At 38.9% G+C, this 144,179-nt stretch overlaps 2 protein-coding genes across 6 annotated transcripts; both read left to right on the forward strand.

Annotated features, from left to right (window-relative positions):
• Positions 1–11,774: 11,774 nt before the first annotated feature.
• armc9.L (armadillo repeat containing 9 L homeolog) lies at positions 11,775–88,013 on the forward strand. Of its 5 annotated transcripts, XM_018241338.2 has the most exons (27): positions 11,779–12,016; positions 12,288–12,387; positions 12,581–12,866; positions 16,558–16,638; positions 20,498–20,623; positions 32,622–32,792; positions 34,056–34,211; positions 37,586–37,678; positions 38,991–39,015; positions 42,575–42,732; positions 45,290–45,388; positions 56,567–56,601; positions 58,545–58,656; positions 59,272–59,364; positions 59,906–59,996; positions 62,450–62,573; positions 66,399–66,538; positions 68,314–68,390; positions 69,029–69,103; positions 69,466–69,556; positions 70,292–70,350; positions 70,952–71,056; positions 71,816–71,931; positions 73,267–73,391; positions 78,631–78,757; positions 80,893–81,041; positions 85,440–86,935. In XM_018241338.2, exons 4-27 carry the CDS (start codon positions 16,570–16,572, stop codon positions 85,460–85,462), a joined length of 2,439 nt encoding a protein of 812 aa, XP_018096827.1. In that variant the 5' UTR covers positions 11,779–12,016; positions 12,288–12,387; positions 12,581–12,866; positions 16,558–16,569; the 3' UTR covers positions 85,463–86,935.
• Positions 88,014–96,852: 8,839 nt separating this feature from the next.
• Positions 96,853–109,505, forward strand: b3gnt7.L (UDP-GlcNAc:betaGal beta-1,3-N-acetylglucosaminyltransferase 7 L homeolog). Its single transcript, XM_018241347.2, has 2 exons — positions 96,853–97,537; positions 107,153–109,505. The coding sequence occupies exons 1-2, from the start codon at positions 97,458–97,460 to the stop codon at positions 108,339–108,341; spliced, it is 1,269 nt and encodes a 422-aa protein (XP_018096836.1). The 5' UTR covers positions 96,853–97,457; the 3' UTR covers positions 108,342–109,505.
• Positions 109,506–144,179: the final 34,674 nt, after the last annotated feature.

Genomic DNA, 144,179 nt, shown 5'->3' on the forward strand with positions numbered 1-144,179 from the left:
AATAGAGGACGCTAGCAGTACATTTCCCAATGGTAAGACTCTTGGCACTGATGGGATCCCTAAGGTTCTAAAAATATTATAAAGAGGATATGATTACTAGATTGAAAGCATGATTCCGCTTTGTCCACAAAAACTTTGCCTCCATCTATGTCTGAGGTCCTCATTGTATTAACACTTAAAGTGGACCTGTCACCTGCACATAAAAAAGCTGTATAATCAAAGACCTTGGCAAATTAAACATGAAACCCAAATTCTTTCTTTCTTTAAAACATCCTTACCTGTTATGAAAGGCATTTAAATATCTGAGCTGTCAATCATACAGTGCCTGCCTCTCCTCTATGCCTGAGACATAGAGGCGGGGCAGTCACTTACTTTCACTTTCCATTCAGTACTTCCCAGATGTCACTGCTCTCCTCACATTCTCCCTCACTCATAACACTCTATAATTGTGTAGGGTACCATGCTAGGGCATTAGGGCCCCTATTCTGGTGCATACACAAGATTTTGGGGTGATACGGAAAAATTAAATAATAAATAATGTGTGTAAAGTTTATTTTGCACAACAAACAGGATAGAAATGAATTTGGAATTATTTCTTAGGGTGACAGGTCCCCTTTAAAAAGGGGAAAGATTTTACACGTGAATCCACCTATATCCCTGTTAAACTGTAAAATGAAAATACTTGTGAAAGTTCTGGCCTTAAGACTGAACAAGGTAATACTTAAACTGGTCCATAACGATTAAACCAGGCAACTACTCTTAATATTAGGAGGCTTTTCGCAAATCTTCAAATACCCCACACTAATACTGGCATGAGAGTCATCCTTTTATTAGATGCTACTAAGGTGTTTGACTCAATAGAATGAATTTTCCTGTGGGAAGCCCATACCAAGTTTCGGTTTTGGGGAACAGTTTATATCCGGGTGCATTTGTTATACACTTGCCCATAGGCCGAAGTCTGTACAAACACCTTGGTCTCTGAACATTTTCAGCTCGAAAGGGGCACCAGGCAGGGCTGCCCCATGTTGTTTGCCCTAGCCACAGAAGTATTGGCCATCGTTATTAAGGTAAATGAGCAGCTAGTGGGTTACAAATATGGCAATATAAAGGAAAAAAAAGTGTTATATGCTGATATGTTGTTATTCTTGGCAGTCCTGGCAGACTCTCTAGCCCGAATCCTACAAACTGTTGGTAAATTGGGGAAAATCCCCTCTGGCTGCTGTAGCTCCCCGTTATCAAATGCCCAATCAGCCCCTCCATTGGGTTGATAACTTTCAATACTTGGGTATCTCCTTTACCAAGAAACATCTCCAATATCTGAGAGGCAATTTGGATCCCTTACTTACTAGAATAACTTGTCAAATGAAGTCATGGAGATCTCTCCCCTTAACACTGCCAGGAGTGGCCATGTGTAAAAGGATCTTCTTGCCGTAGCTACTGTATGTATTTACAAATTCCCCTATCTATATACCCAAGAAAGTATTTACAAGCTTAGACTCTAGAACTAAAACATTTATCTGGTCAGGGAAACGGAGTAGGGTGTCATATCCAGTAATTCTAGATGTAAGGGGGAATGACCCTTCCTGACTGGAGATCCTACTATTGGGCCTCATAGGTGCAACACTTTTTACCATGGATTAGGGGTGACCAAACCGATGCCTCTTATAACATCCTTAGTAATTGTTGGGGCAGAGAAGCTGTACCTCCACTGCTATTTCTAGAAGCTATAGAACATTTAAAATTTTTTCCACTTTCCATTATTTCAACCCTTTTCAAAGTGGATACATATCCAGTATCAGGGGGTCTCCCCAAACACCACTTTGTGGGAAAATGACAAGCTTCCTCACTTTAAGAACCCTGACCTGCAGGACTACTGGCATCCGTAGGTGATACAAATAGTTTATAATTGATCATAGATGGGTTATTTAAATCCTTTAAACAAGTAAAAACGTCTTTGATGTAACACCAAATGCATGGCTGCATTATTACCAACTCACACATGTATCCAAGGTGCAATGGGCAACATCTGGTTCAATTACTAAATTATCAGTGGAAAATATACTGGACTATTTGTTAAACATATGTAGAACCCACCCCCTGGAGTATGACGTGTGGGAGGAAACCCCTAGCCTAGTGTATTTTAATATCTTGCAGACTTTTTATTTTACACCAAGCTTATATAACCCCTACTTATATGTACAAGGCTAAAATAAGGCTAATGTCTGTTGCCCTGAATGCCAAATGCCCGGTGCAGAATTTTTTCCTCCTAATATGACCTTGCCCTACGATTGCAAGATTTTGGACAGCAGTATGGGACGTGCTTACTAGAATTACTACATTGCAGGTCACCACTTCCCCTAAGACATGTCTTTTGGGAATTATAACATGTCTTACTAAATCTCATTATGTACTTACATCTATGAGGGAATGTTTCTTGCACGTAAATATATTGCTCTGAAATGGCATTTGGGAGATCCCCCCCACTACTGGCATGTGGAAAACTACTGCGGGCACACCACCTGCTTGCCCTCTTGGTGTATATGCAAAGGAATAAATTGGAAAAATGTGACTTGGTATCGCAGTCTTGGCTGGACTCACCAGATATTGAGGACTGTTCCTCCTACACTACCATTTTATTATGTGTTTTAATGATGTACCTTGTTGCTGCAACCAAAGATTGTAATAAACAGACAAAGGCACTGTATTGCCCACCTATTTTTATTCATGTATTATATTTTCTGTTCTGTTTAAACCATAAAAAAGGTTATTAAAAAAATGAGCAGATCTTTTACTCTGGAAATCAGTGAGCACGGTGAATTAATCCTCATAAGAAACCCAGTAGGAACCTGTGAAGTAGTGGGATCCAACAGGTGCTGTCTAGAAACATTTTATTAGTTCACTATTATAGGTTCCATGTATTTTGATTTTTTAATATATGTAGGCATGGCTGTCTAATTGTTATATTTTCTGGGGCATTGTAACTATATCCCAACTACACACGTTAGATTTTGATGGGTTAAATTTATTTAGAAAAGCGATGTACCCTATAGTTTTATATTGGTATTGTGTGTCACAGGGGGCTAGTGCCTTCCTGCAGATGCTTTATAAGATATAAATCTTGACAGTAAGATAGAGGAATAAGGCAGCGGAAAGACAACATGAAGACAGGTCAGAACTGATCTAAGAGAACAACATGACTGAGATTCCAAAGGACTAAAGCTTTATAGACACTGCCACATTGTGTCATTCCAGTGTGAGTCAGTAGGACTGAATATGTAACTACCTGGTTAGGGTCAGAATTGCATCTAGTAATGTTCTACTCAGTCCAAATGCAGCATAGCACAGTTTTGTTCCAGCTGACTAAGCATTACAGAATACAGAATATAAATCTGCTTAAATAAGATTTAAAGGAGGAAGATTCAAGCTCTGGTCCTACTGAACTAATTCAGAACAATTAAACTAGTCACACATGCAGACATTTTTTATACTGTCTAACTATGATCTCTGTGTTTGTGGCACCCAGCAATAATAGTCTTTCATCGGAAGCATATGTCAGATTTTCTTTAATCATGTAGGACTAGAATTAAGAACATTAATATTCCAAACTACAACATGAGGAAATAATCGATATAGTTTACCAACACAAAGGATTAGCTTTTCTGTCATTTAAGTAAGCTTTAAACCGTCCAGGCTCATGTGTAATTACAAGGGATGAAACACCTGGGGTCTAGCTGCATTCCAGTTGACAGAGCTATTGCTTGAAATGGTCTTGGGTAGATTCTGGTGTGTGGGAACTCCGAAGGATGGCCACCCAAAGGCTGAAGATTTAGGGAGTGTGAAGTGGAGGTGTGCAACTGTTTTAGAAGAACTTGGTGTCCTCCAACCTTGTTGATTTACTACTCTTACCAGGGGTGGACTGGCAATCTGTGGGTTCTGGAAAATGCCAGACGGGCTGCTGTAAGATGCCATAGACAGTCACTATTAAATGGGCAAGTGGGGACTGTCGGGGTCTTTGTGTACTTGCAATGGCAGGGGCTCCCAGACCTGACTCCTATCCATTAAGAAACAAAAGACAAGATGAGTTCCTTAAAAATGGGTGTAGCCCAAATGGCAGTTGATCAGACCCCTGAAACAAGCCCAACTGCCTGATAATTGTATGTATATGTGCCCCTTTTGCTAAAGAGAAATCCAAACTATTAATTTACTCATTACCACAAAAACCTAATTCTATAGAACCCTTCCTATACTAGTGATTTTGATGAATGGGGAGGGGGGAAGCAAAATAATAAGGCGAGAATTCTTATAGATATGCTTGTCTGTGCATTCCACTAGGAATCCAAATTGAGAACATTTTGCTGCAACAGCCTTGTAAACCATGCAAAGTATGTAAGTTGTGCAAAGCAAAAATGCTCTATGTATCTTGTTTATGGGCTTTACTGATATACATTTTTGCTCACAGTAGAAGCAGGGCAGTGTCACAGAAATGCAATTGTCAGGCTTGTATTTAAAATAAAAAACTATATTTTATCATATCAAAGTTTCTTCAAATATAAAAACGACCATGACTGTCTGAGCTTGTAGCTGGTATGGTCATATAAGGTGAAGAGAATGGTGTGAATAACTAATTGACCGGAGATGTTGTGAACAAAATGTTCAAGCAAACCTGGACACAAACCTTGTGCATGTCAGTTAAAAATGTAAGCTATGTATTTTATTTATATATATGTGTATATATATATATATATTCATAGGGAATAATTCTCCTGGGCTGGAGTTATATGCAGTTCTTGGGCCATTTTTGCTAACTGCAGGAAGACAGTTTCATTTTTAAATGTTCAAATTTGATTGGAGTTACTGCACTGTAAAATGAGCCCCATTTTTCTAGTTAGGCATCAAAAAGAATAATATTACATTTTAATGATTTATATCTGAGTTAGATGTGGTCATCATTAGCAATATTACAAATACTTGTATGTATATGTGCAGAATGAGAAAAGGGGTGTAAGAGGCAGAAATATAGCAACGGGGGAACACCAGTCTGAAGCGGCTGTGGGTTGTATTTGTAACTGCAATTCCGAAAACATAGGGAAAAAACAGCACGCCCCTCAAATAGCGTCATAAAGGACCTGTTGAGGATTTAACCCCACACATATACAAATTCCCTGATGAGGTGGAATTGAAAATACATAGAATAGATTAGAAGAAAATATTGTTGGAAAAAGTTGAAATATATATGGCCAAAGGTTAACAGCTGATTACTAACTGCTGATCTGGGCAGGGGGAGGAGCCATGAAGTCAGAGGGGCGGGCCAGTGATGTGGCGGACAGAATGAAATACATTATGGGTCGGGCTATGGCGCGGCAATCAGCGATTGGCTGATCACCATGTCAATTAAAGGAGATCCTGCCCAGTTTTCCTTGTTTGGAAAATCGTGAAGACTGTCTTGACCTGGGCAGCCCTTCTGAAAACTGAGCTGTCTGGGTCAAATTAGGACAGGTGGCAACTCTAAAGCAGCCAGTCAGTAAAGGCCACAATTGTAAAAGCAGGTTACAAAATGGGCACTGACACATTATGCACCAGCATCTTTACAGCTAACACTAACACAGTGGCCATGGTGTTAGGGATTCTAATAAATACTAATTCTAATACTGGTTATTAATCTCTTGTTTTTTCAAGCAATTTGCATCTGTCTTTGGACAGGACATGGGTCATAGTGTTGCTTCCCATTGACACTATATATCAATATACTGTATGCTCCTAATGACACACCAGTTCAGTGCAAGATGCATATTTACAAGGTGTACAGATGCAAGAAAGCCCTGGGGGCACATGCACTAAAGGGCAAATTGTCGCCAGAGACCACTTTGCACACATCACATCACTTCATAATTCACTAATATGCAAAGTTGTGCCCTGGGTGCCGAACGCTGTCGACTTTTCACTATCGTTATTTTGGCAGTGCGAGCATTTCATAGCGAAGATGCGCTAGCGTTCGCTTGCGCCTAGCGAAAATTTGCTAGTGATCTTGCGCTTAGGTCACTTTGCATATGGCATATAAATGTTCGTGCAAAAGCTTGAAGTTACCAATTTTTCTTACAAATGTCCAGGGAACCTTAATAAAGAAAAGAGAGTTAATATAATGCCTACTCATGAGCCCACTGTAAAATGAATGTTCCATATGTTATGAAATGTCTGGAGAAAACCAGTTACCCAAAAAAAGTTTGTCAGTACTTTTGCAGGCAATTCCACTTCAAAAAAGGAAAAGTCGCCAGCGTTTTTGGAACTTGAATGCATTTTCGGCACACACAGGATATGATGTAAGTGACAGAAGGTTGAGGAAGATCTAGCTCTTTTTTAGCACTTCGCCTGGTCTGAGGTGACAAAGTCAACTCTGGTGAAAGAGGTAACATTTAGTAAAATCTGCACTGAATTTGCGGAGTAACGACCTTTCGCCAGAGTGAAAATTCGTCTGGCAATAGAGTGCGAATGACCGCTAGCAACAGTCTCTTCCAATAGGGGATTGGCGCCTGTTAGTGAATTGCGGATGGTAACGCTGGCAAAAAGTCGCTAGCGTTAGCCACTTCACCGTTTAGTAAATCTGCCCCCTGGAATTGACACCTGCCTTGAAGCAGCAGTAATGCTGAGGTTCCCTTAGTGTGTTCTTTCATCTAGTAAATGGAATGCTAATGCTGAAGTTGACACTGTGTGATTTACCAAGGGGGACACAAATTTGTATGCACATTAGTTAAGCCTCTGCAAGTTGCAGCAATTATGTTGACTAAGCTGCTGTGCTGAGGGTAGATAATGGTGATTTGTATAATGCACTTGCCTTATTGAATAAGTTTTATGGCTTTATTGTGAGAGGGGTTTGACTGTCTTTTTCTGGGGCTAAATGACATAACCACAGATTTAGCCCAATGTGTAATAAAATTTGTCCCAGGTGCAGTAACCCTAGCAACCAATAAGATCTTTGCTTTTAAACAGGCGCTCAGCAAATGTTACCTGCTTCTTGTTTGCTATAGGTGATTAGACCTGCATCAAGCTTTGCAAATTTTATTACATAACCCATGCTTTATAAAGGTCAACAGTGTGAACAAATGTGGCCTAAATGAAAATCTTCAGCAAAAGGCTATTCTGTCTATATCTATCGAACCTTGGGCATAACATCAACATAGAGGACAGAGTAAAAGAAAGTATCTGTATGGAAATTAACAAGTTGTTGTCCCCTTTATATCTGTCATGTATTGGTCCTGTTAAGGGTCAGGCATTTAGTATGACATGGTAATTGTGCATTTTGACCTGTCCTGCGCTCCCTCCCTCAAGCTGGGAGGGCAGGAAATCATGTCATTTCCAGGTCCCTGTCTGTCAGCTTCCTAATTGCTTTAGCAGGAACCTGGAAACTGCAAAACTCACTATTTCTGTGTCCCTGTCTTCAGCCCCCCCTTTTTTGCCAGCAGTAAAGCCTTTTTAGGTAAGAGGTAGGGTGCAATAATAGATAAGCAGGGAACAGTGAGTGTTTCTGTTCCACCCTCTCCTTCCTCAATCCACTTTTCACATCTGCTCTCCTTTCTCCTGAGAACCTTTAATCTTCTGTAATTTCCTGTACCTCCCTACTCATCCTTTTCCTTTCTGCACTATTCTCTCTTCATCCCTTTTCATACTTTTTCATGCCATGCCTGTCCATACGTTCATAATACAGGTTGGAAGACATCAGGTGTTGAAACTCTATCTTTTCACAACCATTTTCTTTTCTTTAGCCCATATTTTGTTCTCCTGCCCTCATCATTTTGGAATATATGATACAAAAAAGCTTGAAATATGGTGATTTTCAAAAAACAAATTTTTAATAATACCCTCATTCTCTGTACAATCTGCATCTGCTATCTATACATTTGTTATCAAGTACCTTATAGCTAGGGTTGCCATCGGTCCAGTTTTGACCCAGACAGCCCAATTTTTTTTAACTGAGATTTTTATTGTACATATATCATATGTGACATCATACACCTCGGTGTATAAATTATAGGAATAGGAATGAAGATGGGAAGGAAAAAAAAAAGTCGGGTGGGAGGGAAAAGGGTTGAAATAAAGATTCATCAAAGTAACAGTAATAAAAAAACACAAGCCTTTTAGCTGTAAATTCAGTTTTCCAACAAGTGTGTTCATGGGTGGACAGCCCGGTTTTTTAAAGGGCTGCCCGGGTTAAAACTGCCTGCCTGGTTTTCCAAATTAGGAAAGCTGGACAGGATTCTCTATGGCTGATGTGGCGATCGGCATCATAGCCCCACCCCTGACATCATGACCCACCCCCTGCCGGGCCAAAAGGTGGCAACCCCACTTATAACTTTATGCCTTCAATTATTTGCCTTATTCTATTGACTCTTTCCAGCTTTCAAATGGGGGTCACTGACCCCATCTAAAAGATGCTTTGTAAGGCTGCACATTTATTGTTATTGCTACTTTTTTTGTTCATCTTTCTATTCAAGCTCTTCATATTCATATTCCAGCCTCTTATTCAAATCAGTGCATGGTTGCTAGGGTAATTTGGACCCTAACAACCAGATTGCTAAAATTGGAAACTGAAGAGCTTCTGAATGAAAAGCTTTATAGCTCAAAAACCACAAAAATAAAAACCAATTGCAAATTGTCTCAAAATAACACTCTCTACATGATACAAAAAGTTACTTTAAGGGTAGGACTACAAAGATGATTTTGGAGCGATCAAACGCAGACGTCAAATTGGATGCAATGGAAATAAGGTAAGTGAATGCTTTGTCGGATGAAGTCGCAGCGTTGATCTGACACGACACGACTGTCGGATGCAGATGTCGCGTCAGATGCAGACGAAAGTCCTACTCTTAAGGTGAATAGCCCCGTTAACAAACAAGGAATGATGATGATAATGATGATGATGAAACCTCATTAACTGGATAATAAAATGAAAACACTTGTGTAAGAATGGATAGGAGGCAGGATTTTGGTGTCCAGTGATCAGAACAACAGTCAAAGCAGCTGTTTGTCTGTGTTCCTCCAGCCACTGCTTCTCTAGAAACAAGTTGTATTTGAATCCTCCATTTTTCTCCTAATTTAGACAGATTTGGGGAATCATTGCACAGATGTTTGTCTAATCTAAACTTCCACCAACAGTGCCTAATAATCCTAAAAGCAAAAGATGAAAGGGGCAAGGTCCTAAAGCTGTTGTACCTAGAATCATTCATTCATGGCAGATGTGCAGTGATTGGTACAATCTCTCATTAACAGAGGATTTCATATCAGCAAATTAAATGGAGATACCAGCCTCCCTCCCAATTGCGCTACTATAATGTTCTCTTTTCTGTGACTACCGTGGCCGAAAAGCTATGCCTAAAGTGATACAATAATCCAAAAACACCTCCTAACAAAGTGTAATGTAATGTGTAATGTTCATTAGATGAATACTGAAAAAATTATTGATGTTATTAAAAAAGACAAAATATATTTTTTTTTCCTGCATAATACTTTTCATTCTACTGCCTTCCATAGGGTTCAAACTGTCTGACTGGCCCAACACACAAGCTAATATGCTGCTGGCACAGTGGAGGGTGGCTAAATTGGTTGAACAAACATATGGCTGCTGTAAAAGTACCTGAAGTAAACAATAATTTTAATAAATTTAATAACAAAAAACACAGGGCGTTTTTGTAAAAAATCTGCATTACCACGAAGTGAAAAAATGTCCCCAGTTTTCTTCCAACCTGCAGTAATGTTAATTGGCGGTGGGAAAAAATATGTCGTGAAGTAGCCTGAAATTTCCTTGTGGGAAGAAAAGATGAAGTGTTCTCCACATAGTTACTTATGGTGATCGATATTCGTCATGTAGCACATACTGTAATTGTTTTATACTATTTATTTTTTGAAATTGATTAGTGAAACACAATCATAAAATTCTAGGATATACATTTTAAAGGGGTAGCTCTCCTTTAAGTTCACTTTTAGCAGCATGTTATTGAATGGCCAGATCTAAGCAACTTTTCAATTGGTCTTCATTATGCACAGAATTGGCAGTGAATAGGGCATAGATAGATAATGGAATGAAGAGGTGTCAGGCTGTTGGCCAGAGCAATTGGGCAATGAAACAGCCATGCATTCTATTAGTAATGTGCAGCTTGACCACTAGGGTTGCCACCTGTCTGATTTTGACCCGGACAGCCCGGTATTTTGACTGCCCGGTCTCAGTCACTTCAAAAGGTGGCAACCCTATTGACCACCTATTGGGAAGGCTTGGGTTGAAAATTGGCCGACCCGCTGAGGGTAGGGTAGCCACCTGGCCGGTAAAAATGATGATTGATCCCAATGTTATTAATAGGAAAAAGATAAATATATAGGAAGGCCGGTATGTTTTTTCTGAAAACATGGCAACCCTGAGGGTACACTGAGGCTTAGTACACTCTTCCTCTAATCCCAAAGATTCTGTGTCTTGGTACCAGAGGTGTGCACATAAGTAGGGCCTAGAGTGCAGGGTCAGACTGGTGGGTGCAGGGCCCACCGAGGCTGCCACCCCAAGGGCCCCCAACAGGGACTGCCGCCACCTGCCCTCCCCCAAGCACATGTAAATGAAATCTACTTTCAGCAGGTTGGGAGAAGGAGATCAGTGGCCTGGGGGAGTGTTGGCTGGGTTTGGTCTGGTAAAAATCCCAGTGGGCCCCGATGGCCCAGCTAGAGTGAGAAGATGAGGCTACGGGCAGGGGCAGAACTTCAGGGGGAGCAGGGGGTGCGCGTCCCGCGCCAGGGCCCGCCCCCCTCCAGTTACATTACTGGGCAGTGGTGATCCTGGTCATTTTGCTGCCTGAGGTGGCCTTCCTTTTGCCACCTCCCTCCCCAAGGCACTCGCCTTTTCACGCCCGAGGGGGTCGGGTCCACGTTGCTAGTGCAGAGAGCGCAATTGCTAGAAGAGCCGAATTTATGTGTTGAAAAACAGAAATGTGGTTCTTAAAGTTACCAGGAGCAGAATTTTTGCCACCCCTGGTAACTAGGGGGGCGCTGCTGCCTGAGACGAGCACCCCTGGGTATGGGTCTGGTATGGGTAGGGTTGCCATCTTTTCTGGAAAAAAAATTGCCTTGCTATTTTCTTGCTGTTTTTCCCTGTTAATAACATTGGGATCAAGCATCATTTTTACAGACCAGGCCAGTAAAATACCGGCAAGGTGGTAACCCTAGGTGTGGGTCCTACAATGCCAACATTGTGCAGGTTACGGTCAGGTGTGAGCTGAGTTTTTGTAGGTGAGGATCGGGAGTGGGTTGAGTTTTTCCTGACACATCACTAGAGTGTATGGCCACTAGTACAGTGTTTATCCATGCATTCTAATCTGATCAGCTGGATACTGAGGAGTCGGGAGGATAACGCTATTATGGATCAGTCATCTAGTCATGGAAACTAGCCACAGGCACAACACACAAGGGAAGCATTTGCACAAACACATGAAATGTTCTATATCAGGGTAATGTCACCAAGCAGCTCCCATCCATTAGTCACTACTCTGTAACGTCAATGTAACCTAAGTGTATCCTAGAAACATAGCAAACATTAAATATCGGTCTCTGCAGCAGATACAGGCTGAGAGCCAAGGACACGCCACAACAACACTCAACCCCGACCTCATCTGCCCACAAGGTAAAAACATAAAAAAGCGGCACAACGATTGGATGAACAAAAAATCCAAAATGCAACTAGCGCACACTCTATCTCCTTACAATGATTGCTTGAATCAGCTCAAAAATGTTGTTTAAGATGCCGGCTTATACCAACTCTCTCCCGCATGCTCAGAACGCATTTTGAAGCAAACACTTAAGCCCCACATGACCGTATTTTACGGCCCCTTATCTTGATTGGTCAACCAACAAGCACCCGGAAGTGTGTTGCTGCCATGGTTACAGGCGTGCTCATTCTGTAACTGTGCGCTAGGCCTAGGGAGTCGTCAGCAATCGAATCTTGCGGAACGAGAAGCGGCTGAGCTGACTGTGGGATTATCGGAGATCGGTAAGCGTGCCTAATAACTACGTGCTCGTGTGTTCATTCTAACGGGAACAGTAGGAGGGGAGTTCCTCCAGGTCCCATAGCATTACAGTTAGTATGTCACTAGGTGACTGTAACTCCAAACAAAAACTAACTAGCTATAACATTTACTCCATAAGCACTAACCTTACAGCTGCACTTAATGTTACTTGAGGCTGCAGTCACATCCAAGAGCTGGTTGCTAAATGGGTTGGCTCAGTCCCAGTAAGGATCACATTTTCTGTTTTTTTTTTAGTATATTTTGGCAGCACGGGATCAGTGAGGTCATCAGTAGTCGTCTCCTGACTTGGATTTTGACCCTGGTTCGTTCTGTTCACTGCTAAATGGTTTCCCATGTGAGTTTGTGTGGGATTCCTCCTGCACTTGTGTGATTGTAAAAAAGTACCTTAGATTGTAGGTCCCACTGGGGAAGGGACTGGGGTGATGTGAATGATAAAGAAATCTCTGTTGAGGGCTCCAGTGAATTTATTTGTTTCTTCTTAGTTATTTTATTTGTGCGTTTCTCAACCTAACATTGTTTTTCCTCAGCTGCAAATAACACCCGCATGCTGGCAGTCACTGACAGTGCTCATCTGCTTTTCCAGCGTGAGTCACCAGTCTGCAAAGCGCTTCTGACAAACGGCGCCGTTACGTTGTTTCCAGCAAAGTATAGAGTTTGGTTCAAGAAGCACACTGATAAACCTTTTATTTCTCAAAAATGACAAGGTCAAATAATTGTTTATAAAGCTTTAGGCTGAGCTTCCAGGACCATCAAAAACAACAATGAAGCATTCACCTTGAACTGAACCCAGAAAAGGAGAGAGAAGGTTTTAATGTAAGATCAGGACCTTGCCTCAATCAGTGTTCTTTACAGTGGTGGTGGATAATGGCCTGCTGTAGAATGTGTGCTGCCATATGTAATTGGAATGTTGCTTAGAATTACATTCCCTTTTATTATGCTAAATAAATAACATAACCCCCAAACAGTTGTTTTGAGTTGAGTTCCCCCTTAAAGGGGTTGTTCACCTTCCAAACACTTTTTTCAGTTCAGTTGTTTGTCAGAAATAAAGCCTTTTTTACAATTGCTTTCCATTTTTTATTTTTTACCATTTTCTCAAAAGTAAAGTTTAATGTTCCTGTTTCTGGTGTTTGTCTGGCAGCTCAGTAATTCGTGTGCCGGCTTTAGAATGTGAAAAATGAAACTTTACACTATTACAAAAACGATCACACATAGAAAGTCATTGAAAAAAGTCATTATTTCTGGTGAACAACCCCTTTAAAATCAGAACATTATATTTTTTCCTGTACAGAAAGTTTCGCTTTTACAGCACAGCAGAGAGCAGAAGCACATTTTACACTAGTAAATGCCCATTGGTGCCACAACATTGGCTTAAATAGATTTAAAAAGGCTTTCCACTGTCCATCCAGTCATTTTGCTACCTCCTTGGTGCCAATCCCACAGTTTGGAAATCTTAGCCATACATGCCCAGATTTGTTCTGGCAGTTTGGATAATTTTCACTATACTGACTGTCTGGGTTTGTGTAACAGTTTGGGGTCCATTTAAACAGATTTTCCTACAAACCAAGTGGATGAAGGTTTTGATGTTGCTATGATCACGAACAATAAAAAAGTGACCATATGTTGAGGCCTGGATCTGTGGGCATGTCCAAGGGTATCATGCTGCCCACTGGCTGCATCTGATCTGTGGACTGGGTGGGAGATTTTCATAGTTGTTTGAATCTCCCGCCTGCCCAGGGGTCTGTGACTATGACAATACCCTGATTGGGAGGCACTAATCCCAAAAAATACAATCATGCAGGGAGGTGCCTTTTTTTTTTTTTTGCATAGGCCAAACCTTTATTTAATCCACTCTCAGATCTAGCAACATGTGAACTACACGCAGGATGACAATCAAAGGAATGCTAAATACAGTTGTGAAGAACCCAATATAGCCGAGAAGTTTCCCAGTGAGATTTCCATTTTAAGCAGCCTATATAGAGATTATTTATTATATAGTGAATAAAGTAACCGCTCTTGTAAAATATAAGGATATTATAAGTTATTGAGGAGTTCCTTGACCATTTATACAGGTCATGGAACTCCGAGGTGACTTCTACTATACTCATATTTTTCAATAGGGAGTACTGTATATATTATAATCCAAAAGTTTGTGAGTCGTGTGACAGAAATGACATCGCTAAGCTCTGATTATAAGCGATGACATCACCATTTATAAGCATATAATATACAGGAAATTCATGACTTGTGTATTGTATATAATATTTATTCCTATAATATAGGAAACACGTTAAAATAAAGCTGGGAACGTTACTACATAGATGATGTCGTATTATTATTTGGCGGAGGTCCTGCTGAAGCCTCAATAAAGAAGTAGCTAACCTTAAAGTAGTAGTTTTTTTAAAATAGTTTTTAAAATTATTTTCATCCTCTGCTTCTTTCCAGCTTTCAAATAGGTGTCACTTACCCCGGCAGGCTACAGTGTTGTTATTGTTACTTTGTTGTGCTTATTTATGCCCTCTGCTGTTCATTTTTCAGTCTCTTATTTAAAGGGTTGTTTTTTCCCTTAAAGGAACAGTTCAGTGTCAAAATAAAAACTGTGTAAATAGATAGACTGTGCAAAATAAAAAAAAAATGTTTCTAATATAGTTAGTTAGCAAAAAATTTAATGTATAAAGGCTGAAGTGACTGGATGTCTAACATAACAGCCAGAACACTACTTCCTGCTTTTCAGCTCCATAACTCTTAGCTAGTCAGCAACTTGAAGGGGGGCCACATGGGACAGTTATGTTCAGTGAGTTTGCAATTGATCCTCAGCATTCAGCTCAGATTCAAAAGTAACAGATATGACCCATGTGGCCTCCCCTCAAGTCACTGATTGGTTACTGCCTGGTAACCAGTCAGTGTAAACCAAGAGAGCTGAAAAGCAGGAAGTAGTGTTCTACTAGTGTTATGTTAGACATCCAGTCACTCCAGCTTTATGCATTACATTTAAGGCTAACTATATTAGAAAGATTTTTTTATTTTGCACAGCCTATCTATTTACCCAGTTTTTAATTTTACACTGAACAATTCCTTTAAGTTAACTTTTAGAATTTTATAGAATGGCCAGTTCTAGGCAAATCTTCAATTTGTCATCATTATTTATTTTCTCTAATTTTTTTTAATTATTTGCCTTCTTCTACTGACTCTTTCCAGCTTTCAAATGGGGGTCAATGACCCCATCTAAAAATACAAATGCTCTGTAAGCCTATTTATTGTTATTGCTACTTTTTAATTACTCATCTTTATATTAAGGCCCTCTCTTATTCATATTCCAGGCTATTATTCAAATCAATGCATGGTTGCTAGGGTAATTTGGACCCTAGCAACCAGATTCTGAAACTTCAAATTGGAGAATTGCTGAATAAGAAGCTAAATTACGCAAAAAACAAAAATAAAAAAAATTAAAACTGTCTCAGAATATAATTTTCCATACCATACTAAAAAGTTAATTTAAAGGCGAACAACCCCTTCAAACCACTGACCAGGGAGCTCTTGTACAAAAAGCCAATTCATTCAAAAACCACAAAAAATAAAAATGAAGACAAATTGCAAATAATACTATCTCTTTATAGAAGAATCCATTATGCAGCCTCTCTACGAGAGAGAAAGCATTGTGGCAGCTTTTGCAGATTATTTATATGAAAACAAATCCGCAGGCATTTAAGTTGTATATTCATGACCTCTATACCAAACACTTTTAACTCTTAAATCAAGTGGCAGCAGCACAGCCTCTATTAAAGTAACAGTAACGCCAAACACAAAAGTGTTTTAAAGTAATTAAAATTTAATGTACTGTAATTTATACATATAATGTGTTGTGTAGCCAAGGAGACAGCTATTCTATCAGAGAAGTGCACATACATAGCTGATAGCAGAAGCTTTGTAGAATAAAATGAGTTTAGGCTAGGGCCACACAGAGGCCAAAACAGCTAGCCAATATTTTCCAATTTGGCTAGAATTCAAAACTTATTTGGTGCACATCTCAAATTGGAGAGGAGTGCACAGTTACCCCTGTGTGTCTCATTAACGACTGCCATACTTTCATGGTAACACAGCATTCTCATATTTGTTTAGACCTAGCTGCTGTATCATTTTATGTGAACTGGCAGATGAAACTTAATAGAGTTACCTAGAACTACCGTATAATCAAATGATATAGGATTGTGTGTCAGGATAACAAGCAGATTATTCAGAACAAAGACCAGAAGAGAGAACATAAAAGGCGTCCTTATTAAATCTACCAAAAGTAATAATGTTGCTTTCCATCAGAAGACCGGAATTCTCACCTGATACATATTTTGCATAGCCATTTCATACCAATGTATCGGTCTATGAAAGGACCTTATGGGAATACAAATTCTGCTCTTCTTTATGTCTGTGTTTGTTTTCTGGAATAAAAGCTTATTTTCCTCTAGACCCAGAGGTTACTTAGCAATCAAGTAACATCAAATGTTTCTCCTAGGTCCCCTGCTACATGACAAGCAGTGTGAAAATGGGGGATATACTGGCTTATGAAGCAGATTTACTTGGGTTAGTTAAAGAGGTAAGTGGTCATTTATGTATCGGCTTTATGTCATATATAACTGTAAATAATGGTACAACAGCCCAAATTCCCACAATGGATAAAATGAAATCACAAGATTGATTTTACAATCAATATTATATTGTTATATAATCAATATGATGTAAAGCTGGCCCTAATAAGCAAACTAAGAACATTTATATTTCATAAACCCGTAACCCTATTTCCTATGATTTCAGTGTAGCTATCCTAGAGATTTTGAGCTGGGCTGTTCTCCCATTATCCGCAGTTAGAGCTGCCCCATGATTGCCTGTCACTTCATCTATCTCTCAAGAACAGCGTTCTATCCCTTCAGTATGTCCTGCCTTCTTTTTGTGAATTGTACGCAAGTCTGTCTATTGATACAGGGGAAGCCAGGATCTTCTTGCACCTTCAAACTGGCGGTAATTCCAAGGAAGATTTCCAAGGAGATCACTGAGATAATACAGAGCACAACCATTGAACAATCAGTATATACTCCCACATGGCCCTGTGAGCAGAACATTCCCTTTTGTAGAACATGTAAAGACGAATTTCATTCAGGCCACCCAGAGTTCTCTTTCTTTCTCATTGGGCTCCTCTTTGAGTGGAACCCAGTTGTGGAAACTATCTATCCCCTAGAACCTGCACATTCCCTTTCTAGGTAACAATGCCACTGGGGACCTAGCCCCTCTAATACTCTTTGGTGGAGCCCCCAAAACTGCTCAGCTAAATAGTCTCGAGCCTGATTCTTTCCTAGACAAGAGGTAGCTGCCCACTCACTAAATCCACACTCTTGAATACCTTCCACCTGGCAAAAAGGTGGATCACCAAACGGGTAGATGGTCTGCTCAGAAATTTCCTATGGGCGGGGGGGCATCCACGTATAGCATTCAAGACACTTTGTGCCCCCATAACAGGAGGTGGTTTAGCCCTACCGGACCTCAAATTGTACTTTCTGGCTAGTCAACTGGTCTTCGCACATTGGTGGCTGAATCCAAAACTGGATAACCAAGCTGTGGTTTTAGAGGCAGCGGCAGTAGGCTCCTTTGAAGGTCTGGCTCGGTCACTATACAGGGGGCCGTCCCTGTACTATACCGCTACGTTGCCTATGCTAACTGTGGCTCGGGCGTACCAAAAAGCACTGCAGATGGTAAAGACTGACCCTTTATCCTGGTCCATTTGGACCCCCTTATGGGGCAATAGTAATTTACCCCAATTTCAACTTGTCCCAGAGGTTAGTTGTTGGGCCAAATATGGTATCAGGGTTCTGGGGGATATTGTGACAGGGGGAGAACTTAAACCGTTCCCTAATCTAAAACAAGAGTACAATCTCCCTTCCAACATGATATTCCGCTACTTACAACTTAAGCATGCATTCTTAACACAATTCCCTATTAGGCCACTACCGACTGTGGAAACAACGCTAGAGAAGTACCTACTCAAGGCAGGGCTGCGGAAACCATTCTCTATGTGCTACACTCTACTATTGATTGCGGGCACTAACCCCTTAGATAAAATTAGACGCAAGTGGGAAAGGGACATTCCTGAATTGGATGAGGAAATGTGGAGGGATGCGCTGAAACAAGTGCCTGACATTGCAATTTCAATGAGGGATAGATTTATCCAAATAAAGTTTCTAAATAGAGTGTACTATACCCCATATAGACTGGCTAAGATGTTCCCCAATGCCCTGGATGTTTGCCCCAAATGCGGTAACGCAACAGGAACGTATCTCCATGTCTTCTGGGAATGCCCAGAGATCCAGCAGTTCTGGGGTGCTGTAACGCTATACCTGGCGACAGCTCTGGATCTCCCGGGCATATGTTCTCCTCTTACGTGTCTACTGGGTATTGTAACAGAAGGTACTATGAGTAAATACCAAAGACTGTGCTATTTACAATCACTGTATTATGCCAAAAAGGCGATCTTGCTGCAGTGGAAGTCGATGTCTGCTCCCACCCTTACCTTCTGGAAACAGTTAATCGATGACTCTCTCTCAAAGCTAAAGTTGATTTACATTACGGGGGATGTCCTAAAAAGTTTGATGAGATTTGGGGAACTTGGGTTTCAGCCCAAGCTTAACAATGTGATTTATATGTAACTGTATTGTATTACAAGTGTAATTGTTTTGACCTGAACGATGTACTTTGTGACATTGTCCGCTCTCAACGACCCTTGAGACTCCGCTTCTTCTCTTTCTTCTCTTCTCTCTCCCTTTTTCTCTCCTCTCTTTCCCTTTTTTCTTGTTAAAATTACGAATAAATAAAATCTTTCAAAAAAAAAAAAAAAACCGGGGTTCACAATGAACCACATTCAAATGGGAGCAAAATAAGCATCCAAAACATTCCTGGGGTACTAAATAAGGGCTGTGATTGGCCATATGGTAGCCCCTTTGTGGACTGTCAGCCTACAGCTTTGTTTGGTAGTACACCTGTTTTTATGCAAACAAAACTTGCCTCTAAGCCTGGAATTCAAAAATAAGCACCTGCTTTGAGGCCATTGAGAGTAACATCCAAAGGGTTGGTGAGCAACATGTTGCTCGCTAGCCACTGTTGGGGATCACAGCCTTAGAAGCACATGGCTTATCAATCTATATCTCTGCACATTAAACTAGGGAAAACTAGGGGTCATGCTTTGAGCCTGGAAGAGGAGCATTACTCCCTCCATAAACTAAGGGGTCTATTAGCAGCCAAACTTTAGTGGATTGCACTATAGATGGGGATCTACCCCCTACACTTATATTTGTGATGATTTTATTGTAAGTCCTATAAGAACATCTGTAGGTTTTTTCAATTTCTCTAACCTAGAAGTATGGTTTTTATAAAATCACTGAAACCGTTACTGTTGTGCTTCACTGTTTTGTTTAAGAACTGTAAGTTTTTGTATAATATATTTTAATGAGTGTATATTATTTCATTTTTCATTAAACGTCTTTATTCTGAATAGAAAGTTGTATTTATTTTCCCTCAATAATGTGCATGTTTTAACTTGTCAGGGCCCTAGAAGTTTTGCTTGAATTGCTTGTAATTTTTTTCCTAAATACAGTAATGAATTACATGGGCAGACCTCAGGATACACTGGGCAAATGCTAACTGTATGCAGGGGCATGTAAAATGGAGGGAGAGAGGAGTAAACTGAGCATTCTCAAGCCCTAGCCTTGGACCTTTATGCTGAAAACAGGAAGTCTGATACAGAAGACCATGTAAACACAATAGAAGGAAAGAAATGCTTTGTTTCTTTTGACATTGTTTTTTTGAGAGAGGTTTACTGGAGTATTTGTATAGACCTTTCTGATAAAGCTTACTTAATTTTAGCCATTCCTTCTCCTTTAAGGCATATCCTAACATACAATACATTATAAAGCTGGCTGAGACGGGATCATACAAGTGCAGATATAGGTGGGCAACTTAATCAAGTGAGCTTACTCAGTGACCATCTCTGGGTGGCATGGTCCTCTAAAACATGCAAATAAGTTGCATAACTGCAGTGCTGAGGATTGTTTTGCATTAGGAGACAGCGATTTGCTAGGCCTGGATGACACTGTTTATGAAACAATCTTTTTATAAAAGTGTTATTTATATTTAAAATATAAACTATTGACTGGTAGCAGTCAATATTTTATATTTTAAATATAATTATTTTATGAGATTAAATTATAAAGCTGAAATACTGAGGTTACACTGTCCTTAAATGCTGGGGCCACTGTGTAATTAAATTCTGAAGCCTTAAACCTGGAAAAATAAAAAGTGGTAAGAATAAACGGTTGTTAAAGTTTTGTTTTTTTTTTTTTCCTTCAAATATGTTTCACATAAGTAAGTAACCTGAAAAAATGCTAAAGCTACTTTGCCTTTATTTTTAGTTTCTGAACTTTGGGGAATTTCAGGAGACCTTAGAATGTTTTTCTAAGGAGTGCAAAATAAAGGGAAAACTACTTCCAAGGACTTCTGGATCATCACTGCGGGAATCAAAGACACTATTAATACAGGTACCAATGCAAATTTCAGGGCTGAAAAAGTTGATTTTAATTTAGGATTACAATTTATAATATAAGGATTTTTCAGGCTATGAATAAATCTGCTGCAGTTCAAAAATCAATGCATTTTCCCCCTGAATTAACGTTTTTCACCTCTAAAACTTTTAGTACGGTCTTGATTATTATTTTTGTATGGTTTTTGAATTATTAGCATTCCTGCTTTGCCTATTTCCAAATTGCAGCTGAATATGCTATCTTCAGAATTGAAGGTGCTTATTTTAAAAATGAATAACACTAAAACTTAGCGCTAGGATTACTTAGCCTTAAAGGAACAGTTCAGTGTAAAAATAAAAACTGGGTAAATCGATTTGAGTTTGTGCAAATGTTTAATGTTTAAAGGCTGGAGTGACTGGATGTCTAACATAACAGAACAGAATTTCCTGCTTTTCAACTCTCTAACTCTGAGTTAGTCAGCGATTTTAAGGGGGACCACATGGGACATAACTGTTCAGTGAGTTTGCAATTGATCCTCAGCATGCAGGTCAGATTTAATAGCAACAGACCCGTATGGCCTCCCCTCGAGTCACTGTTTGGTTACTGCCTGGAAACCAAGAGAGCTGCAAAGCAGGAAGTAGTATTCTGGCTGTTATGTTACACATCCAGTCACTCCAGCATTTATACGTTACATTTTTGACTAACTATATTAGAAACATGTTTTATTTTGCACAGCCTATCTATTTACCCAGTTTTTATTTTTACACTGAACAATTCCTTTAAGGTTCAGCGGTTAAATAATGTAAAATGTTGCGTAACTTGCTGTTCAACATGGCATAGAAGGTCTTGGATTGCCCAATACAAATGTAAAATCTTTAGCATGTGAGTGGAGTGTGAAGTATGCAATCTCTCTGACATCATTTTATGCTTCTAAAAATCATAATGGATTACGTACACTCAGGCGCGTTTGTCTATTTTCATTAGAGAATGTTGCATCGATCATGCCAATGCTGAAAGGGTTAGAGTGAGTGTCCCGGTCGGCACCCTAAATTCAGAACCAATGCTAAGCACCCTGTTCTCAGCTCTTGCTTCCGCCTTTAACAGCCGCCTTTCACCTCGGGAGGAGCCCTCGGCTAATCGGATGCCGCCAGGTCTTATTAAGAGAGGTGCCAAGCAAAGGGTTCTGAACAAGCAAAGGGGCACGACGGTAAAGCAGAAATCTTTTGGGCAGAAAGTCGCAGTACAAGACATAGGCAGAAAGCGAAGTCAGACAGGCCGGGTCTGGGCAGGCAGAATACGAGCGGAGTCAGGCAGGCAAGGGTCAAACCAGGAGATCAATCAGAAGGGTTACGGATACAGGAGAGTCGATTACCAGGCAGGGTCAGGATTCCAAAAGTCAGGATAGTCAGAACAGGCAAGGGTCACAACAGGTATTCAAATAACAGACAGGATACGAATCAGAAGCATCAGGAACTTGCTAGAGGTAAACCAATAACGGGCAAAGAACTGCAGCCCAAGTGCGCCTTTTAAACCTTTTCAAACTTCGTGCCATTGCATTATATAATGGCCTTAGCAATCCCTGTGACAGGTTCCTAGAGACTTTGATCTCTGACAAACCGTGCAAGAATTAACAATTTTTGACATCTTGTTTAAATGAAGGCCACCACACATTACAGGACAATAAAGACACAGTTTTGGAAATACCAGGATGTCCCTTCATTTTTGAATTATGAGCCTCACCCAGAACCTGTTCCCTTCGGTTCTCAGGTACAAATAACCTCCCAGGGGGAGTATCTACAGGAGTAGAAGATTGAACAGAAGACAATAGTGTGGCAAGGTCTGATCCCAGAGCTGCCATAATCAATTCACCCAGAATGATGGGAACACACTCACTAGGTTCAGACAGGTTAGACTCAAAACTCCTAGAGAGTGCATCTGCCTTAGCGTTTTTGGAACCAGGCCTGTATGTGAGAGAGAAATTAAACCGAGTAAAAAATAAAGCCCATCTAGCCTGCCTTGGATTCAACCATTTAGCAGACTAGATGTATAACAGGTTTTTGTGGTCCGTAAAGACCGTTATAGAATGTTTAGCCCCCTCCAACAAGTGTTGCCATTCCTCAAAGGCCTATTTGATAGCCAACAAATCTCTATTACCAATGTCATCATTGGCTTCGGCAGGTGAAATTCCTAGAGAAGAATGCACATGGGTGTACCTTGTTGGTTATCGGATGCCTTTGAGAAAGGACCGCCCCTGCCCCAACCTCTGAGGCATCAACCTCTTCAATAAAAGGCAGAGAAGTATCAGGGTGACGGAGAATGGGAGCGAACACAAATTCTTTCTTGAGAAAGAATTTGGTTAGATCCGTAATTGGAGACACCACCAAAGAAAAGTTTTTAATAAATTGACGATAATAATTAGCAAAATCTAAGAACCTTTGGGTTGCACGTAAAGAAAGAGGCTGAGCCCAGTCCAATATGGCCTTAACCTTCCCATGATCCATTTCAAGACCCTTGCCTGAGATATTGAACCCCAAAAATTGGACAGGTGAAAACTCAAAGGTGCATTTATCAAGCTTCGCTAATAAATTATTCTTCCTTAACCTGAGCAACACCTCCCGGATATGTTTTTGATGGTCACCCAAGTTAGATGAAAAAATTAGAATATCGTCAAGATACACCACTACGATTAACCCCAACAGGTCCCGGAAGATATCGTTGACAAATTCCTGGAACACTGCGGGAGTGTTACAAAGGCCGAATGGCATGACTAAATATTCGTAGTGGCCATCCCTGTTGTTAAAGGCCGTTTTCCACTCATCCCCCTTCCCTGATAAGAATGAGGTTATATGCAACTCTAAGGTCTAGTTTGGAATAGATAGTAGCATTCTTGACCTGATCAAATAATTCAGAAATCAACGGAAAGGGATAGCGGTTTTTGATGGTAATTTTGTTAAGGACCCTATAATCGATACATGGCCAAAGACCTCCATCCTTCTTGCCCACGAAAAAGAACCCAGCACCAGCAGGGGAACTAGAGGGACTAATGAAACCTCTTTCGAGGTTTTCTTTGATATAATCTTTCATTGCTTGGGCTTCAGGCAAAGAAAGAGGATAAGTTCTCCCCCTAGGGGGAGTAGACCCAGGAATGAGGTCAATTGGGCAGTCATAACGCCTATGTGGGGGTAAAGTTTCTGCGGCTTTTTTTTAGAAAATATGTCAGAGAAATCAGCATAAGCCGCGGGTAAACCCTCTAGGGAAGTGACTGCCACTAATTGAGGAACACTTATGCAAGAGCCCTTACATTTTTGACCCCATTGAAGAATCTCCCCAGTTACCCAGTTAATATGTGGGTTATGTACCTGTAACCAAGGTAAACCTAAAATTAGAGGCGAAGAAGAAGAACCCTCGATAACATAGAAGGATAACTTTTCAAAGTTCCAGTTCTTAGTGCTCATGGACAAGGCCACAGTTTTCCTTGTTACTAGACCTGACCCCAAAGGGCTTTTGTCAACGGCTTGGATTCTCATGGGAGGAATTAGAGTAATATTAAACCTTACTGCGAAGTCAGCTAGGCAAGGGTCAAACCAGGAGATCAATCAGAAGGGTTACGGATACAGGAGAGTCGATTACCAGGCAGGGTCAGGATTCCAGAAGTCTGGATAGTCAGAACAGGCAAGGGTCACAACAGGTATTCAAATAACAGACAGGATACGAATCAGAAGCACCAGGAACTTGCTAGAGGCAAACCTATAACGGGCAAAGAACTGCAGCGCCACTTCCATCTTTGTTTATTGTATCTTTTTTTCTTATCTTTGATAGCCCAATACAACTTCTAAGGGCACACAGCGTATTAAATGCTTCAACCTGCCTGTGGATTTTTTTTTTTTGTATATTCTTTATTTTGCATTTTTCTGATTACAAAGATATGGGTTTACATAAAACAAGTCAAGTTAAAGCCTTATGTAACATATATCTACGTAACATGAATCATAAACATAACCAACAAAACACAGGAATGGGGCATATATATAGTCCCAAATTGTTGAGTCAGGTGTCTATTGACCAATCATATTAATGCTTTCTAAGGACCCAAATCAGCATAACATCATATCTTAACCAGGATCAGCATATCTGTGGGTTCTGGCAAATGCCAGACGGGCTGCTATAAGGTGCCACAGAAAGTCAGTATTTAGTGGGCTGGTGTGGGCTGATTGGGCCTCTGTGTACCTGAAATGCCAAGGCCTATTTTGATTCTCAGTCCAGACCCGGTTACCCATGCTGACAAAAGCTGCTTGTTTCTCATGTATAAAGGATACCATCTCCTCCATCCGCATAATGTGATCCATCTCAGTAACCCATTCATCAAGGGTTGGTGGTTCTAATGATTTACAGTGCTGTGGGATTACTGACTGCTGCCCCTAGACAAACACCTACTAGTGAATTTTTGTATTTGAAGAGTGGTCCTGGGAGCATGAACAGAAGGCCTATCAATGGGTCTTTTGCTTTTTACAATACCACCAAATATGTAGCATAGTACCAATTTCCTCACTACAACGCCAGCACATAGCTGATGTATTCTGATACATTTTGTGTAACACCTCAGGTTGTCTATAGATTATTTTAAAGTTAGTTTCTTGTGTTTTACAGGCCAAGGAGAATTTGTGTGTGAGGAAAAAGCAGGTATTCCATTGCTCTTCCATGTATGTGGTAATTAGTTCCCTCTCCCACTTACATATATACCCATGGCAGAAGCTTCTATCTTGGTTTCCATTCATTTATAATGAGCTGAGGTTAAATGTTCAACAGGAGGTTTAGTTATACAGAAATTCTCAAAGGTTGCATATGGTAGCGTTCGGAGTGGCCTTAATTGAAGGGGAGCGAAGCCAATGTTTGAGTTGTTCTAGATTGTTTTAGATTGTTCAAAAAGGCTCGTTCTTTACCTGGACAAATCTCTGCTAAGGGGACCAAAGCATTAAAAGCTTGGAGACGCATAAAGTGTTCATTGGGACTCTTATGCAAGAATAGACCTTTTCTCAACCCAGGGGGGGGTAGGTGGGGGTCCCAATTATCTGAGTACAAGTTCTTCTGCGTGAAATGAGAGATGTAATCTCCTGAGAAATTTTTCCGCTAATCAAAGGGTCTCTCTACATATCATTGGCAATAGAGAGGGAGCAAGTCTCTGTGCTGAGGGTAGTCACCATAGAGCCTGGATGGGTTTATTGAGTAAAGCTTGTTTATGTTTCCATTTCTTTGAGCTACAATAGTTAAACCATTCTACTACCCTGCCCAGTGTAGTGGCTCTAGGGTAATGCTTAAAATCAGGAAGACCCAATCCACCTTGTGCCTTGCAATGAAATAAGGTTTTTTTTTTAATTTAGAATGGGTCTTCCATTAGCCCAAATGAAAGAATGTATAGCTGTCTGTCATAGGTCAAAAAATTGTCAGGCAGGTTCTACAGGGACGGTATGTAACAAGTATAGGACCCTTGGTAATACGTTCATTTTAATTATGTTGATTTGGCCAAACCAGGAGATATTGGGTAATTGCAATTTGTGTAGGTCCTGAGCTATTTTTTTTTGTGAGGGTCAGATGGTTTAGCTTAGGTAACTGGGTCAGTTTTGAGGGTTTATGGTTCCCCAAATATTTTATGTGCTCAATTTAAATGGATGGGCGAAAGTGGGCGTCCCTGCCTTGTACCATTATTTATTTTTACCGGTTGACGACCTTAATTCTGACCCGTGGGTTTGGTATAAGTCCATTATTCTGCAGAGCTTCTTTGGGCCCAGACCTACTTGCATGAGAGATTCTCTCAGGAAGACCCAGTTTACCCTATCGAAGGCCTTCTCAGCGTCCATCAACAGGGCCATCATGGGAATCCCTCTGTGATGCACATGATCTATGAGTGATATTACTTTCAGAGTATTGTCTTTTGCTTCTCTACAATGGATAAATCCTACCTGGTCCTGATCAATTATTTTAGGAAGGAAGATTTTCAATCTGTCTATTCTGTGGATTTTAATGTGGCGGAGAGAAGAGCATTTGCTCTAATCAGCGGCTGCATTAAGATCAGCTTGTGGAGAGGAGCGGTTAATACGCTACACTCCCTAAGGTTAATGCCACATGGGACAGTTTATTGACCTGCGTATAAGTTCAAGCTGAGAAACAGCCCCTCTGCTCCTGTCTCATGTGTCTGCACCTGGAGTGACTGCATTGTCCCCAGTTCAGACACACAGAGAGGATTTCATCACTGAAGCGCCAAACTCCGCTCAGTGTTTCTGCATATGGCCAGAAGCAGTGACTTTAGGTGCAGACACACAATGGAGCTGATGCCCGAGAGTCAACCTTAAGAATTGGCAAGCTATACAATCGCCAAACAAGTGAGTCTTTACCCAATTTAGCCAAATTGGGCTGTTGTAATCGTTTGGCCCCCTGGCCAACCAGTTAAACCATCCAAGTTTGCAGGCCCAAAAGAGGAAGAGTTTGCTGTAGTGACATAACTACTGGGATTGCACCTGGGCCCACACCCCCTTGGGGCCCACTGGAGATGTGATTGCTAGGGATTCAGCTGGTTATCTGGACTGTCCAGTATTGGGGGGGGGGGATTATTCGGTTGCAATGGTAGGTTGCCTGGCTGAATAGGGGTCTGGTTCAGTTGGTCTTAATTTTTTATGTTTTAGATTTTATCCCTTTTTAGCTTTCAAATGGGGGCTCCCTGACCCTGGAAGCCAGACAAAAATTAAAGATCTGATCAATTTTATATTTCAGGTATAGAATTCGTTATCCGGAAACCCGTTACCCAGAAAGCTCCGGATTACAAAAAGGCCGTCTCCCATAGACTCCATTTTATCCAAATAATCCAAATTTTTTAAAAAAAGATATCCTTTTTGTCTGTAAAAATAAAACAGTAGCTTGTACTTGATCCAAACTAATATATAATTAATCCTTATTGAAAGCAAACCCAGTCTATTGGGTTTATTTAATGTTTACAGGATTTTATAGTAGGCTTAAGGCATGAAGATCCAAAAGTTTTATTTTTTAATTTTTTGGCCGTTTTCGGTCGAAGTAAAATCGTTCGATCGATCGTAGAAATCGTTCGATCGATCGTAGAAATCGTTTAGATCGAATGATTTTCAAAAAAAACAAAAAACTTCGACTTTCTAAAACAGTGGTCCCCAACCAGTAGCTCGTGAGCAACATGTTGCTCTCCAGCCTCTTGGATGTTGCTCCCAGTGGCCTCAAAGCAGGTACTAATTTTTGAGTTCCTAGCTTGGAGGCAAGTTTTGGTTGTATAAAAACCAAATGTACTGCCAAACAGAACCTCAATGTAGGGTGACAATCCTACTAAATGGCCAATCACAGCACTTATTTGGCACCCCAAGAACATTTTTCATGCTAGTGTTGCTCCCCAACTCCTTTTACTTCTGAATGTTGCTCACGGGTTCAAAAGGTTGGGGATCCCTGTTCTAAAACGTAGCCAAATTTTGGCTCTAGGTTCTAGGAGGACCCCATAGGCTAACATAGCAATTCGGCAGGTTTAAAGTGGCGAAGTGTTGAAGTCGCAGTTTTTTAAAGAGACAGTACTTCGATTTTCGAATATTCGAAGTATTTTCTATTCGAACCAAAGTCGAATTTGGCCTATTCGATGGTCGAAGTACCGAAAAATACTTCGAAATTCAACGTTTTTTAATTCGAAAATTCACTTCGACCCTTAGTAGATGTGCCCCTAAATGTTAATTTAATGGGCATGTAACAAGACCTTATAAAATTAAACTGAAATAAAAACTTCAAGGCATCAGGAGCATAATACAAAAATAACCAAAAATTTAAGTGGTTGTTCACCTTTAAATGAACTTTTAGTATGATGTACAGAATGATATTCAGAGATAATATGCAATGGGCTTTAATTTTTGTTATTATTTGTGGATTTTGAGTTATTTAAATTTTTATTCTGCAGCTCTTCGTTTTGCAATTTCAGCAATCTGGTTGCTGGGGTCCAAATTACCTTAGCAACCACACATTGATTTGAATAAGAGACTGGAATATGAATAGGAGAGGGCCTAGATAGAAAGATGAGTAATAAAATGTAGCATCAACAGTAAATTTGTAGCCTTACAGAGTAGTGGTGTGCGGGTCGAGTAAGTCTCGACCCGCACCCGACCGTAACCTGCCTCGGCCAGTCATTTCCCCCCCCCACACAGGCCCGAGTCTATAATTTTAGGGACTGGAGGCCAGCAGTGCTAGGTCTCGGACGGGGAGAGCAGGAGAAGAGCTCAACTCGGACACACCCAGGAGCCAACCTGTATCCACCCGACCCGAGGGTTTCAGAAAGGCCCGCACATCACTATTACAGAGCATTTGTTTTTATATGGGGTCAGTGACCCCCCCCATCTGAAAGCTGGAAAGAGTCACAAGAAAAAAGTAAATAATTCAAACACTAAAAAATGAAACTGAAGTTGCTTAGAATTAGCTGTGCTATAACAAACAACTAAAGTTCACTAAAATGAAAAACCCATTTAAGAACCGGAAAAGAAATTACAATCCATTTATCATTTTACTAAGGGCATCGTTGGATTTAATGAGCTCAACAGAGAAGCCTAGTGGTGAGTATTAGATTCAGGAGATTCTGTCTTTGTTTGGTAAAGGCTGACACCACCCAAAATGAAACAAATGCTACTAGTGGCCTAATTACAAAATAGTAAATTTGTAGCCTTTCAAGTTGGTGGCTGTGCTTCATTTCTTCTCTGGTCATTTGAGTGTTTAGTTAGAAACATTGCAGCAGTAAGCCTATTCCCTAAACCCTTGTACTGTTTGCAGGATGCCCCATTTTTCTATTGTTATTTACCGATGATGTACCTAAATGTATTTTATGGGTATAGGATCCCTTATCTGGAAACCTTTCTAGCTTTCAGATGGGGGTCACTGACCACAGCAGCCAGAAACTATTGCTCTGTAAAGCTACAATTCTGTTGTTATTGTTACTTTTTATTACTTATCTTTCTGTTCAGAGCCTCTCACCTTCATATTCCAGTCTCTCGCTCAAACCACTGGCTGTTTACTAGGGTAAACTGGACTCTAGCAACCAGATAGCTGCTGCTGAAATTCCATACTGGAGGTCTGCTGAACAAAAAGCTACAAAATAAAAAAAACACTTAGAATATGAATGTCTACATCATACTAAGGGTTCCATTTATTAACAATCAAATTTAGGTTTTTCCACGAATCTTTAAAAATTTGTGGTTTTCTTCGTTTTTTAAAAGCTGTAAAAATTTGAGATTTATTAAGGGGCAGATTTATTAAGGGTAGGGCTACACGGACGATTTTGGAGCGATCCGACGCACTGCGCAAAAACGCAGGCGTCAAATTGGATGTGACAGAAATAAGGTAAGTAATGGAAATGTCGGATGAAGTCGCAGCGTTGATCCGATGCGACACGGATGCTGGTGCAGCGCTGCAACACCATCCGATAATGCGTTCACTTACCTTATTTCCGTTGCATCCAATTTGACACCTTCGTTTTTGTGCAGCGCGTTGGATCGCTCCAAAATCGTCCTTGTAGTCCTACCCTTAGGGTCCAATATTAAATCTGAATTTTCAAGTTTCAAAATTCACACATTCAAATTTTAATCCCTCTTTTCGAATGTAAATTTATTTTATCACACCTCAACTAGAGTCCTGCGCGGGTCCATTTTTTGGGACCCGTACCCGACCCGTACCCGCAACCCGCACCCGCAACCCGGACCCGCAACCCGCATTCTTACCCGCTTGGACCCGCTACCCGACCCGACCCGCAAGTACCTTATCCGCAACCCGGACCCGCGACCCGCTGACCATCAAGAATCAGGAAGTGCTGTCATTAGAAACCGGAAGTGACATCATCAGAAGTCGATATGATAAGGAAAAAAGAAGTAAAACAGGAAGTACATTCATTGTAAACCGGAAGTGACGTCATCGGGACACGGCGTGACCAGAAAAAGGTGCAAATATCGTTAATGAGAAGATCCGCGGCCCGACCCAGGACCTGCACACCCTCAGAATCACCGCCCCGCGGGTATACCTGCACCTGGAACTTCTCAGCACAACCCGCCAGGTACCGCAGGTTTTTGCGGGTAACCCGCGGGTACCCGCGGGTACCCGACCCGCTGCAGGACTCTAACCTCAACCATGCAAACAGTCCTAATTGAAATATTCACTGCCTTAAACCTGCCGAGTTCATTTAAAAGTCAATGGCAGAGGTCTGTTTAGCCATATGAAGATGTTAATAGCCTTCCTGCATTCAAGGTTTTTTTTTCGGGAGTAAAACTCGATTTGTACAAATCAAATTCGATTAAAATTTTCAGGACAGAACCATTCATTGAATATTAGACATTCAAATTTTTTCTTAAATAACCTCCCAGTCGAATTGTGAGTATATTCAAAAAAAACAAACCACTAATACAAAACATCGCCAGGTAAATGTTGTCAAGGTGCTATAGAAGTCAGAGGTTTTCGAGGTATTCGTATTTTTTAGTGCATTGTTCAGCGTAACTTTCTGTTCATACTTCTTTTATTTGGATTCTTTAATGTGTCATGACATTCATAGTTTAAGGACACTGGCCAACAGGGAGATTTGTCGCCCGCGATTATTTATGCACGACTGCGACCGACAAATCTCCCAAAAATCTGCCTCCATTGGAAATAACTGAAATCGCTGCTGGTAAAATCAACATATTGCAAAGTTGCCAGAAGTTTTCTCCAAAGGCAAAGACAGGCTACTTTGGAGGAACGAAGGTATGGTTTTACCTGAAGTCGATTTCAGTTATTTCCAGCAGAGATGCATTTTCGGAATATTTGTTGCCAGTGGTCGTGCATTTTTATCTCTGGTGACAAATCTCCCCGCCACTGTCCTAAAAGCTTTTCCCCTTGTACTAATGTGATTTGCTGATGGTAAAATCCATGTGTCTATAACGTCTCTCAAAATTGCTTAAAGTATCCGATTGACGCAACTTCAAGTGATTTTGGAAGACTGAATTGACAGATGGATTTTACAACCAGCGATTCACATTATTGCCTGTGGGACAGCTTTTACTCAATCGCCCGCAGAAGCAGAGATTTATCGCTGCTGATCAGTCTCCTGGTGTGTCATTGCCCTTATACAACTAAAATCCGACTACAGGCCTCAAAAAGTTAAGTAAAAGTTGAACCACCCCTTTCATTTTTGAAATCCTTTTTTCCCCCCTCAGTTATAATAAAACAGTACCTTGTAACTGATCCCAACTGAGATATCATTAATCCTTATTGGTAGCCAAAAAATCCTATTGAATTTATTTAACGTTTTAAAGTTAAGGTATGGATATCCAAATTACAGAAAGACCACTTATTCGGGTTTAATAACCGGTCCCATACCTGTACTGGTATAGGATCTGTTATCCGAAAACCTGTTATCCAGAAAGCTCAAAATTACATAAAGGCCGTCTCCCATAGACTACATTTCATCCAAACAATACAGATTTGTAAATATGATTTCCCTTTTCTCTGTAATAATAAAACAGTACCATGTGCTGGATCCAAACTATAAAATAATGAATTTTTATTGGAAGAAAAACCAGCCTATTGTATATATTTAATTTTTACATGATTTTGTAGTAGACTTAAGGTATGAAGATCCAAATTGGAGAAAACCCCAGGTCCCAAGCATTCTGGATAACAGGTCCCATACCTGTATAATAATTTCTGTTTTATTTATACAACTACAAGACTTTTATGTTTTCCATAGATTTTTAGGATTCAATTTATCATGAGATAAGCTTTCTTTTATGGCATCATTTTAAATGTTATTTTGCCTGTGGATGTGGTAAATCTTATCTGGTCAAGATATGGCATAAGGAACGTTATAGTAGAGGTGTTCAGCCAAGCTCATATATTTCCTGTTTTGTTTTCATTGAAAATAAGCAATTTTTAAATTATCATTCCAAATCACAGGTAATATGCAATTGCTAAAAATTTGTTGACAATTAATCTCTTTTGATGTCATCTGCAGAAGGATCTGATCACTGCCTTTGAGGATGGGGACATTAAGGAGTTCTTTGCACTGTGGCAAGAGCACATCCCTGTTGAGACTCAGAACACTAATCCAGTGGCCCAAAAGCTGGAGTTTTACCTGCAGATTCACTTTGCCATATTTCCTTTGAAGCAGAGCCAAGGCCGAATCGTATGTTTGATTCATTTATAATTTTTTATGCATCTCTGTGTCTGCGCTATTATTGCACTGATGACATTTAATGTGTTCTTAAATACTGAGACGTGATATTGTGAAGCCTGTTTACTCATCTGGTAGAGACTTTTTAAGAAACGCAATGTTTCCACATCTAGTGTCTTTCTTTCTTTTTAAAAAGAGTAGTAGTAGTTTACACATGCATACGTCTTTGTTGTATGTGTAACCTAGATAGATGGGCTTCACTTGTTATGAAGAATTGCTCAAATGCAAGTTGCTCCTGTGTGTCAAACTGGATTGGTACCAGTTCTTGTATTTCCTGTTTTGTCTTTATTCTGGCCCTGCTTGCCTTTTCCTCTTCCTTTTAGGATATACACAGCTTCACAGCCTGGCTGTGCGAGTCTTGTTTATAATAAATTCATGCTCTGAGCACTCGGTTCCCCACCAATCCTACAGCTTCATCACTATGGAATGTTCCAGCACTTAATATTTTCTTCAAAATTTCTCAGGTTTTATTTCCATGTTATGCTATATAAGGATTTCTACAGCTTTTTTTTTTTTGTTTGTTGTTTTTTTAAGGTTTTTATTTATAAAGCTAAGCAGTGTTTTTAACAGCGTTCTCTTCAGGAAACAGTACAATCTGTCTTCACAAATTAAAGGACCAGTAACGTCAAAAATTTTTACAAAAAAATTCGTTAGAGTACAACAAAAAAAAAACACCAACACAAATTAAAATTTAAAATAGCAAAGCCTTTATTAAGAAATAACTTACAGAAACTCCACTTCCTGTCCTCTTCAGAAACGGCGAAAGGGCGACCATCCATCTGCAACAACGCTAAGGTTTAACACTGGTAATAACACAGTTTCAAAGTGTGTTCAAAATACCTTAGTCATTTCTTAAAAACTGGACATTTATCTCTAGGGAGAATAAACAAGCCCAGTCATTTCTCCCCCCCCCCCATAATTAAACAGAGTCCTCTGTGTATTTTAATTTGCAATGTGGGAACCCAGTCTCCACTCTTTTCATTTGATGGTGGCGAGGTCCTTCATATATGAACTGAGGCTTCTGATGGGAAAGTACTGTGAGAAAACATTAGGCTGGTTATTGAATTAGGTTAAATAAATACAAATGTTAATGGATAAATAATTGGCAATTTTCAGAGGGTTGTCATCAAAAAGTTAACCCTGTCTGCTGTTGTGCTATGGTTGAGAAATATTTCTTTCAATTGAATATTTAGGCTTTTTTATGTTTGTTATTAGGATCGTGTGGATTGTGAAGAGCGGATTTCTCACTTTAAAACATACTTGGAAACTAGTGGGGCGGCTCTTAGCCAGACAACCGAGTTCCTCCCCTTCTATGCACTGCCATTTGTTCCTAATCCAGCTGCACATCCCTCCTTCAAAGAGATTTTTCAGGTAATATCGTATTAAGAATTACTTGCTTGAACTATTCCACAGACATGTATAACTAATGGATAGGTATGAAGAACCTTGGATTTATGGTAGACTAGTTTAAAAGGGGAGCTATCGTGATTTTTTTCCGCTATTAAAATTCCATTTGTTGAATAAAATAATTTTCTTTCTCTTTATATATTATCTATTAAAATGTTCTATCATTTTTAAAATACTTCTTTAAACCTACATTTTTTTCTCTCCCTGAGCTCTAAGTTGGGATTGGGTCTTATGACTAAAGTCACTCTCCTTTGTTATTGATTAGTGCCCTAGTCAATTTGTCAAGTCTGACATCCAATAAAAACTGATTTAAAACTATTTAAAATCTGTCTGTGCCAGCTGAGTTCAAGGCTTGCAACAGGCTTTTCTCTCCTTCTTCCACTGTGCAACCCTCCCTCCCTGCTCTGCTCCTGACCAAAGCAAGTACACATAGTCTCCTTGCCATTGAAGCTCTCCGTGGATACCATCTTCCTTGCATCTGATCAAATACCTTAGTGTACTCACCTGGTCGTGTATCCTTGCTCTATTGATTACTTCTGATGTAGCAAAAGATCTGTGTGTGGCCCTTGTATGGTACACAAAAAGTAGCTTTATATAATTATTGGATAAAAATGTAAAAAAAAAATGTATTGTATCTTTTGTCCAAGCTTGAAATAGAAACTGCTTTATATAAAAGAACAGCTAATAATATTCTTAGATATAGGTTGAGGTTTTAGGAGCTTATCAGAATGCCAACTGGCCCCACACACAGTAAGATGCATTTTTTCAGTCTGACTGGATTTGTGTCCAGTTCCACTTAATGCTCATATCTGATTGGTAAGTTAGCCAACTGATCTCACAATTTGATCTATTAGTTGGGTTGCTTACATGCCAATCCCAATCCCATGTACTTTAGGTAGACTACTTGACAAGGTGAACCTTGTGTATTGCTTAAATGTAGCTCATATTCCTGCTGGCACTTCCACCATTATGAACCGGTCATCTTGCACCTTTCCTCCACCCACTAGTCATTTTTAAAATGTTAACATTAATAAACTTTTGGCCCATCTGTACTGTTCAGCGATCCACAGTAGGTATAAATCCTTATTTATTATAAAATATGTGTAAATGTTTACAGTTGATAGTACAATGTTGGCTCCTGTTTGTGTCCAGTTCTATTTTTGAATAGTTTTTTTTATAATTTTTTTTTAAGACAAATTTATTATAAACAGAGCATTTTTCTCTGGCTTGTCCTGTAACTGTTTAACCCAACTGTGTCAGGATATCTGTGTAGTAGCTGTGTTTTTTGCCATGAAAGGAATTTATTTTAAAACAAATGATTTCTCATTGTTTATTTAAATGAGTCCTATTCATTCTTACTGCTGGTTAGGCTAATATATTTTATTTTTTTAGTATTTTAAGAGCCTTACCTTCTTATGAATTGTTTATTACAAATTATGCAACAAAACTATATTTATTGGATTCGGCCAAAATGGAATCCAAACCCTTATTTGCATGTTCAAACAAAAATTGTCTAACCTAAAAATGATTTGTCACTTTTAGTTGTTCAATGCTTTTAAGCCACATTAATATTAAAGAGGTGATTCACTTTCTGTTAGTATGTTATAGAATGGCTAATTCTAGGCAACTTTTTAATTGCCATTTATCTTTTGTTTTTGATTAGTTTTTTAATTATTTGCCTTTTTCTTCTGTAGCTTTTCAGCTTTCAAATGTGGGTCATTGACCCCTTCTAAAAACAAATGCTCTGTAAGGCTACAAATTTATCATTATTGCAAATTTGTATTAGTCTTCTTTCTATTCAGACCCCCTCCTATTCATATTCCAGTCTCTTATTCAAATCAAAGAATGGTTGTTAGGGTAATTTGGACCCTACCATCCAGATTGCTGAAATTGCAAACTGGAGAGCTTCTGAATAAAAATGTAAATAACTCAAAAACCACAAATAAAAAGATAACCAATTGCAAATTGTCTCAGAATATCACTCTCTACGTCATACTAAAAGTTCATCTACAGGAGAACAATTCCTTTAAGGTTTTGGATTAGTGCCGGCTTGAATCCTGCAAAATATGTATTGTATTAACTGAATACTGGATTCAACGCATCCTATTCCTATTGTTTTTTTCCCTACTGCTTCAAATGAAAGTAACGTTCCTCTAGGTTAAGGGCAGTGGCACACTGGGAGATTTGTCCCTGCAGGAAATCTTCACATCAATGGTTTTCACAAATATGCAAATTAGGGAAAGGTAGGGTTAAAAGCAATCCGCACAAGTAGCACGATGAAGTCGCGTGATTAGAAGGGTTGGGATTCAGAAAAGCCAGGCACTTGGATTTGGTTGAATCTGAATCCTATTAAAAATGGCTCAGATTTGGCCAAATCCTGAACTGAATCCAGGATTCAGTCAATCCCTACTTGAGATTGAGATAACAAGTACATCACAAACCTAGGTTACAATATGCAGTGAATGAGGCCTTATCCTTTTATATGTTTTCTGAGGACACATGGTTATTAGAGATGTGTTGAGAGAGCAGCCAAAGGGGTATTTGGAACAAAAAAAAGTATGTTGACAAAGAAGCAAAACCTACATTGTGTGTAATACATTAGGGCCATTTGTCATTGATTAGTGCTAATTACCATTTCAAGTATAGTAAAGCTGGCCATAGATGTGCACATTTCATCATATCCGAGGAACGATCGTACATTACAATCTTCCAAACTGCAACTAACCATTCAGATTAAATAAAGTAGTAAAACGAGCAAATCAGACGGTGATCTTTCCATTAATTGACAGACTGCAATCGTACGAAAGTTATATCCTACAAATTGTAGTGACAGTCACCCATTTATATGGTCAGATAGGCAATACATGCAGAGATATTATAGCTGACAGAAATCTTTCAACCTGTCCTATCGACTAAACAACCGATCGCCATGGTACGAAATTTGTTGGGATGAGCTATGCGCGGTCTTTGCGTCTATGGCCAGCTAAGGTTCCCAGGTAAATATAGACTATTACATTTTAGAATGACTAATTAAAACAAAATCTCTTTGGAACATAGGATGCTCTGCACTAGCATGTCATTTTCAGATGGCTGAATCTTCTTGTGCCTCTTCATTTATGTCCCATGCATTCTTATTTGTAAGGAAAATAAATTATGCTCTCATAATTTTCATGATTTTTTTACATTGCACCAGCAAGTTACGCTTTAAAATAACAATTGTTGAAAAATGAGAGGTTGCAGAATGAAACAGGTGAGTTAGAGTACTGCTTGCAGCTTGTTCACAATCTATAAGGTGCTACAAGGCATATTTAACATGTATCATTTATATTTTTCCTCAGGAGTCATGGGAGGCTGAACTGAAGATGAGGCTGGAAAAGTTTCTCTCAGTCATACTAAAAGCTGCAAGTACCCCCAAACTCATCACATTATATGTATCCTTTGCTTCATCAATCATTCTCATTGATTCCTCTTTACATTGCAGAATCAAATTGTACTAAATGATTTTATGCCAGAAAAACATTTTTAAAAAATGGTTTAACATAGCATATTGATAAAGGTGTTTATTTTCTTTTACACTTGCTCAATCGTATTTTATGCCATTGTTTTGCACTACTTTAGAACTTGTGTAAGGTATGTCAATTGACAATTCAGAAGTTAAGTAAATTAAATTAAATTTAGGCGTAAAAAATGATTCTAAAAAAAATTGTTTACATGGCATTTTAAGCAGGCAGTAGCCAGAATCATTAGACTGAATTGTTTTTCCTTGAAATGTCCACCTAATTGTGAAACGTAAGTATATTATGTGTCACAGATTTCCATGACCTTAAAAAGACATAGAGTTGTTATATACAAGTGATGGAAATCCGAGATAAGTTTTAATATCTTTATATTTTACACATGTGGTGCATTTTTTTTTAACAATAAAAAGCTTTGTAGTAATGTGACACAATTATAATTAATGATCTCACTAAGCACTCTTTAAAAGCATATCATTTGCAAGATATTTATGGCTCTTCTGTAGTTCCTAGTTATTGACTTTTGGCCTATTTCCTGATTGCTGTCTGAGCTCTCTGGATAACTTGCCTAATTTTCGGTGATCTGCCTGTTCCCCAGGACTAACTTTCTCCTTACTCCCTACTTCCTATTGGCATTGTGACCTTGACACTTACCAATACAGATAGTTTAATAAAATGTAGAATACAGTATGCCGGTCTATTTGCAGGCTTGTTTTACTTGTACTGTACATGCCCACATATGAATTACCCAGGGGCGCTCCACCAATGAGGCGAGTTGAGCCACTCGCCTCATGTGGCAGCGCCCCCTGGTTGCCAAAAATGCCGCTCCTGGTAACTAAGAGCTGAATTTCCGGTTTATGGAAATTCGGCTCTTCTAGTACAGAGAGCGCAATTGCACCCCTGCCCTCTCTGGCGCTGTAAAGGTGAGTGCCGTGGTGAGGGGGTGGTGGCGGCAAAAGAAGGCCGCCTCAGGCAGCATAATGGCAAGAATCACCCCTGGAATTACCTGCCACTTGCAAAGCTTTTTTGCTGTAAATTTTGAGATCATTGACAAAAATCTGCAAGAAGCTTTTAACAGAGAATTCACATTCTAGTTTGTATTCACTCTTGCAGCTATGTAATGTATTCATGAACCAACAGACAAACCTTCAACAGATATGGATTTTGAATCACAATGAACGTTTTTCGTATTTGTACGTTCGTTTTCCTTAACCTCTTCATAATATAGAAAGAGAGTTTGCATAACAACCAAGGTAAATGTAAAATGAGCTACACATTTTCTGCAATATTGTTATGACATAGGTTTGATATATGGGGGGAAATTTACTAACCTGCGCACATTCGCCAGCGACGGCTACGCACCCATCGCTACACTTCGCCAGTCGAAAATTTACTCAGACAACGCTAATTTACTAAAATGCGAAGTTGTGTCCAGGGTGCCAAACGCTGGCGAATTTTCGCTAGCGTTACGTCGGCAATCAAAGTGAAGATGCGCTAGCGTTCAATTATGCCTAGCACACCTTCGTTAGAGGTCTTCGCTCAGGCTAATTTGCATACGGTGGGAAATCATAACGTATAATGGACATATATGTTGCAGCAAGTACATTACATTACACAAGTCCAGGGAATCTTAATAAAGAAAATAGAGTTGTTATAATACCCTACACATGAGCCCACTGTATAATTTGTGTTCCATATGTTAGAAAATGTATGGCGGAACCCAGTTACCCAAAAAAAAATTTTAAGCACTTTTGCAGGCTATCACTCTGAAAAAAGGAAAAGACGCCAGCGTATTTCGGGATTTTTTTTATAAAATTGAGGAAGTCTATGCACTCCATTGCACTCCGCCTGGTAACATTCAGTAAAATCCGCATCTTAGTGAATTTGCGGAGTTAAGTCCATTCGCCAAGGCGAAAATTCGGCTGCCGTTAGAGTGCAAAACAACACTAGCATCTATCTCCTTCGCTAGCGAAGTGACTAAATTACTTCACGCTGGCAAATCATCGCCAATGTTAGTCACTATACCCCTTAAGTAATGTGCCCCTATGTGTTGATGATTCACTGTATTTTTCTTCTTAGTAAAACAGGTGTTTAATGTATTATTTTCCTCAGTAGAGAAAATAGGTTAATGAAACTCAGTTTGTATCTGTAAAGAAACAGTGGGATAGAAGCCATGGGCAGGGAAGTGCAACATTTTTTAAGCATTTAAAATGATGGTTATCAGTTCTGGGAGGGAGTGTGTAGTAATCACATGAATCTGTTTGCCCTTTAACTTCCATATCTAATATAATCAAATATGAAACGACTTGAGAATTGTGCAATTATATTGCATATTTAAATATCTAGTAATACGTGCTAAACGCATTTTAATCTTAGAAAATATCAACAGAAATGTTTGTACTGTCTATTTTTACTTAATGGAATTTAATGTGGATTGCCTAACATTAACAAACTTTGTGACTGATGCAATAACCAGTAATATTTGCAAATTAAAAAAAAAAAGTAAACTCTAGCACCGCTGAAAACCTTGTCGGCAGATTTATTAAAAAACTGTTTTCAAGAAAACTGTGAATGGAAAATGATTAATTAGGAAATTATTACATTGTTCTCTTTGTATCTAATACATTTGTATAATAATCACAATATTTACTTTAGGTAAATACACACAGCAAATAGACCAGAAATACGTTTAGCTTTAGTAAGCTACATGAGGGCGGTGTGCGACAAAGGAGGCGGGCTCTAGGACCTGGCGGCCTAGGGGTGCCAGACAAGGAATTCCGGGCCTGGCAACAGGGGGTACTTTATTTATTATAATACACAAGTTTCAGTGAGTCCTTGACAGAAATACAAAATTCCTCAGCACACCACTTCCACACTTCCTGGCTGCTTCAGAAACCAAAAAATTTTCTGCTGCAATAAATGGATTGAAAAGGCATTGGCCATAGGTGTGCTCTTTCTATACAAAGTCCTTGACAGAAATTACATCACAATGCTACAACTATAACCGATTATATCAGTAAGCACTGTTTATAGGGATGTAATTTACTGTTAAATTCATGACTTTATATATATATATATATATAGCTAATCTATCTATTATTCTATTATATAGATTTACATATTTATTTTTATATAAGTACAAAATGATTCCACTCGCACCATCCTTCCTCAAGGAGTAGTTAGACCGTTACTAGTCTAGAATTAACACAAAGAAAAGGATCTATGTTTATTATACCAAAGCTTGCATTCAGTGATCCCCATATGATGTGCACTTCAGAGTACCCCAAACGTAATGATAGTTTTGCCTATGTAGCCTATGTAAGCCTGCAAGAAATTTGAGGGAAAGTTGTTTACTTCACCAGTATCTCAGATATCATGCATATCATATCAGGTGTATTTCATTGTTAAAGTATCTGTGGGAACCAAATATTTAAGAAAGTTAGAAAGCTGTAGAAAGTTAGCCAGTCAACACTTCATTTAGTAGTAACTAGGGGCCTTGTAATCTACCTTTCTTCAGTCAGCAAGGCTTAGCCACACCTCTGTATCACATATCCATTTAGTTTGCCCTCACTCATCACTTCTTCTTTCCAACTTCTGAGCTATTATTTCTTTTATCTCGGCTGGCCTCCTGTTCCTTGGTGGGATTGTCAGGTATCCACTGTTGCCTGGACACATTTAGTGTAAACAAGGAAATAATAGTATATCTCTTTAAATTTTTGTAAAAAGGCAATAACCTTTGTACTATGACTCCCCCTTACGAATTATGCCTAAAACCAGTGGCTGGCCCTCAAGAAATTACGCATAAATATGGGACAGGAGTGAATTATTTATTGTGTAAATCACTTAGCTTGACTCCTCTGCCACCTTGAGCCATAATCAACTTTTGTACAGGGATATCACACCATATTCTAACTCACTCATACATCACAACAAAAATCTTCAACCCTTTACTGATTTATGAGCATTCAATCCCATTCATGTTGCCAGTGGAGATATACCATATACCCCATATCTTATTTTCTTGGACTTTAACCTTCCATAATAATAAGTCTATTTGAACTTTATTGTTATGGCGTTGGTACAATAAGAGAAGCACAGTACACATATCTTATACTTCACCCATAAATTGGTTGGAATTACTTTGGGTACCTGGGGTTTTGAATGTAATAATTCTACTGTACATTGAATACTTGTGTATGAGACTTACCTAAAGAGACAGCTAATAGTGCTAAAGTGGATGATGGAGTAAGTATTTTAATATAACTGATTAAAAGCCATTTTTTTGGCTTAAAGGGGAAGTTTCCTTGGCTAGTAGGTAGCTTATCTTGTGTGTGAGCACACAGCCAAATTTCTGTATTCTTTTGTCATCTTTATCGGGTCATGCTACAAACTTAAAGCTACAGTCATGTTGCGTTTTCTCTGCCTTTTTGGCCCCTTCCACTCCATATATTTTTCTGTTGACAGAACAGTAATTCACCTGTCAGTGTGCATACAATTTATCCAAGTGTGCATTTTCTGTGTAAAATCAGTGCACTGAAAGGCAAATTACAGTCTTGTTAATGCACACCCATGTAAAGCGTAGAGGCTAAATTGGAGTATATGCACTTGTGACAATAGATTTAAACGTTTACGGAGGCAATTTGCTCCACAGCAGTGTTACTTATTTCAATTGAAACAAAAAAAAAAAACTGTAACTGTTCATTCTAATGCCAGTTTTAGCAACAGTCTTGATGTGGCAGTGTTCCTTAGCTGGATTCATTGTGTTACTGACATTCCTTTAATTTTTTTACCACTTTTCCTTCTTTCTTTCAGAGCAACTGCAGCAGTTACAGCAGCAGCTTATGGAGACTGAGCATAAGGCTCGTACCTATAAGAAATGCTTCAACAAGATGCAGTCTGATTACCATAACCTGATTGGGGTCACTGCTGATCTTGTTGACTCTCTGGAGGCTACAATCAATGGGAAACTGGTAATGAACAAAATTAAGAATTTTTTATTATTATTGGATAAATCTGTGAGTAACAATGTATCAGACAACCTGCTTTCATATTAGAAGAACAACAGAGCAATTGGAAGGTAACAAGATAGCAGCGCCCTAACACAAGATAACAGCTCCCTGGTAGATCTAAGAACAGCACTCAATAGAAAAAGCCAGGTCCCACTGCGTCACATTCATTTACATTGAGTAGGAGAAACAACAGCCTGCCGGAAAGCAGATCAATCCTAAAGTGCAGGCTCTTTCTGAACACATGACCAGGCAAAATGACCTGAGATGTCTGCCTACACTAATATTACAACTTAAAAATATACACTTGCTGGTTCAGGAATGAAATTTTATATCGTAGAATGACTTATTTACAGTTTAAACAGTGTAATTTAGAAATAAAAAAAAAATCATGACAGAATCCCTTTAAACAAGTTGTTGAGTCTGTTCAGTACAGCCAATTCATTATTACTTGCAACTAAGAATACTGACCTTGCTCATGGGTTGAGGAAGATCTGGACTTCTTCAGCTAATGTCATGAAGATGACAGGGTAGCACTCCTGTTGCCTCTATTGGCTGATGCAAAACATTAACGTACGGTGTCAATTTGTGCAACAACTACAGCTATTTTGTTCAACATAAATAACCCTGTTTTTACATCATACATGGTTTTGTAAATGCTTTATAAGTCTTCATACAGTTAGGCCCATAAATCTTTGAACAAAAACAACTCTTGTCTAATTTTGATTCTGTACATTACCACAATGAATTTTAAATGAAACAACTCAGATGCAGTTGAACAGTTGACTTTCAGCTTTAATTCAGTGGGTTGAACAAAAAGATTGCATAAAAATTTGAGAAACTAAAGTCTTTTTTTAGCACAATCTCTTTCAGGGGCTCAAAATCAATTGGACAAAATTAAAATGTTCATGTCTAATACTTGGTTGAAAACCCTTTGCTGGCAATGACAGCCTGAAGTCTTGAACTCATGGACATCACCTTTGACCGCATGTTGTCTGTTCACAGCAAAATCTTCCACATACAAGCCCTCCCCCCCTCAAAGCAACTCCAGGGCTTTTATCTGCTTCATTGATAATTACATAACAAAATCATTGCCCACACCTGCCCATGGTAATAAGCCTTGCCCACACCTGCCATTGAAATAGCCTTTGAGTCAATTGTCCAATTGCTTTTGAGCCCCTGAAATGAATTGATTGTGCTAAAAAAAGGCCTTAGTGCCTCACATTTTTATACAATCTTTTTGTTCAACCCGCTGAATTACAGCTTAAAGTCTGCAGTTCAACTGCATCTGAGTTTTATTTAAAACTCTGTCCAAAGATTTTTTGGGGTTAACTGTAAGTTAAATGCTGTCCTGACACATGCATCGTTTGGGAAAACATGGCTGAAAGATTTAATAAGGATGTCATTCTTTTACTGATGCCTCAGGGACACTTAGTGTTCGTGCACCACTTATTTTAAGGACTGTTTGCAACCATGGGAGCAACTGACCCAATATTTTGGTTTGCTTCCCTCTGTCTGCCCTTCAATAACATCTTATGCTGTGTCCCCCACCCCACTGTATTCACATTTTCTCTTGTTATCGAGTGTTAAAACACCAATGCAGTGAAACTGGATTTTTGCAGTGTGATGAAGATTTATCATTGCATTGTACACACTGGAGTCTGCGACAAACCTAAAACTTCACGCAATAAATAAAATATCCAGCAGGTGGCAGCATTGGGCAAATGAAATGTAATGCAATTTTCAACTGTTTCCATACATTTTAGTATATCTATACTGTAGTATTCACTTAATCCTGATGTTTCCGTTATGTAATATCTTGTAGTACAGGTATTACTATTTACCAAGTAATTTGTTTGAGACTGATCTCAAGCCCTTATGTTATAAACCCTTGGTGGGGGGCTGCCTACCAGGAGGGCCTGAAGCAGTGGCAGGGGTGCCCAGGCTGAAGGTTACCTTTTCTGATATTTGAAGATAATGCTGATTTGCTCTACATACACCTGAAAACCCAAACTGAAGATAAGTTACTGCTAGATATAAATCTAAAAAAATAGTTTTCTTTGATTCTCTTGGAATGATTGCTAAATGGCTGATATGCCAAGATATCTGTGACCGCATTATGAGCTAATGGAGATTGACCAAAGGTTAGGCCTCCATTTGAGGCTTCAACTCTAAAACCACTTACTTTACAGTACAGGTATATGGAGTTATGCAATGGTTGATTAAATTACCTTTATTGTAACCTTTGTGCAGAGGCCTACTTCTTTTTATTGACCCCATAATATGGATGATGTCCTCACCTGGCCTGATGAACATCATCATGTCTCTTATTCAGTAGATGGATGATTATCCACAGGGATCTATACGTCATTGGATCCTGCTCACATTGCAGAGAGCTGCTGAAAGTCAGAGTGTTCTTTTCCAAAACTTATGATATATGCTACGTAGTATGTTACAAAAGTGTAGATCATGTTTTATAACTCCTGTAAAGGTCCAGTAATGTTCTTGTCCATGTCTACAGATCACTCCAGAATACCTGCAAAGTGTATGCACAAGGCTTTTCAGCGCCCAAATGAAGCAAAGCTCAGCTCAGAGTATCGATTTTACCCGCCCTGGAACTGTAAGTACATATTGATGAACTTCTTTATAAGACCAACAGCAATGTAAAAAGTCATACAAACAACCATATTTAGAGACCGCAGAATTAATTTCTTTGGTAATCAAAAGGTTAAGCATTTTTTCTGGGTTAAATATTAAACTTTATAAATACTTTATTAGGAAATTATTAGAAGTCTTTCTGTAAATTATTTGTATAGTCATTATTTGGTGGATTTTATGAAGCAGGTGTCATTAAACTAAACTAACATTCAGGCCCTTGGTACATGACTTTATTCTCCCGCTGGCTGCGGTGTTGTAAAGAGAATTTGCTACCTCTTGCATTCCAAGCACAATCCTTGTTTGCTTAAGAATAAATCCACAATTTCAGTACAGGAGTGGTTCAGCTAATGTATTTGCAGGTTAGTCACACAAGTAACATAGCTTTTATTAAATTTACCAAGATTTACTTAAAGGAGAACTAAAGCCTAACTAAATAAGTAGGCTAGAAATGTTGTACATTATGTTTTAGGCTTCTGCACTAGCCCAATGCATCCACAGCCCTTTAGCGGAGAAGATCTGTGTCTCCAAAGATGCCCCAGTAGCTCCCCATCTTCTTTTTTGCTGATTCACTGCACATGCTCTGTGCTGCTGTCACTTACTGAGCTTAGGGACCCACTCACAATATACAGTACAATATAAGGCTGATTAGTAATTAATACTATAATTACTACATGGCAGCACAGAAACCAGTGCAACTAGCATCAGAATTTAATAATCAGCCCTGCAGTATCAGATTATATTACAGACCAACCTCATTTTATGCTTGTAAATTTGCAACGCCCCCTAAACTTAGCTCATCAACAGCTGCTCAGAGCCCACTGAGCATGTGACTGTCGCAGACACTTTCCAAGATGTTGACCCCCTGTGACAAGTTTCAAGTCCTGTATCATTGCTGCTATTGAGAAGCAAAGCTAATAAAAGGGCCAGTAACAGCTTGACATGGAAATGTTCCTATAAGCATTTAAGCTTAATGTAGTTTAAATCTAAACTTTAAAAAGTTGCTTTCCAGACTGTTGTTTGGCCCCTAGTGAGACATAATGCAGTTGGTGGGTGGGGCAGACAATACTAATCTAAGCAAAGCTGCAATGTTAATTGAGGGAATTTTTGAGATGAAGATTTATTTTCTAACATATATGTCTTGAGACTATGAATGCATTTCTAATACAAGAGTTTATATTTCTGTTGTCCTATCTCTATAACATTTTTTATGGGATGGGAGAACACACTGCACCGTGGCAAACTTTGCACCTTCTATTACATATGGGGTTAGTTTTAAAAGTAAATAATTTAATTTAATATATCTGTTAATATTGTGTATAGTTTAGTTACTTACAGACCTCTGGTCTTTTCTTTGTCCCTCATCTTAGTAAGGCTGGCCACAATCAGTCTGATTCATGTGGGAAATTTTCAGTATAGAGCAACCAATTGCAACTTATTTATATAGCATGGTCATCAATTCAAATGGCTTTGAGGAAAGGCCATTCTGGTGCTCCAACCCATAAATTTCCTTTACCTTGCGTCTTAGCCCTCTTCTGCAAATATTGGAAACTGTATTTTATTTTATACTTATGTAAGAAAGGGAATGGAATGTTTCCATGGCTGTTTAAATTCCACTCTTTCCTATAATTGAGCTACAAAGTGGCATAATGACAAAATACTGGTATAAGTAAAGTAAAATACATTATAAGTAAAGGACACAAAAAGGAATTGTTTTACCTTTCCTGTATCTTTTAATAGGCTAGTCTAAAATGGCTGAACGATCTGAATTTTGGTTTGGGGTAAAATAAGAATAGGACAGTGAGTGTATTATCAAAGAGTAAAAAGCCAACTGGACTAGTATGAGATAGAAAACTGATTATTGCCTCCCTGTGTGGTCTGTGAGAATCATGGTGCATGTAGTACACAATTACAACCCACTAATGTGCACACCCAAATGGTTGTGGTAATTACAGCAGTAAAGCAGGGCAAGCCTTCATTCATAGTAGAATAGTATAGGAATAGGGTATATTATCTGGAATGCTTAGGACCTGGGTTTTTTTGGATAAAGGATCTTTCCATAATTTGGATCACCATACCACAAGTCTGCTGAAAATCATTTTAACATGTGGATTCATGCAGCTTAGTTACCATCAAGTACAAGGTACTGGTTTATTATTTCAGAGAAAAAAATATAAAAATGTTTATTATTTGCTTAACCTGTATTCTGTATTCCTCAATGTTGGAGTGGCAGGGTATCTGGAAGCTCCTTGCGGGCCCAGGTGTGAGTGGGCATTCCAACACTTCCGCCCAAGTGGCCTTGTCTGCATATGCTATTGGCAATCCCCAATTCTGTATAAGAGGAAATAGACCTCCATATGGAGGTCACTGACCCCATCTAAAAACAAATGCTTTCTAAGGCTACAAACGTATAGAATTACTTTTTATTACTCATCTTTCTTTTCAGGCCCTCAACTATTCATATTCCAGTCTCTTATTCAGATCAGTGCATGGTTGCTAGGGTGATTTGGACCCTAGCAACCAGATTGCTGAACCTGAGAACGGGGGAGCTGCTGAATAAAAAGCTAAATAACTCAAAAACCAGAAATAGAAAATGAAAACTAATTGTAAATCATCTCAGAATATCGCTCTCTACATCATACTAAATGTAAACTCAAAGGCGAACAACCCCTTTAAGGGAATGTGTTTTTAAAAACAAAATTAGGGTGGATGGAGATGAAGCTATAATTTAAATATTTCTACCAATAAATTTATCTTTTAACTGAATATCTCTGGTCTTGTGGATCCGTTTGAGTGCCGGTCAGCCCTGCTTCTTTATCTTCTTTAAAAACAATGTCCCCTTGATGGTCAACTTTCCATTTATTTTTAGTGACTTTATAGTAAATGCTGTACTTTCATCTGAAAACACATGTCTGTTTTTAACTGATGCAGGTTAGTAGAATATTCTACTGATATTCTCTTGTGTTATCTTTCTCTTCCTTTCTGTCTGACACTTTATTTTACGGTATTGGTATGTCCTCATCAGGGGTATCACTGTTTGGGCTCGTGCCATGAGGATAATGTAAGTTCAAGATGATGTTGCTGCTCTGCATCCCTTGCCTGTTGCATTGTGCGCTGAATTGCACTGGGATCTTCATCTTTAAAACCACTAGGCGTGATCGCTGTCTATGCAGGTTTTGAAGTAATTAACTCTTTGTTGATCCACCTTATTGTTAATGAGAGCAAATGAGGCACAAACTTATACTTGCATTTGATCATTCTAAACTTGCATGCATTTCCATCACCCCCACAGTGGTCAGTCAAATCATTTAGCATTGATAATGGGCAGGTTCCCAATCGGTTGCAGACCCATAACTGCACTGTATAATCATTTTATATTTTCTGGCAACTGAGCATAGTAGAACTATTGAATATACAGTGTCTGGTAGAAAAGAATGAAGCATGCTCATGTCACATTTTACCCTCAGATTCTTGTTTATTTTTTAGCTGATTAGTTTTCATAGTAACTTGCTTTTATTTTGACTTTTCCTTCCCATTGATATGACATACTGACTGTGTCCTTTTTACCTATAATGAGTTGTAAGACAACACTGATTGCTTGCACAGGAAAGACAGAATAGGTTAGCAAATGTGTTTGTGGGCCATGTACTGACCTAATAATTATTTAACATATGACTGATGACAAAGAAGACTTCTTAGTTTGTGCTAGGCAGGTTTCCATAACTTTTGTAACTATTTATGCAAACCGATTGCGCCGCAGGAGACAATGGCTCTATATAAATAATAATTATGCATAAAAATGTACTGTACTAAACACATTAAAGGGTGCTTTGCTTATGTGAATGTTCAGCTTTTTGTGAGTCATTTGTATAGGAGGAAAAGGAAGGCTCCCATACATGGGCAGATATAAACGGCCAAATAAACACAAAAAATCAAGAACAAAAAGCAGGTGGTACGGCAATAAAAATTTTTTTTATCAAATATTTATATGTAACAAACATTACAACATATACAAGTCCGCACACATTTACAGTGATCATCAGGGCCATAAAGATACATACCACCCAGCAAGAAACAGCATACAAGTATGAAAGAGAATTACCCCAATGTTTAGACAAAAAGCCATTTTTCAAAGGAACTTTCAAGATTTTTGTCCTGAAATATTAAGTTGTAGAGCTTTGATTCTAGAAATTAAAGAAGTTTTTCTAGTGTAGCTTATAGACAGAGGTATCTTTAGGGTAAGGGCACGTCTGGCGATTCGGGGAGATTCAGTTGCCTGGCAACTTATCGCCTCTTCTTTGGGGCAACTAATCTCCCCGAATGGCTTCCCCTTGTCTTCCGCCGGCTATAATGAAAAATCGGTTGTGGTGCATGTCTGTGTCCCTTTTTAATACATCCATAAGTGTAATTGTGCGTCAACTGGTTCTGTATATTTTGCTTCCTATTATAAAACAAGTAATGAAAGACGTGCTTTATCTTCTCTAGGGCAAAATCTATTGACATCTTGTAACTATACATTTCGGGGCAAATTTATCAAAGGTCGAAGTGAATTTTCGAAGTAAAAAACTTTGAATTTCGAAGTAATTTTTGGGTACTTCGACAATTGAATAGTCCAACTTCGATTCGAAGTTGAAAAAAAACGAATATCGAAATTTATCATGTACTGTCTCTTTAAAACTTTGACTTCGATCCTTCGCCACCGAAAAGCTGCCAAAGTGCTGTTTTAGCCTATGGGGGACCTCTTAGAACCTATATGGAGGCAATTGGTGGAGTTTGAGAGATCAAAGTTTTTTAGGGGAAAAACTTTAAATCGAAGTAGATCGAAGGCGCTATTCCTTCGCTTTTGCGATTCGAAGTAGACCGAATAGTGATAATTTCGACCACCAAAAACCTTCAACCTCTATTCGGTTGGTCTTTTTGAATTCGAAGTTCAAAGTTTTTTTTAACTTCGAACTTCGACCCTTGATAAATATGCCCCTCCATGTTAGGATGTTATTTTGCTTTAATTTTATGCTTTTCCCAGCATGCAAGGGTTAAACCGAGTTCAGATTTAATTTCAAAATAAAAGGAATCCTGTAAGGTGCCAGAGTGCCTTGCTTCTGTATAACCGACACAGCTTGTTTTCTCTCTGAAGAACAGCCATTGCCTTTGGGCAGTGCATTCCATTCAGTAAAAGGATATGAAAAGCAGGATATGCGATCATCTGACCAAGTGCACAGGGATATATCCTTTTGTCTTCCACATCTCTGGAGTTGCTACTGAAAACATCTTAAAAATCCAGATAATATGGCTCAACGATTAGACTAGCGTCAAAGTTAGGCTCAAAAATCTGGTGCTATCCTTCATGTTTTTTAGCTACTGTACAGCATTATTACTAAAATTCCAATGTATTTCCTTACACCTGCCGATAACTACTCATTTAGCAATAAGCAAGACTGTAAGTAGCTCTTTATGTGTATATGTATAATACAGCTGCAGAGGGGAGCCCCATCTACCAAGATCACTCTTGAGTACATAGTATATGAGACAGACACCCAGTTATCCAACTCTGTCAGTCCCTCAATCCCTATGTCATTTCTTCATGTTCTTTCTAAACCACAGATATACAGAATATCTAAGCAAATCTTTATGCCAGTTGTTGCAGCTGCATATCTTTAAACCTGAGTAAAATAATTTTTTTATGTCTCCCTTTTTATATTATGAGCTAGTGGTGTAATTAGCATGCATGTCACTTCTAGCCACCAAGGATTTTATCTGTAAATGTGGCTTTTGCATGGTGAATAAATAGAGAGTCACAGCACTTGACAATCCTTTAGTTCAGGTATGGGATCCATTATCCGGAAACCCATTATTCAGAGAGCTCCGAATTATGGGATGGCAGTCTCCCATAGACTCCATTTTATCCAATTAATCCAAATTTTTAAAACAGTTCCTCATACTTGAACCCAACTGAGAGAGAATTAATCCAGTGGGGTAATTATAGAGGAAGCAGACCCTGGTCTCTGGGGGGCATGGGGAAAAGGGGGCCCAGACCACAGGGTCTGTTTCCTTTTCCTTTAAAGCGTTCGAATCCCTCTCCCTGTCGATCTTTTTCTGTCACGTACACATACAAAAAGTTACTGTACACACCACATCATTAATACAGACACTTAAAGTATGCAAATAAGTGAATTAATAAAGCATATACTTAGAACAATGTATAATTACAAAGTCATTTAAACAAATAATTTGGTACATACCAAAAAACCCCAATGCTTTGAACACCAAGTCCTTTGTCAAGGGGATTTCCTTGGTTTGTATTATTTTTGGGTAAGAGCCTTGACTCTTGCACCCTTTTTTTTCTTATAAAGGATCTGCCCTCCATTAATTTTTTTTTTAAAGATCGGTAGCTCAGCAGGTCTACAGTTTTCTTTCCTCCAGTCCTCAAATTGTAGAAGAACTACAGCTCTCGGGCCTGGAGATTCTTGATGCACATGAATGTTTCATTATGTGCTTTTTTTAAAATTAATAATCGTATTTATAAGATCAAATTGGCAAACCAGAGGGAGACCAAGAAACAATATAACAATGTAACATGATGTAACGTATCGGGGCGTACCCCTTCCCGTACACTAGTCTCTCTAACCAACACCGGGCAGACGCAACAGGAGAGGAGGGGGGAAGAGGAACACTGTGGTTCATAGGTTTGGATGCAGACACAGATCAAATCTTGTAATGAAAGTCTTTAGATTTTCTGTGGATGGGAGCAGATTGACTTTTTCAGTCTGGTGTGGCATTAGCCTTAAAGGAATAGTTCAGTGTGAAAATAAAACTGGGTAAATAGATGATAGATAGCTGTGCAAAATAAAAAATGTTTCTAATATAGTTAGTTAGCCAAAAATGTAATGTATAAAGGCTGGAGTGAAGAGATGTCTAATAAAACAGCCAGAATCCAACTTCTTGCTTTTCAGCTCTATAACTTTGAGTTAGTCAGCGACTTGAAGGGGGGCCACATGGTACATTTCTGTTCAGTGAGTTTGTAATTGATCCTCAGCATTCAGCTCAGATTCAAAAGCAACAGAAATGACCCGTGTGGCCCCCCCTCAAGTCACTGATTGGTTACTGCCTGGTAGCCAGGGTAACTGGCTTGACAAAGGGGTCTGACCCCGAAACGTTGCACGTTTTCAGAATAAATACGCAAGGGTATAACCCTGCTGTTGCTTGCCTTTGAGTGCCAGTGTTTTCTTGGATAGTTTGCTGAGGAGGGTGCCGATCCCTCCAACACCGTGCACCAGGCGCTGAACTGCTGAAGGCCAGGGTTGTGCGAGCAGGCTACAACACATTGGTAGCCAGGGTAACCAGTCAGTGTAAACCAAGAGAGCTGTAAAGCAGGAAGTAGTGATCTGACTGACATGTTCTACATCAAATCACTCCAGCCTTTACACATTACATTTTTGGCTAACTAACTATGTTAGAAACATTTTTTATTTTGCACAGCCTATCTATTTACACAGTTTTTATTTTTACACTGAACAATTCGTTTAAAGGGGTGGTTCACCTTTAAAGTAACTTTTAGTATGTTATAGAACCATCAGTTCAAATGGTTTTCGTTATTTATTTTTTATAGTTATTTGTATTCTTCTGATTCTTTGCAGCTTTCAAATGGGTGTCGCTGTCCCCTTCTAAAAAAACAAATACTCTGTAAGGTTACAAATGTATTGTTAATGCTACTTTGTATTGCTGATCTTTCTATTCAGATTCTCCTATTCATATTCCATTCTCTTATTAAAATCAATGCATGGTTGCTAGGGTAACTTGGGCCCTAGTTACCAGATTGCTTGAAATGCAAATCAAAGAGCTGCTGAATAAAAAGCTAAATAACTCAAAAACCTTCAATAATAAAAAACTAAAACAAATTGCAAATTATCTCGGAATATCACTCTGTACATCATACTAAAAGTTATCTCAAGAGTGAACAACACCTTTAAGTTGTAACAAGAGTAAGTATGTTTAACTGGCTGGCTGGTAACTGTTTTAGGAGTTCCAGGAGAGCAGAAAAGTAAACAGTTTTATAGCTTTTAATAGCATATATTTTCAAATAACTTTAAAACAATTGCAAATATTTAACTTATGTATATCAGGATATATTTGGGGGTGGAAGGCCTATTTAAGTCTAAATGCATGTGTAATTAAGTTTTTTAAAATATTTTTTTCCTGCTTATAAATGGCTTAACTTTGGACGGGACTGCTCTGGGACACTTGTTACATACTGTAATTGCATACAAGTTTCCATTTAACCAACAATGTCCGCTTTTCTCTCGGGAAACGTAAAGAAATTAAATGTAAATAATCATTTAAATCACACTTTGCGTCATTAGGCTTGCTTAAAATTATCTAAGAAAAATACACAAGATAAGGGTTGCTGTACTTTTTCTTATAAAATATTTATCATAGGTGTGACTTTTTCAAACATCCTGTTTAAAAGGGTGTCTTTATGAATACAAGATTAATACCATTTTGAAGATAAGAAATCGATAGGCTGCCAAGTTATTGATATACAGCATTTCTTTACACAAAAGTGTGTACATTTTCTGTTCTACAGGCAGTCTTTTGTTTTTCCACATCTGTATTTCTACAGCCATCAACATAAAGAGCTGTGATCATCTGCATTCCATAAGCAAAATGAATACATTATATAGTAGCTGGAGAACTGTTTGTAGCTTCTGTGCTTTGTTTAGGGAGTGATTTCAGTTTACTTTAGGGATGCACAGAATCCACTATTTTGTATTCCTTTGTGAAAGATTCGCCAAATCCTAATCTGCATATGCAAATTAGGGGTGGGAAGGTGGAAAACATTTTTTACTTCCTTGTTTTGTGACAAAAAGTCACACAATTTCCCTCCCTGCCCCTAATTTGCATATGCAAATTCGGATTTGTTCGGCCTGGCAAAAGGATTCGGCCGAATCCGAATCCTGCTGAAAAAGGCCGAATCCTGGATTCGGTGCATCCCTAGTTTACATACTCTGTAGTTCTTGGGCACTTTATGATTTTTACATCCTGTTGAAAATCTGGAAGAAATGTTAAATCTATACAATCTATCTTTCTAGGAAAATGTGTATTGCTCTGCTAATTAGGCTGCAAAGCGAGGGCTGATATATCACCTTGTTATATGTTGACAAGTAGTACCAAACTCAAAAAAGTGTGGAGTTTTTCATATTCAGTCATTTCATGCAGATTTTCCTGGATTTGTTCTTGGAAATTTGGGTCATGGGAACCAGCTTGATCTCAGTTTACGGTGTGAAATTCCATATTATCTAAATGATTTTTTATGTAAGAAGTGTACAGTAGGTGAGAAAAAGTTTGATTTTAGTAGTATACATGTATCCTTTCTTTACAGGCTTTAAAGTAGGACATTGTTGGTAAAATATCAGTCATGGCTCTGTACACACCTTAAGGGATAAAAACTTTTCTTATGTAAACCTATTGCAAACAATATATGTTTGATTGGCAGTTTCTGGAAAGAGAGAGATGATCTAAAAACATTTGTCACTTTATATGGGAACCAACTATGTCTTCATTGGCTGTTAGACTGGAGGGTGTGTTTAGTAATCTGAGATGAGAAGAACTGAGCATGCTCATGAGCCAACAGCCAAAATAAACACCTGAGGAAGGGGGCAAAATGGGTTAGAGGAGGAGATGAATTCTAAGCGATTAAGGGGATGCTGCAGCCTTACGGTTAACCTTTTAGAGGTGTGGTTCACCTTCAAGTTCTCTTTTAGTATGTTCTAGAATGGCTAATTCTAAGCAACTTTTCAATTGGTCTTCATTATTTAATTTTTATAGTTTTGAATTAATTTCATTTTTCTTTTGACTCTCTCTAGCTTTGAAATGGGGATCAATGACCCCATTTAAACAACAAATGCTCTGAAACGCTACAAATGTATTGTTATTGCTACTTTTTATTCCTCCTCTTTCTATTCAGGCCTCTCCTATTCATATTCCAGTCTCTCCTTTAAATTCGAAACATGGTTGCTAGGATTTTTTGGATCCTAGCAACCAGATAGTTGAAATTGAAAACTGGAGAGCTGCTGAATAAAAAGCTAAATATGTCAAAAACCACTCTGAAAAACAGAATGAATTAAAGAACTTACTGCTGTTTTTTTATCCAAATCATAACAAATTATACCCTTAGAGAAAACATTTTTTGTGTGTGCACTGCTAAAACGAACTACAGAGGACACTCTGTTCAGTTCTGCAGTGGGCCACAGCAATGTTTGATGCCAATAGATCTTTATATTCTATATCTTTTTTTCATACTCCTATAATAAACTTGAAAGGGTACTATACATTAGTGTTCAACAAAATTTCAAGAGCTTTGGGTTGTCTGGGCTCCTTTGACATAGAGAATAATCTACACCACACCTGCTTCTCCCACTTATATATGACCTTACTGAGAATTGACCTATCCTTTCCAGAAAGTAGCACCCTATTACTTGTAATGTAAGCACATTTCCTTCCTCAATACACCTACAGAGAAGACCATAGGGTGCACTCGGTTCAGAACAGAAGGCAGGAAAGACTGAGCACAAATATTTAAATAACATTTAATAAAATGTTTGGCATGCTCTGCTAGGGTAAGGGCACACCTGGCGATTCGGGGAGATTTAGTCGCCTGGCTACTAACTGCCTCTTCTTTGGGGGCGACTAATCTCTCCGAAAGGCTTCCCCCGTCTTCTGCCGGCTATAATGAAAATCGGGCGACTTTGGAAAACTAAGCCCTGCGTGTGCCATGCCGCAGACGATTTTTCATTATAGCAGGTAGAAGACAGGGGGAAGCCGTTCGGGGGATTAGTCGTCCCAAAGAAAAAGCGATTAGTCGTCAGGCAACTAAATCTCCCTGAATCGCCAGGTGTGCCCTTACCCTTAGGGTGGTTGTGGGTCTGGCTAGTTTGCATGCTTGTTAAGCATGAAAGCATTAATAAACAATAGGTGCCACCTTACTAACATATGATTGCTTGGAATCCTTTCTAATAATATGCAAGTATGCTCTGTGCTTTTTGTTGTCCTCTAAGTCATCCACTTCAATTACATTTTAGTTATAGTTATATTTGAAATGTTTATCTACAATGCACAGATCTTAAAGTTCTTTTCCCTTTATTTACAGGCCTCTTCTATGCTGCGAGCTTCAATAGCACCTTTGTAAGTTTTTTCCACCTTAATAAACAAATATGCACATTATAAAAGTAAAATGGCATATACACAACTGGGGCTTTTTTTTTTTTTTTTAACTACCGTACACAAGACATTGGTTAAGCGGATGATGGCCTTTTGTTATCTATGCATTGGCTCAGGAAGCAATTTAGACATATGCAAATACTTTCTGGCTTATGTGGGCATTGTCATCAAGGGCAGACTGTTGAAAACTTTGCAGAGAGGGTTTCTATGGTCTTTTTCAATGCAGTGATCTCTATAAAGGGAATTTATAGACAATGTTCTAAGGAAAATTAGAATGGTCAAATGAGAGTCTGTTCCTCCTTCTTTACAATTCAAAGTCCAGTACTAGTTTCATATGCTGAACAGCTCATATATTCGTTTCCTACAGTGAATACATTTAATTGTGTTGGTTGCATTAACTGTGTAAAGTTTGGGTTAGATCATCCCTTAAGAGAGACGTGCAAAAGACAGGAGTGAGTGGGGAGGGGTAAACAAACAAGCAGAAGAAATGAGACAATATTACATAGCATGGATGGATAGACAGAATATAAAGCAAGGAGAGATTAAGAAAAAGAGAATGGGAAGAATAGGAAAGAAAGCAAAGGAACTACAAAAGATATCACAAAAAAAAATGTTTTTGTTTGTCCTACAGACAGAGTGGCATAGCTAAATGGTGAACATATAGGAGGTGTTCAAGTAAAATGTAACACCTTTGCTCTAAAGGCCCCATACACAAGCCGATATAAACTGCCAACAGATTACGTCAGCAGTTTATTGTGGCCCTTCGACGGGCTGCCCCGATCGATATCTAGCTGAAAGTCAGCCAGATATCTGAATTAAAAATCCTGTTGGATCGTGGACCGCATAGGTTCGGTGATGCATCCTTGATCCCACTGCCTGTGATCTGATCATTGGGCCCTAAGGCCCATGATTGAATCACCCCGATATCGCCTACCTCAAGGCGGGCATATCGGGGGGAAATCCACTAGTTTGGCAAACTCGCCAAACGAGCGGATCTCCATATGTATGGCCAGTTTAAGGATAGTGCCAGACTAGGCAGATCTCGGCCTGTGGAGAAATTGTCTCCATCTAGGTGCAGGCAGATATTGGCTGTAAAATGCAAACTCTCTCTTCTGCCTGCACCTCGGCAGAAACAATGCTTCCGGGTGGAGACACATTAATTAAGACTGCAGCAGCAGAGGAGAGGATTCTCTGCCCAAAATCCATATGGTGTGGCTCTAGCCTTCGGCTAGGGCCATCTGGAGCTGATTCTCGGCCTGCATATATGAGAATCAACCAATTTGCCTCTGCCTGCATATTCACATGCTGAAATCCTTTTTCTTGTGTGCTACTGTAATTACATTTTCTCCTTATCCCTGTATATGCAATTTAACTCCAGATAATTTGGTAAAGTATGGGTTAATGCCTGCTTACTAAGCACACATAATTGCTGCATCCACTTCAGTCTCAGAACACAGAGTTGGGACGGTTAGCTACATGATCCGGCTCATTTACAAACACTGAGCACATTTACTCCAGTTCATTAACCCACAGCAACCAATCGGAGGCTTTATTTTATTCTATTTGTAGTAGACTGATCAAATCTAATTGCTGATTGGATTCACAGGTCAGATCTGTCTAGTGTTGCTACATGAGCCCCACGGACTGTTAATACTGTAACGTTATTTAACATGCTGGCATGTAGTGTAGAAGAGACTTGCACGGAAATGCAACTTTCTCTATATCCATTCAGATTGAGCAGCAGGTATCTACTCCAGAATAGATGTAGTCACCATACCCCTTCAAACAAAACTTCATGTAATAAAGAATATGTATGTTTTTAATGTGCAGCTTGGGTCTGGGATCATGAGAATATATTGACTTGTAGCACTACATTCATCAGTGCTTGTTTTTAATCTGTGATGCAGGAAACAACAAGAAGTGCCATTATTTCCATCCTTGGATTATGAGAAGCTGAAGAAGGATCTGGTTTTTGGGAATGATCGCTTGAAAGCATTTATCCTGCAAGCCTTGCGTTGGGTGAGGGAAAAAGTTGCCTCTCCATTTCATTCACACACAGCTGTACCCCTCTCCCTGACTGCCTCTCACATGCTAGGAACGTCTTATTACTGCCTAATGCTTGGGGCCAGGATTTATCCATGAAACAGAATTTTGCCTGACTCATCTGCTTTCCATATTAAAAATGGTTTCAATTACAGTACATGTGCTTATAGTGACCCTATTTGCTTTTGGGATTTTTTCTACTTTTGGGGATTATGTAGAAAATAGGCAAACTATTCTCTTTGTCCAGTAACATTAAGCAACCTGATAGATACTTTCCCCCACTACTAGTTATTAAAGAGTAACTGTTAGTTCCTGTGAATTACTGGACTAGGGTTATTTTTGCTATTTTACTCCATAATCGGGCCTGGCCTGGCAATCTGTGGGTTCTGGCAAATGCCAGAGGGGCTGCAATAAGATGCCATAAGAAGTTCCTATTTAGTGGGCTTGTGGGGAGCTGATTGGGCCTCTCTGTACCTGGAATGCCTTTTTTGACAAAAAGCCCCAGTCACTTGTCATTGCTTCCTATACAGATGTATGGAATATGAGCTGGATGTGACATTTTATTTGACATTTATTTATTTATTATCTTAGCGCCTTACTAGGTCTCAGCCTGGAGAGCAGAGGAACACAGTCTTGCAAGCATACATAAGCAATGATCTACTTGATTGTCAACACAATGAGCAGGTGAGAGACCATGGTAGCATATAAAATCCACAAAATAATTCAAACACAAAATCACTGATAAAAACGCAGAAAAATAAACTGTGCCCTTACAGCTCTTTTACAAACCATGTGATCATTTATTGAGAAATTGACCCATGTTTCACTCTCCGAACACACCTTCTTTAGGAATTTTTACAAAACACTTGTGAGTACCTGTGCCTTGGTCAGATTTCTTAAATCCTTTGCAAAATATGTGTGTATGGCAACCCCAGCACAGTGGTTGCATGTTCAATTTAAAATAAGATATTTTATGTTCTTTGTCAAGTTAAAATTCTGCAATTTACATGTGTAGAATACAAAGTTGTACAATAATTCATATTTACTTTTGTATGACTTGTGTGTACAATCACAATACATATTGGCATAAGCGATTCTAGCTTATGTATATTTGTGTGTATATATATATATATATATATATATATATATATATATATATATATATATATATATATATATATATATATATATATATATATATTTGTTTATTTCTTTTTCAATACAGAAAAATGTCCTAATCCTGCTGCGTTCACCAAGTGAGGTTGTCCGACAATACACTGCCCTACTGATTGATGTGTGTGCATCACTGGGATATGGTGAGCAACTGATCTAGTGTTCAGATTATTTTCATTGAGTAGCTACTATTCTGCATAGAGCAGTATGCAGATTTTGTTGGCCCCACTTTTACATGCAGCAGAGGTGACAAACCTTTGACCTTTCAGCTTTTGTTGAATTGCAATCTAATCAGCCTCTAACATTTAGTAGGTGCTGGGAACTTTATTGTAATAAGTCATGGGCTATCAAACTGTAAAAGCCAACTATTTTCAATTTTGAATAAATAAATATAAAATTAAGGAAGATCTATGTGAATTGCTGGGCATATAATAGATGTTATTTTACACTTCCACAAGAGAGCTAGAGCTCTGGTCCGTTGCACAAGGGGCAAACTCATGTGCCAGCTGTGTTTTTTCCCTTTACTAAAGATGTAGATTCAAAGTGCCAAAGTTCCTTGCCATTACCATCACTTACAACCACTTGAAGTCACCAGTGCTAGCGTTTTCCAGGTGATTCTTAGCCAAAATTTCACATTGCTGTGTTTTTGGGTAACTTGTCAAGACAAGTGATTGAATGTACACTTTCAATTGATTGTCTCAGTTGGCAATGGAGGGCAACTTTTGACATTGTGACACTGTATTTTTTGGGAGGAAAATTAAAGGGTTGTTTACCTTCCAACAGTTTTTTCAGTTTAGTTGTTTTCAGATTGTTCACCAGACTTTTTAAATTCTCAGCAGCATCTGTGGAATATTAACAATTATGGTATCAATTCTAACAGCTGCCTTTAATGAAACTTAGGGATTCTGCTCAGCAGGGACAAAGATAAGAAATGTATCAACTAATGTATCCGTTTATAACAGTTAACAGAGTCTGTGACCAGCCAGCTGTTTTTGAAAGACACAAAAAGTTGAAAGATGAAAAATCAGTATTAGAAAAATGGTCACAAGTAGAAAATAGAAAGTGATTGGAAAAAGTCTATTTCTGGTGAACTATCTGAAACCACCTGAACTGAAAAAAGTGTTAGAAGGTGAACAACCCCTTTAAAGCTGATACAACACATGTGCAATTGAAACAGGTCATGTAAAGCCCTATTGCTCTACCTTCCCCCCGGTGCCTCCCCGCAGACCTCTGTAACAGCTAGTGATGCACCGAATCCAGGATTCCGTTTCGATATTTGGACAGTATTCGCTATTTTTAGCAGATTTCGGATTCGGCCAGATCCTTGTGCCTGGCCGAACCGAATACAAATCCTTAAAATCACGTGACTTTTTGTCATAAAACAACTAAGAAAAATGTTCTTTTTCCCTCCTTCGCTCTGATTTGCATATGCAAATTAGGGTTAGGATTCGGTTCGGTATTCGGCCAAATTGTTTACAAAGGATTCAGGGGTTCAGCAGAATCCAAAATAGTGGATTCGGTGCATCCCTAGTAACAGCGTTGTGTCAAAGTCCAACTAAACTCTTTTCTTCAGTGTTCCAGCATGCGTTGCTACTCTTTCAGGGTGGGCTAAACTCCCAATAGACTGAGGACACATGTATACAATGCCACAGCCTGTTGGAGCTTTGGCTACCATGGAGCTTCCATAGGAGAATTAAGGGGGTCTGTAGGAATGAAAGGGTGACAACATCCTGCATGTGTTGCTTACCAGAGAGCTTATTAAAGTTATAGTAACGTGTTTCTGATAAATGTGAAAGGGTCTCTTATAAGGTCAAATGTCATTCATGCTCTATACCCATATTGTCTAAGAAAAAATACAAAAATTTTATACAAAATAGGGCAGATACAATCTTTAATCTTATATAAATATAATCTATACAAGTATTTAGTGGCCCTTTAGGTTGGAATGTCACTAAATAGGCAGTTGTTATTGAAGTCTTGTCTGCTGTAGTCAGGTAATTGTTAAATATCTCTCTATGTTATAAACTGCGGAACCTGTAGGTGCCACATTACTTTCATTTTTATTACTTTTTTTTTGTTGTTACTTCCTTGGTTTTGTTCCTGCTACACTTTACAAGTGAATGTGACCATTTGTTCTGCAAATAAATGTGCCATTAGATTAAATCCGGATTGTTAGGGTGTGCTGTTCATTTCTGTGGCAATTGCTTGTCTTGCGATTGTCATGTACCACTCTACTTTTTAGTTTGTTAATTGCCCCAGGCGACCGAATCCTGGAAATTGCCCCATGTGCTGTTGCACTGGCTTTTTACTGTGTGAATAAAATGGATGGGTGCTCCTTTATGCTGGGTTTTAGTTCTTGCTTATAGGGTGCAGTTAAAAGGCCTGGTTGTACTTATTATACTGTATATGCTAAAATCCATGTTTTGCTTGTAAATCTTCTTATATTCAGAGTATGGTTTGGGGTATTAAGGAAACAACCTAAACTTTTTTGTACAGAACTCTCGCCAACAGGTATTTTTGAAGCTGCAGTCCAGTCAGAGCTAGAGTGAAAAATCTAACTTGTTTCTGACTTACCGAGATATTTGTGTGTCAACAGGGCGAGTTTACCTCTCCCAGAATCCTCGTCTTCTCCACTCACTCGTGGAAGCCTGGAAAGCTGAAGAGAAGGAATCTATCGCAAGAGAGACTGTCTTAGGCATACTCCAAAAACTTAGTCTTAGGTAAGAAGCCCCTGACATCCATCAGGTACAATGTGTGTTAGTTAATTAGCAGTAATAATCAACAACAAAACTGCAATGCAATGAAATACAACCACAAAAAAAGGCCCTTCTTAATTGCTTAATTTTTTTTAATTTTACCTAGTGTGTTCTTATGATTGCACAATATGCTGTACAGGCAGAGCCAGCTTTACATAGCGGGCACCCCTAGGCCTGCTATCGTTCATCGCCCCCGTCCCCTCTGTTTTATACGCACAAATTTTCATCATTGGGACCAGAGCAATGGGGATTGGTGCATGGGAAATTTTAAAAAACTATCATATCTCCTGCGCATCCCCAGTGATTCTGAACCGATGTGGTTGGGCAGCATGCCACCCCTAAAATCTTTCCGACCTAGGCCCGGGCCTAGGTAGCCTCTCCACAAATATGGGCCTGAGTACAGATATGGGACCTGTTATCCAGAATGCTTGGGACCTGGGGTTTTCCAAATAAGGGGTCTTTTCGTGATCTGGATCATCATAACTTAAGTCTACTAAAAATAATTTAGTCTACTAGAAAATCATGTAAACATTAAATAAACCCAAATAGGCTGGTTTTGCTTCCAATAAGGATTAATTATATTTTAGTTGGGATCAAGTACAATCTACTGTTTTATTATTACAGAGAAAAATAATTTTTAAAAATCTGGATTATTTGGATAAAATGGAGTCTATGGGAGACACCTATTCCGTAATTCAGAGCTCTTTGGATAACGGGTTTCCAGATAACGGATCCCATGCCTGCATTTGTATTTCCCCGTTTTGCTTGTACAGGTATGGGATCCGTTATCTGGAAACCAGTTAGCCAGAAAGTTCCGAATTACGGAATGAACATCGCCCATAGACTCCTTTATAATCAAATAATCAAAATTTTAAAAAGATTCTCTTTTTCTCTGTAATAATAAAACAATAGCTTGTACTTGATCCAAACTAAGATATAATTAATCCTTATTGGAAGCAAAACCAGCAAATTGGTTTTATGTAATGTTAACAGGATTTTCTAGTAGACTTAAAGAATGAAGATCCAAATTAAGGAAAGATACACTATCCGGAAAACCCCAGGTCTTGAGCATTCTGGATAACAGGTCTCATAACTGTATAAGTAAAAGTGCCAGCTTCCTAGGGAAAAATCAAAGTAGCTGGATCAAGCATGTGTATACATTAGAGTGATTTCATATATTTGCCATGTATCATTAGATTATCTTTTTTTAGTATTCATGAAAGAATTAAAGATTATATAGGCAGCACAGGACTTTTAGTAGTTTGGTGTATTTGGCAATTAAGCAGGGTAGAGATATGCATCAGCATGTGTGACCTGTACCTGAAGTTGTATTACCTGGACTTTGGCATAAATGTGGTCTGATCTTCAGCAAACAATCTCAGGGGATTTCAACGTATAGAAAAAGTGCCAACCCAATACTTTAAGAAAAAAAAAAAAATTTCATCTTTAAACCTAAAACTCTTATTAAATTAAATGAATAGAAGTTAAATCAACAGGATACATCTAAGGTTGTGGAAGGACTTTAGACATGTTATTTCCGTTCAGTTCACTGTGCAAAGGTGTGATTCCAGATGGTTTTTTCTAGAAAAAAAAGTATTCTTCTTTGTTCTACACAAATCTAGATGCTGCAGGGAGATATATCATATATTCATGAAAGAAAAGCCTAGTAACAAGTTGGGTACTTGGATTAGTGTTTCAGCCTCTTATATTAATTAATGTAAGGGGAAAATACAATCACAACCAATTGCTTCGCTTGGTCACAAATGTACAAAATTATACAAAAGAATGTATGCGAGGGAGCCAGCCTTTCCCAGAAAATATGAAAGTATCTATTGAAAGAGTATTGTGAGTATAATATATGTGAATATAAGTTGGTGTCTCCGAGTGTATGGCAATATAAATACAAGGAACCTTACTAATGCAGTCAGAATTTCTTAATATCACGTGTTGGCTGGGTGTGGGAGAATAAGAGACAAAACATGCATTTTCTTTAGTTTACGCACCTGTTAATGTACATTGAAATTTCCAGTTAATATTAACTGAAAATACTGTAATGGTGAGATAAGCTAGAGTAGCTAACATGAAAATATTGACATTTACTGATTTCATTTACCTTTAAAATGGATACCTGTAAACTGATAATTTAAAGGGGTTGTTCACATTTGCATTAACTTTTAAAGGAAAACTATACCCCCAAAATGAACACTTAAGCAACAGATAGTTCATATCATATTAAGTGGCATATTAAAGAATCTTACCAAACTGGAAAATATATTTAAGTAACTATTGCCCTTTTACATCTCTTGCCTTGAGCCACCATTTTGTGATGGTCTCTGTGCTGCCTCAGAGATCACCTGACCAGAAATACTACAACTCTAACTGTAACAGGAAGAAGTGTGGAAGCAAAAGACACAACTCTGTCTGTTAATTGGCTCATGTGACCTAACGTGTATGGTTTGTTGGTATGTTTGTGAGTACAGTGAATCCTACGATCCCAGGGGGCGGCCCTTATTTTTTAAAATGGCAATTTTCTATTTATGATTACCCAATGGCACATACTACTAGAAAAGTATTATCATGAAAATGGTTTCTTTACATGAAGCAGGATTTTACATATGAGCTGTTTTATGCAATATCTTTTTATAGATACCTACATAGTTTGGGGGGTATCGTTTTCCTTTAATATGATGTAGAGAGTGATATTCTGAGACAATTTGCAATTTGTTTCCATTGTTTATTATTTGTGGTTTTTAGGTTATTTATCTTTTTATTCAGCAGCTCTCCAGTTTGTAATTTCGACTATCTGTTGCTAGGGTCCAAATTACCCTAGCAACTGTGCATTGATTCAAAGAATAGACTGAGATGTGAATAGGAGAGTACCTATATAGAAAACCTCTGAGAACCTCAATAGAAAACGGAGTACTAAAAAGCATACAGAGCATTTTTTTAGATGGGGTCAGTGACCCCCCCATTTGAAAGCTGGAAAGCGTCAGAAGAAAAAGGCAAATAATTCAAAAACTATAAAAAATTTATAATGACGACAAATATGAAAAGTTGCTTAGAACTGGCCATAACATACTTAAAGTTAACAGTTCACGTGAATAATGTTTCTCTCTCTCTCTCTCTCTCTCTCTCTCTCTCTCTCTCTCTCTCTCTCTCTCTCTCTCTCTCTCTCTCTCTCTCTCTCTCTCTCTCTCTAAAATTCTAGTCAGTGAGGTGTTTGTTGCTGCCATCATTAATAGTTTTTCACTGACTGAGGTAGAAATGTCAATACCTTTGTTTTAGAACTGACATTTAAACTTTAGATATATTTGAACCAAAATAACTAGCTTTGTCAGTCCAAGGATATTGAATATTTGTGGGACTTCTGTTTATTCATATCTCACATTAGTCAGATCCTCCATACACCGTGTTATGTTGCTGGGTCTGCTGCCTATGCTGTGATGTGATATAAGCCTTTTTGAAAGTGTATCTTTTTGGGTGTTTGTATAAATAATTATCAAGTGATGTCCTCAAAATAGCATCTGAAAACTCTAACCTGAGCAAGGCAAGGTATATAATTTCAATCTCAGATTGTTTAAATATCTGTTATATGTACTGTGTGTTGTTGATGTTCGAATTAAATAGCAATTGTATAAGTTACAGCAAAAGTCTATTGTTGTCATCCGTGACTTATTACTGTTCTGATATTGTACTATATAAGATGTTTGGCTCAGTAAGTGCCTTTATTAACAGCTTTACATTATGCTAAATTCTCAGAACTCGGTGAGTAAAAGTTATTTTTTCCAGGCGCAGCATGCAGTCGGCCATGATCAAGGATGACCTCATTTTCTGGCTGGTGCGGGAGCTGGAAGATCCAGACCATCTGTCAGATTATGCACTGCAGTATACCATAGCTTTGTTCATGAACCTTTGCCTCCGTACTGCAGGTATGTGACAGAATGTATTCATGCATGTGAGTGCTGAGCTGTTTTAAGCTGACCGTAAATATAAAGTTTGCTGCCATAGAAATGGATCTGGACATCTACGTGATGAGTCAGAATTGACTGATCCAATAGTTTGGCAAAAAGAACACATCAAGTCTCAGATGTGGTTCTTCAGCAGGATTTTTTTAAAGTTGCCTGATAGATCTCTGATTTTCTGCCAGAGATCGGAGGCAGCCAGGGAGGGTCCATACATGGACAGATAAGCTACTGGCTCAGTCTGAAGGGACCCATGTACAGTATGGCCAATTTTTGCGAGTGATGAAAACAGCAAAAATGTATGTGCTAAATTAAGTACATGATATAATGTAAAACTATTTCTATTAAAATGTAATGCTCAATGACTGTGATGATCAAGATAAAACTAGGATATGCAAACTATTCAGTCTTACATGTTAATCTAGAAGGTGCTTTATCCAGTTTTTCAAACTCTATGTAAGTGAAACTTGGGACAGCGAAGAGGTTATGTATTTGCATTTAGATTTTAATATTTATGCAAGAAACCAATGTACAGTTCAGCAATGAAAGAAGTGTTCGTGGACAGAATTAAATAGACAAGGCCAGAGTGGGCTTAGCTGGGAGTTGTGTGTAATTATCTGTGAAAATACAGTAATATAATAGTCGGAAGCAGACTATACTGGAGACCACTGAGCTTGTATCTGTTGGACAGGAGATATTGATGTGAACAGATCAATAAAGGAGACTAAAGGTCCCCATAGACGCAAAGATCTTTAGTTTGTGAACGATCGATTTCAGTGCAATCTGACCAATCTGTCAAATCATCGTGAGGTTAGTGGGAATCGAACGTTCGCGCATCTTACTATTTTTCGTCTGACATCTGTCAGAAAAGTGATCGGCCAGGTTAAAAAATGTTATCGGTCCCAGTGCAATCTATCTATGTTTGCAGGGCCAAGCAGGCAGCTACCCTCAGTTTTCCTGGCAATATCGCTTGAAATGGTCTTTTTAGTTGATGAACAAATCGTACATTTAAACGATCGTTTCAAGATAATCGTGGTCTCACGATAACGAAAAGATCTTTTAAAAAATCTTTACATCTATGGCCAGCTTTACTGACTTGTATCATGTAGAAAGGTATGTTGAATAGAGATTGATGTTAAAGAGGCATTTGATTAAAGATATGTTAAAAAGTTTGCTTTACATGCTATTTGCAAAAGCAAACATAGATTAGCTGTTCCACAATACCCAAATAGAGTTTTGTACATGTTTGGTAGGTGGAATTAATTTTGCTTAAAGTTGTTAACACAGTAAAGGTATTTAAGCGCAAAAAAACCCCATTTTTTTATTTCATTAGTTTTAAAAAATGTATATATATTGGACGTAATTACTCTACTTTTAATGCTGTTTTACCAAATATTCCTGTGTACATTCCCAAGTGCCTGTTCTTTTCACTCAAATCTAAAATTGTAAATCTAAAGTTGGTTATATTTATAAATATCCTGCACTTCTATCCACGGTTAGAAAATATTCTCTTGATGCAGAAACAATGTGGTGGAGTAAAAACAATTGCCTACTTGTGTGCCATGACTTACCACAGAGTGCAATGTTAGGCCGATTATTTGAAATAAGGGACACCATTGGCTGATTCATTTTTCTAACCAATGGACATGAGGATGCAGTTATTGCATGCTCGTGTCTCTGTTTTCTTTTAAAGCGTGTGTGTGTGTGTGTTTTTTTAATTCATTTTGTTCTTCTTTTAACAGGAAGAAAATTGTGTTCCAGGGATGCTGATCATGTGCTAAAAGTGCTTTCTGACCTACTTGGCCATGAGAACCATGAGGTAAATCTATTGGCCGGGAGGCTGCACTGATTATCTGTAGTTATACACTTTAAAACAATTTTGCATGTGATCCAGGTGATACTGCGATACATTTAAGATAAACGTGCATGAAATGCTTTCAGTTTTATTTATCTGATTGGCTGCTACTTAGAGATATTTGGGTGTGTCAGGCAATCATCCAATCTCTGGCCATACCACATAGTCCTGCATTGGGTTGGGTACCTGTGGAATAAAAGCACAAAAACAGCCAATGGTGTGTATATTTAATACACGTTACTGCACATCACCTTTACAACAACACTATTAAAATGTTTATATTTAAACATGGTCTGATTAAACAAAATATGTTTTATTAAATATTATATTTTCATATAGATCAGAAGGAGGAAGCCTATTTAGATGATTATTCATTATTTAGATTATTCATGTTTTATGGATGTGGGTAAAACCTGCAATGCCTGCTGCAATGAATAGCACTACACTTATACCTGCAATCTGATTCACTTGTCGACAGAGTGCTATAGGATTTTATTTCCATGATATTGCAAAGGTACATGAGTTTGGAAATCTTTGTGATCTTTTTGCCTTATTATCCATTAACAGAAAAATAAAATATACCATGTCATTTGTTTTTGTAGATTCGATCTTATGTGAATGGAGCACTGTACAGCATCCTAGCAGTCCCCTCTATACGAGAGGAAGCCAGATCCATGGTGAGTTACACATATTGCTTTTAATTCAATTATTATGGCTTATTGTGTTGTTTTATAAGTGAACTTGAAACTACTCAGTGTTTAGTCCTTGCAAGGTAAATAATTAGATGACAAGTGCACCAATTATACCCCGCATAACGGGACTGCTGAGGAAAACCGCAAAGGATGAAGAGAGGGGACTGTATACTGGTAATCTATTTATCTAACTCATAAGGACCAAACATGGAGAAGCATCAGTTTTCATGGTTTCCCTGTTTATCAAAAAATAGTTTTTTTTTCGTCATTAAAACAATAGGAAAAAATTATATTCAACACAAGACTTATTCATCAGAGGTTTGAGTATGCTACATATATATTTTTAGGGCGTGGAAGAGATCCTCAGATGGTACATCAGAGAAGGAAACCCTGATATGAATTGTCACATTGAGTTCATCATTAGGCAACTCAACTCAGGTAATAATTGTATGTTTAGCAGTCATTTTCTAACCTTACATTTTCTAACCTTTAACCTTACATTTTCTAAAAAATGCTGGATACATGTCAGCACCATTGCTCATGTGATCTTAAAGCAAGATTGATTAGTTTAGTTTAATTGATTTGTTGCTCATGCTAGAGAGTCAATACAGGAATTGTGGTGCACCCTAATTTGTATGATGTTTGGTACCATAGGACTACATACGAGTTGTGACTTCACTAGGTGTTTGGCAGTAGTCCAGTGCACATACAAAACACAAAAATGTAACCAGTTTGTACAGGTCATTAAAGCAATAGAAACCTAAGCCCCAAATCAAGATTTTAAATTGATTATATTTAGTAATTGTTATGGAAGAACATTTTGAATTCAAAATGTTGATTTAACCTGTCCATAAAATGTGACAATTTGTTCCAGATTCTTTACCGTAAATACCTAGACTTTCCTCTTCTGTAGTGGTAGAACTTATTCTAGACATATTCAAGACTGGATGTTTTTTCTTCATGTCATTTGATATGCGGTTCATAAGTGTGTGCGAGTGTTACAACATTCTACATTTAAAACATTTTTATGGCTAATAAAAAAAAAATGCTGCCATTGTGCCTATCATGCAGCTTTTATAGACTGCCATGGTGTTTGTCTTTGAACTACAGCAGCAAACTGGCATTAGTTAGTAGGGCATGTGACATAACTTATTGTCATGTTCTCTATTTCAGAAGATAAGTTTGATGAAAGTGTAGAGTCTGACGATGAGGAGGAAGAGAAAGATGACGAGGTGAGCATAATCTTGAAAGTTAAAAGACAAGTAAGATCAAATAGTAAATATAATAATAGTAAAAAAATAATAGTAAAAGGGATATATATATATATATATATATATATATATATATATATATATATATATATATATATATATATATATATATATATATATAGTCCAATGAGTATCTGCACTCCAATGCAAAATTACTATATGTACGTATAATCGTGGTGCACAATTATGTTTGATACAGAATCACAAAATTCAAAACCGGCACATACAAATCTTCAACTGCTTATTTCAACACATCATCCAACATTTCGGTCCTCATTAGGACCTTTTTTAAGGTCCTTGACAAAGGTCCTAATATGGAATGAAACCTTGGACTCTAATATGATGTGTTGAAATAAAGGACAAGGACTACAGAAAGAAAGTTATATGTATATACATATGTATTGGAACAATGGCATCCTGGAGTCAAATCTAAGTGCACACTTGGAGCTGTTTCTATTGCCTATTGTGCCGTTAGAGGCGGACACTACAGTCACTTGTATGTATTTATCTTACTGTCTGAGGAATTATCAAGTCTGTTCTCACTCTTTGATTTTATTTGAAGGAAGATGAAGATGCCCTGGAAGCTGATCTTGACAAAGATGAAATTATTCATGCTCAGAGTGGAGAGCTGTCTGGTGAGAAGCTTTTGACCACGGATTACCTGGGAGTAAGTTATTTCTTATAATCAAAACGTATAAGTTTCCAATACAAATTTACAGACATGAGATGATAACCTTGCTGTAGATAAATGGGAAGTATACACCAACGTATACTGTTTGCAGTAAATAAATGCTGAATAGCATTTGCCTATTCATAGCATTAAATAAAATACATATTTGCTTTTTTATAATAAAGCACCAAGGTATCTTTGTATCATATTGAACAGATAGTGTATGTTAAGGATACAGTTGAGCCTTTCCCAGCACAAGACATTTCTTACCAGGCTTGGCATAATCTCATCCCCAACACCAAACAATGCTTTTGTGATTGGAAATAGAAAGGTCCCTTTCCAGGAACTAGGCATTGTCAGGCAGTGTTACTCTGTTTTTCCTCTTTCCTATCACTGTGCATAGACCTTCTGATTAGAAATGGGGATGTCTCTTCCCCAGCTCATTTATATTACCCTTTTATTCAATATCTGTTATTGGAGTAACATCACATGTTTTTTACATTTGATCATATTTGGCAAATGGCAATTGTGCGTTTAAATGTAAGAAACGTGTATCTTTAGTCTGTGTTCCATCCTGTAAATAAAAATATTAATCTAACCAATATCCTTCATATTGTCTTTATACAACTCTTATTTTACTTTATAAGATATTTGTTTAATTTTAATTTAATTTACATTGGGTTTATCATAGGATAGAACATATGTAGCTTATTGCTGATCAGTTTAACACCATTAAACTAACTACTTTCCTTTTAGATAATGACCAACAGCTTCAAAGTAAAGAAGAGGATGTTTGCTGGTATCTTGCAGAGCGCTGATGAACCTCTCCAGAGACCTGTAACTCCCAGTTCTCACCGAGCTATGAATACAGTGTAAGTGTGTGTTTGTGTGTGTATATATATCTCGTCATGTACAAACTTCCTTCGTGTATGGTGTGTGATAGTGATTTTGAGGGTATACACTACCTAGAATCTGGAAGCCAAGATACCCTATAGCATACACAAATAATTGGCCACATGTAGCAAAAGAAGGCTTATACTATACTCCCTATGTTTTGCCCATCCCTGCATTTTAAGTCTTTACTAACATTATTTGCTTTCTGTAAAAAAACTTTCAATATTTATGCAAAGTGTTAAATAAATTGCAGCTATGCTTAATCAAATGTGGACAGTGCACACAAGACTACTGCCAATTATACACCATTTTCTAAACTCTCCTGCATACATTTCACACGGAATTGTATTCGTCAATGGGTGAAAGTTAGATCTCACCATTTGATAAATATGGTTCTAAAAATCCCATAGGAATTAATAAAATATGGGTGAATTTTTATTTATAAAGCTCTAATCCCACATTTTGATAAATCTGTTTCTGTCATTTTGAAATACAGTTACTTCTGCTATTCAACCACTGAGATCCCTATAATGGCAGTCTGGTCACCGCAGGGTACTAACCCCACTATCCTCCTTGTTGGAGCCTTGAGCTGCTTGGCAAGCTGGTTCCTGCCTATCTCTCCCGCCTGAAGTGACTATAACAAAGCTAACTATTGTTTTTTAACGAGGTCAGGCACCTGCCCAGTCCCAATCCTGTACCCACCTATACCGCTAGATGGTATTCAGAAAAGATCCCTGAGCATGTGTACTCTACCTTTTATTTATTTAAAAGTACTGGACAAACCCTGAATTCCTAGTACATAACTTTGACCCTGAGAAGGGAAATAATCACCCAGGGCTTACTGAGGACCACCTTGGGTGTCCAAACTATACAGGAAACTACCTGGCCAAAAATATAACTAATGCTTAGGGTCTCTACATACTGAAAAGATGAAAGAAAGTTTATAGTTTTTTTTTTTAAATTCCAGTTGTATTACATATTGTGGAGGAGTAAAATTGCCCAACCCCTGAGCAGGAGCTAGGATTCTATTTATCTTGCTAGAAACATTACAGATACAACAACAGAGAAAAAGTATCTGGTCCCAAACAACAGGCAATGTTGTTAATGACATAAAGGGACAAGTTCTGACAAATGAGAAACCTTGCTGTGTACCATAAGCCTAATATATCTCTCTTATGCATTACGAGATCTGGGGTAGATGCAATGTTTTTTATCAGCTTTTATATTAAATATTCTGTTTCATAATCATACTGAGTTGTTTCCTTTGATAAAACAGCATTCATTAATCAACTTCTTTCCTGCTTTGTTTAAAGGCGAAAAAACAGTAATTCACCCTCACCTCTAACGAATACTTTCAAATCCAGCCAAGCAAACAAAATGTCGTTGTCTAGCTCAAGACCACCAACACGCAGTGGAAGTCGGGCCAGTTCTTCTGACTGTAAGTAATGCCCTTTGGGAACAAATTATGGAAGACCTTTGTGTCACCTTATGTGGGATTGGCTCCATTAGTGGTGTGTTTATTCATATGGGTTTGAGCAGTGAAAATTGAACTATCCCACACTGATGAAAAGTGCTCTGTAATTGTTAAAACATCTAGAAATGGTAGACATTTTTTATTATGTTCATAAAGCACAGCAATCATTCTAAGATATGACAGTATCTTTACTTGCTCACAAGAAAAGCCACAACCTATACTTGGTTTGTTTATTGTTCTCCCCAAGTCTAAAGTAAACGTTCTATCAGGAATAGTCAACTATAAACTGGATGATCTAGAAAGATGTCTAAATGGGTCCCTGGGGATGGAAGAAAAACCCTTAGATGTACATTCACACCCCTGATCTGCCTTGGCCACTCCCCAGTAAATTCCAGTAATTACAAAAAAATGCATTAGTTGAATCCCCACAAAAATGCCCTATACAATGTACAGACAGTAGAACATTTATAATCACATTATCAGCATCTAACACCCTATGGGCATCAAAAATGCAGTCAGGAAAAGCAGCATGTCTAGTCATACTTGAATACAAGAACTCATTGCTTACAGAAGCAGATACTGCTGTGCCCCATTGCATCAAGGGGATTCTGTCATGATTTTTATAATGTTGTTTTTATTTCTAAATTACACTGCAAATAATTTACTCTACCATATAAAATTTAATTTCTGAACCAGCAAATGTATTTTTTTTAGTTGTGATATTGGTGTGTAGGCAGCCATCTCGGGTCATTTTGCCTGGTCGTGTGCTTTCAGAATGAGCCAGCATTTAGGGTGGAACTGCTTTCTTGCAGGCTGTTGTTTCTCCTACTCAATGTAACTGAATGTGTCTCACTGGGACCTTGATTTTTCTATTGAGTGCTGTTCTTAGATCTACCAGGGAGCTGTTATCTTGTGTTAAGGAGCTGCTATCTGGTTACCTTCCCATTGTTCTGTTGTTAGGCTGCTGGGGGGAGGGGGGCTGCTATCACTCCAACTTGCAATACAGCAGTAAAGAGTGACTGAAGTTTATCACAGCACAAGTCACATGACTGGGGGCAGCTGGTAAACTGACAATATGTCTACTCCCATGTCAGGTTTCATATAATACAGGTAAAAAAAATCTGTTTGATCTTTTGAGAAATGGATTTCAGTGCAGAATTCTGCTGGAGCAGCAGTATTAACTGATGTGTTTTGAAAAATTATACACCTAGGGGACTATTTATCATGCTGTGTAAAAAGAATGGCCACAAAATAAACCACACATCACCATGCTTCACTGTGTATTGATATTCAATTATAACATACTGTACCTCTGTGTATAAATTCGTTGTAAATGGGAGCAGACATTTGAAAATACTATGGGAAAATAAAGCTGGCCATAGACGCAAAGATAAAGTCACAGTTTTTCTGACCGTGTCTGGATCATCTCAACATTTTTAGTACCATGGAGATCGGTCATTTAGTCCATCGGACAGGTTACAAGATGTCTGTCGGCTGGCGATAATATCTTTGCATATATTATATCTGATGATATCAATGGGCGACTGTCACTACTATTTGTCATATGTAACTTTCATACGTCTGTAAATTAATGGACAGAACATCATCTGATTTGTGTTTTTTAATACTTTATTTAATCTGAATGATTATTGGTAGATCATGAGGTTCCAACGCATGATCGTTCGTCAGACATAATGATATATCTCCAGGTCTATGGCCAGCTTTAGCTGGTTATGTTTTTTTTGCTGCTGGAACTTACTTGCTGCATTTTTCCCCTTGACTTTAATGGATAATGCAAGGTCTGGAGTGGCGTAAAATAGATGCGTCAAGTTCTGTCTGTGAGCCGATTAAAATAGAACACACTCTGGGATAAATTGCAATTTATTTTATACAGCTTTTTACACTATTTTTCTGCCATTAATTGTTTTATACAGTATGGTAAATAGGCCCCACTTGTCCATGACTTACTGTGTTAGTTGTGAAGGGCATTGCCCATGTAGTCTCTTTTTCCATCACTCATTTTATGCTTAGAGATCACTAATTGCTGCCTTTTTCAGAATTAAAGAGATGTTCCTATGACACTCCATACAAATGTGTCGGCATTACTAAAGAGTAGCTAGCCAAAAGCCACCCACAGACCAGTGGTACTTACAAGAGCAACTCTCCAGAATGGAACAAGGATCCTCTGCAGTTGTGCCAGTTATAATGGGCTAGCAGTCGTGCAATCCTTTCATAGGCTGCAATACTGTTTTCTTTTGTAATTCGCCTATGGAAGCATCACCCAGTGAGACAGATGGAAAACAGTGTGGCTTCTGCTGCTCTCTTTCCCCACTCAAAACAACCCATATGCATTACATGGAGTCAAGCATGAAATACAGGCCGACATAGGGGTATATTTATCAAGAAGTGAAGTTAAAGATCGCCACAATCCTCTAGAGTGAAATTCCCCCACTCTCCATTAATTTCTTGAGATTTTTAAAAGAGTATTTATCAATGGGTGAAAGTGAAAGTTCATCCTTCGATAAATACGCCTTTCAAAATCCCATAGAAATGAAGGGAGAGTGGGGGAATTTCACTCTAGAGGACTGTGGGGTTCTCTTATCTTTGCTTTTTATATAAAATATAAATATACCACATAGAGTAGTGTAACTCTATAGCTGTAGGGGGATTGATTGGACACACCAAGTGGTAGTTCTTGTGTTTTAATTTTGGGCCACCATTTGCGCCAGGGAGGAACAGGAGATGGCATATTTGCCTTATGTAAGGGTGTACACAGGGTACCCTATTTCAGGTCTCGTCAGAGAGTGCTGAAGCTGGGTCATTATCGCACCATGGCCCCCAGACATTGTCAAATTTGGTGGGTTAACCTCTAATTTCATATGTAAATTTGAAAAGTGGGATGGCATTGTTAACCAACTGCTTCCACGCTCTGAGGGAAGGTGGAGAGTTACCAATCCAGTGCATTGCCACAGTTTTCTTTGCATAGAATAATAGTATACGTGACGATACCCTGGCACATTTGGTGGGGATTATAGCCTCTACGATCCCCAGGAGACAGATAGCTGGTGTTATCACCCTGGGGGAAATCCAGGTTATCCCATTAAAAGTTATAACTTGGGTCCAGAAGGTAAAGATTTGAAGACAATCCCAAATCAGGTGGAATAAGTTAGCTGCCTGTTCCTGGAGACAATACCATTTTAATGACATTTTATGGTTAATTAAAGGGCATAAAGCCACCCCAGCAATTTTTTAGTTTTTGTAACAGTACGCATCCCACCAGCACCAACCCTAACTGCATTAACGACACTCCCAGTATTTAAGAGTTTTAGATATTTACCAGTTTGCAGATATTAAACATTCAGTTTAACTTTGTTGTAATTTCACTGAGCTTGATCAACGCAACCTATCTTCTGTGGCACACTCTACCAGCTGAGCATACACACTAATTCTTATCATGCCATTGCAGTTGAAAGTGTCAAACATCTGCAACTGGGCATATACTATTGAAACAACTAGTTTGTGGGGTGCAGCTACTGCTAAACAGAAAGCAAATTCCTATTTAGAACTGAAGCAGAGGGAGGTAGAAAATGTGTCTATTGGTAACCAGCTAAACATATTACACTGTCCATCATAAGTTTAATGACCCAACTGTGACTTTAAAGCAGGTGGCTAGCACAATATCCACAGGAATTTCCTTTGACCAAATTTTGCATGAAATCTAGCAGGAAATCCGCAGTATCTATCACAGGAAACTTTCTGTATGAGGATTTTCTCTGCTTTTAAATCAGTGCTTTTCATTCTCTGTGAGTTCAATGACCTGTTTGATTAATGCTTTTTATTTTTTTGGGGCTAAACATTTCTAAGTATAAATTATATTGTGCAATAAATCTGACTTTATAGTCACATTGCAAATTCTGGTCATTTCTGATGTTTGTTAAGAAAACAAGGTGGAGTTTGCTATGCAATAAGTTTGTACAAACTTAAATTAACAAGTTAATTTAATGTGTAACCCCATATTTACTGAGCAAGAAACATGCCAGGAAAGTTGTAGAACTGAGAGAAAGGGTCACATATTGTTTGTATATAATTATATTATATATATAATACTATATGCAATTATAATATTACATATCATATAATTATTATATGGTATATTATACTATTATGTAGCAGTTGAATATTATGTAGCAGTTGTTCTAGTGGCTATGGTCCACTAAATCTTCATGTTTCTCCAACTATAGTTGGAGTGCTAGGTGCACTATTTGGAAGCCTATGTTTGAAGGGATCCTTGTAAGCCTGAGGGGCTGGGCTACTACTACAAGTTAAACCCCTCAAAATAAAACCCAGTGCGTTTCGGACCTTTATCCCAAAGAGGATCGAAATATTGGAGTGGCTATATGGGTGTTTAAATAAAACACTGGATCACAAAGGGAAGTGCTGGTCCTGGAATTGTTTGTTCCAGATCGACTACATAATTTATATTGACCGTGCACCCCACAGGATATTATAGTAAGAGTGCAAAGTACTTTGTAACCATGATATATATGTATGTGTCTATATATATATATATATATATATATATATATATATATATATATATATATATATATATATATTTTGTGCGGACTAACTCACCGCCACGTTGGATTTATATATATATATATATATAATATATATATATATATATATATATATATATATATATATATATATATATATATATATATATATATATATAAAAAAAACAGGCAGGTATGGACCGCACACCCTAAAGGAGGACGAGACCTGGGTGCCCATGCGTAGGAGAAACATACAAAAGATAGAAGGTGATGGCACTCACAGGATTTGATTAAATAACAACTGGATAAAAAGGAAAAAAAAGTTTATTGATCCAACGTTTCGGTCCCACACAAGGACCTTTTTCCTTGAAAAAGGTCCTTGTGTGGGACCGAAACGTTGGATCAATAAACTTTTTTTCCTTTTTATCCAGTTGTTATTTAATCAAATCCTGTGAGTGCCATCACCTTCTATCTTTTGTGTATATATATATATATATATATATATATATATATATATATATATATATATATATATATATATATATATATATATATATATATATAGTTCAAGAGGACCCACACTCGCTGTTTAGAATGAAGGTTTCTGCTACACATTATTAATGATTATCTTCCTCTTTTCATAGCAATAGACTCTGAGGCATCTCGGCTTTTCTCACCAAACAGTCTGACAGACCATCGTGGGGCGATGTCACCAACATCACCCCGTATTCTGGACCTTGGTATGGAAAAGAACATTGTTCAGAACAGCAGGTGAGGCTTAGAAGGCATAGGATATATTATTCAATATAATTACTCCAATAACACAAATTAAATTTAGGGCCCCATAATATTGATAAATTGTTAATTATTTACTACCTCCTTTGGGTCCCCTTCACTCCTGGCCCCCCCTGCAACCGAACGGTCTGCTTCCTCTGTAGTTACGCCCCTGTGCTCAGGTTTCCTTGACTACTGCAGTGTATTAAGCAATACAGAGCACAAAAGCAGCCACTAAATCAGTATACAGCCATTAAAGGAATTGTTTAGTGTAAAAATAAAAACTGGGTAAATAGATAGGCTGTGCAAAATAAAAAGTGTTTCTAATATAGTTAGTTAGCCAAAAATGTAATGTATAAAGGCTGGAGTGACTGTGTGTGTAACATAACAGCCAGAACACTACTTCCTGCTTTTCAGCTCTCTTGGTTTCCATTGACTGGTTACCCTGGTTATGTAGATAGACATCCAGCATTAGATTTAAACAGGCTTACTTCAAGGGGTGCACGCCAATTAATGTGTTCACCTTCACATTCTTTCAAACGACATGGAAAAGAGGTAGCAGCACTCCCATCATAGAATAAAACCGCCTTTATTTCAGAATTACATCTGGCACAGCAACGTTTCGGACCTCCTGGTCGTTTTTCAAGCTGACAAAGTATAAAACTGCAGAATGTAACTTCCTTAAATACCCACATTAGCAATGCCCTCTAGTGGTTGTACTTATCCACAGAGTATATTTTAAGCTTAGCAGTAACCATCTGTAACGAATTACAATTACACTTTTTAAATGCAATGTTAAAGTTCACTTATTTGTTACATAAAGGCTAACTTAGCTTCTTGTTGCTTCAATAGTGTCTAGTAGTCACGAAAAGAGAAGCAAAGCAATGTGTCATATTAAAAACAGTTTAAAAATCAGAATGCCATATTTATAACAGAGGATACAATTCATATTCCTTATTTTGAATAAATTGAAACAACTGGGTCCAATCAGTGATGAGATGTATCTGGTCACACTAGATATTGAAAGCCTTTATACTAATATCCCTCATAGAGGGGGAATAGAGGCAGATTGCTAATGTGGGTATTTAAGGAAGTTACATTCTGCAGTTTTATACTTTGTCAGCTTGAAAAAGGACCAGAAGGTCCGAAACGTTGCTGTGCCAGATGTAATTCTGAAATAAAGGCGGTTTTATTCTATGATGGGAGTGCTGCTACCTCTTTTCCATGTGGTTACCCTGGTTACCAGGCAGTAACCAATCAGAGACTTGAGGGAGGGACACATGGGTCATAACTGTTGCTTTTGAATCTGCGCTGAATGCTGAGGATCAATTGCAAACTCACTTGACCGGTATGCAGTGCAGCCATCAGGGGGGGACAGGGGGGAGAGTTGTAGGGGGCCCCGAGGGTAAGGGGGGCATGTCCACGCCACACTCACTTGATTATCCGGACCCCCCATCTTTCTGAGAGCTGCTGACTTCGGGAAGGCATGGATGTTTAAGGGGCCCTGGCCACCAATTTTCTCATAATGTAGGGGGGGGCCCAAATTTTGGCCACCATTTTTTTTTCTCATGTGGGGTCCTAGCCACCAATATTTTTTTATGGGGAGCCCTGACCACCAATATCTTTTTTATTTTTTATTAACATGTGGGAACCCTAGCCACCAATATTTTTTTTGTTTTTTTACTGTGTGGTGGGGGGTGGACCTGTGGGGTGGGGAGGGCGGACCTGTAGGTGGGGCTTGCGGTGGATGCAGCCCAGGGGGCCTAGAAAATTTTGTTGTATGGGGCCCTGTGATTTCTGATGACGGTCCTGCCGGTATGTACCATGTGCCCCCCCTTCAAGTCGCTAACTAGCTCAGAGTTATAGAGCTGAAAAGCAGGAAGTAGTGTTCTGGCTATTATGTTACACATCCAGTCACTCCAGTCTTTAGACATTACATTTTTGGCTAAATAACTATATTAGAAACATTTTTTTATTTTGCACAGCCTATCTATTTACACATTTTTTATTTTCACACTGAACTGTTCCTTTAAATAAAGTATGATATTATACAGATTATTAATGTATATTACGGTCTATATTACTTACTGCTATTTTACATGTTCCTTAATCTCCTTTTTACTTTGCAACAGCAAAGCCTGGCTCCCGCGTAGCCCTGAGGTGCAAAATGCCACATCCCGCAAGACCAGAACCCCTACTATTGCACCCCAATTCTCTCAGTCAGGCCCACAGCAGACCAGCTATTCCAGTTCTGCTGGATCTTCTACTCGAAGCAGACAAAGTAAGAATATTACCAGGAGACATTCTGTTATTTTAATAGCTTTTGTTTGAAAACCTCTAGTGGCTATTTTTTATTGCCTACAGGAAAGCTTCATAATAATATGTGAGTTTTCTTTGTTTGACTGCTGTCTGCAAGGCAATAAACGGGCAATTAGAAGCATTGCAGTAAAAAAAACAGACCAAACCTGATAACCATGTAGGTGCAGTTTGGCTGAAAGGGAATGAACATCTTCAGTTACTGCTGAAATCATTAAACCCTAAAAACGAATATTGCCAAAAATGCTATATTTTATTTACTGAACTTATTGCACCAGCCTAAAGTTTCAGCTTCTCAATAGCAGCAATGATCCAGGACTTCAAACTTGTCACAGGGGGGTCACCATCTTGGAAAGTGTCTGCGACACTCACGTGCTCAGTGGGCTCTGAGCAGCTGTTGAGAAGCTAAGCTTAGGGTTTGTCACAAATTATCAAGCAGAAAATGAGGTTGGACTATAATATAAGATGATGCTACAGGGCTGATTATTAAAGGAGACATTTTGTGTAAAAAACAAGAATGTACCAGTGTGTTAAACTCATTTAGATATAGAAGAATTGTGCTTAAAGAAGTAATGTTTCAGGCTTATTTATTGAATATTTCTGCAAAAACCCTAATAATCCCTCCCTTTTCTTGCACTTTCTGCTCCCTGAATTCCCAGGCTGTGCAGGGGAGCCGCGGCTCTCAGCTCACTGCACTGTATGACAAGAACCAATCAGCAGCTAGCAGGACCTGAAAGGAAACTGAAGCTTGGTTGTGCTTGTGTGACTGCGGGGCTGTGATTGGCTGTCCCCCTCCTACTGTGCTTCTGGCAGGGACTGTTAGGACACGCCCACCCCTCATTTGAAACACAGACAGGGACCAGAGAACATCTATAGGTAGCTCAAATAAAGGGGTGATTTTTAAAGATAATATTAATTGTTAGCTCCATGTAAAACAACACCATATATTAGGGTTTTTTCATGTATCCTATATGTCATCTCTAAATTCTGATGCTAGTTGCACTGGTTTCTGTGCTGCCATGTAGTAATTATCTGTATTAATTACTAATCAGCCTTATATTGTGACATTTATATTTTATGTGTTCTGTATATTGTGAGTGGGTCCCTAATCTCAGTAAGTGACCATAGCACAGAGCATGTGCAGTAAATCAGCAGAAAAGAAGATGAGGAGCTACTGGGGCATTTCCAGAGATACAGATCTTTACTCCTAAAGGGCTGTGGTTGGCTTGGGCAAGTAAAAAACATAATCTACAACACTTAAACCTACTTCTTTAGTTAAGCTTTAGTTCTCCATTAAGGTGGCCAGCCATAAAAAATGGAACAGTACAAGTATTCACCTGTGGGAGTAGGTTGGAGCATCATAGGGGATGGCCTAAATAAAATAAAGGGTTTAATTGTATGGAAAGGAAATAATACAGATATATAAATAAAAGTACTAAAAAATGTAATTGCTAAACAATGGTAAATGTAAATAATCATTTATTTATAAAAAAAAAAAAAATACCACAGACTCAGAGTAACTGATTTTAATACACAACAAAAGTATTTTGATCACATCATTGTGATCTGCTTTCTTGAGTTGGCTGTGGTGGTCCCCCAAATCAGATCTGTGCCCTGGGCCCACTAGTACCATACAGCATTTCTCGCTGTCTGTGCTGAAGGGTTAACACTAACTCTGTGCTGTTACTTTTTGGTTTTTTTTACATTTGTTGTGTATTCTTGTCCCTGCTTTCCCTTTCTAACTCTGGACATGAGTCCAACCATGTGCTTCCTGTTCCTTTAGCTGATCTCCTTGGAGCATGTGCTGTCTGTCCTGTGTGTGTTTTGGCACAGAACAAAAGCAATGTTATAGTCATAAAAACTTGATAGAGATTACGTGGACAAGGACTCTCGGCAGCTGCACCTGATCATACTATAACATACCTATGGCCCTATGAAATGCATCCTGTTAATCCTGTTCATTTAGAGAGAGTAGCTACGTGGAAAGAAAAAACTGTTTGCAATTGTAAGCAGAAAGTGGCGGTCACTTGACAACATCGGGCAATTGCAGGTGATCAGCAGTGAATTGGGAACAATTTTGGGCATTTTGTCTCCACCCATGGAACTACAGAATGCTTATAATCACCCTGTGTGCCATCACCATAAAAATCATCGGTTCAGCTCTGAGACTGTGACAATAAGAGTCATAGAAAAAAAACACACTGCAGACGTAGAAGTCATCTACCCTTATGGAAAGAGCCTTCTGGGCACTAAACAGTGAAATGGGTTATTCTGCAGAAAAGTTTGTATTAATTCTGCAGTGGCTGATCATCCAGCCAAGGGCAATGACAGACCAGGTTCACTTTATCTCCCTCCCAAAATCTCCCCTGTGGGAGATAAAGTGCCCTAAAATAGCTGCCCCTAAACATTCATTTGAATCATCTTATGTAAAGTGTTTTACATGAAGTAATTCAAATGAATGCAATGGGGCAGCTATTGTTGGGTGCTTTATCTCCCACAGGACAGGAATGTCTGTCATAGCTGTAAATTACACACCATGTCTGAACCAAACCGTTTTCACCTTGTGAAGCCAGTTGTTCCAGCTAGCTACTTATTAATTATTAAGTAATTTCTTTGCAGCATGAAAAAAAATAGTTGATGGAGATCACTAGAAAAAAAGTAAAAAATGTAAAATATTGGGCTCTAAGGTCACTGCATGTTAGTACCCACTGCTACAGGAATTTACTAACAAATTGTCTGAATGTTGTTCATTCACTTATTCTATTTGGGGAGTAATTGGTACCCTTACAAAATGAAAGAATTTGACAGCTCAGAGCTGTCAAACACAGTGAGACAAATAGACACGTCGACACAACCTTTTTTTTTTTCAGTGAGTTGGAGAGCAACATGCAAAAACGTCCTGGGGTGCCAATGATGGGCTTTGAATGACTATTCGTAGCCCCTATTTGGACTGGCAGCCTACATGAGGCTCTCTTTGGCAGTACACCTGGTTTTTATACAACCAAAACTTGCCTCCACACCGTGAATTGAAAAATAAGCTCCTGCTTTGAAGGCCCCTGGGAGCAACATCCATGGGGTTGGTGAACAGCATGTTCCAACGGGTCTTTCCGATCGATATCTGGACATGATATTGATCGGGAAGGTTTGATTTTTCTCCCGACCGACCCGTCGGAATGCCCATTGCGCTCGTCATTATCCGATCTTTTGGCCATAGGTTCAGATTACCCCCGATATAGTCCTTCCTATAGGGGAAAAGATCTGCTCCTTTGGCAATGTCACCAAACGAGCGGATCTTATCGTGTATGTCCACCTTTAGATGAATGAGTCGAATTTATTAACAAGTGTTGCATCACAAGTAAATCCAACTGCAGTAAATTCAAATACCCTGAAAATAAGTCCAGGACTCAAATCATGCTGTAGTCACTGCTATAGTCTCTAGAGGCCTCTTTTCGAACTGTTAGATCTCCCAAAGTTCCAAATGGTAATCCAAATGGGTCTCCTTCTGTCTGGAAGAACACTATTAAATTTGGTAAAGTTAAATACAAAATGCTAATTTGTTTTTCTTGACTGCAATTTTTAACATTCAAACAGTCAAAAATAATAATAATAATAATAGCCGATCCAGACTGACCCCTCGCAGGTTTTACTCCTTCACTCGTTCCACTCCAAAACCAGGTGCTCAGCCACCAGCAACCCAGCTGTGCCTTGTAAATATAGAAACAGATATGCGGCACTCCGGATAAAATTAATAAAGAGAATTTATTCCAGCAGTAGATGGATCCACATGGCCTTACACTTTTCAGGAAAGAAATCCCTTAATCATAGGCTTCATTTTATCTGCAGTGCCGCCTATCTGTTTCTATATTTAAAGGTGGACGCACAGATAATATCGTACAAAGCTAATTTTCATATGGTATTCGGTGCGTGTATGGTGGGAGACAAGCCGACTGATATCTGCAGAAGACTTGGATATCAGTCGGCTCATCAATCGGCCCAGGAGGAAAATTCTGGTCGGGCACCTTTGAAGGCACCTGAACATCGGCCATTGTTAGTGCTGAATCGTCAGATACAGGTAGAATTCTACTGTTTCCACCTGTATATCCGGCGATTCAGCTCTTTACCAAGAAAGATCATAATTGTTACGTCTATAGCCACCTTTAGCTTTAATTCTTGCTTTTGTATAGCGGATTGCAAGCTGAAGTCTTCCCTATTATGACAACACTAGCAAAGATGGATATATACAATGATGGAATAATCTTACTTTTTGATGTTAAAATTAAAGTTGATATATTAGTAGTACAAAAAATAAAGTTAGGGGTTAGCTATATAAAGTTAATTTCTTTCTTTCATTTTCTTTCCCCAGGTACCCAATCATACAGAAAATGAGAAGAAGTTCTGACCCTGTGATCTGGTGATCGGTTATTTATACTGGTTGTGGCACTAGTATCACTTGGACAATTTCTCATTTCTAAGGGCAACATAACCAAGGATGTTTTTACTCCCCCCGCCCCCCTTACACTTTGTGAGTTAAAGTGACATGAAAAGTGCTGACCTTTGCTAACAAGTTTTAGAAGATCATAAAAGCCTCAAGGGCCTGAGGCTGGTGGCACACAAGGAATTTATGATGCCCCTATGACATAACCATATTGGAATTTGGAGGCATTCTGCTGCAAGGTATGGCATTTTACCTAGACAAGAATGCTTGCAGAGCAGGTTTGCATTCTGCAAGGATTTTAGCAGACTATTTTCTCAAACATCAGAAATAGAAATCTGTTATAAATATTAACATTTGTATGGGGTGGGTTAAAACATAGAAATAAATGAAACTCAAAATAGACAAATCGAGAAAAGTTGTGTTGTGTTACATATGTTCACCCGATTTCTTATGACATTTATGTTGTGTGCTCAACCCATCACTAGTTTGCTCTACCTCCTCAGGTCCGTACTGTCCACTTACTGCCCACGCCATCTTCTCTTCACTATCTCCTAACATTCCCTGTTCCACTCTGTACCTTAATCTGCCTGATGTGTAATAGAAGAGATGATGAAATTCTTACAATGCCTACACATGTCACATCTCATTATAATGCAGCTCCACATTTCCATAACCTAGAATTCATTTAGAACTTCCTGCAATATACAGACATTTTGTTACAGACAGAAAAACCTCAATGTATTGACTGTATATAATACTGAGCATTTAGATAGCAGATCTGAGTACTCTGGCAGACTATGTACAGTAAGACGAGAGAAATCCAAGTGTAGGTGTTTGTTTTACTCTGCTTTCCACCTTTACAATCTCTACCTTCTATTAGACAACAAGCTCAATGGATGAATGCTTTTCCATTCAGCGTTGTGTGCAGTTCTAAAGGCAGAACAGTCCTATCCACAGTACCGGCCCTTTTATCTCCTCTCCCCATCTCATACATGACCTTATGACAGGTCTCCTCTCCCCCCTGACTAACTCCCACAGGAATAAAACACTATTGGGGTTATGTAATTAAAGGCACTAAGTTTGCCCAGAGCAGTAACCTATAGCAACCAATCAGCAGGTAGAATTTCCTGGTCACATGTTTAAAAGCAAACATCTTATTGGTTGCTACTGGTTACTGCTCCGGGGCAAACTTAGTTCCTTTTATTACATGTGGGGGTATAATTTGAAAAGGGATTTGAGGAACAAAGAGCAGTAGGTGTGTTGACCTTAGTTAACTGTACCTTAGTAAACAACACAGACCCTAAGGTCTTTGCCCTATTGAAGTTACAGAAGACAAGTTTTTCAGGTCAGATGGTACTGTTGTAGTTCAGTGTGTGCAATTTATTTTTTTTCAAGTATGATACGCTTAAAGGGCTTGTTTACCTTCCAAACATTTTTTCCAGTTCAGTTGTATTTAGTTCTCTTCAGAAAAAAAGACTTTTTAATTGCTTTCTATTTTTTATTTTTGACTATTTTTCCAAAATTTAAGTGTAATGTCTCTGGTGTTTGTCTGACAACTCAGTGATCCAGGTGCAGATTTTGAACTGTTACAATTTGCCCCATTAGTTGATACATTTCTCAGCAGCATCTCTGGAGTATTAGCAACGATTGCATCAATTCTAACAGCTGCCTGTAATGAAACTCAGGAAATCTGAGAAAGAAATGTATAATGTAATGTAATGTAATGTATAAATTTAGAACAGTCAGTGACCCCCCCCCCCAGAGATGCATCAGAAAGATATAAGGTGAAAAATTAAACATCAATATTAGAAAAACTTTCACAAATAGTAAATGAAGGGTAATGATGGAGTCTTTATTTCTGGTGAACTCTCTGAAAACATTTGAACTGAAAAAGTGTTGGAAGGTGAACAGTAACACCAAAAGATTTGTTTTTTAAATGAATGAAAATATAATGTAGTGTTGCTCTGCACTGTATAACTGATCTGTTTGTTTTAGAAAAATGATTATAGTTATATAGTAGTATATAAATAAGTTGCTGTGTAGCCATGGGGGCAAAACGATTAATTGGCATTACAGGGTATCTGCAAGCAGAGTTAATACTGTGCAACGTTTAGTTATGGGGGCAGCCATTGAAAGGAGAAAGGGATTGTGTTACATAGCAGATAAGCTCTGTTGAATATAATGGTGTTCTACAGAGCTTATCTCTTTAACCAATTGCCTCCATTGCTACACAGCAGCTTGTTTATATAAACCATAGTAGTGTTTCTGAAACAAACATCCATTTTTTACCAGTGCAGGGCAACCAGACATTATATTTTAATTACTCACTATAACATGTTTTCCTTTTTATGAAGTTACTGTTCCTTTAATAACAATGGGAAGTGCTGTACTATTTTCTGTTTATTTAAATTGTTGTCATTATAACTGAATGTGAACTTGACCTAATAATGAGATATATGTAAATATTTTAATATATTTAATAAATGAGTTTACAATTTGCAATTTATCTTGTAATGCATTTCTTATATAATAGCAGTGCATAGGATTTACAATGTTTACTTTTATGCATCTCTGTTGTGACAAAAGGTTGCTGGCTATATAACTTCCCATGGACTGTCTCCAGACCAAAGCTCCTCCACCAGGTTTTAACCACGTACCTGCTATAGAAAAGGGAGGAGTACATATTTCAAATGGGTTAAAATGATCAAATTGTCCCTGATAGACAGTGTCTTGTGTTAGTATTCACAACCTTGGATGCTTCCTCATTTTGTTGTGTGGAATTGAGATGGATTTAATTGTCTGACTTAATTCAGTGGAAGAAATATCTGCATTCAGAATCTTATTATTTAAAGGTGCAGTTAAATGATTTTAAAAACACCTGTTTCTGGAAGGACCAGAGTTTGTTGGAAGACATATCTAAACGTACCAAAGAGCCATTAAAACAAGTCAATGATAAAGTTCTGAAGAAGAGCCAATCAGGTTGGTTTATAAAAAATAAATATTCCAAGTTTAGAGAGCATGGTAAGAACAGTGCAGAGTGTATTAAAATAATCTAATAAAATAAGGGCACAATAAGAGCAACGCAGAACAGAAAAACAAGTTTGCAGAATGCATTAAAAAAAACCCACTAAGGATCCAATGCAGGGGTCCCCAACCTTTTTTACTCGTGAGCCACAATCAAATGTAAAAACCGTTGGGGAGCAACACAAGCATAAAAGCTGTTTGGAAGTACACCTTTGTTTATGCAAAAACTTGCCTCCAAGCCAGTAATTAAAAAAATAAGCTCTGAGGCAACTGAGAACAACATCCAAGGGGTTGGTTAACAACATGCTGCTCACGAGCCACTGGTTATGGATCACTGCTATATTGAAATCGATCAACTGTTCCAGGTTTTACTGTTTTGAACTTCAGCGGATAAAATATTCCATTAAGATAAATGTTGCTTCCTTTCCAGGGTTTACGGTTTTGCAGCATTCATATAACATCTCTTGCACTGAAAGGGTAAATAGAAGTCTGCTTTGTATAACTCTTCGGTGCTGTGGCAGTGACGATTATGTTTGCTTCAAATAATGCCATCAACAACCTCCTTGAAATTACATGTCTGCTACAGAATATCTAATTAGAATAATGCTACAATAAACCCCTCTCAGTGTTTGACCCCCAGTCTCAGTATAGATGCAGGCTGTGCACTTGTTGCCTCTGGTGTGTGATTATAACAAGTTTTCCATTCAGGAATAGACAGGTGAGGGGCATGGTAATGCAGAAAGTGCTGATGGAAAACCTGAGATACACTGGCTCTTCCTGACACACCGCCTTCAGGGGCTATGTGCTGAGAGAAACATGGCACACAATAAATGCTTCTGCTTCCTCCGCCAAACATGAAATCCAGCCCTTGTAAGACAACGTTCCGTCTAACGACCTGTCTTTCCTCAGCAGAAAAGCTATGTGCCCGTGTGCCATGCCAGTCATCTGCCAATGCACTCAGGGCTGTCTGTCCTTTATACTGCCATGTTGGGGATAGAGATGCTATGGGTTAAATGTTTACATCTATTTGGAAAATTCTCTTCTGTGTTGCTGAAAAAAACATAATGTGTATGCTATTCCTCATGTGTGTCCTCGCGCACCAATATTTTTATTCTTCGTTCAGCAGAAACATCACAGATTCCAGCCAAAACACATAAAATGCTGGTGTCTCTGAGTTCCACCTGATACAGAGGGTTCCCTTTCCTCCTTATACAAGGTCCCCTCTACTGGAAGCAGTCTCCTAAAACACAGAGATTAGGGATTGTTCACCTTCCAGATAACTTCTAGTATGATGAGTGTAATATTCTGAGATAACACCCTAATTAAGTACTGTGCTCTCTTATCAAAAAAATGTTGACACTTGTATGTGCATTTTTACTGACTGTCCCAACTTACTCAATTTAAACGCGCCTGTGGGCCAATCCGATATTTGTATGTACATAATGCTTAAGGTGAGACAATCGTTCATAATTTGCATGAATGTGCCCTAGCATGGCTGCCTGCCCCCATGAGTGGCTTGTGATTGGTTCACCTTAACTTGACCACTGGCTCTGTAAGCTCACTCCTCCACTGGAGAAAACCCAAACATTTTTGCAAAAAACGCCCCTTATGCACCTCTCCTTTAATATATATATGTATGTATAAAAACTATTTTTCCAGCCTTGCCTCATAACTAAAAACTTTAATAGCCTTTAATAGTTGCTCTTCTCTGGTCACTCTGTTTCAATGTAGTCCTTTGTAAAGGGGATGAATAAACCCAATTTCCTGTCTATATGCCTCTAATAAAGAGCAATGTCTTGCTAGCCAAGAACTCCATCCTTCTCCAAAACTGATTGCCTGTCTTAGTCCAGTGGACTTATGGGTATAAGTAGATTGCCTTGCCTTTAAATTCTCTGCAATACCTTAGATTTTCTGTCAATTTGTAACACTCTGTATGTTTATATACATTTGAGATGACAATAAAATTTGACTGACTATAATGTTCCAACATCAAATTTAATCAGCAGTCCTTATTGTCAGTTTCTCAAGATCCCCCTTGCAAAGATGACACATCATAGATGGATTCAGATGTAATCCATCATTTTGCATTTTTAGCAGACAAGTATACACTGTTTATGTAGTAGGGTATCACAAATACTGGCAAAATCAAATTAGACTACATTAAAGGGGACCCGTCAAAATATTCCAAATCCTATTTTATCATTTTAGTCAAGCAAAATGAACTTTAATTACACTATATAAATTCTTTGAATCTTGCTTCCTTCAGTCTGGGAAATCATAATTATAGCATGCAGGCAGGAGCCATTTTGTTGATACTGTTATTAAGGCATTTCGTCCATCATCTCAGAATCTTGCTTGCCCCGCCTCTATGCCTAAGGCATAGAGGAGGGACAGGCAATATTTGATTGACAGCTGAGATTTTTAAACGAGTTTACAAAAGCTATGAGCTTTTTATGCCTGGGTGACTGGTCCACTTTAAGGGGCAGGTTTATCAAGGGTGCATCTTGAGTTCATGGAAGTTTGTAAAAACTCCCATGAACTCCCATAACTTCAAAAGAGAAATTTTTAAAAAACAGATTTTTTCAAATTCAGGTGAATGGGATCGACCCGCAAACTTGAATCAAACCAAAAACTACATTTTCTGGATGTCTCCAATAAACTCTAAATTGATTCCAGGATGTCCCCCATAGGCTACAACAGCAATTCTGCAGGTTTAAGGTGGCGAATAGTCGAGTTCTTAAAGGGCTAGTAAATGATAAATGTCAAATTCAAATTATTTTAAAAACTCAAATCGAATTTTAACCATTTGCTAGTCGAATTACACTAAAATAAACTTGAAATTTAGAACTTTTACATTCGAAATTCAAATTTTGACTTCAACCCTAAATCTACTGCACAACCACTGGCCAGCTCCATACCTGATAAAAAGCAAATAAATGTGTTTGATATTATCAGTGCTTTATAAAATCATATTTATTAGGTATGGGATCCGTTATCCTGAACCCCATTATCCAGAAATGTTCAAATTATGAGAAGGCCATATCCCATAGACATAATTTTAATCAAATAATTAAAAATTTTAAAAATTCTCTGTAATAATAAAAAGTTCCTTGTACTTGATCCTAGCTAAGATAATTATTGCTCATTGTAGGCAAACAAGACCTATTGGGTTTATTTAATATGTCCTCACAAAACAACTTTGGACAACTTGAAAAGCTAAGCAAAGGATATGGAGGAGATTAGTTGCCTGTAGAAGAGAAGATGTATCATGGGCAACTAATCTCTCTGTCTGTCATTGCCCTTTGGATTGCCTATTTTTTCTTCTAGATACAACTGAAAGGTTCAACAGAGTAATATTTGTGAAGGCTTACCCTGAAGTCCAATTAGGGTGAGAAACCACCATGTTTTTTTTGTGAGCAAGATATCTAGCACGCAATGCAGTATAAAGCATTCACATGCCAAATGGATAGATATAGCCACAAAGCTGGAAAGAAAAATATGCACACGGAGTCACTGGAAAGTGATGGTCAAAAGAGATACTTTTAAGGGAAGTCTACAAAATCATAACTAAGGATAATTGGGACAGCAGCTATGAGAGGGTGCCTACACTCAAGTATCTGGGATCCTAGATTACAGAGAGGAACGAAACCCACTTCGAAATTAAGGCCAGAATTAGTGCAGGCGCCAGATGATACTTCAGCACCTGTTGAAGTCACAGCTCCTGATATGGAAAGCAAAGTGGACACTCTACGAGACCATCGTCAGATCTGTGGTTACCTACTGGAGTGAGGGCTGGGTGAAGATGGCACGAGACAAGCACCTGCTCAATACCTGGGGATAGAGTCCTGCAGCGGGTCAGGTACCCACAGGTTACCCGCAAAAACCTGCAGTACCTTGCGGGTTGAGGGGAGAAGTTCTGGGTGCGGGTAAAGACGCGGGTCGGCGGTTCTGTGGGCTGCGGGTCTTCTCAATAGCGATATTTACTCTGGTCACGGCTACTTCCAATGATGTCACTTCCGGTTTACAATGACAGCACTTCATGTTTTACTCCTTTTCCCCCCTGATCATGTCTACTTCCGATGATGTCACTTCCGGTTGACAATGACAGCACTTCCTGATTCATGATGGTCAGCTGGTCCAGGTTGGGGATAAGGTACTTGCGGGTAGGGTCGGGTAGCGGTTCCAATCGGTCAAGATTGCGGGTTGCGGGTATGGGTCCCAAAAACTGGTTCCGCGCAGGATTCTACCTGAGGATGTAAGGTGTTGAGGAGGATATATGGCCTGATACAGGTTCAGGGAGAGTGGCTAATTCACACCAAAACAGAGCTGTATGACCTCTAGCCTCCATAACCTCCCTCATTAAGAGCCACCTGGAATGTATGGGACAGGAGTGAGCCCTGAGGAAGGTTTCAGTTATACCCCAAAGGGACGATGACTCATGGGACGCAGAACAAACCGATTACTGAATTGTTTGTTTGAAGAGGAACCAGTTTTCCTTGGCTGTCTATCGAGATCTTTTTCCAGTTCTGTAGCATTGACACAAACCTTTCAAATAAGCTGTCCACGTCCCAAGTCATCGAGTTTCCATTGTTGCACAATATGTGAATAGCCAGTTTTTCTTCTTTGTGGAGATTGGAGTTGTGTTGAATGCTAAGAGTAGTTAAGAGATGCAGGGAAAAGGTGACTACTTATCTTTAGGGATGGGCGAATTTTTTCACATTGTTTCGCCACGAAAATGACCCCATAGACTTGTATGGCATTGTGCGTCAAAAAGAAAAAGACGCGCGTCAACATTTTTTTGACGCCCATAGATTTTAATGGGCATAGGTTACATTTTGCCGGCGGCTAATTTTTGACAAAACGGATCAAATTCGCCCATCCCTACTTATCTTGTCAATTGGTATTTGGCAAAAATACTCACAATGTTTCAGCTGCTTATGAAATTGAGTTACATTCAGTTGAGAAGTTAAAGAACTGTGTGGAGTAAATGGTACAAAACATAAGCCTTTTTGTAAAATGGCCAGTTGCCTTAGTCTGCCTTAGTCAAAGAGTGTTAACTGAGATTGAAATACTGTCTTTCTCGGATGGTTTGCTGCTTTATGCCAGTATCAATGGTGTCAAAATTATTATAGGATGTAGATCAGTTAGTTACAGTTCATACATACATATATCCTTATAGACATCTGAAAAATACATGTTTAGCCTCCACTGAGACCTTGATCAACAGTAATGCTGGACTGTGACACCATAAATATTACCATGGCAACCAGTAAACATACAGACATTAACATTTAAAGGAGAAGGAAAGCTACTGAGGCATTTTATTGCCAATAGATTAGCCACAATAGTGCAAGCTAGAATGCTATATTTATATTGTAGAATGTTTTACCATACCTGAGTAAAAAGCTCTAGAAACTCTCTGTTTGTTTAGGATAGGAGCTGCAGTATTAACATGGTGTGACATCACTTCCTGCCTGAGTCTCTCCCTGCTCTGGGCTCAGATTACATTAGAGAAGGGAGGGGGACGGGGGAAGAGGAGCAAACTGAGCATGCTCTTGCCCAGGGCAATGAGGTTTAAACTGAAGGCAGGAAGTCTGATACAGAAGCCCATGTGTACACAATAGAAGGAAAGAAATGCAGTGTTTTTTTTGACAGGGGACTCAGAGCAGCACTACTTGGGGGGTTTACTGGTATATTTAGATGGACCTTTCTGATAAGGCTTACTTAGTTTTAACCTTTCCTTCTCCTTTAAAAGCAAAGAGTAATTAATGAGTCTAAATAATGAGAATAAAATTGTGTGAAAAAAATAACCTAATTTAATAGAAATCCAATAAAATGCCAAATAAAATGATACAATTATGCCAACATTACATTTTGAATGCAATGCAGCCCTGTATTTAATGCCAGCCACTCATGAATACAGCTCTGGGGAACACAAGCACCTCTGTATTCATGGGAGAGGCACAGCGGTCTATGAAGTCTGTTCTGAAGCACAAAATCCTGCACCAAAGGGTAGAACTACACGAGCAATAGCATCCGTTCCGACGCGCTGAGGCATCACGTCGGATGCGCCAAATCTAAGGTAAGTAATAGGAATGTTGGACATTGTCGCTGCGTGCATTGGACACAACACGACTGTCGGATGAAGACGCAACATGCAGGGTTCGAATACGACTGTCTGACATTCCTATTACTTACCTTAGATTTGCGCATCTGACGTGACACCTGCCCATCTCAGCGATTCGGAACGGATGCTATCGCAGGTAAAATCGGTTGTGTAGTTCTTCCCTAAGGGTATGGTGGAAAATGCAAAAATATGGTGGTTTACACCAGTTTTTTGCACTTTGCAGCCTGCCTAGTGCTGCTTAAATGAGCCCTATATTGCAATATCCAATGTACTTGTAAAAGTCAATATGAAAATACCAAAAAGCCAGAGGCATACAAGAAATATAGCTGAAGAATTGTATAAAAGGTGGATTGCTGAAACATCTTTATTCTAACACCACCACACATGCCTACCAAAGGGTCTCTGGAGTATGATCTAAGTCTAAGTAAAGAAGCGCCTGACATTACCTGTCCCTTCACATTCAACAATCTTGGGTAAAATTCTGAATATGCGGATGTAGGCATTTTTACACTACTACGTGAGATCGCTGCATGGCATGTGTTTTACATGTAGTGATTGTAACTAATGTGAAGAGACAGGTATTATTTGGGTGCTTCATTGCTGTGAGAGAGGAGATTTCCCACCGGGTGATGAAGTTCCATTTGTCAGGCTCAGTGGTGTAACTAGATGTTAATGGGCCCCACAACAAATTCATTTTAGGGCCCCAAACATATCCAGAGGTTGTCCTGTTTTACCAATATATATGTTGAAATTTCTATTTATTTGGGCTTATGGGGCCCCTATACCTCCTGCGCCCCCCTACAGCCGCAGTGTCTGCTTCCTCTGTAGTTACGCCCCTGGTCAGGGTCAGACTTGGCCAGCAGGAAAAACCTGGTGGGCCCTGACCCTTGTGGGCCCTGCTCTGCTCCCCTGACCTCCCCTACTGGCTTCTCATCAACAAGGAATAAAGGTATATGGGGGCTTATAGAGTAAGGTTGTGGCTGATGGGGGGGCAGGGTAGGTGGTCATGGCTAGGGCAGGGGCTGTGGCTAGGGTGGGGGTTGTAGGGGCTCCTGATGTGACATTTCATTTTCATTAGCTATAAATGTCAGCCATGAACATTTGTATGAACTATTAATATACAGGTATCAGATCCCTTATCTGTTATTCAGAAAGCTGCACATTACTGGAAGGCCCATAGTGTCCTTTAAAAGGATACTGTCGTGGGGAAAAAAAAATTTTTCAAAATGAATCAGTTAATAGTGCTGCTTCAGCAGAATTCTGCACTTGAATCCATTTCTCAAAAGAGCTAACAGATTTTTTTATATTCAATTTTGAAATCTGACATGGGGCTAGACATTTTGTCAATTTCCCAGCTGCCCCTGGTCATGTGACTTGTGCCTGCCTGCACTAGGAGAGAAATGCTTTCTGGCAGGCTGCTGTTTTTCCTTCTCAATGTAACTGAATGTGTCTCAGTGAGACATGGGTTTGTACTATTGAGTGTTGTTCTTAGATCTACCAGGCAGCTGTTATCTTGTGTTAGGGAGCTGCTATCTGGTTACCTTCCCATTGTTCTTTTGTTTCACTGCTGGGGGGAAAGGGAGGGGGTGATATCACTCCAACTTGCAGTACAGCAGTAAAGAGTGATTGAAGTTTTTCAGAGCACAAGTCACATGACTTGGGGCAGCAGGGAAATTGACAATATGTCTAGCCCCGTGTCAGATTTCAAAATTGAATATAAAAAACCTGTTTGCTCTTTTTAAAAACAGATTTCAGTGCAGAATTCTCCTGGAGCAGCACTATTAACTGATTCATTTTGGGAAAAAAAAATTTTTCCCATGACAGTATCCCTTTAAGAAAATATTTTTTTAAAACCCTCTACAGACAGACTCCAAGTGATGATAGCAGAATTCAGTGGCCACATCTAGCAGCCTGTCCTAGTCTGTAGGAATCTGCAGGGGGCGCTGTTGGCCTTCATAATTCTTTAAATTATCGATAATTTAACGGGATCATTCAAGTTAAAGCGCTTAACGACGGACCCGGGCCAACTCGGAGCTTCTCCTTTCACGTTTCTCTAGTGAAGTGGGTTGGGTAAAAGAGAAGCACGAATATAACTATTCTATTATACATTATCGATAAAGGGGTGCTGCTTAGTGTGGAGTCCAACAATGAATGTACAGAATAAACGTCATGGGCAGGGGGGAATGAAGCGCAGGGGATTGGCTGTCGGAAAGGGGGTTTCAGCTGATTGGTCAGTGATACACCGCTAGTCTGTGTATAGTCCAGACGTGCTGCGAGTATGAGGCTCATCGCTATCGGCTTGGAAAGGTTCTTCAGAAACAACCGATACTTTCCATATGAGCTTGTGTCATAGAGAGTTCCAAGGCTGCCGGGTTAAATGAATTTGCCCAGTAATTCAATCGCACGCAATGCGGCTGTCTGTAGCGAAAAGCCTCAAACGCCAGAACTTTATTACACCGCATGACGTGCCTCACAACATTCATTAAGAGGCCGCGCCGAGCTGCTGAGAAAAGCTCAAGTAACGGTCCGATAGTTCCGCGCTGCGCTTACACACCTTACAGCTTATTGAAGCTGTCCGAGACTCACCAGTGGAAGGTGCCAATTGGAAGGCGGGGCTGTTTTATCTGTAGAAGAAATGGTTAATGAAAGGATTGGAGTGATGGGCGCTGTGTCTCGTCTCTCCCCCACCCTGAGCCAAATACCCGAGGTGGATAAATGAAAAGTTGTAACTTCATGGAACAAGGTGCAGAGGGTGTGGCCTTTCCACCTCTCCCCCCCCCCCACCTCTTACATCAATGCGCTGCCCTGACTTTCCCTGTCACATGCACTCCGTCAAGCCACGAGCTCACTCGTCAGTGGTCAGCATGTTGCAGTGGTAAGTCCCCGGCCAGTAGCATATTTCACTCATTATATTTCATTTATTAGTGTATTTCATTTATTAGTATTGTTCATTTATTAGTGTATTTCATTCATTAGTGCCTCCAGGCTCTGAATTACACTGAGCAAACCTTGAGATAACCTGGAAAGCTGCGCTATGTTTATGGCAGTGTTACCTAAATGCATTTCCCCCAATTCAAGAAACAGTTTCAAAATCTTTGGGACATGTCTGTACTCTCACATTGGCTCACGTACTCTAATTGGTGTTTTATTGAGGCTTTCAAATTCAAATTGAATGTGGAAGGCAACTTTGTGACTCAGAAAACTGGTTAGGAATAAATTGTTGTGCCTTGTTGTAATGTCTCTTGTTGCTGAGTATGTGGCTTTATTGATGGGTGTCATGGAGACCCCTCTCTAAACAGCACAGGGATGTTAATTTAAGTCCCAAACCATAAGTCCAGAAACACAAGAAGAACAGGTTCTGTCTACGTTTTGGTATATACAGTACAGTTGGCCCGGTGATGTGGCAGATAAGGGGAACTTGTCTTTTTATTATCTGTGCTGTTCCCTGTTTATCCAATGAAAGAAATGCTTGTGTATAATGGACATTTATGGCACCAAAGGTGGAGAGTTGGGTGAAAACCGGCTGAAAATGGTTGCTACTTAAAATGAAATACCTTAGGAGTCCTTACACAAGGGTGATTGCAGGTGTTTTTTTTTTCAATGTTCAGCCCCACGGGAATGTAGGAGTTAATTGACCCCAGCCTTTTCTATGAAAAAATGAGACCTTCATATTTGTGTCTGTTTCAGTTGTATCCCATCAGTACAGTGTTCTTAGAGAAAAGTGAAGTGGGTTTACTCCTACATTCTGTGTGGTGTAATGCCCTGTAACAAAAAAAAGTTACAACGGCCCTGTGCAAGGCCCTTAAATATCCCATAGAATTCGAATATATATATATATATATATATATATATATATATATATATATATATATATATATATATATATATATATATATATATATATATATATTCGATCTCTATCTATATATATATATATATCTCTCTGATTGCAAGAAACTCCAAGCATATTGTGGTGGTGGCACGCTGACCTCTAAAGATGGAGATGCTTACAAATACCTCATACGATGGAATCAATTTTTGCCTAAACTTTGATTTGCTGTGTGTATATGGGACCCCAACTCACCATTTGGTTGAACTTTGATGTGATTACACCACAGTAAGATGTTTTAGAAATGAGAAGTAACTGTGAGCTGCTCCGTCCTATCAGTGCAATATTGAGTGTGCGTGTTGTCATATTGTACAGATCGCTAACCAACAGATCCACTCAAGTTTAACTTGTTTGTTGCCAGCATAAAAGAAAGTAAATAGCTCCAGTTCAGCTCCTTAAGAGAGTTTTTAGGCTAATAAGAATGTTCTATAGTGTAGCAGGAGCTCCCTTTCACTTCTTGCATTTCTGGTCACTCTGGCTGGCAGTCTGAGCAAATGGAACATTTATTGTGGCCATCTATGTATATGGCCAGTTATATGATATTTAGCCTGGGGGGCGATTGATCAGAAAATGTGGAAGGTTAGCCAGTATACGTTTGTTTTAAGGTTAAAGAATTAAAAGCATCATGTGAACCACCTTGCATTGAAGGCTTCTCTATATACTGCCCTACACAGGACCGCCATCAGAAATCGCAGGGCCCTGTACGACAAAATTTCCCGGGCTGCGCCCACCGCAAGCCCCGCCTGCAGGTCCCCCCTCCCCACCACACAGTAAAAAAACAAAAAAAATATTGGTGGCTAGGGTTCCCACATGTTAATAAAAAAATAAAAAGATATTGGTGGTCAGGGCCCCCCATAAAAAAAACAGTTGTGGCCAGGGCCCTCTATCAAAAAATATTGGTGGCTAGGACCCCACATGAGAAAAAAAAATTGGTGGCCAGGCCCCCCCCCACATTATAAGAAAATTGGTGGCCAGGGCCCCTTAAACGTCCATGCCTTCTCAAAGTCAGCAGTTCTCAGAAAGATTGGGGGCCCGGCTGATCAAGTAAGTCTGGCATGGCCGGGCCCCCCTTACCCTTGGGGCCCCCTACAACTCTCCCCCCTGTCCCCCCCTGATGGCTGCCCTGGCCCTACACAAATGCAGTTATAATCCATAACCACTGAAAGCACAGGCAGTAGTAAGGATTAAATAGATTTGTATAGTAGGGTCTGCCAGCCCTCGCTTCTATAGTTCCCAGTACAAAGACATATTTAATGCAGCATTTTTACTGAGGGAGTCCCTACCGCAGTGAAGTAATTTAAGGTCTAAATCACAGGCGCATAGCAGATTCGGGACAATTTATTCAGGAGCCTTTTTTTTTTGGAGTATATTTATGGAGTAAACGAAGAAAGAACATACAAATACAAACTCCTTGCAGGTTGCACGTGTGAAATTAGAGCTCACTGTAGTAAATCTCCACCACACTTTCTTCCTGTGTGATTTTTAGAGGCATATTTATCAAATGCTGAACTCTTAATGTTCACCCATCGATAAATACACCTCTAGAATTCCCATATGAATTAGAGTTGTGATTCACTGTGGTGAGCTCGATCTCCTGCCCCATAGTATCCCTTTTGGAGTCAAACTCAGGGAATTTTTCATGCTTATAATTTTACATTTCTGTGGAGTTTACTTTTTGCCCACTGAGACTATTTATTATGCTTGATATTTATTAGCCTGGAAGAGATCTATGTGTGCTTTATTACACAAAGCTTGGGAATCTGACACCTATGTTTAAAGGAATCCTTTTCTGGTGACACACTTACTTTACGTGGTGACAATCATAGTTTACTGATAAAGTTTATCTAATCCCCTGAGGGAATTACATTGCCTAACTAATAGAACTCTTAGCCATCGTACTCTATTCCATCGTGCTATCAGGTTGCAGTGTCAGCCAATTTAAACAGATTCTAGAATAGTTGCCTGAATGTCTTATCTTCTAAGGATCAAACCTGATGAACAACAGTTATGCCTATCTTCTGATCATTGTCTTTCTTACATACCCCTCATGTTGCTTGGTGCTCCCTGAAAAGGTATACTCTCACTATGAGAGCATGATACATTGCCTTAAGGCTTTCTTCTGAAAGGACCATGTCCGGTTCCTTCACCAATTTGCAGATGGACGAGCACGTAAAATAGGAATGTAGGACATGTGAGTTTGTTAGTTTAAACACGTAATTATATGTATGTCATGATTATAAATGAGTCTGACAACAACCTGAAATGAGAAGCAGGAAGTGTACAGACATTAGATAGGAACACAATATAGGCCAGAAAGGTCAGGCTGATCCTTCATAAGCCTATGGGCACACCGGCTGCTTTCAGTGACTATTGTCAGCCTGTGTATTTTTGCAGGCTGAGAGAAGCAGATCTGCTCAGTGGCCCTGCGCCATTGATTTGAATCTGATCAGCCTGTGTGGGCTCACATACAGTGGAGCTGAAGCTGCGGTCAGTCCAGAGATGTCTCCTTTCACGTATTTGGGCTGACCTCCGCTTAAGCTCCGCTGTGTATGAGTGCACACAGGCTGATCAGATTAAAATCAATTGAGCAGGGCCACTGAGCAGATCTGCTTCTCTCAGCTTGCAAAATTACGCAGATCGACAACAACCAGAGCCTTCAGTTTGTGTGCCCATATGGAGTCTGATCTACACATCCAGTACTCATTGGTATCAAAGGTGCCCTACCTATGTTCATGCCATAACCACCCTGTGTTCACTATCATATGGATAAACCCTTTGTTCAAGGAATATTGCTTTGTACCTGCCAAGATTTCATATCTAATGCATCTTTCATTAGTCACCCTGATTCCCCTTCCAATTACCCAAAGAAACACCCCAGTTACCTGCTTCCAGTAATTTGCACCTAAAGTAATTGGGTGTGACCAAGACATACCTGGAGCGTAAAAACTCCAGGTTGGTGACGTTTTACCTATTTCCCTTTCCTTTCTGGCAGATAAAGTCCTTCCTTGCCTTATGGCATGTTTCCTTTTTATGAGTTTAAAGGGGCTGTGTATCCCCTTATTTAATAAATATGGTCATGCTGAACATACTATTTGCTTGTTATTTTAATCAGAAAAGATATATGTTTGTTTTTTCTTTGAGCTTTACAAAAGTCAAATAAACTACTACTGTTTGGATCTTGGTAGGTAAACAATTAGATTAATTAAAAAGCAAAAAGGAGCAGCAGTATATGGGAAACTATAAACACATTTACAGATCTGAGTGTTTATTAATCTGTCATGTGGTAGTAAGATACATAAACTCATCCGGTGCAAGCAAACAAAAGAAAATCTTTGTGAGCTCACTGAATGTTACACAATGCTCTTTATTAATTTAGCTATAGTTACACATTTAGTAAACCCTCATTATTCATCTATTGTTCCCTATCCAGCATTGCAAAAGTAAAGCACAGTATGTACAAACCTGTAAATAGTCTCAGGTTGGCTTTCTCAAAAAGGTCCAACTGAGCTTTTGTAAAGGAATGCCATAATGGGAAGATACTGTTTCATACCTTTCAATTCTCATGTTTTCGCAGGACAGTCTGGATTTTTAGTATCACTGTATCAGTGTCCGTCCAACGTTTCGGTCCTCATTAAGACCTTTTTAAAGACTATATATATATATATATATATATATATATATATATATATATATATATATATATATATATATATATATATATATATATATATATAATCATTATTTCTGCACTCCATTATCATTAAAGGAAAACTGCATGCTAATTTTTCATGCATTGAAGGAAAACTGTCTGCATTTAGTTGCATCATTTGCACTATACTTGTGTGAGCTGACACCCTAGTGTCCTTGTGTTAGTCCTAACTAGGGATGGGCAAATTTGTCCCCCTCCCCCATCTGGAAAGAGCCTTAAGAAAAAGGAAAATAATTAAAACACAAATAATTAAAACATTATTAAAAAGAAAAATTTAGGCCAATGGAAAAGTTTATTAGAATAAGCCATTCTATAACCTACTAAAAATAAACATAAAGGTGTACCACCTCTTTAAATGTCCTTGCATTAACTGTAGCCATCCATGATAGCCCATTACTCTGTGTTTAGGCAAAATGCTGGCTACAGAAAAAGGTACATGTAGATTTCTTCAAATGGGTTATGCCATTAGGAAGTTGGACAAGTGGCCCTAACCAGTTAAATTATTAAAGGGGTTGTTTGCTTTTGAAGTAACTTTTGGTAAGATATAGAGAGTTATTCTGAGACAATTTGCAACCGTTTTCATTATTTTTTTTATTATTTACGGCTTTTGAGTTATTTTGCTTTTTATTCAGCAGCTCTCCACTTTGCAGTTTCAATAATCTGGTTGCTTGGGTCTTAATTACCCTAGCAACCATGCATTGATTTGCATAAGAGAATGGGATATGATTAGGAGAGGGTCTGAATAGAAAAAGGAGTAATAAAGAGTAGAAATAACAAATGTGTAGATTTACAGAGCATTTACTTTTAGATGGGGTCAGTGACCCCCATTTGAAAGCTGGAAAGAGTGAGAAGAAAAAGGCAAATAATTCAAAAACTATAAGAAAGAATAAATGAAGTCCAATTGAAAAGTTGCTTCGAATTAGCCATTCTATTACATACTAAAATGTAGCTTAAAGGTGAATCAGCTATTTAATGCTGGTTCCATATACATTCTTTCAATAGCAGCTTTCCCTCCTATGGGAGAATGCAGAGAGCAACAATGCTTGAGATCTGGGTGTGTATGTTAGGGAAAGGCTTGACCTGGCTGGAAGTACTGGAATGGCAGGTTTTTCCAAAGTCCTTGGAATGATGTTTCACCAGAGCTAGAAAACCTGTCCGTAGCAAGTGCTGAAAAAATAATCTCTGACATGGACAGTCGACGAATCTATTTTTAGAATATTTTTAAATATTTAGAATATTAGCATTGCACACAGTGCTCCAACCTCCCACTAAATGACTTTCACATTGTAGTAAGGTGGCTATATACACACAGATAAAATAGTACAAAATGAGTGAACGCAACCAATATCTATGTATTATGGATGTCAGCTGGTTCTATTATGAGAAGATATGAAAATTTCATCTGCTCATGAACTATATGATCCAGTGCATAATGGTGCAGCGTCACATGAGGAAGTGAAACTACCAGAACAATTGAAATATGGCCAATACAGCCTTTCACTAATTAAGACAACGATACCAACAATACCAAATGAACAGTCCTTTCCTATCTATTCGGTGGACTGAGATTTTTGAATGTGAAGGCTTCCTGTCTACTCCACCCCCATCCTACTTATTCGTCCTCATCCTTCTAATTCACCCCCATCTTTCTTATTCACCCCCATCCTTCTTGTCCACCCCTCACAAAACTCTCAGAAGAGATCTTAAAGGGATATCTCTTAAGGGGAGATCTTAAAGACCTTGTCCATGTTGACCAAACATATTGAAACAATTCCTCATATAGAAATGTCAGTTATCCAGTTGGTTCAAGGTTGAATGCCCCCACACTGCAGTATATTGTAGAACATTTTTATATGAACCCCAATGCGGTTATGGCCATGCCAATGCTCTGTTTTGGGGGGGGGGGGTTTTGTACACACACATATTGAAATTTTGTAGAATCTTTTTTTGTTCTTTTGGGAGAAAATTTGATATGCTTTGGGTTGTATGCTTAAGGAAGAAATCTAAAACCATTTGTTATGGTGGTTTATTCAGTGAAAGGCCTTTTGTTTATTTCCGATTTATATGCAAGCATGACCGGGACAATCTTGATACAATAGGGTTTATGGAAACTCACACAATCACACTGTCAGGAAACATATCCAGTTTCAGGGCAAGGCAGTGGATGAGTATTCTAATAGCTACGCTAGCCCTCAGATCCAGTTTGATAGGAGTGCTTGCTTATAAATCTCCTGATATCTCCAGACGGCAGCCATCAGGAGGGTACCAGATTTATACCTGTAATGGTCTTAGGAAGAGTGCGTGTGTGTGTGTGTATATATAAACATCATGGCATATGCGCTCCATTTGAAGGGCTGATTGTCTGGATGCTTTTTTGTTGTGTGAAAGAGGGGTACCAAAATGTTTTACTCGTATAAGGGCTTCAGTGACAACCGGAGTTTTGGTGATACCCTTGCAGGTGGCCAATATCGTAGAGCTCTGCATGAAAACAGTGTCTCCTGCTGAGTCCTACAGTCCTTTCTACACAACTCTGAATCTTTCTTTCATTTCTATTCAGGGAATGTGCTGGGGGGGGGGTAGGAAATGAACACAGATGTCTGGTGTCCTAGGTTTCAGCTACTGAAATATTGTGGATTTTTTTTTCCTGTATTAGTGTGCCCTGCTCGGTCTTGCTTTTGGTTATGGTAGTTTCCAGGACGCCCACCAGCCTATTTTGATAATAAAGAAATTCTAACTCTAATTCCAAAATCCATTCTATAAACATTTTCAATCTTATGTGCAAATGCAACAGTAGTATTTGTTTATCCTTATCTGTTCTCTGGTTCTGCTACATAATAGAAGTTATTTCTCCAGGAGATAATCAGGTAGCTTCTTCTACATTCTTCTTAGTTTCATCAGTCGGATCCAGTAATTTAGAGAATACATTGAGAGATAAAGATTACTGCATTCAATGGCAGGTACTTTAAAATCCTTGAAAATACCTGGTTATAATTTTTCTTTTTTCACTATACAATAAAATGATCTTTTCAGTAGACATTTTCAGCTTTTTAAGGCTATGGTGCATTATATTACAGAAAACTCACAGGTCCCAAGTATTCTAGATGTTTCTAGGGTCCCTGCTTCTAGTGACTAGGGTGTGGATTGAATGCAGTATTGGGTGGAAAGCATAACTATATTGGTAAGTGTGCTGGGGAGCAGGAGATTCAAAGAAATGTCTGGTGGCTCTATATTTCGCCTCAAAAGCAGACTGCAGTAGAATATAATTGTCTGCAAATGAGAAAATGTGCACACATAAACAATAATACACAGTGTTAATGCACCTTGCTATTGTCTGCATTCATATAAATATGCTTGACTTATTCCATAGCAAGTGAACACTTTGGACACGGCATAGGATATAGAATGCAAAGACTTCCACGTACTCCAGCTTCTCTTAAATGTTAATGGCTCATTGTAAAAAAAAAAAGCAGAGTTGTTACATACAAACATACACCGAAACTAAATGACAGGAGACAAGGAAACATTCCCTTGCAGTCTACCCCCCTTATATATATTTTATTGAGTTTTTATGTACAAAACAAAAAAAGTGAGGTGCCATGAAGTGAGTGGAGCTGTCAGGTTGCTATGTCTGCTTGGAGAACTCTTCCCTATTGTCACATGATAATGCTTTTACCTTTATCTGTGTGATTATATTCCATGTAAATAGTTGCATTTGCAAACATGGTTATTATTAAAGTGACTCATGTGCGTCCTAAATAAAGTGACTAGTTTTCATGAGCATGGAGACATTTTATGTGTTTTTTTTTAACAACTGAAAACCTATTTAAATAGTAGAATGAATACATTTGCTCCATAACCCTTCACACATGTATATGAACTTCATAATTTTGAATGCCTACACACACACACACGTACATATGTATGTGATGCCAGACCATCCATACAAAGCAGAGTCTGATTCCCGTGTCCCTTTCCCTCCCGTTAGCCAGCATTTTACTGCTTACTGAGGAGAAAGACGCCTTTCATTGCAAAGCCCCATTTAATTGCCTCGAAACTGAAGAGGCTTCTCTGTAATGTAAACTTGCAGTGCAGGGTGTATGGGGGGCGTCCTTAAGGTGTTCAAAATAAGAAACCTTCACCTCTCTAATCCTACATACCAAAATACCGGACAAAAGGTATTATGATTGCAGCCATCCTTTTAACCTTTACTGAACCCTGCAGGGTGCTAGTATACTAACTATAAAACATTATCCATCATATGCAATCCACCATAACAGTGAGCTGTTTGTAATTAATTCAGTACACAGGGAAATGTTTATACTGAATTGCTGTTGGGTCTTTAAATTTACTAGAATCTTCTAACTTTTAATGTGTAAAACCTCATCCAATTCCTAAAGTTTGCATTTCCAGTTATGCAAATATCAACATGCCTATTAGCTAGTATCGAGGGAAGACCTGTTTATTTTACAAAGCTATTTTGAATGAAAAAAAGAAAAATGGTAAAAGCTTACTGTTGTATGATATTTACAGCAGTGTACATACATTTAGTAAAAAAATAAGTTGGCACAGTTTCTGCAGAGAGCAGACTGAAACATAATTTTGTACGAGTTCACAATTTGACAAAAAGGAAATTTAAATTTTGACTTGTGTGTATATGTATATATATATATATATATATATATATATATATATATATATATATATATATATATATATATATATATATATATATATATATATATATATATATATATATATATATATATATATATATATATATTTCCAGGGATTGGCCAAACTTTTGAACACAGTTGTATTTTGGTGACATTGCATTTTTTTTAAATATACATAACACTAAAACCAAAATTAAATTTTATTTTCCCTTTTATTAGGAAGAAAAAAATCTTGAAAAGTGTCGGATTCTTTTTCTGCCTGCTGATCACATTTACATTTCTTCTGAATGGGACATCTCCTGGACTGTTTACTCAGGACCAGCAAAAGGATTCTGGGTCTCAGATGTTAAGTAATCAAAAAAGGGACACTTACCATGCCCCAGATGGGTTCTGGGAAATCAAATCCAAACTTGGTCCTACAAAAGCAATACCGAAAACAGAATTGCAGCCAACAGAGTGGGATATTTACTCTACTAACTGTTCTGCCAACTGGAATATTACCAAAATGGAATGGTATAAATCATTGGAACCACATTTCCAACAGTTCATTCTCTACCGACACTGCCGCTACTTTCCTATGATTATTAACAACCAACAGAAATGCAGCGAAGATATCGAACTACTAATAGTTGTGAAGTCCATTATTACTCAGCATGACCGCAGAGAAGTTATCCGTAAAACTTGGGGTAAAGAAAAAGAGATAGATGGTAAAAAGGTGAGAACGCTATTTCTATTGGGAACTGCTGTGAGAGAAGAAGAAAGAGCCAATTACCAGAAACTCCTAGAGTTTGAGAATATAATATATGGTGACATTCTACAGTGGAACTTTTTAGACTCCTTCTTTAATCTGACCCTTAAAGAAGTACATTTTCTCAAGTGGATGGACATCTACTGTAAGAATGTGAAATACATCTTCAAGGGGGATGATGACGTTTTTGTTAGTCCTGAAAACATCATAGAGTATCTTGATGGCAAGTATAGACCTGACCTGTTTGTAGGCGATATCTTGAAAAATGCTCGCCCTATACGTAGAAAGGACAGCAAATATTACATACCCACCGCTCTATATGATAAAACTTTATACCCTCCATATGCAGGGGGTGGAGGCTTCCTCATGTCTGGTTCTTTGATCAAGAAACTGCTCAGAGCATCTGAAACACAGGAGTTGTATCCCATTGATGATGTCTTCTTAGGGATGTGTTTGGAAGTTATTAAGGTCAGCCCAGTTTTGCATGAAGGATTTAAGACTTTTGGTATTGTCAAATTCAAAAACAGCAAAATGAACAAAGACCCATGCTTTTTTAAAAACACGCTGGTTGTACACAAACTACTTCCAGATGAGTTGTTGCACATGTGGAAACTTGTTCACAGTAACTTAACCTGTACACGGAAGTTCAACATCCTTTAGTATTGAAGTACTGGTATTACTAAAGTGGACAAAATTATCACACACTGTAATGTTTCCTCCCTGGCAGGTTTAGGGAGAATTATTTTTTTTTTTTTTAATTTTATTTTCTAATATATTTTATGGGATCGATTATCTCGTTTGTCAAGGAATTCCAAAGGGCACTGTCTGAGGTACAAGATGAATGGTTAAAAGAAGTATATGACTAAAAGAGACCTTGCTTTTAGACATGGTATTTCTGGTTTGCAGGGGTTGTGTGTATGGTTCTTGATAATGCATTTGGGACCACCTTTGCTAAAAGCCCCATGTAATATTAACAGAGATACTCTGAGATGAAGTCTTCTCATCTCAAAAGTGAGCTCCACACTGGATGAATCTCTGCTTTGGAACGATGCAGCAAACCAAAGAGCCTTGGAGCACAAACGCAGGAATCTGTGTGTTGGCAGTAGACTCTTGGTTTTGATTTAGACAGAAGATGACCGTGACTTGAAACCAATAAGTTTACAATAATTCAAGACCTCAAAACCAAAGTTAAACCAGTCAAACCTTATTTGATTATATGACTTTAGCTTTGGTTTTTTCTGAAGCGTTGCTCATAGAAATTTATTAATTTATAAAAAATTAAGATTTAAATTAAATAAACAGGTTAAAAATATGGTGTTTGATTAAAGGGGGAATGCTCCAGGTTAGGGTTTGTGCAGTTTTTATTAATTTTTTTTCTAATAAATTGTGAAAAAAGGTTTTCAGTTTATAAAAGTAAATTACAATAAACTGCAATTCACTGTTGGAGGTAAGAATGTCATACTTCTATTCTAGCCACAAACATGTAATTGCGTTGATGAAGGGATTATATTTACATATAATCAGGTCTTGCTGCAGAATCTATTGCCCTTTCCAATATAGGGGGATGGTACTGCGCCACTTGGTTTGTATATATTGCTGCCATTCTTATACTAACACTGGTAAGACCCCCATGGGATCTGTACCCATGTGGAACCAAAAGCAGCATATATCTGGAACCAAATGTCTTTATATATGCATAATATGCACCATATTCAAGAAAGAAAATTAAAGGGATGGGAGGGTCCTGTACTTGAAATATGTTGTGTGTGTATATCCAAATAAAGACGTGCTGCTGGCTCAGCTAAACAATCGTTTTATACAAAAGGTAATAGATGTTTTATTCACTGCTTTCTTCAAGTAGTATAAGACTGTTTTAGCTCTATGAATGTAAGGAATAAGAAAGCTATTGACTTTGCAATGTCATGTTTGACATATGTATCCCCTGTGCCACTTAGGTGCATACATAGTTACATAGTAGTTACATAGTTAAATTGGGTTGAAAAAAGACAAAGTCCATCAAGTTCAAACCATCCAAATGAAAACCCAGCATCCATACACATACCCCTCCCTACTTTTAATTAAATTCTATATACCTATACTAACTATAGAGCTTAGTATCACAATAGCCTTTGATATTATGTCTGTCCAAAAAATCATCCAAGCCAATCTTAAAGGCATTAACTGAATCAGCCATCACAACATCACCCGGCAGTGCATTCCACAACCTCACTGTCCTGACTGTGAAGAACCCCCTACGTTGCTTCAAATGAAAGTTCTTTTCTTCTAGTCTAAAGGGGTGGCCTCTGGTACAGTGATCCTCTTTATGGGTAAAAAGGTCCCCTGCTATTTGTCTATAATGTCCTCTAATGTACTTGTAAAGTGTAATCATGTCCCCTCGCAAGCGCCTTTTTTCCAGAGAAAACAACCCCAACCTTGACAGTCAACCAACATAATTTAAGTCTTCCATCCCTCTAACCAATTTAGTTGCACGTCTCTGTACTCTCTTCAGCTCATTTATATCCCTCTTAAGGACTGGAGTCCAAAACTGCACTGCATACTCCAGATGAGGCCTTACCAGGGACCTATAAAGAGGCATAATTATGTTTTCATCTCTTGAGTGAATGCCCTTTTTTATGCAAGACAGAACTTTATTTGCTTTAGTAGCCACAGAATGACACTGCCCAGAATTAGACAACGTGTTATCTACAAAGACCCCTAGATCCTTCTCATTTAAGGAAACTCCCAACACACTGCCATTTAGTGTATAACTTGCATTTATATTATTTTTGCCAAAGTGCATAACCTTGCATTTATCAACATTGAACCTCATTTTCCAGTTTGCTGCCCAGTTTTCCAATTTAGACAAATCACTCTGCACTGTATAGAAACTTGCCAAAAGTACTGTACTGTCTATGCATCTGGCCAAGAAGGACCATGGGATTTTTGAGAAAAGGATCAAACTTGGTGGCACTGCATCCAAGTCGTATGGAAGATGTGCTTGGGCCCGGGCCACAAGGTTAAAGGAGAATTCAACCCTATGGTTAAAAAACCCCTCCCTCCCCACAGCCTAAGTGTTACTCCGGGCAAATGCCCTTAACGTTTTACTTACCCCCTCGGTGCAGATTCAGACATCAGAGTTGACAGATGCCATCTTCTTCTCTTTGGAAATCTTCAGAATGAGACCGTCGTGGCAGTGCATGCGCAGTTGGAGCAATTCTCCTACTGCTCATACGCCGAAACTTACAAAAATTGCTGAAGCGCCAGTCTCATTCAGGAACTTACCAATGCTGATGAAGATGGCACCCATAAACTGCGATGCCTGAATCTGCACCGATGGGTAACACTTAGGCTGGGGGAAGGAGGGAGGGGGGCCTAGGGAGGGTAGGGTTTTTTTAACATTAGGGTTGAATTCTCCTTTAACAGGCGGCCCTACTGAGGGTACCTGACATGACCAACTGCCAGTGGTTAAACCTTGACCCATAATAAGCTTAGTGATTTGCTTTAACCATTAATAGCGTAATAGTTTAAAAAGCAAATGTCTGGCTACAATGAAACTTTACTAAAGTCTGTGTGCTGGTAGTAACCACCCTCCTTGTCGAAGGAGCAGAGTAAATGAAAAATAGGATATTAGGATTCATGCTGGTAAACAGAATAGAGAGGATTTAATGTAAGCTGAATAGGAGAGCAGACTTACTATACAGAACAAGGTGGCTAATGTAAAGAAGAAGACGAGGGGGGGGAATCAGGAATATACAGAGGAGAGGTACGTGAGAATAAAACAGAAAGTGGTTAGCAAAGGAAGAACCTAAAAGAAATGGGTAAAAGATTGTAGAGGTACTGAGGTTAAATGGGATGGGAGAAAAGCTAACGGCAGAAAAAGGTTAACGAGAGAGGAGAAAAATAATGAACAAAGCATTAAAGAAGGATAGGAAAAGCAAGTAGAGGAGAGTGCAACCGTGAAAAAACAAATGTAAAACATGATAATAAGGGAACATTCACATTTTGATGCCGGGTGCCAGGTACTGTACTCGCTGTGGTATCACCCAGGATTCTTTACATTATGTCAGACTGAAACCTTTTTGCAAAACAGATTTGCTGAAACAATATATGGCTCTTTTATCATGATTTTTGCCCTCAATGTTCTCTCACTGGGGTGCAGCAATGAGTTCCTGTTTCTTTATGCTTTCTCCAGGCAATTTTGCAATACAGGAGTGGTAGGACGTGAATATTTCTTTGCATGTCTGGACACACAAGGTGCTCTAGAGTCCTTTATGGTGGGCATTAAGTTAAGTTGCCTTGTAACTGTGTGTACTGACCTCTGTGCTTTACATGTGGCACTAAGATGTCGAGCATAGACACTCTGCTCTGGAGCCTAGTGCAAATCCAGATTCATAGTGCATGCTGATGGGTGCAACTTTGCTCTATTCTAGACATCATATGCCATGCGTCATATGTTTTAATGTCACTAGGGTAGCTTTAGTTGTTACTATTTTGCTTGTATTGGTAAGTGTTTTCAAAGTCTGCTTCCTTTCTCTATCAAAGTAATTCTGTCACAATCATTTACTATTGGTGGACCCAGAGTTAAGTGCTAATGCTTTGCAGCTACAGTTCAGTCACACTACTATTAAGTGCCAGGGTGCCCTGCACTTTACAGCAGCCATTGTCTAGGCATACAACAAATGTCCAATTTACATGTTGTGCCAACACATACTTTATTTTAACTGTAGGCAGAGAGCTATTAAAGGGACAGTATACACCCTTTTCAACTTGAGCTGGATGAATAGAAAAAATATGCCGGCTGATAACAGCCAGAGTCATCAGCCTGTATGCCCACAGCCTGGGGCTTTGGAATCCAAAGTATGTCATATCATACTGTAGTGCTTTTAAATTCGGTAATTTAATGCTGGGAGTTTTTGATCTATAGAATATAGTTTTCCTCATAAGCTAAAAATCCCCCCCAGGAAATGAACCTAAAATGAGAGCGCAAAAAAAATGAGTGCAAATGAAAAGACGTTTTTTGTTGCTGTAAAACCCCTATTGTAATCATCCCATTTTATCAGAAGACAGACTTTCTGCACTTTTCTTGAGTTTCCATGAAGATTACTGGTGCTTGAAAATGCATACACTATTTGCATTTATATACCAGGGAAAGGCTAAAGTAAACAGAAAATTAATTGAGATACAGATATGTATATAAAATAAATAGATGATTCCAAAAAAGAGCCAGTTCTGAGATGAGTGGGCATAGGTCGGTATAGAGTCTGTGCTGTTGCTGCTTCATATCTCAAAATTATAATCTCTGCAGGGAAGGACCTCCTCTTGTCACTTAACACTGATTGATCTTGTAAACAATTGTATTTTTGTATTTCTTTGGTCTATTGATTTACTGTTTATTAATTGACATAAGACAGAATAAAGAAATGTAAATTTTTCAGAGAGAGAGACTGAAACACCAACTTTGTCGATGTGAAAAGCCATACAGAGTATTTGCATAAGTAAAGGTGGCCATAGACGCACATATATACGGTGCGTTTATGCTGGGAAAAGAGCCGTCCAATATCGGCAGAAGACTTGGATATCGGTCGGCTCGTTGATCGGGCTGGATGGAAAATTTTGATTGGGTGCCTTTGAAGGTACCTGAACATCTGCCATTGTTAGTGCTGAATCGTCAGATACAGGTAGAATTCTATTGTTTCTTCCCATGTATCTACATGTATATCTGACGATTCAGCTCTACACGTGTGTATTGAAACAAACGATTTTTCTTGGAAACATCTTTTCCAAGAAAGATTGTAATTGTTACGTCTATGGCCACCTTAAAACTTTAGAGAACACATTAAAGAAGCCACACCATATACTACAAATATAAGGCTTACATTGTTTAAAAGGTGGTTCTCCTTCAAATTAATGTTTAGTATGTTATAGAATGGCCAATTCTAAACAACTTTTCAGTTGGTTTTCATTATTATTATTTTTTTAATATAATTTTAGAATTATTTAATTTCTTCTTCTGACAGCTTTTTTTTAAAAAATTTAAGAGTTCCCTGATGCTCAGAAAAATATTCCTGTCAGTCAGGAAAGTGGTCAACTAATTGACACCTGTCAAAGAATTTTTATATCTGCAAATTCCTCAGAGTGTGCTGGGCTGCCATGCTCTACCATCACATGGAACAAGTTAAGTTTCAAAAACAAAACGGAAATATTGTTTCTTTGCCTGTTGGAGAAGGAATTATTTGTGCATTTTTGAATTGCACAACAGAATGCAGCATTTCAGCAATCATGCACCTCTCTCATCACTCAGTCAGTAGCTTACCTATGGCATTAGAAATAAAATTAAGAGCACATTGCGTTTTTGATTTAACTGAACTTTAAACGGCCTTGGGAGATCATTTGCCACCAAATGCCTTTTGAAAAATCAGCCAAACATGGTAAATAACATACCTTGTTAATTGGAAAAATTTTTTTAATTTACAAAAAGCTTTATTGGTCTTAGAAGGTTGCATTTCCAGAAAATATGGTATAAGGTGCCTGTTTCTCTAGTACAATGCCAGCAAATGCCGTTTGAAGTTTAGTTCTTGTATTGGGCAACATTTGGAGCTTTTGAGTAATTTAGAAAGAATATTTTCAATCTGTACCTCCTCTGGCTGGATATCGAGATCTTGGGACCATCTATTGATAAAGGAGACTGATTCCCATTTGGTTGGCAATTGTAGTAGTTTATAGAGGAGAGAAATTACATGGCTTGATGGGTCTTGTGCTGTGTAATTAACATTTACAACTGTTATTGTTATTTAATACTACTCTGCTCTACTTTGCATAGGTGGTAGACTCAGACTTAATTAAAACATGCTTTTCAAAAAATTCAGTTCATAGGATCACAATTGCTCCTTCCTAAGCCCTCCTACTAACATAGTACCAGCCAATAGCTGTTACTATGAGTGCATGTTCTTAGCTCAGCCAATCCCCTTCAAATGCAGGTAAGCTGCTGCCTACCAATTAACATTTTTACTGGCACTGCAGGCTTCCCTTCAAATCCTCCTTTGTCCCTTCTGATATCACTGCACGAGTGCCTTGGGATGGGAAGTAAAATTTACAAACAATGTCCTGGAACTTGCTGAAGATCCCAGGGTGGGGCACTTGCCCCCTTCTGCAGAGACCCATGACCCATAGACTTTGTCAAAGTGACTATTTTGTTGTACTGTTTGTTTGACAATTGAACTGCTGATACTAAACTGTAGTCCAAAAACTGCTTTAGGGAAGAGACACATGCAGCTATTTCGGGAGATTAGTCGCCCAGCGACAAATCGCTTCTTCTTCAGGGGATCATATGTTTCACAATGTACAGAAACAAACCAAGAGCACACATACATGTTAGGTCACATCAGTCAATTATGGACAAAGTTTTATCGTTTAACATTTTTTCTTGCTATAGTTAGAGCTGGATTATTTCTGGTCAGAAGATCTCCAGGGGAGCACAGAGAATATCGCAAAATGGTGGCTCAAATGAAAAGATGTCAAAGGCCAATATTTATTGAGATATATATATTTCAGTTTGGTGAGATTCTTAAACAGGGCACTTAATACGATACAAACCATCTGTTAGTATTCATTCTCGGTTATTATTATCCTTTAAAGTACAATTTGGTGTCCCTATCTCCCTCCTGTCTTCCCATTAGCAACTAGACACAGCCAAAATGGGCACCCACGTTCCTCTTGCAGATATCCCCTCCTGAAGACAAATTTTATTATTCACATAACACAGAAACAAAGAACAAGACAAGCATAAAATAAACAATTAAACAGTGCATTGGAGTTTAACTATTAACTCACTCCCTTACATTTTTAAATGTGTCTCAATGTGAAGCGGTCTTTTGCTTAACTTTAGGGGTGGAAGATTTTTGCACATAGGTGATAAATAGGCAAAAGGACATAGTGAATAGTGAGCTTTATGACAAATGTTTCAAGGGATATAACCATTGCTAGGTTACCTTTTCATCCTTGGCATTCTGAAAACATCTAAAATCACACTCCCTCCCTCCCTCCCATTACATTGTTACATGTACAACAGTGTAGTCCCTGGAAATTCTGTGCCAGCACCCCTTCACGTTCAGTTTCTATTCTTCTGCTATTGTCCCCTTTTCTGCACTCATTAAGTCAAAGGCAAACAAATGTACATAAGAGCAGATACTTCCCATGAGACTTGCCAGCCGTGTTCCCAATTGTAATGAATTAAATGAACTATGCAGAAACTGTATTTCTTATCTGTACAGCCGCAGGTCTGGACTGGGATTCAAAATAGGCCCTGGATTTCCAAGTAAATAGAGGCCCAAAAATCCCCCACCAGCCCACTTAATAGTCATTTTCTATGGCATCTTATAGCAGTCCCTTTGGCATTTGCCAGAACCCACAGATTGTCTGCAGCACCATTGTATAAACCCTCTCATCATTTATTAGAGCTGCACTCAGGTTTAGAATGTCCTGCTGCAGTTGATTAAAATGTGCCCTCAGCTTCAAACAGGGGTGAAAATCATATTTGAAATATTTAGGTTACAAATAATTGATTAATTAATTTAAAGGAGGACTAAACCTTAAAAACTGAACCAAACTAAAGGTTCAGCATCTCTATAGTAGTAATTATCCAGGGCCTCAATGTTGTCCTGGATTTTACACAATTTTTTTCTGGTCCCCTGTAAAATGTAAAATGGGGTTCAACTGTAATTGCATATGTGGCATTATGTGCATATATACTATAAAAACGTTTGAATTATTTGTGGACTTTGAAATTCCACTTGAATAAAAAAGTCTGTACATGGAAAGATGTTATTTTTTTTAACAAAGTAATGATCCAGAACATATTATGATTATTTATATAACACCAGCGTATTCTGCAGTGCTTTACAGAGATTATACATCACTCACATCAGTTCCTGCCCCAGTGGAGTTTACAATCTGTCACATGCACACACAGTGGGGTCAGTGATCAGGAGTCAATATGTGCTTTAAAATCTATATTTTAAATGTTTAGGACACAAATAGCTAATAAAGCAATTTGAATTAATAATGTTAATGTTTTTGTCTTGCTTGCCAAACTTCATTATGCTGTTCTTTTCCTTACATGAAAATCCCATTGTACTAGTTTCTTTTAGACACACTAAAAAAAAGAGCTTGTGTAACTGTGTTATACATTTTACCTATAATTTCTTCTTGGATGGTAGGTATAAAGATCATTTGGTTAAGTTATATTTGAGAGAAGGCAACATGGTGAAGCTATCACACCATATTCATATACATTTATACCAAATATAATGCAAACATTGTCCAAGACATAAATCAGCTGTGTAGTAAGTGATGAGAAGCAAACTTTATCAATGTTTCATAATAGCTATTTGGAATCCAGAAACATCAAAAAGATGGTTTTAGAACATGAGCCCCAAGAGAAAAAGTCCATCAAAAGTGAGCTAAGGCACATAATTCCAAACTAGGGGATTTCTGGTATTAGGAATTGTAGCGAATTCATTCAAATGGCAGACTGGGTTGTAACTTGTCAAAATAAATGATAGCAACATCCAGGGTAACTTTAAAGAGGAATCTATCTAACTGAGGTTTTCAAGAGAGAAGAATTTGTAACAGTATATCGCCAAAGGAGCGGATCTTTCCCCGATATGACATTAACGAGCATGGCTATATCGGGGGTAATCTGAACGTTCGAACGATCGGCCGAACAATCTGATTACGATGCGCAATGGGCTCCGGCGGGATCGGTCGGGTCAAAATCAAACCTGTCCGATCGACCAAACGACCGATCTCCGCCGGACGAAAGAAGTCGGCACTCACAACACACGATCCGAAAATCGGACGAATCCTCGGTATAGCAGTCATGCTATTTGAAATACAGACCGCCCTAATCCTCCTCGCCTGCTGGGTCTCATAGAGTATTCTTGGAGATATGTAGCTTATATGGAGCTTCCCTCTAGAGTTTTCCTAGACACATATGCCACACATGTTTGAAAGAATTGTTCAGTATAAAAATAAAACCTGGTTAAATAGATAATATGTGCAAAATACATTTTTTTCAATATCGTTAGTTAGCCAGCAATGTATTCTTTAAAAGATGGCGTGACCTGATTTCTAGCATCATAGTTACATAGTTAAACCAGGTTGCAAAAAGACAAAGTCCATAAAGTTCAACCCCTCCAAATGAAAACCCAGCATCCATACACACACCTCTCCATACTTTCACATGAATTATATATACCCATATCTATACTAACTATAGAGTTTAGTATCACAATAGCCTTTGATATTATGTCTGTACAAGAATATCAAAGGCATTAACAGAATCAGCCGTGCTTTGCAGCTCTCTTAGATTCCACTGATTGGTTACCAAGCAGTAACCAATCAGTGACTTGAGGGGGGGATGGGTCATAACTGTTTGCTGTTAAATCTTACCTGTATACTAAGGATCAATTGCAAACTCACTGAAAAGTTATGTCCTATGTGGCCCCCTTTAATTTGCTGACTAACTTAGAGTTAGAGAGCTTAAAATCAGGAAGTTGGGTTCTGTTCTGTTATGTTAGCCTTTATAGATTACATTTTTGGCTAACTATATCAGAAACATCAGAAACATTTTTTAATTTTGCACAGCCTATCTACCCAGTTTTATTATTACGCTGAACTGTTTCTTTCCTTTAAAGCAGATATAACTTATTTGGGAGTGTTCCAGCATATTGGAAATGAAACCCTATATTAATATTGCATCAGGCCACTCTGGGGCTTGGTGTAGACTCTGCTGGTAATGGAAAAATTGTTGGGGGCGGCAATGAAAAAAGAAGTACATTGTAATATTTTACAATAATGAAGCAGATTTTAATATACCAAACTGGAGAACCCACTGGGGTTCCCAGCAGTTTTTTCTGTCAGTCAGGAAAGTGACATTTACATCAAGGTCTTTTTTACTTGAAATAAACCAGTTCAACAGAATATTTTTGACTGCTTTATTAATTCATTAACTTCATTCTGTTGTTTGGGGTGCTGAGCTCTTACACCCCACTGTATTTTTAAGTCCCTGGAAACATAAATTAACATTATGCAAATCAGTGGGAGTCTATAAAAGCTCTTTTCTGCGTTGTAACTATTCATTAACACTTGGTAAAAATAACTAACAGTTAATAACTGCTTTGAGCAAGAAGAATCTTTGCATGGGAAGATTATATTAGCCAAACAATTATCCCAGGCAAATGAAATATCAATTTAAAATATTCTTGAGTAGAGTATTAAAGTCTCCACTTATTCCCTTGTCTTAAACTTACCCGTGATCTAAGATGTAAATAAAATTAAGAACCCATCATTCTCTTATTAAATTGAATATAAAACCGTCTTTGGATATAGGCTATAGCCTAGGGGCCCATAGTGGTCAGGGGCCCATGGGGTTTTTTGCAATTTAAAAAAATAGAAATGTCACTGTCCACTGTCTGCACCGTCTGGCTGTAGCTCAGGGGAGCCCAGGACATCGATTGCGGACGCGGCCTACCAGTAGATGCTGGTAATATTCCTGGTAGACCGTGGCCTGCCAGAAGTTGAAATGGCGCTTTGTGGCCGTGACGTTGCAAGTCTCGCAAGATGAGACTTTGCACTGTTACGGGCCTGGTCTGTCCTCTCCCCACAGCTCCTCCCAGACTCTCTAACGGCGCCCAGGCTTTCCCATGGCTGCCGGACACAGGAGCTCAGGATGTGTGGGTGCCGAGAGCTGCGGAGAGGTGAGAGCGCTGTCTTCCCGGCCTACAACCCTCTCTCCCCCCCTGCTATAACTGAGCCTGGGGTAGGGAGGGGGGTACAGAGAGAGAGAGAGAAAGAGAGAGACACCATACTTCACTGACACCATAGGACAGGGGGGCACACACAAAAGAGAGAGAGACAGCTAAAGCTGGGGAGAAAGAGACCCAGGAATAGAGAGAGAGACCCAGGCATAGAGAATAGAGAGAGACTTAGGCATAGAGAGAGAGAGACAGAGGCATAGAGAAGAAAGAGAGCGACCCAAGGTTAGAGAGAAGAGAGAGACCCAGGCGTAGAGATAGAAAGAGAGTTGGTCATTCTGTGCCTTTTCAATATGGAGGTCGTGGGTATGTGGGGGTATACAGGGTGGGCCCCTGTGGAAAGTGTAGCCTAGGGGCCTCACATAGTGTTAATCTGCCACTGTAACTAGTAAATTGTAATTAGTAACAATTTACTCAGACGTGGTAAATAACATGCACATTTCAAAGGTTACATATATATAGCAAATATAGCAAAATCACTGCTGTTTAGTTTTGCAGATGGTTTAAAGCAACCAAGCACATGGCAAACATACCATGTTAAAACCTTGAGTTCTGCTTTAAAAACATATTTTATATGTTAAGGATAAATGAATAATAATTTTTTTTCTATTAATCCTACTTTTTGCATCCCTAGTAAGTTAGTGTTAATTGCCAGAGTTACTTTTGTATACTGATTTGTTTTTTCTCGACAATTACCTGCCACTTGCAATGACAGAACTCTGCAGCACTATTTGCATTTAGGCACCAGGAAAAGAATATAGAACAAGAATATAGACATGTACACACACATTACAATAGGCTTGTAAAACAAATGGAATGATTTGTGGGTATGGCTGCAAAATAACATGTGAGTGAGTGCTGTTGCAGAAACCCAACATAAAACAGATTAAGGAAAGGAGAAAAGATAATTCAGACATGTATATACCGTAATTACTACAAACAAAATGACAGCTGGTAGGTTCAAGAAGGTGTGGTTACCTAGTGTGTGTGTCTAACTAGCATTCATGAAGCATTTAGCTGACATCACAATTTAGTGTATCATTCTAATGTCCACTGTGTACTGAATGGCCGCTTAGAGCAGCTCAGCACAACCATACTCATACAGTAAATGCCTTAAGATTCCATTTTATTGGAAGAGTATGCTGTAACATTTCCTCATGAAAGGTTCCACATCTTGAAAGAACTTTGACAATATCATACAGAATGGAGTAAGCAGCTTAACTTGGACCCTGACTTCAAAAACATAAGAAGTTCAGAGGATTGCTTCATTCAGTAAGATGAAAAGCAGTAGAAACAGCAAAGGCTATTGTATGCCTTTACACATATAAGCAAAAAAACTTTACAACATGTTAGATTAGATTGCTCATTGCATATACATTTTACAATTCAAAGAAATTGCTGTAAAGACATAAAAGAAAAATAAAGCATGTAATAAAGCTTGCCACATCAATATTAGAGTTATTATTTAAGCTAAATTCATATGTGCTGTTAAATTAATTAAATTGCCTGTAACTGAGTACATGGGGTTGATTTTTGCCTGAAAATGGACACGAGTTTGGGGTTGAAATCTGTTCAATAACAGATAGATGCCATTGATATAAATGGAGAAATGCAGAGCAGTACATGGCAGCATTGCCATTTTATCTGGCGGACATTAATTTTAGCAGCAGGAAGGATATTATCAGGTGAGATTAAGGTGGTGTCACGTGACCTTTTCTCTAAAAAAGTTGCAAAATATAAGAAACTAGTAAATTTTTCTCCTATTGTGGACAGCAGAATTTGATGCTTCTATATACATGCCATAAGTGTCAGGACTTACCCTGGTGGTCTAGTGGGCAGGGGGGTCCACCGCCGGTCCTTCGGCTTCAAGTTCCGGTTCCCTTGCGGCACGCTTCTGGGTTTATGCGCCCGTGTGATGACGTCACACCCTATGGCCCGAAATTCAAAAAGTATAAAAGGGGATTTCAGTGTGGAAATGATTGCCCGTTGTTAGGTTCAATTAGCTTGTTCTTGGGTGTTATATTCCTTGTGAATCCTCTTGACCTTTTGTGTATTGACCCCTGCCTGTCTGATTAACTACTCTCTCCAATCCTGATCCTGCCTGTCTGTGACTATTCTGACCTCTCCAATCCTGATCCTTTGCCTGTCCACTGACTATACTACGGTCTCTAATCCGATTCCAGCCTGTCTGACGATTCTCTGTTTGTGCTGGCCTGGCCTGCCTGTTCCTGGTGGTGTTCTTCCTTCCAGTATCCTGGTGAGACGATCGTGCCCCTTTGCTCGTCCAGAACGGTTAGCTTTGCTCCTCACTCTATTAAGACCTGGCGGCATCCGATTAGCCGAGGGCTCCTCCCGAAGGTGAAAGGCGGCCGTTAAAGGCAAAGACCAGGGAGCTTAGCTTGGGTTCTGGATATAGGGTGCCGAACGTGACAGTACAACGGGCCCATGAGACGGAAGAAAATGGAAGAAGCTCCCACTATTCCTCAAACCACTGAACTGCTGTACTCGAGCCTCCTCCAGCATCTAGATGAACAAGAGGGAAAAGATTTATATTATTCAAGGTCTGCGGATGCAGTTCAATAATCCTCTTCTGAGATTTCTAAGGGGTCTGTTCCGTCAAATACTCCAGGTAATAGAGTTTTTTCCCATAACCCAAAAATCCCCTTCCCTGATAAGTTTAGTGGGGATAGGAGTAGATTTTTTGTTTTTCAAGAGGCATGTAAGTTATACCTCAGTTTTTTCCCTCACAACTTCCCTACTGGTGAGGATGAAGTAAGGTTCGTTATGACCTTACTACAAGGTGACCCACAAGTCTCGGGACTAAGATTATCCCACTCTGACCCTGCCCGTCTATCCCTAGAAGCATTTTTTGCTACCATGTTATACGATGACCCGGATCATGCTAGCTCTGCCAATTCCGCTAATCATAAACTCAGTCAAGGGAAAAGAGTTATTGAGGAGTATTGTTCAGAATTCCGACACTGGTCAGTTGAGACGGGGTGGAATGATACAGCTCTTCGTAGTCAACTCCGGGTCTTTCTAGCTCTGTCAAAAACAACTTGGTTAATTACCCTCCTTCATCCACTTTGGATGACCTCATGAGGTTAGCCATCCAAATTGATAGAAGGCAAAGGGAAAGGCGAGCTGAGGGGGATATAGATTTCCCTATTATATGTAATGACGAGTCACCAACTCCGTCGTTTCCTAACCCTCAGGGGGAACCCATGCAAATGGGGGCTACAAGCTTGTCTCCTGAGGAAAGGGCCTGTAGGCGATCCCTGGGTCTATGCATATATTGTGGGGATAAGGGGCATATCCTTAAAAATTGTCCCAAGAGGCCTGGAAGTTCTCAAAATCTAAGTGGAGAAGGGAAGCTCCATTTGGGTAGTGAGATTTCCTCTCCCCAATTTGCCTCAAAAAACGTAGTACCTGTAGTTTTGTCCTGGCCTGGGGGTTCAGTTAAAGTTTCGGCCTTGGTGGATTCTGGGGCTGGGGGAAATTTTTTAGATGTTGCCTTCGCAGAAAGGTATAATATTCCCCTTATTCCCCTCACACCTCCTATGAGGATTTCTGCTATTGATAAAAGCCCACTGGGGTCAGGTCTGGTAACCCAAAAATCCAAGGCATTATCCATGTGTGTGAACAATATGCATTGTGAAAAATTAGCTTTTCACATTCTCGATGGTTCCTCATCCCCGTTAGTTCTGGGGTTTCCATGGCTACAGGTACACAACCCCCACATTGATTGGTTAACTGGGGAGGTTATTCAGTGGGGTTCCAAGTGCAAAGATTCATGTCTAGATTCACTCTAATGGTGGCAGTTACTTCCCTAGAGAAACTCTCTTCTGTTGAGCATTGCTCTAAGTCTCGTTCTGGGGTACATAGTTCCCTATTGGCAGTTACATCCGCTCAGAAAAGAGCAGCCTGATAATACCCATAGGGAGGTATCCAAATATCAGGTTGGGGACTTGGTTTGGCTATCCACAGGGAATATTAATCTTAAAAATCCAGCTCTTAAGCGGGGGCCCAGATTTATAGGTCCATACCCTGTGGAAATTGTGAACCCAACCTCTGTCTATCTTGAGTTACCTGAGATCTTTATGTTATCTAACCTGTTTCATGTTTCTGTGTTAAAACCAGCCATACAGGTCCACCAGCTATCATGTCCTCCTCCAGTGTTGGTTTAAAGTCTGGTCAAATCTGATGCCAGGGTTGACCACCTTAGGAGACAGTCCCATCCCAGGTCTCCTGATAAGCTTGAGGGTCCAGTGGCCCCTCCTAGAGGGGGGGTAATGTCAGGACTTACCCTGGTGGTCTAGTGGGCAGCAGGGTCCACCGCCGCTCCTTCGGCATGGACGCCCGCTTCTACTTCAAGTGCTGGTTCCCCTATGGCGCGCACGGCGGTGCGCTTCTGGGTTTATGCGCGAAATTCAAAAAGTATAAAAGGGGATTTCAGTGTGGAAATGATTGCCTGTTGTTAGGTTCAATTAGCTTGTTCCTGGGTGTTATATTCCTTGTGAATCCTATTGATCTTTTGTGTATTCACCCATGCCTGTCTGATTAACTACTCTGACCTCTCCAATCCTGATCCTGCCTGTCTGTGACTATTCTGACCTCTCCAATCCTTATTCCGGCCTGTCTGACGATTCTCTGCTTGTGCTGGCACGGCCTGCCTGTTCCTGGTGGTGTTATTCCTTCCAGTATCCTGGTGAGATGATCGTGCCCCTTTGCTCGTCCAGAACCGTTAGCTTTGCTCCTCTCTCTATTAAGACCGAGGGCTCCTCCCGAGGTGAAAGGCTTAGCTTGGGTTCTGGATATAGGGTGCTGAACGTGACAATAAGTTTGTCTTTTGTTTCCTTTAAAGGAGAAGGAAAGGCTGGAGACACTTGGGGGTGCCAAACATTAGGCACCCCCAAGTGATTGTAGCGATTTACCAAAAACCCAGGGCCGGTGCTCTTATCAGGAGAAATCTGCACCGGCCCCGGGTTATAGGAGCGAGCACCACGGAGATATCTACTTCCGTCTTCGCGCAGCTGCGCATTTCCCCGCACTGACGCATGCGCATTTGAATGAAAAAGCCGACTTTAAAGTTAAAGTTCGGCTTTTAGTTCTAATGCGCATGTGCAGCTGCGCGAAGACGGAAGTAGATCTCTCCATGGTGCTCGCTCCTATAACCCGGGGGCCAGTGCAGATTTCTCCCGATAGGAGCACCGGCCCTGGGTTTTTGGTAAGTCGCTACAATCACTTGGGGGTGCCTAACGTTTGGCACCCCAAGTGTCTCCAGCCTTTCCTTCTCCTTTAAAGGTGCTTTCCTGTAATGGACAAAACACCACAAGGGAAAATATTTGACCCATATTATAAGGAGGCAATGAATTTTCACTTTACCACACAAAAAGCAGATATGTACAATGTATTGTATACACAGTGCTCAGCTCTGATAGACAGAAGGCAGTGTTGTTTTCAGATAACACAACTTTTTGTGTCCAAGAACTTTATAATCAGCTAAAAAGTTCACCTTCACCAATCACTTAGACATGTACAGGAGAGTACAGATTGGAGATTCCTGTTTTAAAACATATGAATCCTGCAAAGCCCAAAAGCAAACAAACAAGATACATACAAGGAATCCCATATCTTCTCTTGCAATCAGAAATACCACTGCAATCTTTGGCCAAAGTGCAAATATAATTAAATGGTCAAACAAAGCTCGCGCAACCACTTATTAGGCAAAACTGTAACCAGACTAGAAAAACTGGAAAATATAAAGGATAAAAACCCAAAACAAAAAACAGCAAAATAAAACTGAACCATCAGGTTTCCAGTATAAGTATTAGTATACTTCTGTTTTTATATCATCTTTCAGTTTGTTGCACATTATTCAGTATCAGTATTGTAAATGAGAGTTAATGTTTAAGCATGCTAGTTTACTGAATGATTACATTATTATTTGTTTACAGATCTGTGTACACTTTCCTCTTGCTATAGAGTAGTGGTCCCCAACCTTTGATTGTGAGAAATATGTTACTCACCAACCCTTTAATTGTTGCTCCCGTTGGCCTCAAAGTAAGTGCTCATTTTTAAATTCCTGGCTTACAGATAAGTTTTGGATGAATAAAGACACATTTTACTTCCAAACACATCCTGCTGCAGGCTAGAAGTCCATAGGGGCTACCAAATAGCCAATCACAACACTTTTTTTGACGATTTACAACTTTTCTCATGCTCATGGGGCTCCCCAATACGTTTACATTTAAATGTGGTTCACAGATAGAAAATGTTGAGGGCCCCTGCTATAGAGGCTCCCAGTCCTTAGTTCAGAGCTAGTGAGCTAGTAATATGACAAAATGTTCCTTTAAGGTGTAACGTTTAATTTTACCTAGTAGTATCAAGACCCATATTTACTATAAAGGCATGTGAAAACCCAAGCCTATGGAGGTATGGTACAATAGTACTCATGTAATACCCAAGGGGGAAAAGGTTGAGCTTGATGTTATTATATGTCCATTATGTTAACCTGTATATTTCTAGACAGGAGTAAATAAGGCAACTGTTAAATGTGTTGTTTTTTTTAGAACAATGCACCATAGAAACCAAAAAAGATGATCTCCCATCTTTATAATACTCATGTAAAACACAAGGGGTAAAAACTTTAAGCTTGATAGAGGTTTACATTTTTCTCAATCTCATCTTCTATGTTATTACAGCATATGTCCATTATGTTAACCTGTATATTACTAGACAGGAGGAAATAAGGCAACTGTTAAATGTGTTGTTGTTTTTTTTTTTTTTTAGAACAATGCTCCATAGAAACCAAGAAAGATTATCTCCCATCTTTATAACACTTGTGTAGTAATAGATAAAGGGGAAAAACTTTAAGCTTGATTGAGGTTTATATTTTTTTCCAATCTCATCTCCTATGTTATTATATGTCCATTATGTTAACCTGTATATTACTAGACAGGAGGAAATAAGGCAACTGTTGAATGTGTTGTTGTTTTTTTTAGAACAATGCACCATAGAAACCAAAAAAGATGATCTCCCATCTTTATAATACTCATGTAAAACACAAGCGGTAAAAACTTTAAGCTTGATATAGGTTTACATTTTTTCCAATCTCATCTCCTATGTTATTATATGTCCATTATGTTAACCTGTATATTACCAGACAGGAGGAAATAAGGCAACTGTTGAATGTGTTGTTTTTTTAGAACAATACACCATAGAAACCAAGAAAGATTATCTCCCATCTTTATAACACTTGTGTAGTAATACATAAAGGGGAAAAACTTTAAGCTTGATTGAGGTTTGTATTTTTTTTCCAATCTCATCTCCTATGTTATCCTATGTTATTATATACCAGCATATAACTGTTAACCTGTATATGACTAGACTGACCCCATTACATGAGAATCTACTTCATGCTAATACCATCACCATTCTGTCCTATTTCCCACCCTTTAATTTGATTCACATCCCAAGGCTCTTTATCCATTCCATTTATTACTGTGTTTTCTTCCATTAGCTATTACTGCTGTCTATCACACTGATTCCTTTCTACATCTGCTGATCTTGATTGCATTTAAACTGGTATAAACTTTCCATAGCCTTCTAGAGTACATATAAACTGCTTTTACTTGACTGCTGGATGGCCTCTCTGGGTCTTTCGATAGACTCCTCCATATTAGACTGTGGCCTATAGGAGTCTATCTAGGCTGTTTTAATGTATTTTAGTTTATCTGAAAGGCAGTGATGCTATTTTCTAAAAAACAATAGACAGGAAGTGAGAATAAACATAAAGGGGTCTAGTTATCATGCTGTGAAACGAAGTGGAGTGGAACATAACCAGAACAATCAGATCTTTGCTTTTGTTTTCTAACTGTTGAAATCAAATTGCTGATTGGTTACTCTGGGCAACATCACCAGTATTTTTTCACTCCACTTTTTTTTGTAGCATAATAAATAGGCACCATAATGTATTGATTCCTGGATAGTGATCTTCCTAAAGTTTAGGAACCCTAAATTGATAATGCTCTTGGGTACAGGAACTTTTAGTTATTCCACTGCTTAGCTCATTGCTTACCTTTCCATGCATTAGAAGTAATGTTTTTTAATGGCTGTTTAATGTTTCCTAATTTTTCTAATGTACACTTGTTTAAACAGCAGCAGCAGCCTTGTTATGTCATTGTGAAGCAAATATCTGGATGAAATTATTTCTCAAGTTTCACAGTCAGCACCCTCACCTCCAAATTGCTTTAATGCGATGCACGTCCAACGGTTTCCAACTTCAATCCGTTCAATCAGACCACATATAGTAATTGACGGCACCAGTCAGCGATTTATTATCTTAAAATGCCTTTATTGGGACATAGGCTCTGACCCCAGCAACGTTTCAGACCACTCTCGGTCTTTTCTCAAGCTTGAGAAAAGACCGAGAGTGGTCTGAAACGTTGCCGGGTGTTTGGGGTCAGAGCCTATGTCCCAATAAAGGCATTTTAAGATAATAAATCGCTGACTGGTGCCGTCAATTACTATATGTGAAATTATTTCTCTACAAAGCTGGAAATACGTATGGGCTGTATTCAAAATAAACATCTCCTTATCTTGTCACACTGCTAAGGTTGTATTTTAGAATTACACCTTTTTTGCTTATCTGATCTGCAGCATTGTAATATATCATCCTTTACTTTTACAGACATAGCAAATTAAATGTTATAACTTTTAATCATTGACAAACAGTGATAAGAATTGTGATAAATGTGCTCTTGGCCAAAAGCAATTCACCTAATAATCATTTAAATGTTTTCGTTTTTTTTTACTCTTGTTTTAGAAATATTCACTTGGCACTTCCTCAACGCAGTTCTGATTTACAGTTCTTATTTTGCTTTGTTTAAATTCTGGTAAAAAATGTAAATGCAGATTCTGGGGGCAATGGGCTTAATTTTGCCTTGTCTAGTAATCTATACCAATTAATATGCAAATGCAGTAGCACTTACTGGCCAACTATTTTCAGAAAGGGAAATCCTTAGTGTCTTGGTTATCTCCAATCCTTTATAACTCTAAAGAGCTGTATACTGAGTTGGCTTGGTTGAGATATAAGGGGAAATAAAAGCGTGGTCGGAAACTATAAAAAGTTAGATTGAATAAAATTGTGCAAATTAACGCAAAAACTTTGAAATTGTACTCTGTTTATTATTTTCAATGGATTAAAGTTTTTTGAAAATTGGCATTTTACTGATATTCAAGCATAATTCAAATTCAGGAGTTTTACTGCAGAAAATGTTGAATCGCATCAAAAATTTTAATTGAAACGTTGATAATTCAAATGTTGAAAAATCTCCCCCCCCACCAAATGCTACTAGTGTTTTATTTCATCAGACTGTCTCTAGCATCATGCTGAGCACAACAAGGAAGTAAAAATACATCTTAAAATGTACTGTGAAATTTTCACTACACTGGAGAACAAAATATTACAGTACACTGTTCTGGTAAACACCACCCACCACCCAGCGGCGTTTCAGGTGCTGCTGCCATGTGAGTTTTTTTAAACTTCCTTAAATTTCACTGAATTTGAAATTTGATTGGGGGAAATTTATTAATGAAAATCTAATTGTTAAAACTCAGACTAATTTTACCAATCCAAAAACTTGATTTCAGATTCGATTCGAATTATACAAAACTCGATTTGAGTGTCAGGGACTGTTCCCATTGACTTATACAGTAATTCAGCAGTTTTTAGGTTGCGAATAGTTGAATTTGAATTCTTAAAGGGCCAGAGTATGATAAATTTCGAAAATCGAATTCAAATTTTTTAAAAAACTTAAATAAAGTTCAGATAATTCCCTAGTTGAATTTGACAATTTTGACCATAAAAAAAAATCTAAAATTTGAATTAAAATTTGAAATTTAAATTCGACCCTTAATAAATTCGCCCCTCAGCATCGGAGCGGGTCCAGGGGGGGTGCTTGCTATACTGCAGTGAGCGCTATTGCGCTTGCTGCACTACCAGTGCACTACCAGTGCACTACCAGTGTCTCTTAAATATACTAGAGGCAGCTATTTGCCACAGATAATTCTATAGAGAATGATGCGATCCGCATCGGAGCTCACCCAGTCTCGCTGTGTCCTCCTGGTCGCAGCCTGTGTGAGACGCCAGCTACTTCCCGCCGGTATTCAGTACAAAGCACTCGATAATCTCATCAAGTTCAGCGCTGTTCCAGGACACGATTAGCAGACTACAGCATCAGTGCAAAAGGTAGGCTTTATTTCAACACACACATGGTTGGGATATACAGCGGTGGGTGTGCAGGGCTGATTGACTTTTTGCCACCCCTAGTAACTGACCGCTCATCTTGCCTCATGGCAGGAGCGGCCCTGCCTCCACCCCAGTGCTAAGAGCATAAATGGAAATATATTTCCATTTATTGGGGGACTATGTTACTGAACATATTATTCGTATTATAATTATTTTTAATATTATTCTATTTTTCAATCCCTAGTTCTTCCATGCTCCCCCTCACACCACGTGCCATGTGCTCCTGTCCTCAAGAGTAACCATTTACCTACTAATTCTTTAAATGTTTTACATTTTGTCTTTTATCTTGGAAATTTTTACTCAGCACTTCCTCAAAACAATTCTGATTGACAATTACTTAGAGAGGAAGAAATGAAATAAATGGTCTTAAAGAGAACTAAACTCTAAAGTTAAAAAACCCCTACCCCCCTACCCTACATAGACCTCCCTCCCTCCCCCCCCCTCTGAATTGTTATCCCTGGCAAATACCCCTTACTTTTTACTTACCCCTCGGTGCAGATTCAAACATCGAAGTTCACAGGGGCCATCTTCAACCGCTTCGGTATCTTCAGAATGAGACCTGAATGAGATCTTGCTCTCATACTGTATTCTCAAATATATGCTGTCAAATGGAGTTAAGTGCTGGAGGCCCATTTCAGGAAGATTCTTGCTAAATTGCATTGCAACAAATAAACACATAGGGGCCGATTCACTAAATTCGAGTGAAGGATTCGAATGTATAAAACTTCGAATTTCGAAGTATTTTTTGGGTACTTCGACCATCGAATTGGTTGAATTTGTTCGAATTCGAACGATTCAAACGATTCGAAGTAAAAATCGTTCGACTATTCGACCATTCGATAATCGAAGTACTGTCTCTTTAAAAAATACTTCGACCACCTACTTCGGTAGATAAAACCTACCGAAGTCAATGTTAGCCTATGGGGAAGGTCCCCATAGGCTTGCCTGTGATTTTTTGATCTAAGGATTTTCCTTCGATCGTTGGATTAAAATCCTTCGAATCGTTCGATTCGAAGGATTTAATCGTTCGATCGCAGGATTTGCGCAAAATCGTTCGACTTCGATATTCGAAGTCGAACGATTTTAGTTCCCAGTCGAATATCGAGGGTTAATTAACCCTCAATATTCGACTATTGATGAATCGGCCCCATAGTGTAGATTCACTGGGAAAATGTGGCTATAATCTATTCTCCGATTTTGTGAAAATACCCAAAGGGCAATTTTGAATATGCTTCTGTAAATGAGACAAAAACATGGATATAAAGAAAAAAAAGTTCACCATACTTAAAACAATGAAAATTCCATATATGCTATCCTCCCCTCCATGCGCCTACTTTCAGCCAGCAATTCTCCTTGCATGTGCTATTTACTCCAGCTGCCCATAATCTTCTCTGTGCTTTTCTCACCATACTTCAACTCCCTGCCCTGCAACAAGAAGTTCACTTCAACCCTCATTTACCCTTCCCTCTCATAGGCCACTTTCTCAAGTTTGCCTCTGGTTTTATTTTGAAGAGCAGTACACTGCAGCTATAATTTAGTGTAACTATAGAAATTTCCCCCAATCTGCAACACCAGCAGGAGAGCTTGTTTTTTATACAGACCCAGATGCAATTCTAACTTCCACACTATACTGAGACAGGCTTCCTGATGCTGCCGTCCCTCATTTGCTGTGCTTACGTTTTTGTGCTCCTGCAGGGAGTAGGGCCTACATAAATTGCATATGATGACAAAATCCTCTGTCTTTACACGGACAACATGCCCTACTGCAAAACCCAGCACCACCCTTCTACCACCACACACCCCAAACATAGAACAGGCCCACCATGACTACTTACGCCAATGCTCCCCGAATTCATTTTCCCCTGTACCCCCTGAAAGTGGCCCTGAGTAGCGTTTGATAATGTAGATCATAACCCTCTATTTATTAAACTTTCAATATAATTCCTTTTTGTCCTAGCAAGATCTTCTTCCTTAAAGCTAATGTCACACATGGCATGAAGCAAATATTAGTATTTTTCCTATTTCTGCAACACTATAATTCATCCCAATACTCATGCCAGCTGGAATCCTGTCATACCTAACTCTTTCCTGAAATTAATGTTTCCTCTGATATGCAATTTCTGGCTTTCCTCTGAAACAAATATCCTATCTGCTGGGTCCACACATTGTCAACCCCCCTTCCCATTGGGTCTGCACACCAATCCCACCCTCACTCATTTTTCACCCCCGCGGCTCTACCTTGCCCCCACCCAGACACTGTGGCCAAGGCTTGCACCTCGCTTGCCTACCCATAGTTACGGCCCTGACTGTTCTACTCACAAACATTTGAGTTTTCAGATTTAGTGCATTTGCCTGTATAAAGCAATGAAACTGCATGAAATGTACAATTGCATTTAAATAAGTGTTAAACAAATAAAAATGTGTGACTGGCACCGAACCCTTTTGTGGTTGGAGAGAATTGAACTCAACATTCCCTTCCTTGATAAATAAGTAGGTATATATAAGTAATCATATCACACTGTTACAGTTACTATAATTAGAATATTTGTGTACCTTTTAGGGCAGGGTTACATACCAGCATCATGCACAGGGTGCCTCCCTGTTTGCTATCAGAACCACTGGTGGTAATGATAAGAGAGTCTGGTAAATGCAGTACTTAATTGTTTCGTGCCTCTATCTAAAAGATTCCAATCAATATACCTTTTTTGTATGTTGAAGCAAATTTGGCCAGATCGCACTTTACTTTACTTTTTCTTAAACTTGAAGTACTCCCACAACCCACTTTATATTTTTAAATACCATGGGAAGTAAACTTTATATTAGAGAAATGCATTCAGAACAATACCAGCACATGATGATACATGTGGTCAAGACTACTTATAACTAGCAAAGCACAGACTAACTTTGGCTGAACAGGATTGAACAGGGGCTTATGGGGTGGGGTTGCAGGCACCCTGGGCATTGTGATTTCTAGAGTTGATGTGTTTTATCTGCAAATTGGTTGATACAGGTGGCTAGACCGATAGCAAACATTGCACCTAGGCAGGCAGCACTTCCATATGTTTTAATGAGGGCCATAACTGAATCCTGAAGTGACAAGAGCTGTAGTTTCCTCCTGTGTGCTCTGTGTTAGTCCAACCAACACAGCAAATTAGTGACTAATTACAATTTTGCTGTAATAAAATGACCTGTGCTTACATACACCCTAATAACATACAGCAATAAACTTAAATGTAATGCACTTATGATTGCTAATATTAATGTTGCACCATTTGTATCCCCAGCCAGTAAAGGAAAGCATTGTGTAAATATAAAATAGGTATCTCTGCAAAAAAAAAAAAAAAAACTCCTAAAAGGGTAATGTACTGAAAGCTACCAAGTTTGCCACTGGTCTAGTAAATCATAGCAACCAATCAGCAGGTAGCATTTACTAGTGAGATAAATTAGTAGAAAGCAAACATTGTGCCTTTTATTAGGCACCCCTTTATTATATAATATGCAAATATAGTAAGGGATAATAGTCTGGCAAAACAGAACAGTAAAGTATTGGTTTTCAAATGGTTATCTGACTATGCAGGCAGTGCCTCAGGTCAGTTGGAGTGCGTCAGTGCATAGATCTGTTGCCATAACCATTGATTGTCCATAACATCCAACTGCCAAGATTACGTTGCTAGATGTGTTTTGCCTGAAGTCTTTATAAATGCTTTACAGCGCAATTTGTTTTCAAAACCATAATGCTCTGACATACTATATTGCTTAACACAATCAACAGCCTGTGATTGTATGATATTATTGCATCTTGACTAGTATACTTGATAGGAAGTGCAGCAAACTTTGCACCTTATATTACATAACCCTCTAATTGAGTTCTTATACTATATGATTACTGCTGGAATGCCTCTCAGGTCCTTTTCAAGTCTTGGCAGCAGCAAAACAAATGTAAACACAATATATTGCAATGGACCTATGGAGTTAATTTCTCTGATAGCTCAGGAAGTTCTGGTTTTGTCACTTGTCTGTGGAAGCAAGGTAGGTTTCCCATTGGCCCAGGAATCTAGTGACTATTTCATGCTCCATTCTAGCAGAAACTGGATATGCCAAAGAGCCTAAAGTGGAGGTAGCCCCCAGGAAGAAATCCAAGTTGAGCCCTAAGGTAACCCAAGCCTTAGAAAAATTGGGGAACCTGGATCTCATGTGCGAGGTATAGGCTGTGGGTAACATCTTAAGAATGAATGAATGAATGGTATAGGGAGATCCATCTGGATAACTATACAACCGTAGTGGGTAAACCGCTGCCAGATAATACATCCGCAGAACAAAGACTCACAAATTTAATTTTAACAGCGGCTAGTCTGGCAATTACCTCTTTATGGAAAACCGGCTCCCCACCAAAGCTAAGTTATATAATCCGTAGAGTGAAGGACATGAGGGAAATGGAATTTATGACTGCAAATATTAGGGGTTACCGGAACAGAGAAAGTTTGGTCCGGATGGGATGTATACATAACTTTAACCCATAATGTGATTGATTCCATGCCCCAATTAGATAATGGAACTGATATGACCTAAGGTGAATTACAACAGATTTACTGACCTTCCCTCCCCTTCCCCATTTATTTCTCCCACCTCCATTTTTTTGGGTATATTCCATGAAAGTTCAGTGTTTAGAACTGAAAGGACACATGCAAAGAAGACACTAGCTCTCATCAAGATATACCTGAAATGTGTTTCAATTTGTTTATTATTATTATGTAACATTGTATAAAATGCACATACCAAAACTGTTGGACTGTATGTACCTTATGTTTTTTTGATGTTACTTATCTTTCTGACAATTGTGTGAACTTGAGAAATGCAATAAAAATTTAAATTAAAAAAAAAAAGAATGAATGAATGGTGATTATTAATTTGTCAAGGTAATGATGCATTGCTTCTATCATCTTCCTCCTACAACATCACCAGGGCCCCGCTGAGAGGGAGGGTCGGAATGTAACATTGCTCTACAGGTCAGGAGCTCATGTAAAAGGGAAGGGGAATCATACAAAACCCTCTACTACCCTGGGAAGCCAAGAATTTCAGTCATGTTAGGTGAACTTGCAGTGATACATGAGCACTATGGTAAACCCAGTTTTAAAATTGGCACTGGGGCCCATATGTACAGTATCTGGTTATACTATAGGTACTAGCAGTCACAGCACAGTAGGTTTTGTGACAAGCAGCAAGCATTTTCTTCCCTAAACCCCTAAAAAAGGTCTAGATCTTAATATAGGAAGCAAAATATGTGTCCACTAGCAACTCAAGTAACCCATTTAGGCTCCAACATTTGCTCAGACCCCAGAGTGTAGGCTCAGATAGAAGCTCCTCTCTCACTCCCTGGCCTACGTGTTGAGTGCCCGGTGTACGGTGACGAAGGGGTCGGCACCCTCCAACAGCAAGTAGGTAAGAAATCACTGGCACTCAAAGGGCAGGTGCAAGCAGGGACAATCCCTTGCGTTTATTAGCAGAAAATGCAACGTTTCGGGGTTAGGCTCCCTGTTATGCTTGATAAAGGGGCATGACCCCGAAACGTTGCATTTTCTGCTAATAAACGCAAGGGATTGTCCCTGCTTGCACCTGCCCTTTGAGTGCCAGTGATTTCTTACCTACCCAGAGTGTAGGCACCACTGCAATAGTTCATAAACAATCCATAATCAATAGCTCTTTAAAAAGTTCATAATAAAGTCCATACTTGAACCCAAAAAAAAATATAGGACTGTGTGCATAATAATAGATATATATATATATTTATAATAAATAAATAAATAAATAAATAAATAAACAAACAACATGTTAACAGGCTTATTCCATAAAATGCCTACTACCGTAACTGTTTCTTTGGGGAGTTTTTTATACAAATGCATTGTTAATTTAGCCTAATGCCAGCAATCCTGCTAGTTTGTCCAGCATAACCCTATATGATGACTTAGCAAATAAACCACATTATTGTGGTGACAGTAAAATATCTTTGCAGTGTGATGGAATAACTTTTAGATAGATGCATGATGGAACCTTCAATATTCTATTACAATTCTGACATTGGCAAGATAGAAATGTGCCAGTCATTATGTTTTCCATAATATCTGTCTGGGGGTCTTATGTCAGAACTAGTAAGCGTATCAGCAAAATGTCTTCCCTTTTTGTAAGCTTATAGAGGGTACACACCAAAACACTTTGTAGTAGACTCACACTTTTCTAAAATAGGCCAGTACCTGCAGATAATCTGTTTAACATGTTTAATTGTGAATCAAAGGTTATGTGTTTTTTTTTTTAAAATACACACATTACCCTGAAAGAGAAACCGTTCTTTTCATCAACGGAAGCTGTTCTCTTAACCCTCATATATTGACTTTTAGGGAGAGCCTGCTGTGTCCCTGGCAGATGGAAGTCATTAAAAAGCAACATGTTTTCGCATTCAAAAAAATTCACCTTTTGTTACTCATGCGTTAGAGAGTTTCATTGTTTTGAGAAAGCTATTCATATGCTCCACAAATGTATAAGAAACAGAAACAGTTGAGAAATAGTTTCTAAGAAGGTGTGCCGACTTTCGTTTCCCAGTAATTGCCAGATTAATTTATTTATATCATATTACATGCCATTTTATACTATTTCCCATGGTATGAGATGAGCCTGCTACCAACATCAAAAATAGGTAGCAGCACTCCCATAATAAAATAAAACCACCTTTATTTTAGATTTACATCTGGCACAGCAACGTTTCGGACCTCCTGGTCCTTTTTCAAGCTGACAAAGGGGTCCGTTTATTAAAGTGCGGTAAAAATATTCGCACAAAATATAGACAAATTTGTCGCCAAATATGTTTTCGCTAGTTTACTAACCTGCAGTAAATATAAATTTGCCAATTTTCTTGCGCAAAAATATGTTTTTGCCAGTTATCGCATTCGCTGAAAATAACGCTACGTATACATTAACGCCTGGTTTGCTAAATAGCGAAATGTGCAAAAGACAAAATTTACGCAAGACTATTTGCAAAATTTTACCGCCACCTATGTAGTGGCGTAAAAGTATTTTTTCGCCAGAAAATTCTCAAGGGGCAGGAAATATCCCATAATACTTTTTTTTTAACCCATCATTCTTTGCTGACAGGAGAGAGATCTGTAGCTATTGCTGACAAGATGTTTTGGCTTCTGCTTCTATCTGTTGCAACAGCAGCAGTTTCAGCTCAGAGGCATATTATTGGCAGCGGCATCACAGTCCAAGGATTCGTCAGCCTCAACGCTTTTTTGGTTTCATTGTGATTGGCTACATTAAACTGTGCATTTCTATGAAGCAAAGAGATTGACTGGCATGATTTCTTGTTCATATGATTCTATTGGCAGAAAGGTTAATATGATGCATAAATGTTTGATTGGTGTTACTCTGGTAATGTTGTTGGATGGTATAATCATCAGTCAATAAAGTTTAGGAGTTTTGAAGATGCATTTCTGGCCATAAATGTCACAGTAACAATTGCCATAATAACCGCCATAAAACAAGACTATTTTATAGCATAAATATTCGCAAAAACTTAATTTGTCGCCAGAAAATTCGCAACTCGCTAAAATTACCGCTAACGTAAGTTGGTTCATTAACGTAGTTACCGCAAGTGATCGCAATGACTTCTGAGCGCATTGCTGTTTAGTAAACTTAGTCGCTGCAATATTCTGGCGGAAAAATATTCTCAGCGATAACATGCGGAAACTTAAAGTCAGATTTACCGCACTTTAGTAAACGGACCCCGAAGTGTAAAACTGCAAAATGTAACTTCCTTAAATACCCACATTAACAATGCCCCCTAGTGGTTATGCTTATTACAATGTATCAAAATAGTATATTTGATACTTTATAATGACAATAAGTAACAAATTACACTTACATCATTTAAATACAATATTGAAGTTCACTTATTTGTCACATAAAGACTAAATTAGCTTTTTGTTGCTTCAATAGTATCCAGTAGTCACTAGAAGATAAGCAAAGTAATGTATCATATTAAAATCAGTTTAAAAATGATAATTCATATTCCTTATTCAGACCACTGGGCATCAAGGTACCAAGCTTTCTAATCCAATTTGCCTCACATTTTAATAATTGTTTAACCCTGTCACCTCCTCTCCTAGGTCTGGGAATAGAGTGTCCCGAGTCTATAAAGTGACAAGCTACAGGATTTTGTTGTACCCTTTTCTTTGTTGTACCTTTCTCCTATTCTTTCTTTGGCCTGTCTGGTAGTTTGACCAATATACATCAGGCCGCATGAACACTTTATTGCATAAACTACAAAAGTTGACAGGCATGTATAGTACCATTTGATTTTAAATATAGTACCCTTATGTGGGTGATATATAGTATCACCCTTGATGCAACTATTGCAATGCTTACATGAAAGGCATGGATAGGTACCATTCTTTGTACCACAGAGTGTACCCTGTCTCAACATCTTCCCTGCTCCAACATCTGCTCGCACTAATTTGTCCCTAAGGGATTGTGCCCTCTTAAATGACAGTAAAGGTGGATTTTGAAAAACAGGCATCCCTTGGCAAGCAACTTTTAAGATGTCCCAATGCCTATTGATTATTTTTCCCACATCTTTAGACAGAACATTATAGCAACTTACAAAAGCTAATCTAGCTCCTTGTTTTGATACTTTCTTTACTGTTTGGGACATTATTTCACCTTTATATCTCTCCAATGCCTTCTTGGGGTAACCCCTAGCAGTTAGTATATCCTTCATTTCATCCAGTCTATTTTCCAAAACACTATCTTCAGATACTATCCTCTTGACACGTGCAAACTGAGATTTTGGTACCGACCTTTTTACATGGGCTGGATGAAATGAAGAATACAACAATCGAGTGTTTTTATCCGTGGGCGTCACATACAAATCGGTTGCTAATTTGCCATCATTTTTATAAACCCACACATCCAGAAAATTAATCCTTTGTAAATCAACATGTGACGTAAATTTTAAAGAGCTTGAATATTCATTTAGCTCAATAAAAAATGCATCTAGGGTCATATGTGGCCCCTCCCAGAGCATAAAGACATCATCAATGTAGCGAAACCAACACCTACAATGTTGTAAAAAGTTCAAATTTCGATACACATATGTTTCTTCAAAACTGTCAACAAAAATATTCGCATAAGTAGGGGCCACATTTGACCCCATTGCTGTGCCACAGCATTGCTCATAAAATTCATCCTGAAACATAAAGTAATTTTTCCTCAGAATTATTCTAAGAAGCGTAATGACTAACCGTTTTTGTGCCCCATCCCAACATGGATCCTTATGTAGACACTGTTCAACTGCCTCTATTCCTCTATGAGGGATATTGGTATACAGGCTTTCAATGTCTAGTGTAACCAGATATAGCTCATCTCTAATTGGACCCAGTTGTTTTAGTTTACTAAGAAAATTGGAAGTATCTAAAATAAAGGATTTCTGTTTCTCCACATATGGGCGCAATACCTTATCCAGAAAAACCGCAATCGGGTTAAACACTGATTGTACCCCTGCCACTATTGGATGCCCTGGAGGGTGTTCCATATTTTTTTGTGAATTTTAGGCAGGGTGTACAATACAGGAGTAACCGGATTGGGTTGTTTCAAAAATACTGCCAATTTTGTATCAATAACTTTATTATCTATGGCTTCTTGTAAAATCAAGACTTTGCAAGGGCTGCACCCCTCCTCTGGAACGCTCTCCCATGGTCTGTCCGACTTTCTCCCAACCTTTCTGCTTTCAAAAAATCTCTGAAAACTCACTTCTTTCGAGAAGCCTACCCTCACTCTGCTTAACTACCAAACACAACACCACATACAATACCACATTTCTCACCCACTTAATTCGATCTTGCCCACTCCCACACCTTGTGTATTACTCCCTTCCCTTTAGACTGTATGCCTATGCATAAGGCCTTCCTCACCTTTTTGTACTTGTATTGATTGTGATGTTTGTTACTCCATATATTCTATATATGTAATTCATGTGATGTAGTTGTATAATCACATTTACTTTACAGTGCTACGCAATATGTTGGCGCTATATAAATACATGTTAATAATAATAATAATAATAATAATAAAATCGTACTTATCAATGCCTGTATTTTAGGTAATGGATCAGTGGGAAGCAAAGTATATGTATTGGTATCTGCTAGCATAGTCTTTATACTTTGTACATAAAATGTACATAAAATGTCCTATCCATAACAACCACCGCTCCACCCTTGTCAGCGGGTTTACCGTATATACTCGCGTATAAGCCGAGATTTTCAGCACCCAAAATGTGCTTGAAAATCCTACCTCGGCTTATACGTGGGTCAGCTGCCTTACCGGTAAATTTGTAGAGATGAATCCCACATGATCCCCCTCCCAGCCGCGAAGAAAGAGCAAAAGCGCAAGGAGTGTGTGCGCACGCTGACGTCATCAGCTCAGCGACGTGACAACTCCGGCGCCGGCTGCAGGAACAGTATCCCCGGCTCTCCCCTTCTGCCTGCCAGCATCTCCGGGCTGCCCCCTCCCAGCCGCGAAGAAAGAGCAACAGCGCAAGGAGTGTGTGCGCACGCTGACGTCATCAGCTCAGCGACGTGACAACTCTGGCGCCGGCTGCAGGAAGCAGTATCCCTGGCTCTCCCCTTCTGCCTGCCAGCATCTCCGGGCTGCCCCTACCCCAGCGATCGCTTAAACTTTGAAGGGGCCCAGCAGCAGAGAGCAGCTTCCCCTCCCACCCACTAACAACTCTGGGCAGCCTTTGAAGGCGATCAGCGCCTACTACAGGGAGCAGCTTCCTGACTCTCCCCTCCCATTGGAGCAAATTTACCGGTAAGGCAGCTGTCTTCTTAATATATCTATTTCATCTACCAGAGGTTTTTTTTTTTATCATTGTACGATGAATTAATGTTTTAAGCATCATGGCTTGATTTTTAACATTAAACCGACTGTTTGATATTTCTGAGACTTTTCTGAGTTGTGTCTAGGCTTATACGCGAGTCAATAAGTTTTTCTGGTTTTCATAGATAAAATTACGTACCTCTGCTTATACGCGGGTCGGCTTATACACGAGTATATACGGTAATCATTATATCCTTTTGCACTTTTTAAGGGCCATTTTTTCTGATTTAGTAAGGTTAGGTGTCTTATTTTCAATCTTCCTTAATCTATACATATCTTCTAGTTTTTTAATATCCTCCTTAACCATATTTATATATGTATCTACGCCCTTACTCGATTTATCAGGTGTAAAATCACTCTTTAAATGCAGGTCAAACATAGGTAACGTAAACATATTTTCATATATATTACCTGATGTGTCCTTTAAATTCTCCATTGTCCCATAATGTGCTTTAAGCTTAATGGTTCTAAAGTTCCAAATCTAGCCCAAAAAAATCCAGGCTTGAGTCCGGGCAAAATGATAGCCCCTTTTGCAATATTTTTGTTCCTCAATCGTTAGGGTACATGATGAAATATTTACCACCAACGAGCAGGGCGTTTCTGTTCCCTCTGTGGCTGGTCTGATTTCCCCTTTGCTCCTATGTTTCCTGCCGCCTCTTCTTCTCCTTCTGCCTGGCTGTTGTCTTGCGAGCCACCTAAAAAATCCAGTGAGGTTGATGAGGAGTCCGTGTCTGACCCCCTCGCTGCTGTCGCCATGTTTCTGGGCTCTTTTTCCCCCCGCGGGTTGCCCCTGAAGTTGCCTCTCCATTGCCTCCCTGAATTTTCTGTACGCGCCCAGCGGTACACTCTGCCGCTCTCATAGTCGGTGCTATCACGTTGGAACTTCTGGCGTTTCCGCATCTCTACCTCATCCTGGAATTGACGTAGTGAGCTCTGCAGTTTACTCCGTCCGACCTCAAACTTCTCCGCTGCCTCAGTGTTCTGCAGCTCTTGTTCCAACACAGCTTTTTTCTCAACGCAGGTGGGAAGCTCTTTTTGTATGCGCTCCATTAGAGCCAGCTCGAGATCCAACGAGCATTTGTTTAAAATTGATTCCCATTGCTCTACAAAGCTTTCATCGTCTTGGAACATAGTAGGTCGTAAATGAGAACGCAGGCCACGTGGAATCCGTTTCATCTTGTAGTATTCTGCCAAAATTGGTCTAAAGTGCAAGTCTAAACTTTGAAGGGGCCCAGCAGCAGAGAGCAGCTTCCCCTCCCACCCACTAACAACTCTGGGCAGCCTTTGAAGGCGATCAGCGCCTTTTCCCACTCTGCTAACCCCAGTCGAAATGAATGAAGTAAAAATTAAAATCAAGCAATTTTATAAGAAATAGGTTATTAAAATGGACTTGACAAATTGAAAGGGATTCAACTACCCTTCAAGGCCCCCTAGTTTCTCCAAGAACATTAGGAAATACCGCTGGGAGGAATTTAGAAAACAAACAAAAAAAGTAATTGAAATAGCCCTCAAGGAATATTTTTAATCAATTAGATTAAAAAAAAAGATTTTTTTTACACAGTAGAGGGCTCATATGCAAATGCAGATACTGATTAGCACAAAAAATAAATGACCCCCTATCCCAGTCTTGTTCAGTTCTAGGTTTTCCCAAAGCTAGAATAGGGAGGAATAAGGACCCACTGCCATGAGTTTGCTCCAGGAACAAAAAATTATAGTATGACAAATTTTTACTATTTCTATTTACTACTCATGGCAGTGGGTCACTTGCATGAAATACAGGTATGTGGCCTGTTATCCAGAATACTAGGGACCTGAGGAGTTCTGTTATTTGGATCTTTATACCTTAAAGGAGAAGCAAAATTGTTTAGCACTTGGGGGATGACAAACATTAGGCACCCCCAAGTGAATGTATTTACTTACCTGAAACCCCGGGCCAGTGCTCCTATCAGCAGAAAACTGCACTGGCCCAGGGTTATTCCAGCGAGCACCAGGGCCGGATTTACATAGTGGGTGCCTCTAGGCCCACTGCTGTTCGTCGCCCCTGTCCCCTCCCCTTTATTTGTGCAAATTTTCAGCTTTGGGACTGGAGCAATGGGGAAATTTAAAAAATTCTCCTGCGCATCCCCAGTGTTTTTGAACCAATGTGGGTGTGGTTGGACAGCATGCCACCCCCTAAAATCCTGCCTCCCTAGGCCCTGGCCTTGGTGGCCTTTCCATAAATCCAGGCCTGGCGAGCACCACGGAGCACTCATCTTCCTGCTTCTTCTTTCTTCAAATTTCCCAGGGCAGACGCATGCGGAGTAGAATGAAAAAAACTTAATTTTAGTTAAAAAGAAAGAAAAAACTGGAAGAGGAGCACTCTGTGGTGCTCTCTGGAACAACCCCGGGCCAGAGCAGTTTTCTGCTGATAGGCAGGCCCGGATTTTTGGAGAGGCCACCAAGGCCCTGGCCTAGGGCGGCAGTATTTTAGGGGGCGACGTGCTGCACAACCTCACCCACATTGGTTCAGAAACACTGGGGATGAACAGGAGATACAATAGTTTTTTAAATCTCCTGTGAGCCAATCCCCATTGCTCTTGTCCCAATGCTGAAAAGTTAAGCGAATAAAAGGGAGGGGACTGAGAGACGAACGACAGCGAACCTAGGGGTGCCCAAAAGGGTTACTTTTTTAAATAAAGCATTGATTAAGGGAGAACTAAAAACAATAGTTAAGTATGTATAGGGGCAATTGTTGTGGCCCTTGCAATTGTATTTGTAATGAGTGTAAGATGAGTCATTACCGATGAAAAGAACAATAGCTGGTAAAATCTTGATTGATGGGGTGGGGCTTTATGTTTTTAAACATTGTATGCACCTGTCATTCCTTACTGCCTGTGACTAAGTGCCATTTGGGCATGAAACACAGAAGGCTTTAGACTGTGGGGTTTGTATGTTTCAATGATGTTATAATAAAGATTTTTGAAATCTTTGGAATGCCGAATTAAGTTGTATATTGTATACCCCATTGATCACGGGGCTCTTTCTGCACCCAAGTGTTCATTCAATTTAGGACATGTTATCCTTCAGCTTTTTTTAAATATTTATTGGATTTTTTTAAAGGTAACATTTTATTTTAATAAATATTTTTCTTTTATTAGGAACAGAGTTAGTAATAAATAAAAGTGTTCTGCAACTGTAGCTACAGTTCATTTACGGTGATCTTCCACTTCTGTTTTGCCCTAGATTATAAATTATATTATATTATTATGTGGAAGCTATCATACTGTTTACTCTGGCAATGTAATTAAATATCAATAAGAGATTTCATCAACAGCACACTCCACATGGCTAACTTTCCCATCAGTAAGAATAATCCATTACTTATAACCAGGGGAGCTGGAGCTGAAATTCAGATTTTTGCTCCATCGCAAGAGATCTGGTGGGGAGAAGAATTGCCTTCCACATAGA

Source organism: Xenopus laevis, chromosome 5L (genome assembly GCF_017654675.1).
Source record: "Xenopus laevis strain J_2021 chromosome 5L, Xenopus_laevis_v10.1, whole genome shotgun sequence".
NCBI classification, from domain to species: Eukaryota; Metazoa; Chordata; class Amphibia; order Anura; family Pipidae; genus Xenopus; species Xenopus laevis.

Bases quoted from the DNA above. Each gene is read 5' to 3' on its own strand.
- armc9.L (XM_018241338.2), top strand. From the start codon at position 16,570: ATGACAAGCAGTGTGAAAATGGGGGATATACTGGCTTATGAAGCAGAT. The intron at 59,365-59,905 runs GTGAGAGACCAT...TTTTCAATACAG, and splicing joins ATTGTCAACACAATGAGCAG to AAAAATGTCCTAATCCTGCT. The intron at 81,042-85,439 runs GTAAGAATATTA...TTCTTTCCCCAG, and splicing joins TTCTACTCGAAGCAGACAAA to GTACCCAATCATACAGAAAA.
- b3gnt7.L (XM_018241347.2), top strand. From the start codon at position 97,458: ATGCGCTGCCCTGACTTTCCCTGTCACATGCACTCCGTCAAGCCACGA. The intron at 97,538-107,152 runs GTAAGTCCCCGG...CCCTTTTATTAG, and splicing joins GTGGTCAGCATGTTGCAGTG to GAAGAAAAAAATCTTGAAAA.